The sequence below is a fragment of the Pinus tabuliformis genome, chromosome Q (genome assembly GCF_031772625.1).
Source record: "Pinus tabuliformis cultivar Carrire ecotype Pingquan chromosome Q, CPIR1, whole genome shotgun sequence".
Lineage (NCBI taxonomy): Eukaryota > Viridiplantae > Streptophyta > Pinopsida > Pinales > Pinaceae > Pinus > Pinus tabuliformis.
Window position 1 is genome coordinate 795,616,932 of NC_142296.1, and position 144,179 is coordinate 795,761,110.

Genomic DNA, 144,179 nt, shown 5'->3' on the forward strand with positions numbered 1-144,179 from the left:
ATATGCCTATATATTTTGAAATCATAGGGGGGACTAACAAGCCTAAGGAACCGTTCAAATTCAGCTCTACCTAGCTAAAGGATGCATCTTATGTTTGCATGGTCACATATTATTGGAAGGCTCACCCCCTTGTTGATAGGGGGACTATTGTAGAGGGTTTTGTAAATAACCTAAAAGAGTTGAAGAGACTCTCTAAAATCTGGGCACATAACAAAAGAGTACAGGAGAACCAAACCCTAAGGGATCCCGAAGCAGAGATTTCTGACTTTGAGAACAATCACGGAGGAGTCTTCACCTTGACTGAACATAAGGATAAGCTCACATCCTTATACGCTAAAAGAGGCAAAATATTAAAGGATAGAGAAGAATCATGGAGATTGCATAGCAGGGCAATCTGGTTGCTAGAGGGGGATGATAACACGAAATTTTATCACAAATTTGCAAACGACCGGAAAGCAATCAACACCATTTGGTAGCTCATGAATGAGAATGGGAACTCTGTAAACACCTTCCCACACCTTACATCTTTGGCATCAACAGACACAAGCATATTTACAGAGCGCCCACTAATGCCACCCTTGCTGAAATCATTTGTATGGCACAGCTATTTCCCCGTTTTGTGGATCAAGAGGATGCATCGAAATTGGCAAAGGAGGTTACTCTTGGAGAACTTGAAGCCATTCTCAAATGTTTCAAGAGAGACAAGAGCCCAGGACCGGATGGCTAGTCGGTGGAGTTCTATCTGGCTTTCTTTGAGACACTTGGTGTAGACCTCCTCAAGGTCGTCAAGGAGACCAGGATCAACGGCAAGATGTATGAAGCATTCAATACTACATTCATAGCCCTCATACCAAAATAAGATAATCTGGCCTCGTATGATGATTTCCAACCCATTTCATTGTGAAATTGTCTCTATAAAATCATAGCTAAGATCATATCCAATTGACTACGGCCCATTCTATCCACCCATATCTCACCTGAGCAATTTTCCTTCTTGCAAGATCGACAAATCCATGAGCAATTGGAACAACACACGAGGTGTTACACTCTATACAGACTAAGAAAATGAAAGGTATGATACTTATGGTCAATCTCTCACAAGCATTTGACAGAGTTAGTTGGCTGTATATAAGAATGCTTCTAACACACCTTGGGTTTCCATTCGAACTTATCAAATGGATCATGTGTTGTATCACTAATATATATTTCAGTGTTCTGTTAAATGGTGTGGTATCTCATTTCTTTCACTCAGATAGAGGATTCAGATAGGGATGTCCCCTATCTCCTCTACTCTTCTTGCTCATCATGGAAGGGCTCAGCAGACTCGTCAAAGAAGAACACATCAGGGGCAGACTCCAAGGGATTAAAATCACTGTTAGATGCATACTGACTCATTTATTATTTTTGGATGATGTGTTGATATTCCTCAATGGAGGCATAGGGGACCTGACTATCATGAAGAATACATTTTCCCTGTTTCAATCTTCTACGGGCATGATTGTCAACTGCAACAAGTCCACATTGACAACATCCAGATGCTCTCCACATGAGATTCAATATGCTCTCCAAAGATTTAACTTTACCCTGATGAGAATGGAGGATGGGCTCAGATACTTGGGAAACAAGCTAAAGCCCCTAGGATACATAATATCAAACTAGACATGGCTTATAGCCAAACTGGAAAAAAGACTTAATATTTGGTATCTCAAGTACTTATCAACGGTTGGCAGACTAATCCTCATAAAAGCAATACTGGAGGCTACTCCGATGTACTGGATGAAATTAGCATGGATACCCAGGGGCATACTCTATAGGATACAATCCCTATGTTGTATGCTTCTCTGGAAGGGAAAATGGTCTGGAAGAATCTTTCCCTGGGTCAAATGGGAAGCTCTATCTCTACCAAAGAAATGGGGAGGATGGGGCATCAAGAAGTTGGAGGAATTTTCCTCAACTCTTGCAGCAAAACTTGGTTGGAATCTCATCACTTTAAGAAGCTTGTGGACAAGGGCGGCCACCTCAAAATACATTTCACCTCTCAATTTAATGGACTGGCTAAGACAGCCTCTAAGACATACCACAGGGATATTTGTTATTTGGAAGGTAGTGCTGAAATCTCTAGAGATCATCAGAACTGGCCTTACTTGGAGAATTCAATCTGGAAACGTTGTGCAGATAAGGGAGGATCCCTGGATTGGATGTGGGAATGCCCACAAGCTTCCCATCGAGCTCAAAACCCATCTCAGTGCAGTGGGCATTACACACATTAGTCACATTGCTGACCCTGATCATACCACCATGTTTCAACAAGCCTAGAAATCGGCTCATACCCTGTACATTCCTCTGCAGTTGGAATAGACATGGGCTAACTACACAACGACCTTAATAGAAGCACACTTTACAATTTTTGAAGGGGAGGATGAAATAATATGGGCACACGCAAAGTCAGGAAAATACTCTCCCAAGGAGGGTTATCTTTGTTGGCATTATGAGATAAGTGTTGTCCTTGATGGCAAACCTCACTGATGACAAATCATAGTACAGAAGGTCAGCAGCAAGGAATTGATGATCAGACTATAAGAAGAAGAGAAAGTTCATACACGCAGGTTCGTTAAGCCCAAGCCGCGTGTACACGCAGGTTGGCTTCAGCAAAGGCGCGTGTATGTGGAAAAGTACCTTTGGTCCATGGCGGTTATTCCTTGGAAGTTGTGCCTACGGTTTTGGACCTTGGCGTCTCGGCGGACGTGTTGATCCCTAGTTTTGAAGTTGATGGTATTGGATTTCTATGGTTTTGGCTCTTGGTATTGAACAAGGCCTAAGGCTATATAAAGGGAAGGAAATCATTAGGCAAGTGTATCTGAAATGTCTTGAATATCTGATGAAGCATTAGATCCAGTATGCAGGTTATGGGTTGATGATGCATTGCTTGATCTGAGCTAAGGAGAGATCTCATCGGTTGATGGAGAGCAAGATCTAAGGAGAGATCGGGATCAAATGGTTTGAAATGAACTATCTTTATGATGCTTATTCTAGATCTACATACTGACGCATGTATTGTTCTATAAGTATTATGAGTATGATTGATGTCTGGTACAGCTGCAAGTTATGAGAAATTATTTTTAGATCTGTACGCGGGTTGTCTTTGGCGAAAGCGCGTATACACGCGGGTTTGATTCATCGAAGTAGCGTATACATTGTAAAGCTTGATACTTGAAGTTGCAGATGGGTCTGATGGTTATTACAGAGTTCTGTGTCTGCTCTGTGTTCTGGTGACGGTGTTGTTAACAAGGTTTCAGTGATTCAGAGTTTGATGATTGTTTTGAGCTTCAATGATAGTTATGGGTCCAGTATGAAAATTGGATGAAATGTGGCCTTTCAGATTATGTGTTGTGCTTCAGTGTATCCAGTCTGAAAATTGATGAAAAGTGGTACCTGGAGGAGAGAAGATTGTAGGCAAGCACCTACGTACTAGTATCTAAGCTAGTACAAAAGCTAAGGGAGATCTTTGGAGCATTGTAGCAGGTAGCAGCCTCTGTACTAGTAAATGGATCGGCTAGTACAAAAGCAAAGGGGGTTGTAGCTCCCGTACTGGTATAAGACTGCACCAGTACAAATATTGTAAAAGTATTTTCTTATTAAGAAGAAGATTGAGATGACTTGCAGCAGGTGGTTTTCACCCACATTGGGTTTCCACCTTATATCTTTGTGTTCATGTGTGTGGCTTTTGTGTGATGCTCTGTTCTGTTATACTGCACCTGTTTACTGTTAATATGGTTAATAATGTTCTGATGCATTTACTGAAGATAAGCTAACTGAATCATAAGATTTCTGGATATACGCTAGTTGCTTTAGACACAGCAGCGTGTACACGCGGGTTCACTTAACTGAAGTAGCGTATATGTTTTTGAGCATTGAAAAAGTTTTATTGATCTGATAATACTGATTCACCCCCCCCCCCTCTCAGTATTATTTCCAACAATTGGTATCAGAGCAGGTCCTTTGATAGAAGCTTGATCGCTTGAAGGAGATCCGTGGAACAATGGGAAAGAAGCTTAAGAAGAAAGCTCATAAGAAGAAGACATCTCAGAAGGACTATGACAGTGGGAGAATCGATTGGGGATTAGGTATAAGAGGCTCTTCAGATTCAGAATCAGATTCAGAATCATTATCAGGTATGAATGTGTTATCCTCTGATGTTCCTGCTATATTTCCTTGTGAAAGTGATGGAAGTGATAGTGAAACTACTGAACATGCTTTTATGGGTGAGCAAGAAAAGTATCAAATAGAGGCAGTATTTAGAAGGCTTACAGACAAAGTTAAAGATCAACAAGATCTATTGAACAAAAGGGAATGTGCTTTCAAAGAAGAAGTTACCAAACTAAAGGCCCAACTAGAAGAAGGAAACAAGGTAAGAAAGCTACTCAAGGACAAGGAAGACCAATGTCAAAAATTGCAGCATGAAGTGACATCATTAAGAAAAGAAGTCAACGAAAGAAGCACAACCATCAAGAAACTCAAAGATAGATCCAGCTACTATGAAAATCTTGAAGCTACGATCCTCTCACTAAAGGAAGATCTTGAAGAATCCAAGAAGCAGAATGAAGATCTACACCAAGCAATTGAAAAACAAGACAACGAAGTCATCAGCTTAAAATCACAGTTGGAATGTGCCTTCAGAGTTCGTCAAATTCAGCAGGATCTGTATGAAAAGCAAGAAAAGGAGATACTCAATCTAAGGCAACAAATGGAAGAAGGAAGAAAAGATGGAGAAGACATGAAGAAGCAATGTCTAGAAAAGGAGGAACAACTTCAAGTTGAGGTAAATATCTTGAAAGGTAAATTAGAAGAAAAGGATAAACTTTTGAGATTTCAAGATAGTACTAAAGCCTTGGATGATATTCTTAGTAGTCAAAGGTCTCCTGCAATCAAGACTGGTCTTGGTTTTCATGAATCTGTTGAAGGTGAATCTAGCTCACAAGGTGAGGCAAGGAACTCTAAAGAGAAAACTAAAATGATCAAAAGGGAGATGAAAGGTCAACCCCATCAACAATCAAGGAAAGAGACTCCTCAAAGAAAATCGTTTACTCCTCCTATGAATAATGTTGAATGTTATGTATGTCATAATCTTGGACATGTTGCAGCTAGATGTGGAAGAAGAAGGGTTCAAGACCATCATGTAGAAAGATCATCACATTCAAGGTACTTTAATGGATATTGCTTTGCTTGCAATATGTTTGGTCACAAAGCTGCTGATTGCTACAGGAGGAATATGAAATATGTAAGATGTTATGCATGTAACACGCTTGGACATATAGCAAAGGAATGCAGGAACAAAGGATGGACATCACACCAAAAGGAGAAAACCTCATCACACTTGAAGATATGGAGGAAGAAGGAAGTACAGTCAGCACAATGTACTGAGACACAGCACAGCACAGACATATCAGACTCAGGGGGAGCTGAAAGTGTAAAACTTCAGTGTCCTGAATCTCATACGCAAGTTTCTTAAAGGGAAGTCGCGTATATACGCGAGTTAGACACTGAAAAGTCGCGTATATATCAGTCTGAGGAAAAGCAGTGGGGACAGGCTCAGAAAAGGGATCTGACATGATTCAGTCCATTATTTGCTCTATTGGTTAATTGTTACAGTCTGTTGAGGATGTGTAAAAATGTTTTGATACCTGTAAGATGTCTAGAAGTGTTTTGATCCTAACTTGATGATGATGATGTCTTGATGCTTATTACTGATATATGCATGATCAGATCTAACATATGGCACTGGTTGAGGGGGAGCATATGCCTTTAGTAATTCATTGTTGGCATTATGGTTAATAATCCTTGGTGATGATTCTTATATGGCTAAATGATATATCTTGCTATGATGTGGTTGTGAGTTGTCTATGATAAACTCTCATATGATTCTTGAAGTTACATAGAAGATGTTCAGATCAGATTTATGGTTGATTCTTTGATGATGCATATATGGTGCTTTCATGGTGATCTTCATAAGGACAAGGAGAAGTACAAAGCTTGAATATACATCTTCCTCACTTGATGATGGGTCACTCATATACTGTTGTTGTCATATGCATAAAAATCATACAGTTATGATGCAGGCACTCTTGTGGATAAGGATTGTTGCTGTTGATGATATCAAGAAGTTTTGTCAAATGAGCTTGAGCTCAAGATACATAATGCTGATACATGGATGACTACTCAAAGTTGCTTTATTGGAGACATGGTGATGAGTTCTTATCTATATGATGATAGGTTGATACTTACATATGTTGATTGATGCAGATGTTCCCAAGTAATGATACTTGGATCATGTAGATCTTGAAGTTGATGTAATGGCTATGGTGGTTTCACATGTAATGTGAATGATTTCATGATGATGTTTAAAAGGAGGAGTTGACATCTATGTTCAGACATACCTTGCTGCAGGACATTTACAGGTTGCTGATATGAAAATGGTTGTACGCGAGTTTCATAAGGCCTATCCGTGTATATACGCTTGTTTATGTGGATGAATACGCGTATATGGAGTTTTGAAGGAAATCAGCAGGGACAGATGTTGGTTGCAGAAAGTCTGATATGGGTCCGACATAGATCATCTAGCACAGATTCAGGGGGAGCAGATAATCTTCCAATGATGCATTGTTGGCATTATCTTAAAGCTTTTGGTTCTAGTTCACATTTGTTGTTGGTTTCAAGAGGAACAAAGGCGAAATTGGTTGCTGATCTGAATGGTGATTATCAGATGCTGATAGTAACTTTCATAAATCCTGGTCTTTCGTCTCTATGTCATATATCTCTTTTGTGGTATCTCTTTCATGGTGTCGAGGTCATGTAACGGCCTATTTTGGTTTCCCCACTATTCCTGGGATGATTGATGCAATATGATTGGTTTTCATATGTAAACTTTTGATGTATCCCCACTTGGTTGGGTGGATGAGTCAATTTTTGTATATCCTCACTTAGTTGAGAGATGGATGTATGTATGAGTCTTTGGTGATAGGAAGGTCTTTTATGATGTATAGAGTCATGTTCTTCTTGAAGAACATCTTTTGCAGATCTTGCCTACAGTCAGGAAGAGCATGTACAACACACTTCAGCGGTACAGAGATTCAGCATGTACTCAGGGGGAGCATGGACAGATTGGTACACCTTGGCATATACAAAGGGGGAGACTATTCAGAGATTTCAGCAGGTACTCAGGGGGAGTATGGACAGTGGAATGATTCAGCAAAGGAAGAGAATATCTTGGTCCACCCTTTGCCCTTGATGTCAAAGGGGGAGAGTGATTTGGTGTTGTTGCCATCAAGTCCAAAGGGGGAGATTGTTGGCATTATGATGCATGTGTTGTACTTGATGGCAACCCTCTCATAGAAGAATATCTCACTTATGTATAACTGGGTGAATCTTTAGAAGAGATATCAGATGTGACTGATGGAGGACAGCTCAAAGGAATCAGATGATGAATCTTAAGAAGAGATATCAGATGTGACTGATGGAGGACAGCTCAAAGGAATCAGATGATAGTTCTAAGTGTGACAAGTTAGCTTTGCCATCAAGTCCAAAGGGGGAGATTGTTGGCATTATGAGATAAGTGTTGTCCTTGATGGCAAACCTCACTGATGACAAATCATAGTACAGAAGGTCAGCAGCAAGGAATTGATGATCAGACTATAAGAAGAAGAGAAAGTTCATACACGCAGGTTCGTTAAGCCCAAGCCGCGTGTACACGCAGGTTGGCTTCAGCAAAGGCGCGTGTATGTGGAAAAGTACCTTTGGTCCATGGCGGTTATTCCTTGGAAGTTGTGCCTACGGTTTTGGACCTTGGCGTCTCGGCGGACGTGTTGATCCCTAGTTTTGAAGTTGATGGTATTGGATTTCTATGGTTTTGGCTCTTGGTATTGAACAAGGCCTAAGGCTATATAAAGGGAAGGAAATCATTAGGCAAGTGTATCTGAAATGTCTTGAATATCTGATGAAGCATTAGATCCAGTATGCAGGTTATGGGTTGATGATGCATTGCTTGATCTGAGCTAAGGAGAGATCTCATCGGTTGATGGAGAGCAAGATCTAAGGAGAGATCGGGATCAAATGGTTTGAAATGAACTATCTTTATGATGCTTATTCTAGATCTACATACTGACGCATGTATTGTTCTATAAGTATTATGAGTATGATTGATGTCTGGTACAGCTGCAAGTTATGAGAAATTATTTTTAGATCTGTACGCGGGTTGTCTTTGGCGAAAGCGCGTATACACGCGGGTTTGATTCATCGAAGTAGCGTATACATTGTAAAGCTTGATACTTGAAGTTGCAGATGGGTCTGATGGTTATTACAGAGTTCTGTGTCTGCTCTGTGTTCTGGTGATGGTGTTGTTAACAGGGTTTCAGTGATTCAGAGTTTGATGATTGTTTTGAGCTTCAATGATAGTTATGGGTCCAGTATGAAAATTGGATGAAATGTGGCCTTTCAGATTATGTGTTGTGCTTCAGTGTATCCAGTCTGAAAATTGATGAAAAGTGGTACCTGGAGGAGAGAAGATTGTAGGCAAGCACCTACGTACTAGTATCTAAGCTAGTACAAAAGCTAAGGGAGATCTTTGGAGCATTGTAGCAGGTAGCAGCCTCTGTACTAGTAAATGGATCGGCTAGTACAAAAGCAAAGGGGGTTGTAGCTCCCGTACTGGTATAAGACTGCACCAGTACAAATATTGTAAAAGTATTTTCTTATTAAGAAGAAGATTGAGATGACTTGCAGCAGGTGGTTTTCACCCACATTGGGTTTCCACCTTATATCTTTGTGTTCATGTGTGTGGCTTTTGTGTGATGCTATGTTCTGTTATACTGCACCTGTTTACTGTTAATATGGTTAATAATGTTCTGATGCATTTACTGAAGATAAGCTAACTGAATCATAAGATTTCTGGATATACGCTAGTTGCTTTAGACACAGCAGCGTGTACACGCGGGTTCACTTAACTGAAGTAGCGTATATGTTTTTGAGCACTGAAAAAGTTTTATTGATCTGATAATACTGATTCACCCCCCCCCCCCCCCCCCCCTCTCAGTATTATTTCCAACAATCTTGTATTAGCTGAGGTACATTGACTCCAAGCCATTGAGCACTGGTGGAAACACCTGTGGAAGCTTAAAGAGATACAATGAATAGAATTGAAAAGAAAGAGATGTAGCTCTCAGGTGTGGCCTGCACCTGGAGACTACACTCACCAAAACAGAGAGATCACTCTCGTACACTCTATTGTTCATCAATGAAAGATTACATCATTAAATACAATACTAGGAATTAGGAAGTTGCACCCAAACCCCTAAACTTTAGGAACTAATCCTAAACTAGGGAGAACGTTACAACAATGTAACCATTTTCTCCATTAATATAAAATAATATTAATTATTTTTAACTCCCCCCCTTAATGGAGAAACGGTTCTCCTGGACTCCTAGCATCTTTCTAAACAATTCAAATTTCACTCGTGCAAGAGGCTTTGTGAAAATATCAGCCACATTGTCACAAGTTTTACAATATTCAACAGCAATTTCTTTTGACTGTATTTTCTCTCTAACAAAATGGAACTGAGTGTCAATATGTTTGGTGTTTTTGTGAAACACTGGATTGTATGCTAATTTAATGGTGCTCTGGTTGTCGCTTTTGATGGAAGTAGGATTCTTCTGTTCTTTTCCTACATCTTTGAGAAGCCTTCTCAACCAGATCGCTTCACACGTTGCTGCACATAATGCTTGATACTCAACTTCACATGAAGACAAGGCTACAGTACTCTGTTTCTTGTTGCTCCAAGCTATGACCCCGGAACGTATGTTGAATGCATAACCTGTGATGGACCTCCGATCATCCAGGTTACCTGCCCAGTCTGAGTCTGAAAAACCTGCTAGAATAACATCAGATACATCAGTGTATAAAATACCATAATTAAAAGTACCACAAAGATACCTCAACACGCTCTTTGTTGCTATCCAGTGACTTTCAAGCGGTTTCGACATGAATTGGCTCAATACACTAACAGAGTATTCCAAGTCAGGTCTGGTTGTTGTAAGATATATCAAGCTGCCAACTAGCTGTCTGTACATTGTGGCATCAACCTCCTTAGTGCCATCATCACTGCTCAATTTCAGATTCTGCTGCAAAGGTGTCGCTGTTGCTCTACACTGATCCATACCAAACTTTTCCAACGGATTTCTAGCATACTTCCCTTGGGTAAGAAAAGTTTGCCCAGTATCTCTGCATACTTCTAATCCCAGACAGTAGTGAAGGCTTCTGAGATCCTTCATCTCAAAAACTTGTGCCATAAGCCTTTTGATTCCTTTGATTAAATCATTTGCCTTTCCTGTTATAATCATGTCGTCCACATACAAATAAATCAAAATAATCTGCCCCTGATTATTGTACTTGGTATACAAATTTGGGTCATTTAAACTTCTGGAAACCATGCTCTACAAAGAAATAATCAACCTTTTCGTACCAAGACCTAGGTGCTTGCTTTAAACCACATAAAGCCTTTTTCAATCTGCAAACAAGATGTTCCTGCCCTTGCTTTACAAACCCTTCTGGCTATACTAAGTAAATCTCCTCTTTTAAATCACCATTTAAAAATGCATATTTAACATCAAGCTGGTGTAATTCCCAATTACATTTAGTAGCTAAAGCAATAAGCATTCTGATTGTATTTAACTTTGCTACAGGTGCAAAAGTATCATCAAAATCTATACCTTCCTGCTGTGAATATCCTTTTGCAACCAACCTAGCTTTTAACTTTTCTATACTTCCGTCTGCATTCATTTTTGGTTTAAACAACCAATCCTATGGGTGTTTTATTCTTAGGCAGCTCAACTAAATCCCAAGTATCATTTCTAAGAATTGATTCCATCTCTTCATTCATTGTAGCTCTCCATTCCTTAAATTGACTAGCTTCTTTGTAATTAGAGGGTTCTACAATGTTCAAAACCTTTGACATCAAAGCATAGTTTCTCAATTTTAATGGTAATTGAGTCTTCCTACCTGACCTCCTTGGTAGGGGACTTACCTCAAATTTGCTTTCTTCTGCTATAACTGGGCTTGCATTATCACTTTCTTGTTGTTCTTCTTTTTGCTCTTCTTTCTGCTCTTCTTTCTGCTCCTGCTCTCTTTCATCCTCGCTGCTTTCCTCCAACAACAATGCAATGTGCCAATCATCACCAACGTCATATTTCCCTTCCTGTACCTGTTCATGAAACACTACATCCCTGCTTGCAAATGTCCTACGAGACTCAGGATTGAACAATTTATATGCTTTAAATTCTGTGCCATAACCAACAAAGATGCATTTCACAACTTTAGGATCTAATTTCTTCCTATCAGCTTTGGGTATATGGGCAAATGCTTTTGACCCAAATACTCTTAGATGGTTTACTGCTGGTTTAAATCCATATAGAGCTTCAAAAGGGTTTTTGAAGCCAAGATACCTGGTAGGACTTCTGTTCTTCAAATATACAGCAGTATTAATAGCATCTGCCCAAAAGCTATTAGACAGACCCTTACCTTGTAACATGCTCCTTGCGCACTCCACTAAGGTTTTGTTTTTGCGCTCTGCAACTCCATTCTATTGTGGTGTGTGTGGCACTGTATACTGCTGAACAATCCCGTGTGATTTGCAGAATTTCATGAATTCCTTTAGCTTGCATTCTCCCCCTTGATTAGATCGGAGAATTTTTATACTCTTACCAAACTGCTTTTCCACCAAGGTTTTAATTTCTATAAAGCACTGGAAAGTCTCACTTTTCTTGTTCAAAAAATAAACCCATGAATATCTAGTGCAGTCATCAGTAAATAACAGAAAATAGTATGCTCCTCCTGGTGACCTTGTCTGCATAGGTCCGCAAACATCAGTGTGCACTAGTTCTAAAATGTCTGTTTCCTTCCTCCTATCATGCACAGGAAACTGTTCTCTATGCATTTTTCCTAAGGCACAACCATCACAATTTAACTGAATATTACGAAAGATAGGGAGTCCCTCGACCATACCTTTCTTCTGCAATAACATGAGGTCTTGCAAATTCAAATGACCGAACCTCTGATGCTAGATTTGTTCGGCTGTCGACCCTCCTACAACCATGGCTTGCTTTGGTATGCTTTTTGCATCCAGTCTGTATAGGCTTCCAACTCGCATGCCTGTTGCAATTATTTCATTCCTGCAATCCTTTATCACACAATGAGTCTTGAAGAACTCGACTTGCATATCTTGATCAACCATCATTTATATAGATATCAGATTTTTCTTAATTCCAGGTACATATAAAACATTTTTAAGGTGACTAGTTTTTCCATTTGGCAACTTAACTGAAATCACCCCATGACCTTTAATCTCGTATCCACTATCATCTCCTAGAAATATTTTTGATCCATTTATACTTTCTTCAAGACTATCAAAAAATTCCTTTTTACCTGTCATGTGAGAGGATGCTCCGGAATCGACATACCAAATTTCATCTTCATTCGATGCTGAAAGGGCACAGTCGACTGTGAACAGTCAAAATTCATGACTGAAGTCTTCTTCTTCAACAAAGTATCCTCTGTGCTTTGCATTTGCCTGCCTCCTCTTTGCATCATCAACCTACTTCTTATAACATTCACTCTGTATATGACCCTTCTTTCCACAATAATAACATTTCTTTTCAAAATTATTTGTAAGCATACCTTTATGAGAATGCAGATTCTTATGTGATGTTCCTCCTTTCTGCTTTGATTGTTGTTGTGACTGCCTTCCTTTGGATGATCGTCGTTTCACCATTAACAAAAGATCATCACTCTGGGGGTTCAAGTTCTGCCACCGCTCCTCCTCTTGCTGCAAGATCCCAGTGAGATCATCAAATGTGGGCACTTTCTCCCTGGCCGACACTCCAGTGATGAACGTTTGAAAATCATCTCGCATTACGTTCATTGTGATTGCAACAATATCTTCATCAGATACCGCGACTCCGATGGCCCCCAATCCCTCTTTCACATCTTTAATTCGCGCAACAAATGTAGTAGCAGTCTCCCTTTCGTCCATCCTCATTGAAAATAGCTTACTTTTCAGTGCCAAGACTCGGCTTGTATTCTGGGTCTCATACAGACTTTTGATTTTCGTCCAGATGTCCGCAAACGTTTTACAGTCTCTGATGTGCGCAATAACATTGTCTTTTACAGACATCTTCAACAAGACTTTGGCCTTGTTCTCTCGTTTTTCCCAATCTTGCTCCTATGGCCCTCCGTTCGGCTTCTGCTCATCGCCTGTAACTATGGACCAAGCATTCGCACCCTCGAGCAAGGTCTGGATCTTAAACTTCCAATTTGTGAAGTTAGATCCATTAAGTTTACCAGACTCATTAAGGTAAGATTCCATCGTATTACTCATTCTGAATCTACCCAACAACAAAAAAAACAATACCTGTCAGATTGATCTGTCACCTCTGCCACCGATCTACAGTGTCTGGCAATCCCGCTCAAACGAGCAAATTGGGCATTTCCAATACAGCCGAAGATCCGATCTGATCAAAAATTGATCTGATCTGCCTCTCCCGGATAGATATGCAACTTCGCCGATCTGCACCCCTTGCAAACCGCCAAACGAAGTTGAGGCTTCGCGCAGATCCCCTTGAAGGAAGATTGGCGCGTCCTCAATCAGCATGCGAAAAATCTCGTTTGTGTTGGCGCGATCCTAAGCGAAAAATCCGCGCCAATTAAAAATCAGTTAGAGTATTTTTGCTGGCGTGATTTCCTCCTTAAATTTTGCGCCAATTGGACGTTCTGGTGCTCTGGCGCGATTAATCCCACAAAATCCGTGCTAATTCCCCTTCCTGGCGCTTTTGTCAGCACAAAAAGCACGCCAATATCCTCTCCACTCAGAAAAAATAAATAAATAAATAAATAAATAATAAAAAAATATATATATATTTGAGTCTGAGCCAAGTGTTCTGCAGTCCACCTGCTCAATTGAGCACAGAGCTCTTGTGTACACGCGGCCACAAAGGCACTTCAAGCTACACAGGCAATTCTGCCACACAGACAATTATACCACATAGGTAAGCTAGCTACAAAGGCACTTCAGCCATAAGGTGACAAAAGATCAGGCTCACCCAATCTGAGCTCTGATACCAAGATAAAATGTGAACAGAATTGAAAAGAAAGAGATGTAGCTCTCAGGTGTGGCCTGCACCTGGAGACTACACTCACCAAAACAGAGAGATCACTCTCGTACACTCTATTGTTCATCAATGAAATATTACATCATTAAATACAATACTAGGAATTAGGAAGTTGCACCCAAACCCCTAAACTTTAGGAACTAATCCTAAACTAGGGAGAACGTTACAACAATGTAACCATTTTCTCCATTAATATAAAATAATATTAATTATTTTTAACTTAAAGCACCTCCCAGGACCCGACTTTTCATGTGGACAATACTCAAGAATAATATCTCCCCTAGCAATAACCTCCTTAAATGAGCTCAACATGGACCATTTTGGTGTTGCTTTTGCAAGAGCAACAATGAAATAGTGCACCACCTTTTTCTAGATTGCTAGGCCACAAAGGACCTCTGGAGCTCGACCTTATCGACCATATCCCATAACAGTTGGCAGGGATTGACTATCAAGGAGGCCTAGACTAATTGGTGGACTAGGTCAGACCCACCTAAAGCTAGAAATCTTCCCCTCCTTATCTAATGGGCAATCTGCATAGCCCGCAATAAACTCATCTTCCAGAATATTACCCCTCACTGGCTCTCTATCTCTGCTCACATTATGATTGACTATAACATCATCCCTAATGATGAGGATATCCCTAGACCCCATACCATTGTCCCTGAATCCATTAACCACTTGCTTCCTTGGGATTTTTTTGATGGATCTGCACAGGAGGCTGGTTGTGGGGGAGGTTCCATCTTACACCTATCTGAATCCCACTACTTTAAAATACAAATGGGTCTAGGAAGAGGGACCAACAATTATTTTGAACTAATCACAACTAAATTCCTCATACAATTCGCTTTAGAAAAAGACTCAAGAGACCTACAATTATTGGGCGATTCAAAAGTTGTATGTGATTGGATAAATAAAACATCAAATTGTACTGCATATTCACTGAGACAGATTTTGGATGACGCATACCAACTTATCACTCATTTTGACTCATTTGTATGCTATCATATTTACAGGGAATGAAATTCAATTGTCGATCTATTATCCAAAGAAGTTGTGGTCAAGCCTCTCGGCACTTGGATGATTCAAGAACATAGGGATGGATCTCATTATCAGTTTTACCATCGTTCGTACATGGATATAGCAGACTAGAATGCTCAAAGGGAGCCTGGCTATATGAATATTTTTTTCTACCATTTGCAAATATTCACACATGTTTTTAAATTAGCAGATGTATATATAACTGTCATGCACTCTATATGCTAGAGTAATTTTGTTTCTAAAATTTGTTGAACTTCATAAAAGATTTGTACCTCCCTGCATGGATATAAGGCACCATTTTTTCTACACTAGTTAATATTTATTTTTGACAGGAACTCTGCCTCTCTTACAGCATATTCATTATGCATATATAACATGTAATTTTCTTCCACATAATGAAAATTACGATTTTTCCAAGGGGAAAAAAATAATAGCAGATCAAACATAAAATGACAATCATTCAACTATTAGCCTCAGCAAAACCCTCCATTCAAGTGTACAAACTCATAAATAAATTACTATTGCACATATTTAGATCTAGGGATAAATCATTGCAAAATAAATAAGCAAATGATCTCTGCAAAACTTTTTCTACAAAAATATCCCCATACATGATTAGATTTCTACCTCTTCATAAGTATACAAACTTTGCAATATCATGAAGATTAATCAAAAAAATCCACAAGTCTCTTTGGAAAACACTACAGGAGCACACAATTTGATCTTTGTGTGTACATTCCATTCAATATATCACTTTGTCATATTTATGTGGAATTCTCTAAGGTGGATCCGATGTTTTTCAAGGAGCTAAAGATGCGAACAAGTCTACAGAGCCTTAAAAAATAACATGATGCGCATAAACAAAAATATGTCTTCAGGTAGACATAAAAATTTCAACCAGGGATTAAAATGTGGTGTGTGTGAACAAATATGAACCTTCAATGATATGAAAACTTCATCAATTAAGAACTAGCAAATCAAAATTCATTGTCTATTGTATCTCTAAGAAATGACTAACTTTAAGTTTTCTGCCCAACAGACTATGCTTATATATCATAATAGTAAAAGGTTTGTGCACTGATGAAATGAGGCCAATCCACATAAGACAAGATATTCTAAGAAATACTTATGAAAAACTAATCCATCAGATTTTTGAATCTTCTTAATTAGATCTAACCTTTGCACACTGGTGCAATCAATTATTCTAGAACATCGCAGACAAAACTAAAAATGCACACTAAGACCGATCGATCTCCTTGACAATTTATATTCTCTTTTCCTTATGATTACCACATGCAAATCCATGTATTTGTTGATGGATTTGTTCACTAAATTAAATGAACATTAAATCATCTTCGTTCGAACAAATTCCTTTAGTAATTTGTTGTTTTTCCCCTAGTTTTTTTAATTTCTTCACCTACGAGCATTGCCACGAGGATGACACAACTTCCCAATGTTAATTTTTACACTGCTCTATGTTGTTTCAATTACTTTAGCCCAATTCAATTCCTCAATTAGCAATCTTTCAATAACGGTTAATACTTTTCATCAACCAATAGTAACTGAAGATAGAACAATAATGCAATGACAATATGAGACAATCAACACATCAATAAGAGACACCAGATGTGGTCAGTGACTAGGGAAAAACCCTACAAGGGGGAAACCCTTTTTAATTCTTCTTCTATTAGATTGTCATAAAATGTTCAACGGAGAGTACAATGATCCCATCCAAAAATATCCAACAATATCATAAATATGATACCAATAATAATATTGATCAAATTTATCTTTCCCAATTTGCGGTCAACTGGGGTCAACTATAAAACTAAAACTCTAGATCCCAACCACGGGGAGGATGATTTATGCATGCGATTGAGCTTCTCCAACCGCATGCATGAACTTGTGTGCCTATTGTTATAACTGAAAAATTCTCGTGTCAACCCTGCAGGTGGAAACCAAAACCCTAATCACATGTGCGAGCTTCGAACCCTGCAATCTCATACCTATCCGAACCAAATTCCACAATCTCACTTCAGAGCTATGTAAACCAATCCAAAGAGGAGAGAATAAGATGCTTGATGATGGTCTCTAAATGAGGGTCACTTGACTTGTATTTATAGGCTTCGAAGGGTGACCAATTTACTTTAGGGCCAACCTGATCAAATGTGACATTGTGGGCTTCAACTCAAAAATACACTTTCCCTTGTCCAAATTGAGTGCTTCAAAAGTCAAAATTGATCCTCTCAGAATGAGGGGTCTAGTCAAATAGTTGGAATTTGTCACTAAGATGCCAAAAATTAACATTCCCTCTCAACTAGGGAGAAATTCCAACTACATCATGTAATCATCACAGGTATCATGTCATCATATCATATCCCATTTTTGCTTGACTCTATCTGCTGAAACATTCTCGAGATACCCTAGTGTCCATAGATCCCTCAACCCCGGTAGCCCTACATCTCAATTCCTCACCCTAAGAGCTCATACAGGGGGGAAGAGTCTACTTAGTGTCCTTGATCAGCCTAGACCCTTACTCAGGAGGGTCACAACAATCCATGTTGCAATCTTCTCATCAATCGAAGTATGATGGAGTCTTTTAGCCCAATCATCATTGATGTATCCATATGGACTCATATCTCTGCAAGTATATCTCACACCACAATCCTTATTATGCTTTATCATCATAGGCTCAATACGTGTTAGGAATATATTTCCAATATATAAAATCAAAATCAAAGTCACACCATTAACCAATTTGAAGTGGAGGTCCAGATTGTTGGGTTGTGTTATATTCTTTCCATGACTAGCCCCCCTAGCTGAAATGGGGGGTTAGAGGGGGGGGGGGGAGGCCCCCCTTCGTTGCGTAGCAGGGGGGTGGAAGCCCCCTCTGTAGGGGGGGTTTGAGCGGGGTAGTTAGCTCCCCTCTACAGGGTCCGGGGCAATGCCCCGAGGAGATTTTTTTTTTTTGGACCCATGGTTTTCTCACATGGTTTTGGGCACGATAGTTTTCGGTCCATGTTATTGGATGCTTTGGCATGTATATATATGTATTGTAACATTGAAAGGAACATAATGAAAAATCAATCTGGTAACCCCGATTTTGGGATCTAGTGGAAACTCTCTGTGTATATTTGTTTTATGTGTTATGCTCTCACCTTTGTTTATTTTCTATTTTTAGAATTTGTATGCAAGTAAGTTATGAACGGGGTTAAAACCTACATTTGGTATAAGAGTTGTTTTGGCTTCAAGGAGACACCTTTGTTGCTGAGGGGTTTTTCTCGGGCCTTTGGTAGACCCTGTTCAGTGGAAGATCTGCGGGATCGATTCTGGTGGTGAAAGAAGATGGCGAGCAGTGGAAAGATAGAGATCAAGAAATTTAATGGTCAGAGTTTTGAGTTGTGGAAACTCAAGATGGAGGATCTGTTGGTGGATAAAGATCACTGGATCGTAGTAGATCCGGGCACTAAACCAACGAGAGTGTTCGGTGAAGAATGGAAGAAGTTGGATCGGAAGGCAAAGAGCACAATATGATTTTGTGTCTCAAATTCAGTATTGCTATATGTGTCAGGGGAAGCTACGACGAAGGCTTTGTGGGAGAAATTAGGGACTTTGTACTAATCTAAGTCTCTGGTGAATAAATTGTTCCTATGGAAAAGGTTATATAACCTAAGGATGAAAGATGGAGACTCGGTGACAGAGCATCTGAACGCATTTAATATTGTGGTAATCCAGTTATTATCTGTTGATATTAAAATTTTAGATGAAGATAAGTGCATTAGTTTGTTGTGTTCTCTACCAGATTCGTGGGCTAGTCTAATTATTGCAATAGGTAGCATTGCAATTCCCTTGTAGTTTGATGAAATAGTCTCATCCTTGCTGACAGAGGAAATGAGATGGAAAAATATGGAGAGCCAAAATGGTGATGCCTTGTCTATACGAGGATGGTCCCATAATAGAAAAAAAAATAAGTCATCAAGTGGGAGATCTAAATCTAGAGGGAGATCTAAATCTCCAGGAAAACCTGTAAAGGTGTGCTGGAAATGTAGAAAGGAAGGGCACTACAAAAGGGACTGTAAATCTAAAGCTCCTGAGAAAGGAAAGGGATCTAATGATGCTTCTTCTGCAGAGGTGAAAACCACCTCAGATGAAGGTGGGGATGTGTACTTGGATTTTTCTTCAAGTACACATGTAGATCATGAGGCTTGGTTGATTGACTCAGGTGCATCCTTTCACTTCCTTCCCCATAGAGAGTGGTTCTGTGAGTATGAGAAATATGATGGTGGTGATATCTTCTTAGGGGATGATAGGAAGGCTAGAATCGTTGGTTGCAGAAAAGTAAAGTTGAAGTTGCAAGGTGGAAGGATTAGAACACTATGGGTGTTCTACGTATTCCTGCATTTCCCAGAAATTTGATTTATGTAAGCAAGATGGATGATGTGGGTGTAAAAACAATGTTCGAGAAAGATACCCGCAAGATGGTTTAGGGAGCATTGGTATTGATGCGGGAAGTTTGGATTGGAACTCTATACAAGCTGCAAGGTAGCACTATTGTTGATGGGTGCAACAATTTTTTGGTTCCTGAAAGTGGAGCAGCAAATCTAGTGGTCTCTGGATAAAAGACCATGCTATGGCATCAAAGGCTTGGAAATATTGGAGAGAAGGATCTTCGAATACTTCATGGTAAAGGTATGGTAGAAGGTATGACTAATAACTCTCTAGATTTTGATTTCTGTGAAAATTGGTGTATATGGGAAGCATAATTGGGTGAGTTTCCCCTCTAGTGGTAAGAGGGCGAAACAGATATTAGAGCTTGTGCACAGTGATGTGTTTGGGCTTATGAAGGTTCCATCACTGGGTAAGTCTATGTACTATGTATCATTTGTAGATGACTTCTCAAGGAATACATGGATATATTTCCTCAAGAAGAAATCTAAAATCTTTGTCAGGTTTAAAGAATTTAAGGCTTTGGTGGAAAACCAAATAGAGAAGAAGATAAAGGTGCTGAGGACAGATAACAGTGGAGAATTTTGCAAGAAGGAATTTGAAGAGTTCTGCAAGAAGTGTGGTATAGCACGACATAAGACTACTCCATACACCCCTGAGCAAAATGGACTTGCAAAAGGAATGAACAAGACGTTGATGGAAATGGAAAGAAGCATGCTCAGTGGTGTCGGGTCAGGACAGGAATTCTGGGCTGAGGCGGTGGAGACTGCATGTTACCTGGTCAACAGATCACCTTCATCAGCGTTGGTGGATAAGACTCCACAAGAGATATGGACTGGTAAGAAACCCTCTCTTTCACATCTGAGGGTATTTGGATGTGATGCATATGTACATGTTCCAAAGGAGAAAAGAACAAAGTTGGATAGTAAATCTGAAAAGTGCATCTTTATTGGGTATAAGGATGGTTTAAAGGGTTATAATCTTTGGAACCCAGTAACAAGGAAGGTTGTGTAAAACTGAGATGTGGTGTTCAGAGTGGTGAAAGATGTTATTAAACATGAATTCCAACCAAATAAACCTGAGAAGATAGAGTTTGAGCTTAAGGAGTAAGAATCAAACTCTACCACAGAAGAGGAATCAGAAGATGAAGAGCCACAAACTCCGGTTGTGAGAAGATTAGTTCGAGAAAGAAGGCAATCAGAAAGGTATAGTCCATCTTTCTATTCAAATTTTTCTTTATCTATTATTAATGATGATCACATAACTTTGAAGGAAGCAGTAGATTCAGAGGATGGCAAACTCTGGAAAGAGGTGATGGTTGATGAAATGGCATATTTGCACAAAAATGAGGCTTGGGATATGGTGGAGTTACTGGCTAGAAGGAAACCCATTGGCAGCAAATGGGTGTTCAAGAAGAAGATAAATGCAGAAGGAAAGGTGGAGAAATGCAAATCTCGGTTGGTAGAAAAAGGTTATTCCCAGGTGCCGGGAATTGATTTTGGTGATATTTTTTCTCCTGTTGCCAAGGTGGCTTCTATTAGATTACTTTTATCTATTGTTGATGCTTTTGATTTTGAGGTAGAACATATGGATGTGTGTTACAGATCCATTTGGGCACATCAACCCCAACTTATGGATCGATGCTATTAGGGCCCATCAACCCCTAGTACAGTTGTTACATGCCCTAAAGAAGTTAGTCATCAGAATGCCTTACTCCCAAAGAATTTCCATCACTGAAGACATCCAAAAACCACCTCTACGAAGATCAACACAGGTAGGCTTTCCTTAGGGTGCACTGCAATGCAAACCATGCATTAACAGGGTGCTATGCAGCGCACTTAGGCCCTCTTTGACCTGCATTGGGCGAAGTTGAGAAAATTTCCGTGAGGGTTTGAAGATTCCTTATCCATTGGAAGCCTCTAGAAGTTTCTCAAATGCCACATGCTCCTTTGATTTTGCCTTTGGATGAGAAAGGGAATTAGGATACATCAATTCCCTATCCCTCCTTCCATGGAACTAATTTCTAAATTTAGAAAGGCATTCATTACCTCCATTGATATCATAACCTCCTTCACTCACCTATAAATAGATCACTCATCTAAGAGATTTAGGCTGGAAATTATTGAGCTGTAAAGAGATGCTGGTGGTATGAGATTAGGATTGAGTGCATGTATTGTGATATTGTTGGAATGTCTTGCTCTTCATGAGGTGAAGAATGATTGAATTGGAAGGATGACACTTGATCAAACTCGCATTGGTTGTAATCTTTCCTCTTATCAATAAAGTTTTCAAGATTTTTCCCTTATGCTTGTGTTTATGTTAAATGCATTCATGTGTATATCATTTTTTCAATTCCAGGCTATTTATAAACAATAGATCATTATGATTTGATGGGTTTTTGTTTCTGTAAGTTGTGCAGGTACTTCTGAAGCAATTTATGTACGGGAAGGAGAAAAAAAATCGATCAAGGGAGATAAGGAACAAGTGGAAGTTACAAGTAGGTTTTATGTCCCTTATTTTATCTGTTGTTTATAGGAAAAATTAAGATTGCTTTGACTGTTGTTTCTTGATCAACTATTAGATCTAGAGGGTTAGGCGTTTTTTCAAGAACACTAAATATTCCCGAAACAAACTAGTGACTCCACTGGGGATCACATTTTCCCTTTTTAGTAGCTAAGTAGCCTCTTAGAACATTCCAATATACTGTACTTTCTGTCGTTTATTGAATTCAAGTCTAAATTCATTGAATATTGAATCAAATTTAAGTCAAAAACACATTCAGAATTTCTCACTGTCATTAGCGCACTGTATCTAACTGAGACCTGTGCTGCAGTGCACTTCCTGCATGAGTACAAAGCGATTCAGTGCACTATCTATCACTACAGCTTGCGTTGATCTCTTGAGGATCAGTTTCCCATCTAAGATCTGAAGTTTTTGTCAATTTTCATCATTTTGAATTTCTTGTTGAAAGTAAATGATGTCTCATCTCTGAAAACCAACCTTTCATCTCCTTATTTTGGCCCTGTTTAGATTAGGATTGGTGAGTTTTTTTTATGTATTTGTTTTGTCATTTGCAATCCATTGTCGAAAAGTAGTTTTCATCGATTGTACTGTCAGTATAAAAGTGTCGTTAAATCATCATTTTCTTCAGAAAGTGAAGTGTCATAAAATCTTCCTTCATAGATAGTCGATTGATCTATTTTTGCATTTGATTTGTATTTTTCATTTAAAGTGTCGAAAATCTTCATTTCTTCAAAATTGAAAGTGTCATTCAACCTTCCTTTCTCTCTTAGAAGAAATTGTCATAAATCGCCATTTTTTATGAAAAAGTTTTGAATCGTTTGTGCATTATTTTTTCTTATTGCATCATTCACATTAAGAGAAACTGAAAAAAAATACATGCAATTTGCATTTTAGAGTTTCAGTATGTGTGCTAAAAGGAACGTTTAGGGAATTGCATTAGTTTGTGCTCTTTGTTGTTTGTTCAAAAGTACTTCTATGCTTTATCCCTCATAGCTTGGATTTTCATTGTTGAAATTAAACGAAAAGAGTGCTTATCATTCTAGTTGCATTGTTAGGAATTTCAGAACACATTTCGCGGTGAACCGTCAAAGGCAAATTTCTAAGCAAGATCAACTTAAAATAAACATCAATTAATCTAAAAACGCTTTGGAACATAATCAAAAACATCTAGAGGTCTAGGCTAGAGATGTGTTCCGACGTCTTTAAACCTAGTGGTTGTCATTTTCACTGAAGGTTGGGTGATTCCTCCTCTTTGATCCAATAAGTGCTAGTACGGACCTGCGCTCCTGTACCGTCGCGTATATAGTGGGAGACCCCAATAGGTTGAAATCTTTTATTCCTAGGAAGCTGATTCTACCGCCTTACTGATCGCAACGCACCGAACACAGCATTCGGGAAGATTGACTATCGTACGTAAAGTCCTTGGTAATTTCTCTTTCATTTATCACCAAGGTGTATATTGCAGTTTTGTGATTTGTCTAGTAAAATCTCTTGTCTACAGTCTCCAGAGTAGTCACTTTTGTTCCTTTTCGACTCTTTAAAAGTAAAAGGATCATCTGAGCACTTGTCCTTTCAGGCTCATTAAAAATCGAAGGCAACTAGAGTCATCTTTTGCTTTTTCTTGACTCTTTTAAACTGAAAAAGTGAATTTGTGTTCTAGTGTCATTAAAATTAATTGACCACGAATAACATCCTTATTCCTTAGTTGATTTTAAGTTGATAAAGTAATCTGCAGTCGTGGAGGAAAGTCAACCCAAACCCCGTTGTTCACAGAGAACATCGAGTCAACCGCCTTTGCCTCCCAAAGCGACACCAATTCAGACAAAGCAATCTCATTTAAATGAGTCTAATACATTAAGAACGCTTGGTTCTTCATCTGGGTTATTTGAAACATTTGTTTCAACAGCTACAGAGACTCCAGTTACTCCAATTATCTCTGGTACATTCGTTCCTAAAGAGGAAGTTTCACAGTTACCTGAGGACATTAGCATTGATCCTAGTGTAACAGCAACCGAGGTTGTCCAACAACAATTTGATACTCAATTTGAAATTTTTAACCAAAAAGTACTTCTGAAATTAAAACAAGTCCATCAAGAGTTGGTCCAGAATCTATCCTAGTTCCAATAGAAGTTACATCTAAACTAGAAGTTGTTCAGGAACCTCCCTTTGAAATTGTTGTTCATTTACCTAAACATCTGGACTTCGAATTTCAACATTCAGAAGTTGTTAACTCTCCGACATCAGTCACTATTGAAACTACACTTTCATCAACACCAGAAATCTTTTACGAACCTGACGGTCAACCTCTTCCACCAGATTTGATTGCCATAGAAGAGATAGTAGAGGATTCCACACCTGGAACCTCGTTTCACTTTGGAACTGGGATTAATCTTTATCCTGCTACTCCTGATTACTTTGCTTCATCTGATCCTACTTCCTTGCAAGTTCCCATCGAATCTTTAGGACAACTTTTGGGCCAGTTAACTATGGCTGAACAACCGTCAACATCCAAGACTGTATCATTTGATGCAGCTGCAGTAAAATATTCTGTTGTAACTCCTTCGATGTTTTCTACCACACCTGAGTCACACCTATACGGTGAATCGTCCATCCCAGTTGGTTACCAATCATTGTTTGGAACCCACTCAGGGGTTGCTTCTGCACCATGGTCAACACCCATGTACTCGTCCAAAACTCAACCTGGTTTTTCTCAAATGGGAACTCAACAATTTGATCCTGCACATCAGTATCAATTTGGGAAATCTAGTCATCAAAGACCAGTGTATCCATTAAATATTGGATTGCCACCATATGGAGAGCAATATGATTATTCACCGTATCCTCCATATTCTGGAGGACAACCATATGGTAATTTCCCACAATATTCAAGTCAACCTGGAATTAGGGTTTGCCAATGGCAACCAAAATTGCCAGACCAACCAAGGCTTGTGTATCCAACACAACTAATGAAAACCATGTCAAATATCCCTACTACACCTGTTGTTACTATTGTGCCAAAGTCACAAGCTCAAACTGTTATATCTCAACCAGTACAAACTGATCCTTCTTCCTTGCAACCACAGGTTTCAAGTCAATAGGTTCAAGTTTCTCAAGTTGTTATACAACAAACACTTGTTTCTGGAGCCCAGCAACAACCTCAGGTTAGTATACCTATATCTGGAATGACCCAGGGTATAGTTGATCCACAACTTGGTCAATCTTTCATTACTGGGCAGCAACAGTTGGTTCAACAACCATGGCTACCAAAATTCCAACAACCCCAATTCCAACAGTCCCAACCCCAGTTTGGACTCGGTTCACAAGCTCAAACTGGTTTTGGTCAATATCAAGCTTACCAAGGACCTGGGCAACAAGGCTTTGTAGGTTATGGACAGCCACAATTCCATTCTGGTTATCAACAACCACCTTATACTGGTTTTTTCCAACAACCTTACCAAGGTTACCAAATGCAGATGCCCTATGTTGGTATGCAAAGACCTATTGCACAGGTGATTCCATCTTATTTTGGGTATGCTCAACCTGACTTGAATTGAGAGTTGCCATTCGTAGCAACTTTAGAATTACCAGATTTAAACCGGCTCACTAACGATCCAATTGCATATGCACTTTGGTAGGCTGGGGATTCCTCATAAATTACCATCTGATATTCCAAAGTTTAATGGAAATCTTGGAGAAGACCCGTCGAATCATGTTATGACCTTTCATCTATGGTGTTCATCCAATACTTTGAATGATGATTCGATCAGATTTCGTCTTTTCCAAAGAACGGTTACTGGTCCAGCTGCTAAATGGTACATTGAATTACCAAGAGCTTCTTTTGATAACTTCACCATTTTAGCCACTACCTTTTTGACCCACTTCCAGTTACTTATCAGATACGAGACTGGAACGGAACTCTTGCCCAACTTTAAACAGACTACCTCCACCCATATATCAGATCATATTCATGAGTGGCGGCATCATCGTTGAATGGTTAAGACATATGTTCCCGATCAGCTTTTAGCTAAGTGGTTCATAAAATCCTTGCTGCCATCAATCACCGAGGATGTGGAAAAAGGAGGAGTTGTCACAGAAGAGCAAGTCATCGCTCGTGCCCAATATTTGGATTTGATTTACACACAATTCGACACGCTCTATGATAAAATTCCCAATGCACCTAGACCAACCTTTACTATTCCACCACCTCCAAAATCGAGTAGGGACTCTCATGCCGACAATGGTGTGATCACTCCTTCAAGCACATAGGCGGCAAGAGGACCATCTGGTCAAACTCTTGCTATTTCCAATCAAACTGCAAATACATCAGAAAATACTCTTGCCTCAGAGATTAATGTTGTGTCATCTAACAAAGGCAAGAATCCAAAGCAACCAGGAGGTAAGAAAAAGGGGAAGAATAAGAAAAAGAAATAGGAAAATTCCACTCCTGAGAAATCATCTGATTCCCCTACCGCGGCTAGGAAACCTCGTTATCCATGTCTGATATGTAATGACGAGCATTATACAAGAGACTGTCCACATCGCTCTGAGGTCTCTAAGCTTCTAAAGACTTCAAATACCTCAGCAGTGTTGACAGATCCATTTCCAACCCCGGAGACACATTTGGTTGCAACTGATAATGCTTCCACATCCCAAGTACTCATGTTATCCATCACAAATCCGCAAAATGATGTTTTGGTGTCAACAAGGAATAAAGATTATGGAAATCCATCATCATCGAATAACCAGGCTACTGATCAACCTAGTACTTCGACCTCAACTTCACCAAAATTTGTTCCACCAATTGTACCTGAATTGATGATAAAGCCACCAAAGGGAGTTGTACACAAATCAACATTCCATCCTCATGCTCGAGAAGCTCAAAACTATAATATAGTGGAGGATCTGGCTCAATCACCGTCCGCTATGTCGACACTCGAGGTGTTGCAAAATTGTCCCTCCCAGAAACAAGCTTTATTATCAGCAATAGATGGAATAGATCCTACGGATTCAAATCTTTTGGTTTTTAACCATGTGGGATATACACCATAGTTATCAGCGCAATTAGCTTTCCTAATACAAGTAAAATCTCTCAATAAAAATGTTCACCAAACTATTATTGATGAGGGGGCATCTACTTGCATTATGTCCATGAGCTGCTGGAAAACTCTTTGTTCACCGCCCTTGTCACGATCACCAACTACATTAAAAGCATTCGATGGAAGAACATACACTCTGTATGGAATTTTGAGTAACCTACAAATTGAACTAGGGGGCAAAACAATAAATGTTGAAGTCGAGGTAGTTGACAGACTCCTTGATTACAACATTTTACTAGGAAGGCCTTGGGTATATGCTATGGTTGTTGTTGTTTCCACATACTTTCGAATGATTGCAGTTCCCTTCAAAAGTGGAATCACAGTCATTGATCAGCTAGCCTTCTTTGCCAATAGTTCACAGGCTACGGGAAGCATTTCGTTGATACACGGAAACTCACCATCACTTCAAACTGTTGGAGTAGGTCTCCCTAAAGATCCTTCCCTGATGGGCACTTTTACCCTCCCGTCACCATCTGGTTTTGTGAAAGTGGCAAGAGTGGAGACTTGCAACATGATTTCTTCTGCATCATCTGATTTTAAGAAGATTTCCAACTACTTTGAAGGTGATGATTATGGCGAGGAAATGTCGCTAAGCCCCATTGAATCGTTATAGCAATCAATCTTTTGGGCTTGTGCAGAAAACCCTAATCTGCACTCAATAATTGCATGGGTAGATAGGTCATTAGAATATGGTACCTCTTCAGATCCTTTTTCATGTATACATTCTATGGATGAAGGAATCGTCCAATCAATGATGATAGGAGAGACGCCGTGGGAAGATTATCATCATTGTTCCCACCTTTGAGATGACAATGAAGATTATTTAAATTAACTCAATCACCCATCGATTGTTGATTTCTTGTTGAATTCAGAAAATATTGTAGATTCTCAGCGTAATTTGTCTAACATAGAAGAAACAATTTCTATAAACATTTCGACCAAGCCTAACATTGTAGAAAACATTCATGTTGGCAAATCTTGTTCTCCATTGGAACTAGATAATTATTGTTCTCTTTTTCACAAATTTCGAGATGTCTTTGCATGGTCTTATGAGGAGATGTCGAGCATTGACTCAAGAATTGTTGAACACGAGATTAAAATGTACCCTGATGTCAAACCAGTACGACAGCGGCTTTAACCTGTTCATCCTAAGAAATTCGCTGCCATTAAAGCAGAGGTTGAAAAACTTTTGCACGCTGGCTTCATTTTCCCTTACCTCTTACTGAATGGGTATCTAATATTGTTCCAGTGATGAAAAAACAAGGGACAATTCGAGTGTGCATCAATTATAGGGATGTAAACCAAGCATGTCCAAAGTACAACTATCCTACACATTTGATCGACCATATTATTGATGAATGTGACGGATGTGAAATCTTTTCATTCATGGATGGATTTTATGGATACAATCAAATCAATATTCGCCCACAGGACCAATCAAAAAATGTCTTTATATGTCCGTGGGGCACATTCGCTTATCGGAAGCTACCTTTTGGTTTGAAGAATGCAGGGGTGACATTTTAGAGGGCGATGAATTATGCCTTCCATGACATCAAACACATTGTTCAACCCTATCTCAATGATTTGCCTGCTCATTCGCGAAAACGGACTGATCACCTGCAACATTTGACGGCAATATTTTTACGATGACAACACTACAAAATAAGACTCAATCCACACAAATGTGTGTTTTGTGTTGGCTTTGGTCGTTTTCTTGGATTCGTAGTTTCTAGAGATGGAATTCGACTCGATCCCATAAAGATTCAGGCAATCCTTGACATGCCTCCACCTTCAAATTTGTTACAAATACAGAGATTTCAAGGGAAGGCAAACTTTCTGAGGAGGTTCATTCCAAACTATGTTGAATTAGCTAAAGGTTATACATGTCTATTGAAGAAAGGGGTACCCTTCCATTGGGACCAAGTTGCGCAAGCTTCTTTTGATGCTCTCAAAGATTCCCTGATTAGAGCATCATTAATGTATGCCCCAAACTATCAAAAAGACTTTTACCTGTATCTCGCCGCTGCAGATACAACCATTGGTATGGTTTTAGTTCAAGAAGAAAGTGGAACTGAACATCCTATTTATTATTTGAGTCGTAATCTCAATGATACAGAAAGCAAATATTCATATGTTGAAAAGTTAGCCTTGGTAGCCGTTCAAGCCGTACAGAGATTTCGTCATTACATCCTCCTTCGCAAAACTACCATTGTATCAGATTGCAACCCTATGACATACATCTTGTCACGACAATTGTCGGGGGGCAAATATTCTAAATGGATAGTTATATTGCAGGAGTTTGATTTAGAGTTCATCAAATCTAAATCAAAGAAATCTCTCGTCTTTGTCGAGTTACTTTGTGACCTTCCCTCGTCCTCCAATGATTTCACATCAGAAGCATCAATCTTGGATGAGTCTCTGTTTCTAATTTCGTCAAGTGATCCATGGTATGGAGATATATTGGTCTATCCCCAGACCCAAGCTTTTTGGCCTAATACCTCTCACTCTGAACAGCGACGTACTTGATACCAAGCCAAAGATTATCTTATTATTGGTGATACACTTTATTGTCGTGGTGTCGATACGATCTTACGTAGGTGCCTTACTCTTGAGGAGGCCGATAAAAATTTGAATGAATGTGATTCAAGTGCTTGTGGGGGGTGTTTATCTGGTTACGCAACTGCACAAAAAATTTTATGAGTAGGTTACTTCTGGCCATCCATATTCAAAGATTGCATCCTTGCTGTCAGAAGTTGCCATTCTTGCCAGATTTTTTATCGTAAAACTAGACTACCACCTGCACCGCTGCATCCAATCGTTGCTGTTGGCCCATTCGCAAAATGGGGCATTGATTTTATGACATGTAACCCCACCTCGGCCAGGGGGCATGGATATATTATAGTCATTTTTGACTATTTTACCAAATGGGCCAAGGCGATGCCTACATTGAACAATAGTGGTGAAACGGCTGCTCTCTTTTTTTTAACCATGTGGTTTCCAGGTTTGGTGTACCACAAGTTATAGTTACAGATCATGGATCGCATTTTCGCAATCACATGATGATCGAATTAACTACCAAATTAGGACTGTCACATGATAGTTCTACTCCATACTACCTGCAAGCTAACGGACAAGTTGAGGCTATCAACAAATTCCTTAAGCGCATGTTGCAAAGAATGATTGGAGTCCATAAACGGAATTGGCATTTAATCTTATACTCGGCTTTGTGGGCATATCGAACCTCGGTAAGAAATGCAACCAGATTTATGCCTTTTCATTTGGTGTATGGTTTGGAAGCAGTCTTACCAATCCAATGTGAAATCTCATCCCTCAAACTCACAATTGACCTGCTACCTGACACTTCTGAAGAAGAAGCACGTTTCTTGGAATTAATCCATGTGGATGAAACTCGTCATGATGCCGCATTGGCTAACGAGGCACATAAGAAACGCATCAAGGCACAACACGACAAGAATGTTAAGCCTCGTGTCTTCTCAGAAGGTGACCTGGTCTTGCTTTATGATCAGGATTCTGACAAACTAGGAGTGGGAAAATTTGAACCATTATGGATGGGCCCTTATATTGTTAAACGTGTGTTGACAAAAGGAGCCTACGATTTAGTGGATTATGATGGGATTCCATTGTCGCAACCCTGAAATGGGTTGTATCTTAAACATTACTATGCTTAGTTAAGTGTAGTGAAACTCACTGTACATATGCTTTGATTGCATTTTTGTGTGTTAGTTTTCTTTTAGAGTTCCTATTTGGTTAGGTAATCCACTTCACATTTGTTGCAGATGTCGGATTTTTTGGAACCATTTGTTGGGTATGCTGACTAAGCTAGTCGTAGTACGCAGAACCTATCTTCTGCAACATGGGCGATTTTCGCTCTTAGCAGCAAGTTAGTGAGTTTCAGAGGGATATGTATTAGTCGATCGACAAACAATATCGCTGAGTATAGCGCATTGATTGAATTCCTCTCTGATGCCATTTCACATGGCACACGCCAGATCATCATTCGACTAGACTCACAATTGGTCATACTACAACTTACTGGCATCTACACCGTCTGAAACCCAGCAATCCATCGCATGTTCCTTAGAGTTCGTATTTTGGAAAGGCATTTTTAATTTATTCAATATCAACATATTTCCAGAAGTTTAAACACATTAACTGACTCTCTAGCAAATTATGTGTTTAATAGACATTTGTAAAGTAAACATTTTTTAAACATCATTTGAATAGGATTGCATCACCTAACCATAATAAAACTCTGAAAGTCAAATAGACAGTTGTAAATAGATTTTTACAAATAGTTTTGTGTCCAAGACAAAAATTCAGTCATCTGATCCAAAAACTCGGAAAATATGCAGAAAATATCCCAATTTACTAGTATTGTTGATGATAACAGGTCACAACCTGTGCTATCATAAGCAGGAGTCTCATCCAATGACTCGGCATGCCAATAGTATGGTGTTTCAATTGCATAGGAAGCTCCTCAATCCGGACATCTGGAATACCAAGGGTCAAACCCTCTATGTGATCCTACAGCTCAGCCAAGGTCTCCGCTAAATCCAAGTCTCTGAGAACTGCCCTCCCAACAACTCTCTGAACTGGTGCACCTGCCTCCCATTGGCATACCACAGGTCGAACGAATCCAACATCTGCATGCATATACAAGTTTATTTAGTCTTGGTAACAATCGAAAAACACAAAAAAAAAGTAAAAACTTAAAAAAAAATGTGGTCAAAACAATCTACCAATGGCACTCCACTATGCCCCAATTGGCAATACCAGGTCTGGATCACCACAGAAGTCCATCCCTGAATATGGATATTCTGAGAAGGCCATCTCCTAACAATCAAACCACTTGAAGAAAGCAAAGGAAAATGAGATCAGTGACTGGCCAGCATGTCTAGCCATAAGATCCACCCACCTTTGCATCCATGGGTCTCTAGGTGCAGGAGCTCCCAGTGAAATGTGTTGTGGCTGCATGAGAGGGATTCTCTCCAAGGCAAAGGAAATCAGGATAGATCCATAACCAAAAAAATTTGTCTTTCCAGTCTTCACCTTGGTCATTTGTTCCCTCATAGATGGAAGAATCGCCTCACACCAGTTGAATACCTTTGGTTCCAAGCACTCTAAGGCATACTGCATATAATATCTGTTTTCCAAATGTAGAGTGGCACTGCCGGCCAGTTCGACAAGGGTGAAAAGGATTGTTCTCAATGGAAGATCACTAACATCTTGGATATTAATCTTTCCATCTCTATTGGGTTGATATCCTTCCTGACAGAACTGACGAATATAATCTCTCACTGATTCACCTCCTCTGGTGAATCCTGATAATGAAATGGGGGCACCCCGCCTCGATAAACCCGTCAGAAAATAAATATCCTCGATGGTAAAGGGGATCACTTTGCCCCTAATGTGAAAAACCTGGTCAGTAGGATCCCAAGAACGGACAAGATACTATAGCAGTTCAATTTGTTGCCGCATGTTGGATAAGAAAAAATACTTCAGCAATCCACAGTTCCTTAAGGCATCAACTATGCCCTGATCATTTAATGCAATCATGTCTTGTTCTTCGTGCTCTCGTTCTCTACATATAATTACCATTTTAATATGATGAAAGTTTGAAACACAACCATTAGATAAATTAGGATCCAATTTTTGTAAAAAGCAGTGGAAGATTTGCGAGAAAACAACTGTCAATTTTTGGCTTTTGCGCCCATCGCACCCCCTCATTAGAGACAGTGCGCTACAATGCATATTGCCTTATAGGTACATGCAATGTAGCGCACCTTTCGATATAGGAAGGGTGCGTTGATCCAAAGGGCACAAAAATGAAACCCTATGGGCCTCAAAAACCAAATTTTTTTGCTCAAAATTGAAAATGAATGGAATGAAATGGAAGAGCATTGGGATAGCTCCTACCTAGTCTGGACAGCACGAGAAACAATCCACAAAATCCTTTGAAATCAGCTGGTGAAGTTTGCGGTAAAAAACTACTCCAGAGCTCCAAAATCAAATGGTAAAAGTAAAATGGTAAAAATGAATTACAAAACTTGTTTTTATGTTTATTTTGCATATTAATCAAAGTAAATATGGGTTTTTATTCATTTTTTCCATAAACATATATTTTTAATCCTCTTTGATGAAGTTTTTGAGCAGGTCTAACAACTGAAGCATAATCAAGTGTACTAAAGGGTAAATTGGACACCTTTGACCACAAAACAGACTTTTGTTTCTTTTCAAGCTTTGTTAAAAACGAAACGAGACCCTCATAGAGTCATCTTTAAACTCTTTTTAGACTCTCTAAACAAGAAAAGATTTTCGAGCACTTGTCCATTCCAACTCGTTAAAGGATTGGAAACGACATCTCTCTTGTATTATTTTACGCTTTTTCGAACTTGAGATATTATTATACGAAAAAAGAACTTATAGAGTTTTATTTTCATCCCTTTTCAAACTCTCTAAACATGAAAAGGACCGAGTTATCTTTGTCATTAAACTCGTTAAAAATTAAACAGCGACAAACTTGTCCATCTAGACAAGGCCAAGTTTCACCTTCACTAGACTCGTTAAAGCATCAAATAGAGATGGGTTTGCCTGAAGGGTGAATTATAGAACAAAAATATGTTATCCTCCTCAAGCTTGATAAAAATAAATAGGTACTAGTCAGCAATGACTGGGGAAAATGGGAAAAGTCGAGAAAATTTTATGGTAGCAAGTCGCTCTTGAACATGACACTTCCACTTCATCTTTGACTATTTGGGTTGGGTCATTCAGCTTGATGGTTATCACATCGTTGGTCTATCACACCATCCATCACTTTTGTTTTAGGTCAATGCTACCAATTCATCTCAATGTCGCTGATATGTTCAAGAGAAGTCATCCAGTTAAAACTTCATTCGTTGCAATACCATAAACCTTCATTTTCATGACCACCATTCCTGAACCTTGTGTCGTCAGTCGATTCTCATGTCCAAAAATCATTTACCTCGTTTCATGTCATAGATGTGGGATACATCAAGGCCCTCCTGCGACGAAGTTACTTCTTGTAGACATCAGCTCATCATCTAAGAAGTTGACTTCGAAACACCCCTTCAGTGCCTTAATGCTTGCATACATCAATGGCAGGTTTCTCGCTTCCGGCGATAGGTTGACAACAATGGCCTTCAACGAAAGACTTTGAATGGTGTTCGACATCAAATCATTTATTCACACCATGTGAAATGTATTGTAGTACCTTGAGGGTCATCATCATTATTGGTGATTCCTCTCGCGTTTGTTAACAGCTTACATCATGGGCTAGTAATCAGACGATGTATCTCCATGTTCGACCTCAGAACATCTATTCACATGGTTAGACTTCTACATTGAGTGAATATTGAATGAGATTGAAGACCTCGAATCTAGTTTCATCCATCTGAGTTGCAATATATTCAGGAGTACCAAATCAAATGTACAATGGCCCTACACAGACAGTCATCCTAACCATGGGTCTATATCTGTAGAAACATGAATCTATATCTGTAGACGACCATCTGATTTATGTACATGTAATGAAAGTTTATAATCTGAGCATGGGTATGCCTCCCTCAGCTAATTCATGAAGAAAATCAAATTATCATGATATATGTATTGTAATTGAATGCAGGTCACCTTCCGTTCGAAATCTCCTCTCCTTGTGATAAAGAATTTCACCCGACATGGATATTTACGAACTCATGCTTTAGGGGGCAACTGTTGCAGATCCATTTGGGCACATCAACCCCAACTTACGGATCGATGCTATTAAGGCCCATCAACCACTAGTACAGTTTTTACATGTCCTAAAGAAGTTAGTCATCAGAATGCCTTATCCCAAAGAAGTTCCATCACTAAAGACATCCAGAAACCACCTCTAAGAAGATCAGCGCAGGTAGGCTTTCCTTAGGGTGCGTTGCAATGCAAACCATGCATTAACAGGGTGATATGCAGTGCACTTAGCCCTCTTTGACCTGCGCTAGGCGAAGTTGAGCAAAGTTTTGTGAGGGTTTGAAGATTCCTTATCCATTGGAAGCCTCTAGAAGTTTCTCAAATGCCACATGCTCCTTTGAGTTCGCCTTTGGATGAGAAAGGGAATTAGGAAACATCAATTCCCTATCCCTCCTTCGATGGAACTGATTTCTAAATTTAGAATGGCATTCATTACCTCCATTGATAGCATAACCTCCTTCACTCACCTATAAATAGATCACTCATCTAAGACATCTAGGCTGGAAATTATTGAGTTGTAAAGAGATGCTGGTGGTATGAGATTAGGATTCAGTGCAAGTACTGTGATATTGTTGGAATGTCTTGCTTTTCATGAGGTGAAGAAGGATTGAATTGGAAGGATGACACTGGATCGAACTCCCATTGGTTGTAATCTTTCCTCTTATCTAAAGTTTTCAATATTTTTCCCTTATACTTGTGTTTATGTTAAATGCATTCATGTGTATATCATGTTTTCGATTCCATTTATAAAAAATAAATCATTATGCTTTGACGGGTTTTTGCTTCTGTAAGTTGTGCAGGTACTTCTCAAGCGATTTAAGTATGAGAAGGAGCAGTGAAATAGATCAAGGGAGATAAGGAACAAGCGGAAGTTACAAGTAGGTTTTTTGTCCCTTATTTTATCTGTTGTTTATAGGAAAAATGAAGATTGCTTTAACTGTTGTTTCTAGATCAGCTACTAGATCTAGAGGGTTAGGTGTTTTTTCAAAAACACTAAATATTCCTGAAACAATGTGAAGACAACATTTCTTCACAGGGATCTGGAAGAAGAGATCTACATGAAACAACTTGAAGGATTTGCAGTGAAGGGTAATAAAGAACTAGTATGCAAGTTAAAAAAGTCTCTGTATGGGTTAAAATAGTCACGAAGGATGTGGTATCAGAAATTTGATACATTTATACAGGGACTTGGCTTCACCAGAAGCAAAGAAGATCACTATGTGTATTTTAAATTAATTGGTGACCGCGTTATTTATCTGGTATTGTATGTGGATGATATGTTTCTGGTTGGAAATGACAAAGAAATTATCTAGGATTTGAAGACCCAATTGTCCTCCAAATTCGACATGAAAGATATTGGTGCTGCAAACTATATTTTGGGCATGGAAATTAAAAGAGATCAGGTAAAGAGGAAGCTCTGGTTAAACCAGAGGAAGTATGTCGAGACAATACTGCAAAGGTTTAATATGCAAGATAGTAAGCCACTGAAGGTTCCTATTCCTGTAGGTGTAAAGTTATCTGTTGAATAGTGTCCCAAGGCACAAGAAGAGAAAGAGGACATGTCCCATGTTCCATAGGCAAGTGCAATTGGTAGTGTGATATATGTGACAGTCTGTACTAGACCAGACATTTCACATGCAGTGGGAGTATTGAGTACGTTTATGTCAAAACCAAGGAAGGAGCATTGGACAGCAGTGAAGCGGGTTTTCAGGTATCTGCGTGGCACTAGTGATTATGGTTTCTGCTACCAAGGAAGACCAGGATTGGATAGAGTTTTGGATATCCGTGGCTTTGTTGATGCAGATTGTGCTAGAGATCTAGATCATAGAAGATCTACAAGTGGGTATGTGTTTAACCTATTTGGAGGTGCAGTCAGTTGGATGAGTAAGAAACAATTTATAGTGGCACTATCAAATACAAAGGCAAAATACGTTGCAGCCACTCATGCAAGCAAGGAAGCAGTTTGGTCGCAGAGATTGTGTTCAAGTATTGGGTTAGTACAGCAAGATATAAGGATAGATTGTGACAGCCAAAGTGCAATTTTCTTGGCAAACAACCCTGCTTATCATTCAAAGACAAAGCACATTGATGTTCAGTATCACTTTGTGAGGGATATGATAGAAGACAAAAAGGTATTGCTGGTAAAGGTGGACACTTTGAAGAATACTGCAGATGCATTGACAAAATGTGTGAGCTCTGAGAAGTTCTCTTGGTGTAGAGAAACAATGGGCATTGTAGGGCTCGATAGATGACTAAGCTCTCATGTGGCCTCCTGTGGAAAGAAAACAACAAGTGGGAGAACGTTGGGTTGTGTTTTTTGGACCCATGTTTTTGTGCATGGTTTTCGCACATGGTTTTGGGCGCGATGGTTTTTGATCCATGGTATTGGATGATTCGGCATATATATATATGTATTGTAACATTGAAAGGAACATAACGAAAAATCAATCTGGTAGTCTCGGTTTTGGGATCTAGCGAAAAATCTATGTGTATATTTGTTTTGTGTTATGATCTCGCCTTTGTTTATTTTCTGTTTTTAGAATTCGTATGTAGGTAAGTTCTGAACGGGGTTAAAACCTACACATATTGACATAGCTTCTTGTTAAATGAACTGCTAGTAAGCGGTATGAAAGCTGTGAAAAGTGTGGGGAAGGTGAACATCACCCATGGCCCATCCCAGCACTCCAAGAAGGTCGAATTTGACTGAGATAGCTTTCTGACAATAACTGGAAAACATAGGTTTAGCATCACCAAGCTATGAATACCTGTGTAGAAGCAAACAAAGGAAATTATCACCTCCAAAGGGCCATGGATCGATCATCAACTCAATAGCAACATGCATGCCTCTCCAACAATCATAAGGTAGGTACAGGTATGAAATATTATTGACCTCTTCTCTTGAGCATATTATAGTTAGAAATTTGTTTTCAATGCATGAGAGATGAGGTTTTATAAGCTAAGGATGGGTCAACAATCTCGACCACCTTCAACTAGTTAATATAGTTAACTCCTTCACTCATGTAATTTGGAAAAACCAAATTAGGATGGGTGATGATTTCGAGGAATGAGGACAATAGTTAAAAGAGGAAATGTGTGCAAAGTCCAAGTCACCACAGCCCTCCAAGCCCTCCATCCACTTCATATTTACTATCTATCCATCATTCAGCCATCCCATTTCATAAGGAAAAAATTAATATTTTTCAAGAGCAAACCCTACACTCTGTCTCACCCTGAAAATTTCTTGAAACAAAACACACAGAGTAAATCCTCTCCATTTTCACAAACCTACACTACTCCCTCTGAGCCCTAACATCATCCTCCAAACCCTCTACATCATTTCTCATCACTCCCATACAGTTAGAAGACCTTGAAAGAGAAGGAATGACTGCTACAGGAAGGCAGAATGCTGCTATAAAGAAGGAAGAAAGGAAAAAATTGTGCTAAAACCTAAAATGGCAGTGCCTAAGAGAGACCTAATCAAAACAGAGAATTTTGAGTCCATTAGGAAATCATTAGGCCACAAAAGAGAATAAGAAAACAACAAAAGGCAAGAAGGCATTCACCGTCAAAATAGAACTCAAATTGCAGTGATGAAAAGAGGCTTTCCAAGAGGCCTCTAATCTCTTTCTAGCTTTTATCCAAGGCCTAAAAGATGGTATAGAAAGGGGAGAAAGACGTGGAATTCAATTTGAGGGCATACCCTAGGCTCAGACTATCATTTTTTCTCAAAATAGGTTTAAACAGGTTGCTATAGGGTTTCCTGTAGTTACTACAGGAATTACTATAATGTTTCATGTAATTACTATAGGATGTCCTAGTTCTCATCTAAAGGCGTTTTGAAGGTTTCAGAGGTGTCCAAATGGTGGAAAAAGGTAGCAAGAGGTTGGAAAAGGATGTGGAAGACCTTGCCAAACTGAAAAATATTCAAGAACCCATCTTGAATAAGGGGAAGAAGGCAGGCTAATGGTCTCAAGAAACACTGTGATTTTTATATGCATAAATAGATTTGGAAAAATAAGTGAAAATGGAATTAAGATTTCAAGGGAGAGGATATGAATGAAATGGATCTACAAGCCAACAGAGTTCACTTGCAAAGAGGAAAGTTATGTTTTTTTGCTTGAAAGATTGTTAAACAATCATGAAAAGAACAACTACATTTTTGTGCTTGTCCTTGCAGAAATTACAACCAAGATTATTAAGAGAAAGGACTGAGGAATGCATAAGAGAGAGGCCACCAGGGCCATGAATGAGGCACAATGAGGTCACTAAGTTGCTCAGAGGATGAGCAACACTTTCAGCAGGGGAGTATGATGGGCCTCTAAATTAGACATAAATTAAGGCCCAAATAACCATCCTTTAGCACATTAAACCTCTGTTTTTGCATTATATAATATATTTTTAACTTTAATATGTTCATTAGGAAGGTTTATGTATAATTGCATATTTGTGCCTAATATTATTTATTTTTGTGGAATATTGTGAGAAATTTGGGCAGATTATGAAGATTTGGAGGAGATAATTTAGGGAAATAATCCCTACTACAGGAGGATCAATATTAAATAATAAATCAAGAAGACATTATGAAATAATTGCACAAATTCTGGAGCTCCAATAATTGAGAAAATCTAGGAATGTGTTCCCTGTCATTTAATGCAGATTCCTAGTATTGGGAACCAGATCCACTAATTAAAGGAGTTTGATGCGGAAAGCTTCCCCCTTTCATGGGGAATGCTTCCTAATCATTTTTTATAAGTACCAAGTTGAATTTTCATCTAGGGGTTGAATTTTCTTAGTCTTCTTGGGGAGAGAACTCGTATTTTTACATCTCCACTTTCATTTTTTGTATGGATGTAATTATATTGATGGAAATAATGAAGATTGGTGCCATGTTCAGATTTTAAATATTTGTATCCTCCATAGGATTCTGAGTTTCCTTGGGCTTGGCCATCCCAAGAGCCTAAGATCCCTGTTGTATCATTTACTTTTCTTCATTTTACTTCTTATTCACATGCATATCTTGTTCTTGTTTTTTTTCTATTTATGCATTTAGTATTGATGATTTCTTGTCGTAGGATTGGGTTAAATGGTTGAAGTAAGTTCTTTTTTCAGGATCACCAGCATCATTTCATCCTTGGAACATATTTGGAAGGTCATAGTAATCATTGAGTTACTTGGATTAGTTTGCTTATTCCCAAATCTAGATTTCTTGAAGTCTTTTGCGTCAAATAACAGTAAATTTCTGCTATTTTTTAGAGCATGCTAACGAGCTTCAATCTAGTTGATTCCACTTGCATTAGATCACAAAAACATTCTAGATAATAACAAAAATTACCCATTTCATTTTCACTTGATTAGGTTAGACATTTGATAGATTTACTAGTCACTAGTTCTCGAATTTCTAGATTTCAGATTAGTAATTTTCTACTCTTTTTTAGCATGGGTTAACAGAGGTCTTTTTGAGTGATTCCACTTGAAATGGAGACCTAATACATCCTAGTCAATAACAAAATTTGTCCCATCCAATTTGGATTTGATTTTCTTGGTCATTCGGTGAATTATAGTTTCCTGTAGTAAATCTGCAGTTTCCTGTAGTAACTACAAGATCTCTTGTAGCAGCCTTCCAACATGTATGTACTTGCCCATATTCACTGGAAAAGCTTGGTTATCATCCCTTAGGGTTGAATCAAGACCCCAAGGCTCTAAATAAATGATTAGGGAAGACTAAAGACCACTTAGGACTTGCCTCTTTACCCATGCAAAACATTTCAGTAATTTGGGCTAATGGACAAATTTATGAAATAGATAATATAATAATGATTGTCACATCCAATGAACTTGTTAATGGATCTAAACTCTTTGAAATGTAATGGTTGACATTTATTCCATGATCTTAAATTTATGCAATGAGAATAAGTTTCTTTGATTGTATTTTCTTTCCTGCAATAGGTTAAGGTTTCCATTTCGAGCATTTCATTTTCTGCAATTAGTTTAGGATTTGATTTCATTACATGCATTCCATTACATCATGATAGCAAAGGACGGGACACATTGTATGCTGCACATATAGTGTTGATACCTCTTAAGTTTGTACGAACCCCGAGTTGATAATAAAAGTTGGTAGCCTTGGGAGTTGCAACATTCTTGTTGTAATACCGAGGCTCATCACTTAAAAAAGGCAACAATCGACATTTGCAATATTGATCACCAAGGGCTAACATTCAAAACCATATCTACAGTTAGATCATTGTGTGATCTTTGCATCTCTCCATTTTTTCTTCTCTTGCTAATTAAGCATGCAAGAAAATCCTTAGGTCAAACATAGACAACACAAGGAATCATACATTGCCTCTAAATCTATGCAACAAACTCTATAGAGACATTTTCTTACTCATAAATTGACTTCATTTGCAATACACTTCAAAATATTTCATATGCTCTCTCATCCAAAAACATTTAACTTTGTATACTTATTGATATGTTATTCTTCTACATTACTTTCATTTTCATTAGTTGCTACTACTTTGCTTCCATGTTTTCCCTTTCATTTAAAGAACTTTTGAATCTCGACTTATAAACTTCTCTTTGTCTTGAAAAAAAAATATGGATATGCAATATGTTTCCATGCTCTATAGATTTTTCCATGAAATAAATGAATAAGAGGTTTCTCTTCTGGATATACAAGCAAGATTTATACGCTCTCCTACTTTGCCTCTACATCGCATGCATCAAACTCTCCAAATACTTTCCAGGATTAAGGATTTCATGCATTTCCTCATCCATACACATGAAAGGGATGCAACGACACATATTCGATCATATTGGAAAACACACAAACTCAATCGTGTCCCAAAACTAGATCTCAAATGGTTTTGTAGATGCCACTCATCGACCTATATTTACGACTGGCATGGCCTGCCTTGTCAAAATTTTACAGTTACAATGCAAAATCATGTCTTCTTGCATTTTTCCCTTCACTGAGCATAACTTGTACTTCATGGACTTGAACCACATATTTTGCATTCCACTACATACCTCTGCTTTGATAGCAATTAGTACCTAATTTTTGTAACTTTTTTCTCAATTAACTATGTCTTATAAGAACTCTGCCATACTTACATACATGTTTATTGGTTTTCACTCTCTTCTGCTATGTTTCTTTAATTTTTCATCTTTGTATCCTATCATATGTTCATCAAGTTGTATAATAAATATTGTTATACAAATAATGCACACTATCTTATCACATGACAATCATCAAAGTCAGACAATGCCCATTACAACAACATTTTAAAAACAAATAAAACTGTCATGGACATAATATACGGAAAAGTAACACATTATTACTACTCATTCTACTTTTAAAAAACATTTTTTTGGGAATTTTGAAAAAAATCAGAATTTGCACAAGTTCAACCCAAATTTTGGGAATCTAAGACAAAACAATTTGTCATGATGCCACATGGTAAGAAACAAAATTCATAAGAATGGCATGCTCAATTACTAGAACACCACCATCGATTGAGACAACTATAATCACAGCAACAACATTCACAACACCAAATTTATCAACATCACCTCCAATAACAACAACATGCTCTTATCATTGCCTTCCACATTCCTGCCACTCCTCCTATGGGTGTTCTTTTGCACCTCTCAGTGCAATTGCTAGTATTTAAATTGATTGGTTATGAATAGATTTAAATATTTAATTTTACTTTAAAATGGTAGACAAATTTATAATTTATATTTATAAAGATTTCATGAACAAATTAAATTCATTAGTAACATAAATGTGATTTGAAATAGAAATAAAACAATACCCCCTACCTCATTATTATCCTATCAAAACTTACAACATCACCAATATTGTGATTATGTAGGTTAGTTTGCAAGCTACAATGTGGGTATAGGCGCAAATAGCCACGTGGTTAACTTAATAATGCATGATCACAAAATAAAATCTGATTTGTGAATATATATACCCTTATCTCATCAATATCATAGCAAAGCTTACAACAACCCCAATGTTGTGATTATGTAGGTTAGTTTGCAAGCCACAATGTGGGTATAGTGACAAATAGCCATTTGGTTAACCTAACAATCTGTGGTCACAACTTAAAGGTTGATTTGTGAATATCTACATGTGTATACATTATTATTTAATATAAATAATAATATTTATATATTATTTATAAGATTTAAAAGGATTTTTTTTTACTTTTGTATGTACAAAAGATGAGTTCCATATATATGTGCATATACAGAAGTTGCACATATGCGAAAGTCATCTTTCATATATGCACACTTCCATATATATGTGCATACATAATATGCACATACACATAAGCCATCTTTTATATATGCACAATGCACATATACATGGAAGCATTCATATACGAAATATGGATTCAATATCTATATAAAAATGATATTCCATGTGTGGACATCTCTATATGCATATAGATATGAAAGTACATATATAAAAGTTGACTTTCATAAATACACTTGTATTTTTGTATATGTGTGATTTCTGTATATGCACGGTTCCATATTTATGTGCATATACAAAAATTATGCATATATAGAAGTTATGCATATACGGAAGCTATATTTCTTATATGCATGCTTCCAAATATGCAAGCATATACAGAATCCATCTTCTATATATGCACATATATGTGGAAGGGATGGCTTCAGTATGTAGCTTATATATATATATATATATATATATATATATATATGATAGATAGATAATCGGTATATACGACGACTTTCGTATATGTGTAACTTTTGTATATGCACATATACATGTTAACTCATTCTCCATACATATGCAGATTTTGTATATACAGAAAAATGAGTTCCATATATATGTACATATACAGAAGTTGCACATATACAAAATCCACCTTCTGTATATGCACATATATATAGAAGCATGCATGCATATTTGAAAGGTTGCTTCAATATCTATATAGAAACCATATTCCATGTGTGGACCTCTCTATATGCATATAGATATAAAAGTACATATATAGAAATCAGCTTTCATAAATACACTTACATTTTTGTATAGGTGTGATTTCTATATATACATGATTCCATATCTATGTATATATACAGAAGTTGTGCATATATAGACATTACACATATATGGAATCCATCTTCCGTATATGCACACTTCTACCTTCTTGATCCAATGCCTCTTGCATTAGTCATATGAAATAAAGATGTATTACAATTGCTATCTCAATCTGAGCTCAACGTGCAAATGAATAACCTATCTCTTTACTCACTAAAAAGCTCTGACTCAAACTTAGTCAACTTGGTCCTCTGCTTGAGCTCCTATTTCCTTGCGTAATTCCTAAATAAATAGGCTCTTATTATTTAGGAATTTCCTCCAAAATGTGTGCAAAATTTTAGCTTATGTATAGGTGCATCTTCTATATATGTGTAAATCAATATGTGCACTTATGGAAGTTCTGCATCTATAGAGGTTGCGCATATACAATGGTTGAATTTGAGAATAAATTATGTCTATGCACAAATTTTGTATATGTGCATATGTGAAAGTTGTGCATATTCAGAAGATGTGTGCATATACAGAAGTTGTGCATATATGGAGGTTTTTGTATATTCATATTACAGAATTTGTGCATTAGTTTGCATATGCGCAACTTCTGTATATATACATATTATACAAAATTTTCTCATATATGGAATATATGCACATATACGGAAGTTGCACAAATATAGAATATATGCACATATACAAAAGTTTGCATATACGAAAGTTATGTGCATATTTGGAAGATATATGCATATATAAAAGATATGTGCATATATAGGAGTTGTGCATATACGGAAGATATTTGCATATATGGAAGTTGTGAATAACTTTAACCTCTGTATAGGCACATCTTTTGTATATGCACAAACAAATATGCACGTATATGAAGGTTGCGCTTATACGGAGACTGGGAATATACTGTGGTTGAAGTTGTGCAAAAATTATGAATATGTGCAGCATTTGTATATGTGCATTTACTCTATATGCCCAACTTCCATATATGCGCATATCTTCCACATATGTGCTTCTTCTGCATATGTTCATATCTAGAAGTTACACATATATGGTAGATGTGTATATATGGTAGATGTGCATATATGGAAGTTGCACATATGCGAAAGATATGTGCATATACGGAAGTTGAGCATATACAAAAGATACGTGTATATATGGAAGTTGTGCATATACATAATATATGTGCATATACGAAAGTTGTGTAAAACTTCATCCTCTATATAGATGCAACTTATGTATATATGCATTTATATAAAAGTGTTGCTTCCTCCTTAATTTTACACATGCGCATCATAAAATATAACCCTAATAACATGAGAGGAAATCTATACATTGGATGCGTGTAGAGGTATTTCCACATTTGACATTGGAGCTCTAACCATCCTCATGAGTTCAAGGAGCTTTGGATTTGGTTTGTGCTTTTTCAGGTAATTTTTTCAAGCGTTGTTTTTTGTTGCTTTTGTGTTTATGAGTGTCACTTTGCTCAATTATTCTTTGAGTTACTAGCGCTTTCATTATTATTACAGTGTACAAGTTTCGTTTCAGTATTTGAGTTATTTTTACAAGTGTCACATTACTTTCTAGTTTTTTCGCATACCAACAATTATTGTTATTGGGTTTATTTATTCAAGCATGTTATTCCTTTTGCATTATCTTTATTCCACATAGAGGACCATCTTTAGTGTAGCCTAAAGCCTCTATCTCTAGCAGGTACAAGTGCCTAGGATCTATCCCTAGTCACTTCATCAAATACTTGAATTTTTATCTAGCCTCCGAGCTTATGTCTTTTACTTTCAATAGAATAGTTTCTTTTAACAATTATGTACTTAGTAGTAACCGGTATTTCAACTTTGATATAGACATTTGTTAGATATGAGCAGTGCGACATGACTTATTCTAAACAATGTTCTCTGATCTAGCAAGATGATATTTTGAGAAAATAAAAATATCAATTAACAAAAAAACAAAACAAAAACAAATATATGTATAAATAACACAAGGTATATTGGTTGAGTCATTTTTTTATATAAATATATGGTTTATGAATGTGATTTAAAAAAGGTGTATCTTTTCATTTTTAACAATTAGTTATATTAATTTATTTATTTTTAAATATCATACATTATTTTTTCCATAGTTTATATATATAATTATAATTATAATTTTTAATATCACTATATTATCTTTACAAAGTAATTTATTATTATTTTAATAATTAGCTTAGTAAATTTTTTGGTCTAATTTAGATATGATTATGACTTGTGCACTTAACTATTTTGTGGCTAAAGCTAAGATGACATCAATATATAAAATCTTAACTAAATCATTGGAGAATAGAGAAAAGAGTCAAGCTATCCACAATATTAAAAATATTAATACATATAAGTTTAACCAAATGTGTGGTGCAATAAATATATTTAAAAAATAAAAAGAGTTCAAAAAGCTTGAAGCCAATATAACAATATCCATTGACAAAAAGCCATTACAACAATATTTATTAAGAAATTTATAATTTATCATATCACTAGTGAACATTTCAACATGAATAAAAAATATAATAACCATTGTAACCAACCACCAAAAATAACTCTAATTAATAATTTATAACAATAATTTATAAAAAAAATATATTATATATTTAATTAAAAATATTATTTTGAAAATATAACTTTAAACACTCTTCTAAAGCGTGTCTTTGACTCTCTTGAATGCCCATTTAATAAAATGCAAATATTAATTTTAGTTAATAATTGTTTTGAACTTTGTAGGATATTTTAATATTTCATCAACATTATCATTATAATAGGAAGGAATCTATATATATAAGTAAAGAAATTTTATCTTTGAATTAATAATTTAAGAATAATGAAAATTATTAATTTAAATATATTATTTTTGAGCCAAGGGGTTCATTCTAAAGCCCATTGTAATACTAATTTGTAATTTTTTCCACCCTCAATTTGGAGTTGACATGTTTCCTTTAAAAAGTATTTTAAATAAAAAACTATAATAAAAAGGTAAAAGCTTATACATATTTGGGTAGTTTTAATTAAAAGCTTTAAAAAACATAATTAGTCTCATTCTAGTTTGAAAAAAGATATGATAAAAATATTTGACTTTCACTTTTAGACTTATAAATAAAATATTTCGATATCTATGTTAAATAATATAATTTTATATAACTTTATAGAGATAAAGTAATTGAAAATTTTGAAAGCAATTGTGTTTCTTTTGTAGATGCTTCAATATAAAACTTATATATATATATATATATATATATATATATATTATGTTTATATATATATATAGAAAGGTAAAATAGTTTAGTTACCTCAAATGTGTAATTCATTAAAATTTTAATATAAAATATTGGTAATAATAAATTATTCAAAAATATAATTTAAACAATGAGAAATTACACATGGTCTATATATAGAGAGATGAAAAATAATAGAGATCTATTTAAATCACGTATTTATCAAGCACTAAAAGGTATAATGAAATTCGATCATCTATTCGCTTAGTAGATATATGGTTAAGATGGATATATATTGGTTTCTAATAAAAAAGTTATATGTATAATATTAATTAATTTTCAAAATAATATTATGTTTATTTGAGAATAAAACTTTCATAATTTTAATTTAGTTATCAATAATTATTAAATAGATGATAGGAATCTATTTTAGGTGGAATATTCTATAATATTTTTAGTTAGTAATAGTCTAATCAACATTTGAGATTTATCTCAAAAATAGTTATATCCTTGTTACCTTCCAAATTTAATCATTAATTAAAAAAATGCCATATGAACAAGTTATGAAACTAATTATATTCTTTTAGACATATGGTATTGATAACCATGATATTAGCCCATAGTATAATCTTGTTACATGCTTATATATGTTCAATTCATATATTAATTTATTTTATAATTATTAATAGTAATAAAGTTACAATTTACTAATTTTTGTGCCAAGGTGTCTTTTTTTTCCCAGGAAAATAGAGTTCGTAATTTCTATTAAAAAGATGATAATAGAGATTACATGTTGTTGATGTCGTAGCATATGCAGTAGTGTGGTTTATCCACTGTACAAAAAAGTTATCAATGAAATATCCTGTAAGTGCAGCTGTGGATACGGTGGATCTGTATCCATCCAAATATGTACAAAACAGTGTCTCACATATATCCGTAAATAAACAGAGTTGAGGTCTATGAGCCCTCATGCAGTAAGAAGAAGTATAGTGCCGATCATTACAATGCTGTGTATAAACAAAAATATAAATAACATGTAGATCAAAAATGTTTTAGATGGGGGGGATTTCCCCCCGTTGCTGGTCTTCAATATATGGTCGGTGGTAGAACCTGTGCATCCCTTCAGGAGTGTATTCTTCAATCAGCCAGTCTCCTATAGGCCGATCCGCCGCTTCTTTCGAGAGCCGGTCAGCAAGCGCATTTCTTTCCCTGTAGATATGAGAAACAGTGATCTGGTCAAAATGTGTTTTTAAAAAAACAATTTCTTCCAAGATGTGTTTCAAAGAATATGCATGACATATAGATTTATTGTTTGCCCAATCAACCACAATCTTTGAATCCCCAAATATTTGTATTTGTCGGCATTGTTTGGAAAGAGCAAAGAAGAGGAGATGTCTCAGAGTGATAAGCTCAGCATGGTTGTTTGAGCCCGTTCCAAGTCCCAATCTCAGGTGATAAAAATGAGTTTCTGAGAGATGAAAAACAATACCCCCCCCCCACATCCATGCACAGGGGCTGCACCGTCGAAATAGGCCCAAGGTATATCCTTGTTGATGTTTTCAGGCAGAATGTGTCTGGGGGTGATGTTTTTATTCTCAAAGGGGATTTCCGTATAGGCCACGCAGATGGATGGCGGAAGAAGTTGCCAGTTGACTCTGTAATCCTCAAAGATAATAGCATTGCGCTTGTTCCATATATACCAGGACACCACAGGAGGTAGGTTCCTGGCCTTTTCTGAAGGCACCGCAGACCACCAATGATCCCAGGCAGAGGGTATATCAGCACCGTGCCAGACTGTGCTAATGTTGAGGGCCCGAGTGACTTGTTGCCATATTTCCTTTGTGACGACACAGGTAAGGAATAAGTGAGGCGTTGTTTCCTCCTCTTTTTTGCAAAGAACGCACCAAGTTGGTCCATTGAAAGCACGCTTCCTAAGATTGGCTCCAGTAGGAAGCTTGTCAGCGATTATGTTCCACATAAGTAGTCTGGCCCGAGGTTGTGCTTGTAGCTGCCAGATATCTCGCCACCAGTTTTTTAAAATATCAGGTTTCTTAGCTTCAATAAGCTTTAGGTAGCCGAGCTTTGGTGCATAAGAACCCGATTTAGCTGGCGCCCAAATGAGTTCATCATCCTCCTCATGAAGCTTAATGTGTGTTTCCGTGAGTGCCTGTATGTATCCTTGCCAATGTGCAGACCAATCATCAGGTATATGCCATTGCGGATCCGTGACCCAGGCTTGTGTAAAAATGGTAGTTCTATGGGGATCACCGATTTGAGCCAGATATTTAATACCCGCGTTGTTGAGATGTCGGATCAAGCCTTCCGGCAGAAGATGAGCATTCCCTGAACCAGGCCAAGGGTCTAGTCCAATGCGGACCTGTGCACCATTCCCAATTTTCCAAAGCAGATTATCCCGAATCAGAGGCATAGCTTTTAGTGTGGCCCTCCAGATCGCGGATATGCCAAGGTGATTCCAAGTGGGTCTGCGGAGCCATTCAATAATGTTGGAAGGCCAGATATATTTTTGGTGAATTACTTCCGCCCATAAGCTGTCCATCTTGATGAGTGACCAACCCTGTTTCGCTGTTAAGGCTAGTGCAAAATCAGAGAGAGATTTAATTCCCCATCCGCCCCATCTCTTTGGCAAGGATACAAGGGACCATCTGGTCCAGGCAAAAATCTTTCCCTTTTTGTTGCCATTCCACAGGAACCTGTTACATATTTGTTGGATTTTTTGAAGAATACCCTTTGGAATCCAAGTGAGTGACATCCAGTAGACAGGGGTAGCCTCAAGAACAGATTTGATCAGTAGTAGTCTACCGGCTTTTGACAGTAGTCGATGCTGCCAGCATATAATTCTTTTTTCAATTTTATTTATGAGCCAAGACCAGTGTGCCACTTTGTATCCATCCGGCCGCAATCTGAATCCAAGATATTTGATACCTTCCATCATTTGGCTTTCCAAATAGGGGAAATGTTGGGTCGCCAGCTGAGATTCCTGTTGAGAACATCGCATCATAGATCTGGTGGATTTGTCCCTGTTGATTTCCATGCCCGTGGCTTTACAGAAGAGTAGCAATATATCATTTAATGCAATTATGTCTCGCATGCTTCCATTAAGGAAGATTAAAATATCATCAACAAACAGTAAATGGGTAAGAGAGAACTGTTCGGTAATTTTGAGGCCGCTGATATCTCCATTCCTTTTTGCTTCGGCAATGAGCCTACTCAATCCTTCCATAACAATGAGAAAGAGTAGTGGGGAAAGGGGGCAGCCTTGCCTGATCCCCCTAGTTATATTAAAGCGGTCCGAGGCTGCACCATTGATAAGGATAGCAAAGGAAACAGAGGAAACACATCCCATAATCCAGTTTATGAACAAGAGGGGAAATCCCAAATGAGTGAGGATCATCTTAAGGTAGAGCCAATTCACTTTATCAAAAGCCTTTGCAAGGTCAATCTTTAATGAGATACCTTTCAGATTCTTCAGCTTGATGGAGTGTAAGGCTTCCTGGGCAGTGCCAATGGCTTCTTGTATGTGGCGGTTTTGGAGGAAAGCAAATTGTTCCGCAGAGATATGTGTGGACAGGATAGGCTTAATGCGGTTAGCAATGATTTTGGCAATTATTTTATAGAGGCAGTTACAGAGGGAGATAGGGCGGAAATCATTGAAGGATGAGGGGTCATCAGATTTTGGTATCAAGGCAATGAAGGTCTGGTTCATAGGAGGATGAATGTGCCCTGTAATCATGCTTTCCTCAACGACAACCAGTAGGTCCTCTGCCAGCAATTCATAAAAGGTCAAATAGAACTCCACCGGCCAACCATCTGGTCCCGGGCTCTTATCCTTTTTGAACCATTTGAGGGTACTTTCCAGCTCTTGTGTAGTAACCGGTTGGCTGAGGTCTTCAAGGTCATCCAGCCCAACAAACCGAGGGAACTTCCCAGCTAGTCTGATAATGTCTGGAAGATTTACTGTATTTGGAGCCGTGAAGAGATTCTTGAAGTGTGAGACTCCCATTCTCGCAATTTGCTGGTGTGTGGTAGCCCAGCCATCCGGTTCCCTTGGTAGATTCCAAATGGTATTTGATGCCTTTCTGCCATTTGCAAGGTTATGAAAATACTTAGTATTGCTATCCCCGGCTTTGAGCCAAATGGCTCTGCTTCTGAGTCTCCATAGTTCCTCCTTTTCTTGCAATATCTTCGATTTTTGCCCTAGAAACTGACACAGAAGTGTTTTTGTGGTGTCGGTTTGGTATCCAGCCCCTCTTTCATCAGTCAAAAGTGCAATCTGTTCTTCTGTATCCTTCAGAATCTGGTCATCTCTTTTCCGCTTAAGTCTTGCCCAGATCTCAGTCTTCACTTTGAGCATCTTTAGTCTTTCGCAGAAATCCAATGCTTTCCTTTGTTCTCTTAGCGGGGGTTGGGATACCCAAAAATCCGTGACCAGCTTGATGTAGTCTGGTTCTTGGAGGAAGCCCGCAAAAAACTTGAAGGGGGAGCGCGGCTTGAAATTATTGTCACTGACTTGTAGTAGGATCGGTTGATGATCTGATAGTCCCCCAGTGCTGACCCACTGTCTGTATAAGGGAAATAATTGTATCAATGCCTCATGCATCATGTATCTGTCTAGACGCCTTCCCAGAGCAGCCTCTCCAGTACGCTGGTTGTGCCAAGTGGGGAGTTTCTTGTTCATGGGAATATCCACAAGATGGTGAGTATCAAGAAGCATGTTCAATTGCTCCGCCAAAGGGTCACACTGCGCATGATGACCCCAGGATTCCCCCACCCCCAGAGAGAAATTGAAATCGCCCCCAATAACTGTATTCTGCGTGATATGGCTGCTAGATAAGAAATTTTGCCAGAATGCAAGTCTATTCTGATTAGGCCCATAAATATTTATGATTCTGATTGGGATGCCCAACTCGCCCATGATAATGTCCATCCCCAGGAAGCCACTGCCCCCCCAAGCAGAGAGAGGCTTGCATTTTCTGGGGTTTATACCAATGAGAAGACCACCAGATCGGCCACAGGCATCCAGTCCATGTAAAACCCATCCCGGGAGCATAGCTTGAAGACTTTTCACCGCCACCTCGGCAGTACAGAGGGTTTCCTGAAGGAAAATGATGTCACATCTAGACTCTTGCAGGAGTCTTTTTAGAGCCAGTCGTTTATTGGGGTTGGCTAGTCCCCTGCAATTGTAGGAGAGCCAGATCATGGGGAACCACAGATCAGGGGCTCATTTGCTCTAAGTGCCCGTTCAATAGTAAACTGTCACCCCATAGCAACATCCGCAACTGCATTAAGCTTTGCAGAGGATATATTGGAAGGTCTACCGCGTTTTTGCTTGCGGTGCCGACCAGGGGATGATCCCAGTCCCAGAAGTTTAGGACGAGCCCGGGATCTCAGATGATAATGATGGGAGCCGGAACCGGCCGGAGAGGGCGGAGAGTCAGGACAACCCAATGCCGGATTATGGGAGGGGGGGTGGTGGAAAAAGTGGGTGGAGGGGGGGCGATGGTGCACAGTATGGAGGGGAGAGTAACATTTTCTGAGAAGGAATTCCGATATGTAGAGTGCAATATCGATTGTAATTCTTCAGAAAAAAAAGGAGTACAGATAGGAGTGGATGCATTACCCGAATGAGAAGGTGCAGCCTCCGCCGATTTGGTAGCATCCTCTGCTGTCTTTGAGCGTGTACGCGGCGGTCCTGATGAGGGCGCTGCTTTCCTCCGAGTGTTCATCTTAGCACCATCACCCGCCTTCTTGTTAAGAGTCTCCTGTTGAGCCTGATCACCAGCTGTCGAGATGTTTGCTCCTGCATTTTGTTCCATAGTAGTCTTCTGTCGAGGTCCTTTAGTCTCCGCGGAAGTCACCCCCGAGATCAACGGACAATCCTTATACAGGTGGCCAATTTTATGGCATCTTCGGCAGCGAAAGGGGACTCCTTCGTAGTCCAGTAGCTGTTTGCGGGAGACATGATTATGGTGTAGTGTAATAGTCCCCTCAAGACCAGGTCTGGTGTCCAAGTAAACTAGAATGCGCGCCATAGTCCTAGTTCCCGTTTTCTCGTATGATCTGTCGTGCTCCAGGTATGTACCAAGTGTGTCCCCGATCCTCTTGAAGGCATATGGGCTCCAGAATTGCCATGGCAGACCTGGTAGGTGAACCCAGATGGGTCCAGCCCCCAATTGTTCTCGTTCTGGATCAAAGAGAAGCTCCCATCGCTTGAGCAGGACTGGAGCTAGCTCAATGTGCCAAAACTGGGAGAGGATCCACTGGGTGTATTCAGGTCTGTGGAAGTGTAAGGCAAACCAACCTCTGGTGAGAACCATTACCTCTGGTAATTCTTTTAGTAGTGTACCCCATATTTCCTCCACCCAAGCCTTTAGTCGCTCTGCAGTGTAGGTGCGACCACGAACCCTGCCAACCAAAACCTTGTGTGAAGCAGCCATCACATCCGGCAGTGGAGCTTCTAGCCCAAAAAATACGCTAAAGTTCGAGTCAATGTCTCGCATACATCTGCCTTTCGTCACCTTTTCAGAACGCTTGCCGATGGGGGTCTCCTTCAGAAGTTTGCGACAGGGATCAGATGAGCTATGCTGAGCAGAGCCCGTGGAGCGAACAGGTATTGGTGTGGTAGCGAAGCATCCCGAGCGTATCGGGGAGCGAGGAGCCGAGGAGCTAGTGCCCAGCGGGAAATGAAGGGAGGAGTGGAGGGGTTGCCGTTGGGCCTGCGGCATAAAGGAAACTGAGGGAGAATGTGAGCTAGATGGAGGCGGAGGCGGAGGAGGCGGAGGTAATGCAGGGCGTTTATTAAGCTGTAACGGAGCGTCCAGTGTAGGCGAGTTCAGGAAGCTAGTACCCAGAAGCTGTAACGTCGCAGGGGAAAGGGGTGGGCACTCAAGAGGTGAGGCATCCGCAGGATTGAAGTCAGTAGCCTTGTTCTTCCCTGATACCGGCAAATGCCGCTGCTGTGAAGTCGCACCTGTCTCAAAACCCAGAGCGACGCTCCGCGGTATCATAAGGGGCCTATTGGAGTGTGCCCATATTTCCTGGTGAGGCGTGGGGTCCGCTTCATAATCGACCAAGTCTTCATCGCCCATTCTGTGTGTCGGTGCAGGGAGAGCCGGTACAGGAATCGATCCGGAAACCGTCAGCGGAAAGAAAGGAGGGTCAGTGCGCCACCGGAACCGGGAGGGGACCGCAGAATAAGACAAATGCCTCCGTGAATCCCAAAATCGTTGTCATTGAACAGGCCGTCAGTGCTGTCGATACCCAGAAACTCCAGGTGCAAGTCCCCATGAAGTTATATTTATAAAAAATTATTATATATATATATATATATTTCTTAAAATAATGAATAATACAATATTCTTTTTAAATAATTTTAATCATTAACTAAAATAATAAATAATATAACGTTATCACTATTAAAAAAATAAAATAACTCAAATCAAAGAAAAAAAACATATAGATATAATGTTACCAATGATATTTATTAAATTTGTAAAGGCCAATATAAACATATAAATATAAATTTGTGTATAATATTTTTTAAATATCTTTCCCTTCTCATTTTTAAGTTGGGATATCATGTTTTATATATGTTTAAATAACTAGAGATGAATCATTAATGAGATGCATATCTAAATATAAAGTTAATTTTGTTGTTTTTTTATATTGATATGGTTATCATTTAAAATAGAAATATATTAGATTTTTATTTTCTAAAAGTTATTTTTTAAATGTCTTTAATGCATATGTTTGTGTGTGGTTATTTTTAAAATTAATATATATATATATATATATATATATATATATATATATATATATATAGACAATGGGTGCTTTGTTAAGACACTCTTTGATGTGAAATTAAGGGTTCAATTACCCACTCCCATCTAGATGATATATTAGACATGATGTAGATGTAGTCTTGCAAATATATATATATATATATATATATATACATATAAAAGAATGTTGAAAAAAAATCAATGATTATATTGTTTAGTTTGATTAAAAATTATCAAACTAAAAATTATTTTGCTTGAAAAAAAAATTAAAAACATTTACTTAAAACTTTCTTTTTTCCTTTTTAAAATTCAATAGAAATTATTCACAAAAACTATAAAATTATTCAAATAAAAAAGGTTGAAAAAAAATCAATAGCTATATTATTTACTTTGATTAAAAAATATCAAACTAAGGAAAATTTTAAAAAACATTTATTTAAAACTTTCTTTTTTCCTTTTTAAAAATTAATAGAAATTATTAAAAAAACCACCTAAATCATATAGAAAACCAGACAACATTAGATAAACCTCAAACTTCAAAATTTCATCCCAATAGAGTTGTTCTCAGTGATATTGTGCTTATATCTTCTTTTTTTTAATTCAATGAAAATTATTCAAAAAAACCACCTAAATCATACCAAAAAAAAACCAAAAAACATTAAATAAACCTCAAACTTCAAAATTTCATCCAAATAGAGTTGTTCCCAGTGATATTGTGCTTATGTTATTTCTAGCCTATTTTGGAAACGCTAGGTAAACTATATATCAAAATCTCAGAAACTCAAGCCATGTGGTAATTATGATTTTAAAAATGCCATGTGAAATATTATTTTTCTTCTCCCCGGGTATCATGATGTGCAGCTCTCCCCCAGTAATGTGCTAATAGGGTGCATCTCTCGCGTATATGACAACACAGTATTCAACCTTAAAAGCTTAAGAAGTGTTAAGACCTAAAACCAAAACAAACAAAGAATAAGATGCGTCAAGACCTAAAACCAAAAAGTATAAATTAAAAAAATGTTTTGAGACGACTTAAACCTTGATAACTAGTATATCAATTAAAAAGAATCTCAAACTTTGATATCTAAAAACTTCATAAATAATTGACAAATTCATCTCCACATGCCCTGCTTAACGTGACAAAGAACTATGAAAATGCAAATGCACAAAACAAAACACGAAATAATGAGCACCAAGATTTAACCATGAAAAATATTAAATCAAAAGATAGTTAACTTGAACCATAACGATGTCTTGAAACATCAAATATAACTTGTGTATAGTCCTTAGAAACTTCATAAACAACTTCAAAAATCCATCTCCTCCTGAACTGGTCGATGTGACAAAACCTACGAAAATGGAAATGCATCAAATGCAGACTACTGAGTAGCAATATTTAACCATTGATAATACTTTAGGCATCATTGATACTTAGCTTCTGAGAGCTACCAATGAGTTTAGAGTCTAGACATAGCACATTTTGACTGCCTCAACCGTTCAACTTTGTTATTGACATTCTTTCTCTTAGTAGCTGTTACTGGACTTTCTTCAAGCACCTGCTCCATCATATTGAAAGATGGCTTATCCACATGCTTTACAATCTTGGCAACAATGTCACTTTCAACCAACTTTTGCACCATGAACCGCAGGTGGAGTGGAATCTGGTCAGCCAGCCTCAGCCTTACCACATTCCAATAAGGAATAAGGCTAATCTTGAAGTCGAAGGCCTCCTCGAGGTCGGCCCACTGCTGATGTTTGACACTTTGTCCAATATAATTTCTCCAATGCCTTCAATGCAATGCATCCTTCTCTGCCTGCGTCTTGGATGTGTGTAATCAATCTTTTGGAAAATATCAGGAAGGTACTGTTAAGCTCCATTAATTTTTTTTTACCAATTGCTACCTACAATTATGGAAGTAAACTGCAATCTTTCCTTAATTTCTGGAAACCAACTGCAGTTAATTAATTTTCTTGTTGGGAGCTTCTGAATTGGTCCATTACTCCATCTGGAGTTCTCTACCTTGATCTGTGGAACACCTGACACATAGCCATCAGAAGCTTGATGGAAGCTTGGCTATAAATTTATCTGTTTGGTCCCCAAGCTAGCATCTCAATCCCCTTCAGTTTTTTACACCATCAAGTGAGAGAGCAGAGCCGGGAAGTGCCTTCAGATTTCCTGTAGTGATTTTTCCTCTCCTCATAAAAGTTCTGCAATTTGCTTTGGAGTGTCTGGTCTGGAGCGAAAGGATTCAATCCCAGTTTTCGAATATACAGGTTTGCGCAAGGATTGAATCCCAGGCAGATTGGTATGATCCTTTGATATTGCTCGATTGTGGAAGCTCGCTGCTGTTTATTTTATTGTTGTGCATCGCCTTTGCGGATGCTGCCTTTTCAATACGGGTATTTGTGATGGCATATAATATAATCGTTTGAATACGATAGTTATGCTGTTCCTTTAACATTTTGGCTATATTTCATTTGACTTTTGATAAAACCAGCGGACTTTCAAGCCACCTTGAAGGTTGCTATTTCTATGGTCTTTGAAACTGCTGATTTTTGGCATTCGGTGCCTCTCCTCCCTATTTTAACAAATAGCTTGATCATTTGGTGATATTAATGCGAGTTAGCTGAAGTCTGTCCTATTTCCTCACTGTTGAGAGCTGTCCAACGGATTTTACGAAACCAAGGAAGCTCCTGGAATATTTATTTCAAGAGTTTTGCAACAGAGGAATTTGCTCAGATTGAAGACAGTTGTGTACAAAATACATCAGAGTGTGAATAGCATCAATGGCTGGAGGTAAGCATTCTTGGGCATCCAGTTATTTATGATTCTTTACAATAATTAATTTTAATGCCGCATATAAAGAATTGATGTTCATAGCTATCATGCATAACCATTTATTCGAGGTAGCAGCTTCATTTTATTAATGCTCTGTCGATTAAAAGGATGCAGTAAAGAATCATTGTTTCTCAAACATTTTAAAGTTTTATTTCAATTTTTCCGCATTGTAGTAGAATCATAAAGAATCGTATTTGTGCTTACAGGTACATATTCCCATTGCTTGAATCTGCATTAATTTCTCTGCCAGTATGGGTATTCCAACCATTGATTTATCAATGCTGGAAAGATGAGGATCCGCTTTAAACAGATCACTTTCACTTTGTCTTGCTTCTGCTTTAGATTCAATCCCTACTCTATTCCGCACACAAATATAACCATGACCAATATTAACAACGTCCCTTGTCACTTTCTCAAACAGACCCTCAGGAGCTCTGTCAACTTTTGTTACCACGACCAAAGTTCTTTCACCTTGTGGTTCAATATCTTGAGACATTTTTATGGACTCACAGGTCGGAAAATCAACAATCGCAAACAACCCATTAAGTATGATGCTCTCCTTGGGAGTAATGTATTGTTTGATCATATTTTCTATCTGTTCATAAATATCTCTTGGCTTCCCTAGCACAGCGATCCTTGTTATCCCGAATAGATCAACCATGGTCAAATCTGGAGCATTCATTTTCTTGACATGAAGTGTGACTGGCGTATCACTTAAATGTGAGCTAAAACAATGATTCTTTAATATGCGGAATTACATACTTAAAAGAATCTAAAAATAAAATTTTAATGCCCAAGAAAAATACCTTCGGCCCTTGATGCACTCTGTCATTGTTTCCCCAATTATTAACAAAGAATGCAGCCCTTTTGACTGATTAAAACCCGCTTCAGATGTCAACAAGTATGCTTGAGACCGAACAACCTTTCTGTGCACAAGTTCTGGTTAAACATTGATAAATTTCGTTGAGTGAATGACTTTTGGAGATTAATTCGTCCTCACTAGAATGATGTGTATGTGGCCTTAACTAGTAACTTGATTGAGAGCCGCCTCAACAACTAAACTGAAACTGTTATAAGCTAAGACGTTTGAAGCACCACTACTTGGATGAGGTGCATAAATGTACTGATTGCGCCTGCATTTGTCTAGTAACAGTGGAAGATTAAACACTATATGGAAATCAAGAAGAAACCGCAGTAAACAGTGTCATCGAGATTTCCCACAGATTGTGTAGTTGTTAAAACAGTTCGATACTGGCGCTCCATGTTAAAGTTGAAGAGGTGAGGATAAAAATAGAGTAAAAACTACAAAGCCCTTATATTTACCAAATTCACACAAAAACTCTCATCCGTATGGCACTTCCCAGCTTTGCTCTCTCAACTTGATGGTGTAAAACTGAAGGAGATTGAGATGCAAGCTTGGGGACCAAACAGAAAAATATATAGCCAAGCTTCCATAAGATTATGTTGGCTATGTGTCAGGTGTTCAATAGATCATGATAGAGAACTCCAGATGGAGTAATGGACCACTTCAAAAGCTCCCAACAAGAAATTAATTAACTGCAGTTGATTTCCGTAATTTAAGGAAATTACTGCAGTTGGTTTCCAGAAATTAAGGAAATGATTGCAGTTCACTTCCGTAATTGTAAGCAGCAGTTGGGAAAAACTTAATGGAGCTTAACATTCTCCCACTTAGTCCATACTTCCAAACTTAATGTCTCATCTTAAAACCCATTGATAATCTGTATTAGGTAATAGATACATGAATCATGGCGATAAGTCCTCTAATGACGAGTATTATCTTCCATGTATTACTATGTATTTATTCTTATTATAATTTATGTGACAACAATTTCTTAATGAATAAACCTTATGTTTATTCTTGATCCTACACAAATGAGTTTTCTCAAATCAAATTAAGGTGCACATAAATATGAGAAAAACATCACAATAATTAAGAATTTCATTAAAATAACATTGTCCATACAATGAGAAACTACATAATGGAACCAAGTCCCATATTCATTACATGATCCTTGAATTTAAATGATGGCATGTCTTTAGTCAAAGGATCAGCGATCATCAACTCAGTGCTGACGTGCTCAATGACCACTTTCTTTTCTTTAACACGTTCCCTTATAGCTAAATACTTAATGTCGATGTGTTTATTTCGACTCCCACTTTTGTTGTTTTTAGCCATAAAAATAGCAGCTGAATTGTCACAATATATTCTCAATGGCTTAGAGACAGAATCCATAATTCTAAGCCCAGAAATGAAACTCTTAAGCCATAAACCATGTAATGTAGCCTCAAAACAGGAGACGAACTCGGCTTCCATAGTGGAAGTGGCAATCAAGGTCTGCTTGGCACTCCTCCATGATACAACATCACCGGCCATCATAAAAATGTATCCTGATGTTGATTTGTGTGAATCAACACATCCAGCAAAGTCAGAATCTGAGTAACCAATTACTTCCAAGTTGTTCGTCCGTCTATACATAAGCATGTAGTCCTTGGTTCCTTGAAGGTACCTCATTACTTTCTTTGCAGCTCTCCAGTGGTCTAAACCTAGATCACTCTGATATCGTCCCAACATTCCCACAACAAATGCAATGTCAGGTCTTGTGCAGACTTGAGCATACATTAAGCTTCCGACAGCAGAAGCATATGGAACGTTCTTCATTTGTTCCCTTTCAAAGTCGTTCTTCGGGCATTGGTTCAAATTGAACCTATCACCCTTCACAATGGGACCTACACTTGGTGAACAATCCTTCATCCCAAATCTCTCTAAAATTTTATTAATATAGGTTTCCTATGATATACCCAAGATGCCTCGAAATTTGTTTCTATGGATCTTAATGACAATGACATAAGATGCCTCACCCATATCCTTCATATCAAAATTTTTAGAGAGGAATTGTTTCACCTCATGTAGCAAACCCTTATCATTGGTTGCTAGCAAAATGTCATCCACATACAAAACAAGAAAACCAATTTTACTCCCACTAACTTTCAGGTATATACATTGATCCATAATGTTTTCTACAAAACCGAAAGAAGAAATTACATTATGGAATTTCAAATACCATTGGCGGGATGCTTGTTTTAAACCGTATAATGACTTCTTGAGCTTGCAAACCAATTGCTCACCATCACTAGAGGGGAATCCTTCAGGTTGTTTCATGTAAACCTCCTCCTCTAGATCTCCATTGAGAAAAGCCGTTTTCACATCCATTTGTTGCAACTCCAAGTCAAAATGGGCTACTAATGCCATAATAATGCGCAAGGAATCTTTCTTAGATACAGGAGAAAAAGTCTCTGTGTAGTCGATTCCTTCTTTCTGAGTGAATCCCTTAGCAACAAGTCTTGCCTTGTATCTCTCAATGTTGCCCAATGAGTCTTTCTTTGTATTAAAGACCCATTTACATCCAATGGCTTTAGCACCATTAGGCAACTCAACAAGATCCCAGACTTCGTTACTCTTTATGGAATTCATTTCTTCCTTCATGGCATAGTACCATAATTTTGATTATTTGCAACTCAAAGCTTGTGAAAAGGACTCGGGATCATTTTCGGCTCCAATGTTGTAGTCAGATTCTTGCAGATACATAACATAATCATCAGGAATTTTTGATCTCTTTGGTCTAGTAGATATTCTTAATGTTGTACCACCATCTTCTTGAGAAGTATGTGGTTCAACTCGTTGTTCAAAAGTTCTTGGGAACTCTTGAACTACCTGATCTACTGGAATGTCGTCAGCAGCTTGTGGAACTTCAACAATTGGTTGTTCAACACCAGTTTGTACTTGAGGGGTGCTATGAACAATAACCAATCTATCACTTGAGGTGGAAGGTTGAGATTCTGAATTATCCTTCTCAGAAACTATGTTCCTGGTTTGAACGCTCCCACTGATCAAGTCATTTTCAAGAAACTTCGCATTTCTTGATTCCACAATCCTAGTGCTGTGAGATGGACAATAAAATCTGTAACCTTTAGACCTTTCATCATATCCAATGAAATACCCACTAATGGTCCTTGGTTCTAGCTTCTTCTCTTGTGGATTATATATTCTCACTTCAGACGGGCATCCCCAAATGCGCATATGTCGCAAACTCGGTTTCCAACCTTTCCATAATTCAAATGGCGTTTTAGGAACAGCCTTGGTTGGAACCTGGTTTAATATATACACTGTCGTCTTAAGTGCTTCAGTCCATAAGGATTTATAAAGATTGGAGCTGCTAAGCATACTCCGCACCATGTCTAATAATGTTCGGTTTCTTCTTTCTGCTACACCATTCTGGTCGGGTGAACCAGGTATGGTGTATTGGGCAACAATCCCATGCTCTTGAAGAAATTTCGCAAATGGCTCAGGTGCTTGTCCATCTTCTATGTATCTACCATAATATTCTCCACCTCTATTTGATTTCACGATCTTAATTTGCTTGCCACATTGTTTCTCTACTTCAGTGTTAAAGATCTTAAAGGCATCTAATGCTTCGCTCTTTTTATGAAGCATGTAGAGATACATATATCGTGAGTAATCATCTATAAAGGAGATGAAGTATCTCTGAAGATGTGAGTCCATGTCTGGACTACATATATCAGTATGTATGATCTCTAATATGTTTGAACTCCTATTGGCACCTTTCTTTGACTTGTTGGTCTGCTTTCCGTTTATGCAGTCCACACAAGTCTCAAAATCAGTAAAATCCAGAGTGTTAAGCACCCCTTCATTTACCAATCTTTTAATTCTTTCTATGTAGATATGACCTAGTCTCCGGTGCCATAATTTAGAGGAATCTTCATTAATAACACATCTTTTAGTGCCAGTGTGAACATGCATTGAATCATAAGTGACATTGTTTTGTAAATTAATGCAGTAAAGACCATTAGTCAAAATACCATTCCCAACATAATCAAATTTATAAAATAGACTGAAGTATTTTTCTGAAAAGTTAAAGGAATATCCAAAAGGTACAAGCCTTGAGACTGAAATCAAGTTTCTAGAAAAACTTGGAACATAAAAGGTCTTTTCTAATTCTAAAACAAAGCCACTACTTCAAGTTAAATAACATGTTCCTATAGCTTCCACATGCAAGCCCATCTTGTTTCCTGATAAGATGCTTTGCTCACTTCCCACCGGCTTCCTTAGGTTTTGCAAACCCTGCAAGGAATTTGAAATGTGAACCATATTAGATTCATAACAAACAAACGAGATTAAATTACCTTTGTCCGCAAGCCATTTCTGAAATTTGGCGCATTCCTTCTTCATGTGTCCCTTCTTTTTACAGAAGAAACACTTGGAATCCTTCTTGATATCGGCTTAGGGAGGTACTTTACCTTTCCCTTTCCAATTGGCTTGAGATTTGCCATTTCCACGCGTTGCCAGCATTGCACTTTCTCCCAGTTCCATCACCAGTCTCTCTTCCTCTTGAACACACATGGTCATGAGTTCATTAATTGACCATTTATCCTTATGTGTGTTGTATGAGATTTTGAAAGGTCCGCATTGGTGCAGAAGGGTATTCAGGATGTAGTGCACTAGGAAGGACTCTGATATTTCAACCTCGAGTTTCTTCAATTGAGCCACAGTGTCCCTCATCTGCACGATGTGCTCGCGCACAACTTTCACACTAGTGAGCCTTAGGGATGATAACTTCATGATTAGGGTGCTTGCTAATGCCTTGTCTGAAGTGACGAATTGATCATCAATGGCCTTTAGCAAGTCTCGAACCTTTTCATGCTGATCAACGGAACCATGAATGCCAGCTGAAATTTTAGTCTTAATGAACATCATGCTTAGGCGATTAGATCTCTCCCATCGTTCATAAAGCGTGATGTCCACTGCAGTGCTGGTATTAGTGAGTGTCGGTGGTTCATCTTTAATAATAGCATAGTCTATGTCCATCCACCCCAAATGAAGGAGAACCCTCTCCTTCCAGACCTTATAGTTATCTCCCTTAAGTTCGGGGATATCACAATGAATTTCAGAGAAATTTGCTGGTTGTACAACTGCATCAAAATTAAAGATCACATGCTTATGTTAAAATTGAGGCCTAAATAAAATTTCATGTTTCACCAATGTAAATCATGCTAAAAATTGAATCTAATGACATAAAAATTGCCTGTGGGCTAAATTTTCAATTCAAGCAGATTCAATTATTCAATTATTCATAGTTTTGAACTTTATAATAAAACTATTAATTCATAATTCATGTGGGTAAGTTATGAATATTTTATCCTAATTAATTATATAAATACAGTAAAAATTCCTATGGGATAAAATTTATTATATTTAGTATAATTAATTACAATTTAACGTCTAAATAATCTTTATGTGATCTTCACCAATCATAATATATAATTTTATTTAATTAGAGATGTTGTGGCTATTCTCTAATCAATTAAAATCATATGGATCACTAGACATTATTTCTTATAAATTGCATAAACAAAAATATACACAGTACTTCACATTTCATGCTACGTGAAATGGCGTATACACAATTTAATATGAAGCAATTTTAAAAATATGGAAAGCAGAAACAATTACCGCACTGACGAAACACTTAAAAATTTACTTATAAAATTATAAACATTTCTTTAACTAGAGTAAAAAAAAATGTTTGGTAAAAAGAATAAGTCAAAATGACATTTTAAATAAACTCCATATGACTCCGCACTAATATAACCAGAACTATAAGAGAACTATAAGTGACAGAGTATGAGTAAAAACTGCGATAAATATCAGTATTACTCCAAATGACGGCAATAATTCCTCACAAGATAAAATAAAATTAAAGCATTGTTGTAAATTTTCACACATCAAGGCAGAGATAAAATAAGGCTCTGATACCAAATGTGAGCTAAAACAATGATTCTTTAATATGTCGAATTAAATACTTAAAAGAATCTAAAAATAAAACTTTAGTGCCCAAGAAAATACCTCCAGCCATTGATGCACTCTGTCACTATTTCTCCAATTCTTAACAAAGAATGCAGCCCTCTTGACTGATTAAAACCTGCTTCAGATGTCAACAAGTATGCTTGAGACCGAAAAACCTTTCTATGCACAAGTTCTGGTTAAACATTGATAAATTTCGCTGAGTGAATGACTTTTGGAGATTAATTCATCCTCGCTGGAATGTTGTGTATGTGGCCTTAACTAGTAACTTGATTGAGAGCCGCCTCAACAACTGAACTGAAACTGTTATAAGCTAAGATGTTTGAAGCACCACTACTTGGATGAGGTGCATAAATGTACTGATTGCGCCTTCATTTGTCTGGTAACTCCAGTGGAAGATTAAACACTACACGGAAATCAAGAAGAAACCGCAGTAAACAGTGTCATCGGGATTTCCCACAGATTGTGTAGCTGCCAAAATAGTTCGATACTGGCGCTCCATGTTAAAGTTGAAGAGGCGAGGATAAAAATAGAGTAAAAACTACAAAGCCCTTAGATTTACCAAATTCACACAAAAACTCTCATCCGTATGGCACTTCCCAGCTTTGCTCTCTCAACTTGATGGTGTAAAACTGAAGGATATTGAGATGCAAGCTTGGGGACCAAACAGAAAAATATATAGCCAAGCTTCCATCAAGCTTCTGTTGGTTATGTGTCAGGTTTTCCACAGATCATGGTAGAGAACTCCAGATGGAGTAATGGACCACTTCAGAAGCTCCCAACAAGAAATTAATTAACTGCAGTTGATTTCCGTAATTTAAGGAAATTACTGCAGTTGGTTTCCAGAAATTAAGGAAATGACTGTAGTTCACTTCCGTAATTGTAGGCAGCAGTTGGGAAAAACTTAATGGAGCTTAACATTATACCCTTGTGGCTTCCTGCAATCTCTTCCGTAACAGTATCCAGCGTTTGTTTAATCTCTGCTTCTAAAATTTTCCTCCTTTTTCTATTATATTCAGTCACAATCTCACATTCCATTCCTCCTACTTATGGCTTTGTAATCTCATAATAAGCGTCCTACTTGTGGCTTAGTAATCTCATAATAAGCGGGAGTCTCGTACGAAACCCCTACCCATTTCGCTCTTTTTGGCATCTCAAACGCTATGACCCTGATGTTCGCTCTCTTTGGCATGACAGACGATGTTGAAGCACCAACTCCAGATTTCATTTCAAAATTTTTGTGCACAACTCCAGTTTGAAATATTTGTGGCGATATAGAATTTAAAATCCTAACACATTCAATACGAATGGTGGGGCCTTTCTTCCACCAGTTGGTTTCACATTCTGTAGTCAGAGTCGCAGAACTACCGAGAAAGAGGGGAGCGTTGTGCAAGGTTTCAAATCCTGAGCGCTGAGGTTTCATTGAATGTGTGTCTGTGGAATGTCCATTCCCATTAATTACATCCCTACATCCAGGGTATTGAGTCGGAGCGGAGGAGTCTGTTAAAGCGGAGCAACGGTGTAGCTTGCGACAATCAGGAGCTATGGAACCCACTAGAAAAGAAATCATTATGTATGTATGGGTATATATGTTAATAGGGCCAACCATTAAACTAATGATTGGCTTAGTGAATTATTGTTAATATTTACTTCTAGCAGAGTGGAGTAATTCGTGCTTCGGTGTGCCGAAGAACAGTGAAAGAAAACTGTTCCAGATGCCCTTGAACTTAGAATTAAATATGGTGCACAAATGTCAAGCGCAGAGAAGGAGGGTAGCCTAAAAATTTGTGCACAGGTATCACTAAGAGACCAGAAGGGTAGACAAAAAGGTCAGGTGCACTAATTAAAATAAAAAGAAGCATAGCGACCTAATTATAGGGCATACTAAATAATGTTTATTAAAATAGAGTGGATCCCAATACAAGAAAACGGGGGTGCCCCATGATGTTACGACGTGGACAATTTTCATTGGTGCAAAATTTGTTTGTACCAAAAAGCCTCCAGCGAAAAGGAAGGGAAAATGGATTGTTTTAAGCCAAAACCAAAATAGTTAAGCACTATGCTTTCCTAGTCAAACATATGAGTTGGTCTCTCTATCTAGTAATTATGTTGATATGAGAATGGAGACATTCAAAATGGAAGATAAGAAATTTAATGACATATTTATGTTGTATTTTTCATATATATATATATATATATATAGAGAGAGAGAGAGAGAGAGAGAGAGAGAGATAATTTATTTTTAAATTAAATTTGTTTTATAAAATTTAAATTTTAAATTTATAATAATAAAATAAAATTTTAAAGATGTAAAAATTAGATGTAACACACAACAATAAATTAAATTATGATTAGATTGAATGGTTAAGAGCATGTGTTTCCTCCTAAGAGGTCACATGTTCAAAACCAAAAGGGGGTAGAGTATGTATGCCTTTGTAGATTTAGCTATCAAATCGTTGTGGGGAGTTGGGTCCCTTGTCCCACAAACAAAGAGTTCTCATACACCAAGTTTTCCATATAAATTGAATTTCCACTTAATTCTCAACGACATATATGAGAAGTAATGTTTTTCGAATCTTGAATTCATCTGTCTAGAATTTAACCATATTAAAAATTTATTTTTAAATAAAACTGCTTATTTTCTTCCTTTAGGTTATAAATTTCACTATTTTTGAAGAAAAAAATTGAACTCTCCTAGGTGGGAGCTCAGAAAAAAATATCTAAAATACTTACGACTTAGAGGCTTGAATTCATTCATGGCGGAAATTTATGAGTTAATGAAATTTCAAACTCAACCTCCATTTAGTTAAAGATTTTTAGTGGGACAGTGAACCTGTGCTACTACTGCAAAGAAATTCACGGGATTTAAATATATAATTTTCAATTAAGTTTTCATTTGCAAATAATTTCATCTTCACACATCATTTCAACCAAATAAACTAAAAACTATATGCACATAATTCATGCATACAAATAAGCAGTGACATGCCACCACATGGCTCCTGTTTTAATTTGTTAATGTGAGTGTGGGGAGGTGGGTCCCTTGTCCCACAAACAAAGGGTTCTCATACACCAAGTTTTCCATATAAATTGAATTTCCACTTAATTCTCAATAACATATATGAGAAGTAATGTTTTTCGTATCTTGAATTCATCTATTAGAATTTAACCATATTAAAAATTTATTTTTAAATAAAACTGCTTATTTTCTTCCTTTAGGTTATAAATTTCACTATTTTTGAAGAAAAAAAATTGAACTCTCCTAGGTGGGTGCTCAAAAAGAAATAGCTAAAATACTTACGACTTAGAGACTTGAATTCATTCATGGTGGAAATTTATGAGTTAATGAAATTTCAAACTCAACCTCCATTTAGTTGAAGATTTTTAGTGGCACGGTGAACCCGTGCTACTACTACAAAGAATTCACAGGATTTAAATATATAATTTTCAATTAAGTTTTCTTTTTTCAAATAATTTCATCTTCACACATCATTTCAACCAAATAAACTAAAAACTATATGCACATAATTTATGCATACAAATAAGCAGTGACATGCCACCACGTGGCTCCTGTTTTAATTTGTTAATGTGAGTATTATTTTATTACTTTTTAAAGGTAAAGTTACAAGACAACATCTCCTCGATACTAGGCTATAGATAATAATTCAATAATTACTAACAATATAATTAATTTATATAAATTGTAATTAAAATGATACTTTACATGTTGTATTAGCAATATTATATAATTAATAATTTTAATTAGCAATTGCTTGTGAAGGTGCAAAAAGTATGTCATTATAAGGTTTATGCACACTTCAACATGTGTACATTAGTTAACAAAAGATTTGGTTTGATGTGTATCACACCTCTTTTAAACTAAGGTACAACATGTATCAAACAAAAGGAATATTAGATGCAATGAGATTTTCCCCAAAAATATAAAATTCATTGCCATGCAATGCATTCCAAGAAAGAGAAGTTTTGTTACGATGTGATATATCTACAAGTATTGTGTTTTTCATATTTTAATATATTTTCAACTCTCCATAAAGCTTGATTTCTCATCTCTAGCATTTAATTTTCTTTTTTATAACTTCATTGGTCCACGATTTCATGTATTCAACAAATGTTTAGCGTTGATCCATTTTCATGCCTTGTCCATATTAACTAGAATTTTCCTTTGACAATGAAACTCGTTTTCTTCCCTTCCATTTTTCATTACTCTATAAAAAGGACCATACTTTACTTTTTTTCACCTAGTTACAAGTGTTTCCTACTTAGTCAAATTCCAAAGAGTTGTGTAGAGATCCATCTCCCTAGCTAACCTTCCACACTCTGCACATTACTTATCTCTGCACTATCCTTTATACTTAGACAATTTTTCATTTCTCCACGCAATATTCTCCACACACCTTGACTTCCTCACTCCGCACAATGAAGAATTCTAGACCTTATCATTGTTTAGTTTTGAAATAATGTTCTCTCTCCCTATGAATTATAACTAGGGAAATTCGTGGAAGTATTCATTCTTGTAATGCCTTACTTAATCTTATCATGCAAATTTTACTAGTGTTTAAATTACCTGAAAATATTGGCTTATAATTATCAAGAAATATTGGTACATACCTACATCGATGAAACTATGAATTTAATATTGATATAAATTTTATTACTATTCCCAACCTGCCTCCTCCAAATTTAAATTTTGATAGGACATGGTCTCCTTCCATTTATTCCAATGTATATATTCATATCTCATCCCCAAAATGTCATCTCAAATTTACTTGGGAGAAGATATGTTCCTCTCCAATTAATTACCAAATTATATATTCATATCTCATCCCCAAAATGTCCTCCCAAATTTACTTGGGAGAAGATATGTTCCTCTCCAATTAATTACCAAATTATATATTCATATCTCATCCCCAAAATGTCCTCTCAAATTTACTTGGGAGAAGATATGGTCCTCTCCAATTAATTACCAAATTATATATTCATATCTCATCCCCAAAATGTCATCTCAAATTTAGTTGGGAGAAGATATGATAAGAAAAATCAAATGCAAGGATGAGGGGGTAGTTATGAAATTAATGATAGGTGGTTGAGGTGGATGGGAAAAAGAGGCATAAAAGGGGAAGGATGATGGGAGGAGAGGGGGATCCTTGATTTTGGTTTTGGTTGTGGTTTTGGAGGATTTTGTTTTGAGAGGAAGGTGAAGAAAAAAGAAGGGAGAGAATGAGAGTATTTGTTTAACTTGGACACACTACATCTGGTTGGACTTGGGCTCGGAGGGCTAGGGAACCTGTGGAGGTTTCATGGGCTAGGAAATACTTCCTAGTTGGCTGGGAGGCAAATCCAGTTGGGTAGTCAAGAGGAGCATCCTAGCAGGATCAGGAGCTCAGGGGCATCTCAACTAGGCTATTGGAACATGTATTCTTCTGTTTATATATTACTCATGTAAGTGATTGCAATGAAATATTTACTTATTTAATTGTGGGAAATTAATTTTAATGGTAAATTATCATCAATGAAAAGTTTAGTTAGAAATAAGTTATTTATTGTTTTATTGTATTTAAAATTAGAGAAATTTAGTTTTGTTAGAGGACCCTAGGGTGGAGCCTTACACGTGGTATCAGAGCAGGTTCAAAATCTGGACCCAAGACCCACTAGACCCAAATCTATGCTAAAAGAGCTTATAAACCTCAAGTGAACTTGATTGTCTCGGAGTACTTGACCATCCTCCCAAGTCTCGCATATCACTGTTCCAACCCTAATCACTCCAACATTACCAAACCTCACACAAGCCTTTCAAATCGAGAGATTGTTGACGTTTATGCTCTCTCACCAATACTAGGTGTCCGACATCTTGCTGTTGGAATGCTATTTATTGCATAAACCATCACACTTTTTAGAGCTAACAAGAATTGGCGTATTTTCACTTTCAAATCCATCAAATTTTCCTCATTTGGTCATAAGAATGTAGGTATGAGGCTTTGAGGAGTGTTTCATATTTTATTTGCACGCGGCTAAACAAATGGCCTCTGGCATGAAGAATTCGGACGTGGCTGAGATTGGTGGCAAACATCAAGGTCGCGTATTCGATTCCACTGAAGGATTCCCTAGTAAGTTCTTCATCTTCCCCGGTGCTGAGGTAATGCTCAGTCCAGTCTTGGAGAAAAATAAGGGAAACATGGCAAGCTCCATTGCTAATCCCTTGCAAACTATATACAAGTTTCGTACTGAGGGTTCCTGCATGAAAGGAAACAAAAATAAAAGTTATATTAGGACAAGGATTGCAAATTTAAAATAAATGTATATGTGACAGAAATGTAAAACAAACTTTTAAATAAATGTGTATTTGATAGAACCGTAATAGAAATTTTCAAACACAAGACCATTTGTCATCAACGGGTTAAGATTACAAATCAAATAGCCCCGACAATCAACTCGTCACATCTTTATCTCAACTGCCTGTTCAACACCTTTTATGTTTGCAGTAGACATGGGCAGTTCATTTCCTTTAGTGTGATGTTCTTGTAAAAGTTTGAGTTCATCAAAGAAAACAGTATGAACAATTCTCCAATGTGTATCCTTCTCAGCACTCAATTGTCCTTTAGGACTTGTAGGGCTCTCATCAAAGTGATAATCAAATGAGCTTTCAGGAATACTGTCAGAATGGATGGATTGGAACTCTACTATAAAACAACGACGAGCTCCATAATCAGCAGGATGTATGGTGGCAGGTGGTGTTTTGTCTTCCGTAAATTCTGCAAATAAACGGTATCCCTCTGTTCCTAGATGTTCTCCCAACTGAGCTTCAAAATTTTTTTTACTCAAACTATTTCTTGACAGGATCCCCACTTATCTTTGTCACCAAGGCTAAGGAAATGTGTATCCCAAACAAAAACCTTGATGGGACCAGCTTTCCAGAAACCAAAAGTTGTCTCTCTCAATCTTTCATGAGAGCCTCACAACTAAAGGAAATCCATGCCGCGAGTCCCAAGGCCCACCACTACTAAAGGTCTTCTTTCATTATTTCAATAACCATATCCAATAGTCTCTTCATATAGCCTTCTGTAATTAAATTCCTATCAACAATGCTTGATTCCACAAGGGACTCACTCACAGGTTGATCAACAAGATCATTGCATAAAATCTCTTTCCAGGATGCCTCTTGAACTACTTGCTCGTTTAGAGATTCAAATTTAGAATTAAGCTCCTCGAGGATTTTCACATATTCCAGCAATCATGGCAGCGCACTTTATGAGTGTTATTATGATTCTAAGGTGTAACAGTATTTCCAATTGCCTAATATTCAAGGAGAAGAATGCAAGAAAACAAGATAAAAAAACACGGGCCAAAGAAAGTAAAGTGTTCTCCAGCTTAGCATAATGTAGAGGCCAAGGACTAATACATATTAAACTGATATAGAATTTAACACAATAAAGCCTGCAAGAAACAAAGTAAGCATGCTTATTGTAGGTTTTAACCCCGTACAGAAATTACCTGCATATGAATTCTAAAACACAGAAAATAAAAAATGCGAGAGCATAACACATTAAACACATATACACAGATATTTTCCCATGGATCCCAAAACCGGGACTACCAGCTTGACTTTTCATTATGTTCCTTTCAATGTTATAATACATATTTATACATGCCGAAGCATCCAATACCATGGACCGAAAACCATCACGTCCAATACCATGGACCGAAAACCATCGCGTCCAAAAAACATGTGCGAAAATCATGCACAAAACCATAGGTGGGTCCGCCCATCCTAACATAGGGTCCAAAACCAAAATTTTCTGGGGCACTTCCCCAAAACCCATAAAGTGGGGTTACGGGTACACCTCAAACCCCCTGTGACCGCCCCCCCGGCTACACAATTAGCGCAACGAAAGGGGGCTCTGCCCCCCCTCTAACCCCCCAATTAACTACGTGGGCTAGTCGTGGAAAGAATATACCACAACCCAACATTCTCCCACTTGTTGTTTTCTTTCCACAGGGGGCCACAAGAGAGCTTAGTCATTTTTCTAGCCCTGAAACGCCCATTGTCTCTCTACACTGAGAGAACTTCTCAAAGCTTCAATGTATCTGCAGTATTCTTCAAAGTGTCCACCTTTACCAGCAACACCTTTTTGTCTTCTATCATGTCCCTCACAAAGTGATACTGAACATCAATGTGCTTTGTCTTTGAATGATATGCAGGGTTCTTTGCCAAGAAAATTTCACTTTGGTTATCACAGTCTATCCTTATAGCTTCCTGTGTTAACCCCATACTTGAACACAATCTCTGCAACCAAACTGCTTCCTTGTTTGCATGAGTGGCTGCCATGTATTCTGCCTCTGTAGTTGATAGTGCCACTACATATTGTTTCTTACTCATCCAACTGACTGCACCTCCAAATAGGTTAAACACATACCCACTTGTAGATCTTCTCTGATCCAAATCTCCAGCGCAGTCTGCATCAACAAAGCCACGGGTATCCAAAACTCTGTCCAATCCTGGTCTTCCTTGGTAGCACAAACCATAATCACTAGTGCCACGCAAATACCTGAAAACCCGCTCCACTACTGTCCAATGCTCCTTCCCTGGTTTTGACATAAACCTACTCAATACTCCCACTACATGTCCAATGTCTAGTCTAGTAAAAACCATTGCATACATCATGCTACCGACTGCACTTGCATATGGAACATGGGACATGTCCTCTTCCTCTTCTTGTGTCTTGGGACACTGTTCAGCAGATAACCTCACACCTACAGGAATAGGAACCTTCATCGGTTTACTATCCTGCATATTAAACCTCTGCAGTATTGTCTCGACATACTTCCTCTGGTTTAACCAGAGCTTCCTCTTTGCCCGATCTCTTTTAATTTCCATACCCAAAATATAGTTTGCAGCACCAAGATCTTTCATGTCGAATTTGGAGGACAATTAGTTCTTCAAATCCTGGATAATTTCTTTGTCATTTCCAACCAGCAACATAGCATCCACATACAAGACCAAATAAATAACACGGTCACCAATTAATTTAAAATACACACAGTGATCTGCTTTGCTTCTATTGAAGCCAAGTCCCCATATAAATGTATCAAATTTCTAATACCACATCCTTGGTGACGGTTTTAACCCATACAAAGACTTCTTTAACTTGCATACCAGTTCATTCTTACCCTTCACCACAAAGCCTTCATGTTGCTTCATGTAGATCTCCTCTTCCAGATCCCCGTGAAGAAATGGTGTCTTCACATCCATCTGTTCTACCTTAAAATCAAAAGCAACAGCAACATATAAAAGTAATCTAATAGAAGTTACCTTGGCAACAGGAGAAAAAATATCACCAAAATCAATTCTCGGCACCTGGGAATAACCTTTTGCTACCAACCAAGCTTTGTATTCCTCCACCTTTCTTTTTGCATTTGTCTTCTTCTTGAACACCCATTTGCTGCCAATGGGCTTCCTTCCAGCCAGCAACTCCACCAGATCCCAAGCCTTATTTTTGTGCAAAGATGCCATTTCATCAACCATGGCCTCTTTCCAGAGTTTTCCATCCTCTGAATCTACTGCTTCCTTCATAGTTCTGGGATCATCATCAATAATAGATAAAGAAAAATTTGAACAGAAAGCAGATGGACTATACCTTTCTGGCTGCCTTCTTTCTCGAATCGATCTTCTCACACTCGGAGTTTGTGGCTCTTCATGTTCTGATTCCTCCTCTGCTCTAGAGTCTAATTCTTCCTCCTTAAGCTCAAACTCTATCTTCTTAGGTTCCTTTGGTTGGACTTCATGTTTAATAACATCTTTTACCTCTCTGAACACCACATCTCGACTGTACACAACCTTCCGTGTGACTGGGTTCCAAAGCTTATAACCCTTTAAACCATCCTTATACCCAATAAAGATGCACTTTTCAAATTTACTATCCAGCTTGGTTCGTGTCTCCTTTGGAACATGTACATATGCATCACACCCAAATATGCTTAGATGTGAAAGAGAGGGTTTCTTACCAGTCCATACCTCTTGTGGAGTCTTATCCTCCAACGCTGATGAAGATGACATGTTGACCAGGTAACATGCAATATCTACCACCTCTGCCCAGAATTCTTGTCCTAACCCGGCACCACTGAGCATGCTTCTTGCCCTTTCCATCAACATCTTATTCATTCTTTTTGCAACTCCATTTTGTTGAGGTGTATATGGAGTAGTCTTCTATCGTGCTATACCACACTCCTTGCAGAATTCTTCAAATTCCTTGCTACAAAACTCTCCACCATTATCTGTCCTTAGCACCTTTATCTTCTTCTATGTCTGGTTTTCCACTAGAGCCTTAAATTCTTTAAACCTATCAAAGACTTCAGATTTCTTCTTAAGGAAATATATCCATGTATTTCTTGAGAAGTCATCTATAAATGATACATAGTACACAGACTTACCCAGTGATGGAACCTTCACAGTTCCAAACACATCACTGTGCACAAGCTCTAATATCTGTTTCGCCCTCTTACTACCAGAGGGGAAACTCACCCAATTCTGCTTCCCATATACACAATTTTCACAGAAATGAAAATCTAGAGAGTTATTATTCATACCTTCTACCATACCTTTACCATGAAGTATTCGAAGGCCCTTCTCTCCAATGTTTCCAAGCCTTTGATGCCACAGCATGGTTTTCTCTCCAGAGACCACTAGATCTTCTACTCCACTTTCAGGAACCATAGAACTGTTGCACCCATCAATAACAGTGCTACCTTGCAGCTTGTATAGAGTTCCAATCCGAACTCCCCGCATCAATACCAGTGTTCCCTGAACCATCTTGCAGGTATCCTTCTCGAACACTGTTTTTACACCTGCATCATCCAACTTTCTTACAGAAATCAGATTTCTGGCCAATGCAGGAACATGCAGAACACTTGGAAGTGTTCTAACCCTTCCACCTTGCAACTTCAACTTTACTTTTACGTGACCAATGATTCTAGCCTTCCTATCATCCCCTAAGAAGACATCACCACCATCGTATTTCTCATACTCGCAGAACCACTCTCTATGGGGAGTGAAGTGAAAGGATGCACCTGGGTCAATCAACCATGCCTCGTGATCTACATGTGTACTTGAAGAAGCCAAGTACACATCCCCACCTTCATCTGAGGTAGTTTGCGCCTCTGTAGAAGGAGCATCATCAGATCCCTTTCCTTTGTTAGGAGCTTTAGATTTACAATCCCTTTTGTAGTGTCCTTCCGTTCCACATTTCCAGCACACCACCTTTACAGGTTTTCCTAGAGATTTAGATCTCCCTCTAGATTTAGATCTCCCACTCGATGACTTATTTTTGTTTCTGTTCTGGGACCGTCCTCGTACAAGATAAGGCATCACCATTCTGGCTCTCCATATTTTTCCATCTCATCTCCTCTGTTAGCAAGGATGAGACTATTTCATCAAACTGCAAGGTAGTTGCATTGCTACCTATTGCAATAACCACACTATCCCACAAATCTGGTAGAGAACACAACAAATTGATGCACTTATCTTCACCTGAAAGTTTAATATCAACAGATGCTAACTGACTTACCATGGTATTAAATGCATTCATATGCTCTGTCACCGAGTCTCCATCTTTCATCCTCGGGTTATACAGCTTTTTCAGCAAGAACAGTTTATTCACCAGAGACTTAGATTGGTACAAAGTCCCTAACTTGTCCCACAAATCCTTCACCGTAGCTTCCCCTGATACATTCAGCAATACTAAAGCTAAGACACACAATCGTATTGTGCTCTTTGCCTTCCGATCCAACTTCTTCCATTCTTCATCAGACACTCCCGTTGGTTTAGTATTCAAATCTACCGCGATCCACTGATCTTTATCCACCAACAAATCCTCCATCTTGAGTTTCCACAACTCAAAACTCTGACCATTAAATTTCTTGATCTCTATCTTTCCACTGCTCGTCATCTTCTTTCACCAACAAAACCGATCTCGCAGATCTCCCACTGAATAGGGTCTACCACAGGCCCGAGCGAAACCCCTCAGCAACAAAGGCGTCCCCTTGAAGCCAAAAAAGCTCTGATACCAAATGTAGGTTTTAACCCCATACAGAAATTACCTGCATACAAATTCTAAAACACAGAAAATAAACAATGCGATAGGATAACACATAAAACACATATACACAGAGATTTTCCCCTGGATCCCAAAACCAGGACTACCAGCTTGATTTTTCATTATGTTTCTTTCAATGTTATAATATATATTTATACATGCCGTAGAATCCAATACCATGGACCGAAAACCATCGCGTCCAAAAAACATGTGCAAAAATCATGCACAAAACCATAGGTGGGTCCACCCATCCTAACACAGGGTCCAAAACCAAAATTTTCCAGGGCACTTCACCGAACCCCATAAAGTGGGGTTATGGGTACGCCTCAAACCCCCTGTGACACGCCCCCCCCCCCCCCACCGCTACACAATTGGCGCAACGAAGGGGGGCTCCGCCCCCCCTCTAACCCCCTCGTTAACTACGTGGGCTAGTCGTGGAAAGAATATAACACAACCCAACACTTATCTCCAGCCCAAAAAGGTTGAAAATGTTTCCTGCCCAAAATTTGGCATATAATTTTAGCATACGTAATTGAGTTTCATATCTCTCCTTTTTCAAGGCAAGCAATGTTTTTTATTAGACTTGTAGTTTTCTTTAGTTATACCCAAGAAAGTCTGTGAGATATGATCTGGCAATCCTGTCTGATAATTTACTGCCATTGAGCTTGAGACCATTCCAATGTTGAATGAAGAACAAGACTGTGTGGGTAAAGTTTGACCAACTTATTAGTATCAGAGTATATATTCATGGAAAAACCATCCAAATCACTCTACCCCTGATAGAAGGGTTTTTGCCTCTCTATTAGAGGTGCTTTTTCTTGGGAAAATTCCCTTTGTCCTTTATTTTGAGGAGAAATAAATAAATGGTAAGGCTTTTCCCACTTCTCTATGTTAATAAAGGAGTTGGGCATCCTATCAAGCCATTGAAAAGCATTGTATTGAAGAGTGCATACAAGTAAGACCAAAATGTTACTTCTCAAACCCGATTCAATCCCGCAGAAACCTTTCTCAAAGACTTGGAAACCTAACCATGATGAAAAATCTCCATATTTTGACCTGGGAACATCTGAAACTGGTTGCCCAACATCTGGAATAGATATTCACATGCAACCGGAATTCCTGTATAGCTTGAATAAAGCTTAGCTGGAAAGTGAGAAGTTTTAGGAAAATTCGTTACAAAGACTAAACTGATAAGGTAGCCAAAACCAAACAGACTGACTAGAGAAATACTGGCATAAAACACAGCCACTGATAAAATCTTCCCACCATGCCAGATAAGAAATCTTTTAACAAATCCAAGGAATCCATTATGAGATTGGACCGATTCATCAATTTTCTCATAAAGTGACTCGGCGTTAGCTTGTGTCCTTTCATATCTATACAACTGCATTACAATCAAAATTGCAAGAGATTCCCAAATATTCTCAAACAAAGAAGCTCCAGGCTTCGACCCTGTATATGGATAAAGCAATATCCTTCTAGAGAGCCACATCTGCAAACTTGGGAAGCTGCTCAAAACATAGGTGAAGATAAAGACCAGCATGGCATAAATCAGTAAAGGTAGCCACAAACGCTTCCTTGTCTTTTCCAGCAGTTGTCGGCCTATGATCCAAACCAAAAGAAAGATGAGGTAGCCAAATGCTATGTAATTAGGATTGACCACGTATACTGTGACAAGTATGGTCAAACATGCAATGTAGGTCCCACAGGAGCGATATGTTGCTTGAAACATTTGGCCTATGGTTAAAAGATATTTTTTTATCCAGTTCACTTGCTGAGTGTGGTGTGGATCACTATCTGTCAAATTCTGGGATGAACATATTGTCCACAGTACAGATTTGTTGAACCCATCTTTCATGAAGCCAAAACCAAATGGTGATTGCGGGCTACACTTCAGAATTGCAGAAAATGAATGGAGTGCTTCTATGCCATGATCTTGAACTGCAGAAAAGCATAATAATACTGCAATGCTTAGAAAATCCCAAAGACTTGCATGATTTGATACACCGCAGTGAAGGAGAATTGACCTTATTGAATCCCCTTTATAGTCCAGAGCCTCTAAAGCCTTCAAGAGGAAGAGGGGTACATTGCAGAGGCTTACTATGAGGGAGAAGAGGAGGATGAGGAAGAGGAGGACAGAAGCCTTGATTTACTGGCCATATTTATGCATCATATGTTTAAGAAGATTTCCAGAAAAGCCAAAAAAGTTGCAAAAACTGTTTTTTCTTCGACTATCTCCCCACAACTGGTATGCCACTCCTCTTCCACCCCCTATGGAGGAAAACTTAAATAATTCTCAGGATAATATGTTCCATTCTAGACTGTTTGATGTGATAAATTTGTTTTTTTTTTGGCTTCTAGTGATCTTGAATAACATTATCTAGTTATAAATCCATGATTCACTCTAGTTTGGCGAGTGGGCATGGACCAACTTGCCTTCTGTTAGCGCTCTCTGCAGAACTGCAAGAAATGAATATGGTGTTTGATAACCATAACAAATCTTGTTGCATCTTGTTATTAATTACTTGTATTAAAGGTTGGTCAAACATATGATGGTGTGAATGTTGGGCTGGAATACTGTAAAGAGTGAATTTTACTTTATTGTTGGCAATTGATTATTAAATCAGAGTACTCGTTTTACTTCATTGCTAGAATTCTCTTGGCTTACCATAGCAAGCAAATCGAACAACGAAACCATATTTGCACAAGTCCATCTCATTCATCATGGTGAATTCACGTTGAAGGCATGATCTCAGCCTATTTATGACTGACAAAGACATTTATTTCCATAGTAAGCGTTCATGTTGATGAGATGGACTGACCATGGGTCTACCATTTATGAATTGATAGTTTTGAAAAGAACAGAGCAAACTTTTCACATTTTTCTGTTGTGCGATTGTATCCAATTTTGCATTGCACACACCAATAACAAATAACAAGTTGGTGGAAGTGTATGGGATATACAAACAAAGTAGGAATATACAAAATTCAATCATAACTTGTTTTGAAAGAGGGATGTACACATAAATGTTGCAAAACTCAGCTAGGCAAAGTATACATCCAGGCTAGAATGTAAGAGTTCAAATGGTACTTTGCAAAACTCAACAACAAATTGTTCAAAATGATTCCTTTTCTTTTCCTTTCTATGGCATTTATATTCGACATCGGAAAGTTTTCCGATTGCTTGCAACTTGGCCTCCAAGGCAACAATAATATGGCATTTATTCTCACGTCAAGCTCTGACTTGTGAGTAGTCACAAGTGCTGACTCTCACTCATTGCTAGCAAGTTGGACATGTTGACTGAGAGTTAGAATTAGGGATAACTAGGTGAGGAACATTGCTCAAAATCCAAAGCCCTCCCCATAGTTCACAAATAGGTGAAGCCCATTGCTCAAATGATAAGTCCCACCCCAACAACTTTGAATTTAAGATGCGAGACTTGGTGTCAAAATGTACATGCAACACTTAGTAACTGCCTACACTTGGAGGATGTGCACCAGCCACTGAGACCCCTATATTTATCCCTAGAGTAGTCCCGTTGTCATAAGGAATTCTCCAAATTCCAATATTTACTTATCTTGATAAGAACTTGGTTGGCACCTCTTGGAACAGAGCACTATGAATGTAACTTCCACGTGCCTTGAGATAAGGTAGAACTTACACATATCAGCGGAAATTCCCTGCTGGAACATTTGGTTTGTATACATAGTACTTTTTATTTCTTCTATATCAGCCTAGAATGCATATATGCTTTTAATAGGGAGAAGTCTCATAACCAAACTTTAATGCATTATGAAATCTCTTGCATTTAAGTATTTAATGCATGCATTTAAAAACTGCAATCCATCAAGGCCATCTTTCTGATGTCAAAAAGAGCGATAGTTTTTCAAAATATCAAGTGCATCCAAAATCTCTGGTCAAGACAGGATACATGTGCCTCAAATGGATGGCGATGATGAGAGAAAACTCCCAATAGAAGCGCATGCTATACTAATGAATTATGACCTCAAATTGTAAGATAAAAATCATGCGTGAATTATTTCAAGGGCAAATGTATTTGCAATATAAATACAAAATATGAACAAAAAGCCTAGAAGGGTCCAATCAAGCAATAATTCAGGTTAGGTAAAGTTCATGTTTCGCAGCTTTTACATCTCCTTATCTATGATTCTTGTGCAACCATAGCTGGCACGTACCAGCCATGATGGGTTTCTACAAATTCTTTCTTCTTGCAAGTCGAGACTTTCTATGTGCCCCTATGTTTCTATGCAAGGTGCCAACTTTGACTGCTTTATCAATAACTGAGTATGCTTCTGCTATCATCTTTTCAATTGTTATTAGGTCCTTAGGAATGGGTGAAGTAGCTTTTTGATTTTTGCAAGAGCTTCAAAGACCTGAAAATAAAACGCAATATCCTGAATCAAACAACTTTTTATATCTTAGCATTTGTAGAGTAAACTAAAATGTTCCCACATGTTCAAATAAACAACAATATATAATTTTAATCTGGCGGGATTAGACAATTGAATTTTGACATATGTTTGTAGTAGACCTTGGCTAAATTCAGTTAACAATGGAGGTAAATATCTGGAGAGGTAAAGCTCTGCTATGATCAACTATTTTTTTTATGAAATTTTGATGATCCAAGTTGTCTCGAAATGGACCAATGGCATCTAAGCTATGGTCTAGCAGTAAACATGTGGAAGTTTACCATCGCTGACCCAGGTTCAATTCCAAAAAAAAAAAAACTTCCACAGGAAAGAGGTTAAGTTTGTAACCTTGTCTACTTATTGACTTGCTCCTACCATACACAATTTATAAGAGGTCTCATTAGCATATGATGCATGGATTATTTAACACATTTTTCTTTGGATCTCCCACCTTACACATTCCATCATGCATTATTTGTCCACACGTGTCATCTTGGAGAAGTGTCTTGGCACAAATGTGAAGGTGTATTGTTGGAGATCGTCCCTTCTTTCATGGAGATGGTTGAGTGCTATGAAAATTCACATACTGAGGCCTTACTTTTGTGCCATTGCTAACAAACATCCACCTCTTGGAGACTTCACACGTGCCATATTTGAAGGTGTTGACTCGGTGCATGCTTGATGATGAAGGATGGTGTTAGAGTCGGTCTAGTAGCCCTCCATTAGCGATCAAAGCTCTTTGCATTTGCATAAGTAGGTGTCTCATCAGTGTCATCTCATTTGCATTCCATTAGGCATGCCATAACCCTGATGGAGGAGCTGGTGTCTTTATTCCCCTCTTGGCACTGCTGGATCAAGTTGTTTCAGTCAATAAACTCTTTCAAGGTTACTTGTCTTGTCTTGAGGTCAAAAGTCCTAGGTCTAGGGTTTGGGTCCAATTTGTCTTTAAAGTCAGGTCTTTAAAAGTCAATAAGTGCCCAGCAGGCCAGAGGGATGACTATCAAAGTGTTTCTTCAAAAGATTTCATCTTGTACAGCTAATTTTTACCTTGGATTTAAAAACCCTGTTTTTAAAGCCCAAGGTCATTTTCTTAAAATTTTGTTAAAAATTGTAAAAATTCAAATTTCTTTGAAAGTCAGCATGCAGCCCTGGTCCCCTTTGCCAAGATTCCTCAGAAGCTATCCCTGCAAAAATTTTCAAGAAAAACATCAATTCAACCAATTTCAGGACAAAAGGAAACCATAAAGTCAGCAGCATTCAAAGTTTGAAAAAGTGTCATGATAAACATTAGAAAGAGGGTTTGAAATGAAATTAATTTAAAACAAGACTATAAAGCCCCTTTCTCCCTCCATTTAGTCTTCATTGTGCCTCAAAGCAATAGAGAGAATCGTTTTGAAGAAAATTTGGGCGAGTTTGTTTAGTCTGCCTGCGCGCGACCCATTGAGACTGGCGCGCGACTCGTTGGGCGAGCACGACCCGTCAGGCTGCCCATTCCAGTTCAGAAATTACACAGGCGCGACCCGTTGAGTGCGCGCGACCCGTTGGGCAGTGCGCGCGACCTGTTGGGAATTCCTCTGCCAAATTTCGCCAGTAAGCTGCTAAATAACTCTGGATTGCTTCAAGGTTGCAGGTAGGCCTCTCATCATTAAAATACATTGTTTGCCAAAGCTTGAAAAGCATGAGGATGTATTTTAAAGTCATCATTTTGAAATAATGAGTTCAATGTATATTTGCTTAAGAAACTCAAAGTGTTAGTAAGGCTAGGGTTTGTCTTGTTGTTTTCAAGGTTATCCTTTTCACCCCCACTTTTTCCCTACATCCCTTTTCCACCTCCCTCATCATTTTTACTCCATCTCTCTACCAAAATACCAAAAGCCCTAAAACCATACCCCTATTCCTAAAAATCAAGAATCTAATCCTAAACCTTGTTTTTCACAAAAACTTTGCAAATGATAATTGTGTGATGGGGTGTATCATGATTCCTACCCTTAAACTCCCTATTTCATATATTTTTCCCAATTTCCCTTAAAAGTCTCCCTTCCCTAACATTTCCCTTGTGCTATTTGTCCCCTTGAAACAGCATTTCAACAATCAAACTAGCGTATTTTTGAGCAGAAGCAGCAGTACATTCCAGCCACTTTGCTCTCAAAACCATGTCAGAAACCAAGACCGACTATGAGCAGAGTGATGACCGTGAGTCAACTCCGGAGGTTGAGGTACAAAGGAGGCCTCACAGGGGTGGTAAGAGTGGTCACCATAAGAGAGAGGAGCCCACCTCTTTGACAGATTTGCAGGCTTGTCCAATTGCAGTCACATGTTTCCGCTATCTGTCATGTTATGAATTTTGCGAGAGGATCTCTCAAATCCAGCATCACGGGGAATTGGCCCGCTTGTTTGTTTTGCATTTGCATGATGGGCATGTGAACCTTGCAGGGGTGGATTTCACATTGACACCTGAGATGATTGCCCAAGCAACGGGGATACCTAATGTTGGAGAAGTGTGGAACAAGCGCAAAATGTTGGATAGATTTCAGTATGAGCCCTACATTAAACCTGCCTTTATGAGACACATGACTGGTGTAGTTCCTATCAGATTTTTGAGGGATGAGTATGTTCCCTTGATGAGGCTTATCATGCGCTATTTCACCTGTGAGGGCAGATTTGCATCTTTGTATTCGTACCATATTCGCTTGTTGATGCATTTCACACGGGTACGGATGATGAACATACCGGTTTTCATATGCCTGAATATTGAGAGGATGGTGCCCTTGGTGCAGAGAAGGAGTCCAGCATAGCAGCACAGGAGCATCTATCATTATGGTTTGATCCAGCTTGTGGTCATACATCAGTTGGCTCAGCAGGGTATCCCATGGGAGGATTTTATCTCTCGGGATTTTTTCACAGCATCAGCATCATCACCCCCTGAGATCGTTCATGAGGATGGAGGGCCTTCACAGCAGCATGATATTCCTGAGACCCGACATGTCAGCTCTCCTCCATTGGTCACATATCAGAGAGGCCACAGGGCCTTATTTGCAGCAGCTCGGCGAGTATTTTCTCCACGTTAGGTGGAAGGGGTCTCGCCTTCTTCATCAGCTCAGCGAGTGTTATCTCCACACCAGGTGGAAGGGGCCTCGCCTTCTTCAGCAGCACAGGTACCAGAGAGAGGCAAACAGCCCAAGATTGATGAGGGGCCATCAGGTGTTCCAGGCATAGAGGTTGTTGATCTTGACATCATTTCTCCTAGCCTAGAGTCAAAGGAGATCATTCAGCACCTTAGAGCTGAAAATGACTCATTGCAGCAAAGATTGGACATGGAAAATTGGACCATCACCTACTTGGAGCAGCGCAACAAGCAACTTGAGGAGGAGCACACTCTAGATGAGTTGCGGAGGATCCATGAGGACCGCAACTTGGCACGCAAGAGACCCGGTGACTTGGTACCCGTTGAGCGTGAGGCTATGCTTCTACGGGTCAACGCTCATTTGGAGAGGTTGCTGGCCAAGGCCAATAAAGATAAGGACCTGCTCCGGAACATGAAAAATCACTATTGGGCCCGAATGCATGTATGCAAGGCGAAAATGAAGGTGATTCAAGGGCGGTTGACCAAAGCACTAAAACGAAGGAAAAGGCCCGATCCCCTCCACATCTTGGCCGAGGCTTCCTTGAAGGAGCATGATACTTAATAATTCACTTCCAGCACAAAATTCTAAAAATTTTGAGCATTTTTGGTCAGTTATGATTTTTTTGGCAAAAAACAGGTTTTCTCCACCAACGGGTCGCGTGCCGCGCGCGACCTTTTCGTTGGGCAACTCCTTTTTGGGAAAACTCAGCATTTTTGGATTTGTCATGAAAATATACACTTGCTCACCCATTGCCAAGAAATTTCACCAAGTTTTGGGCCTCCAGAAAGTCAAAAAAACAAGCAAACAATGACTTTCTGCCACCTTTTTGACACACAGGAAGCAGTCTTGGGAGATTGCAATTTTGGAGGGGCAAATGACCACCAAATTCCGAAATTCCACTTGGGTTGGAAAGTAGACATCTAGACCTTTCCAACAAGCCCACTTTTGCCTCATTTGGACACCTAGAAGTACCTAAAAATCAGCTCCAAAGTAGCGCGACCCGTTGGGCAGTTTTCACAGGAATTCATCTACAGCTCAGGAATTCGCCCAGTTTTCACCAGTTTTGACTTGTGATGGGATTTTTCACCCTCTTTGATGTAATTAATGTATTTTCATGTTGACATGACACTTATTTACCTATTCTAGAAGATTCATTCATGAAATAGCAAACATTTAATGAATGAATTGGTTTCCTAGCTTATAGAGGCAAGTTGTTTTGACTGCCTAGATTTTAGTGCTCAGTTTAGAATTGGTTGAAACAGCTCCTAGAAGGATGAGCTCGACCCCTAGAGGCAAGGAAAGGTGTTAGCTTGCCTATATTATGTATTTTCTTAGTCATTTTCAGAGGTTGGAGGTTGGACTCTTGAGGGAGAAGCTCTATTGTATTACTCATTGTATCTCTGCAATTTTGGCAAAGGAAGAAAGACCAGGGTTTTGCAGTCCTTTTTGGGATTCTTGTGGTTACATGTATTGATGGTGTGTTTCTCTTTGTAATTGTAAGTTTTTTATGTGAATCATTTTCTTACTTTCCCTTCTGCAAATTAGGCAAATGAAGTGTTAAAGTAGAATTCATGATTGCCATGTTCTGCTTTTAAGTTTGCTTAATATTTATGTTTTCATCTGTCTAAAGAGAACTCTTGAAGGTTTCTTGCTCTCTTTAGCTCCTCACTGGTCATTCCTATCCATTCACTTAATTCAAAGGCATCAGTACAGTCTCCTACCTTGCCCCAAAGAACCCCCTACAAAAACTGTGTCCAATCCCCGCACCCAAAATTGCCTTTTCCCGATTTTCCACCAAAACCCTAAAAATCCCAAATCAAACATTTTTAACAGTTTACTAGCCTAAAATCAGTGTTTCCCCGTTGGTTATCTCGCCCGTAGAAGATCTTTGCCGAGATAGACCAGAGAGAGCCCTCTCCTGCCCCGTAGGGCTAGCTACGAGGCTAAGTGGTTTGATGTTGCCTTGGAGTTTACCTTTCTCAGCTTGAGGTGAAATTTCAAGCGCTAACAGATGGCATGCACTTTAGAGGTTATAATTCACATCTTATCATGCATATTGTTGGGACGTATCCCTTGGAAGGAGTTTAGTGTGGTAACATCTCTTCTCTCCTTTGTGAACTTAGTCCTTGATGGGTAATAGTGTATATCTTATAATAATCTACCAAGCTCATTAACTTCAATTTCTGGGGTAAAGATGAGTTTCCCAGTTGAAGGAGGATCCTTTTGGACCCCTTCCTTGGAGAATTTCTGCATCAAAATTCCATCAAGCTTAGAATGAAAGTTATAGAGTCTTCTGAACTTACTTCCATTACTAACACATAAGAAATAATCCCTCTTAGATAACCCTTTGATTCCATTGGCCTTGTTGGATTTGTCACTAATCTCTACTTCCTTCCATCAATCCTAAGGATTTTTTTTGAAAAACCCATGCTACCCCTCACTTTTCGAGCATCTGTGATGCCCATTTTGACTTAGATAGCTACCTATGCTAAGGCTCTATTTTGCAGTTCCATGTTATTTATTTATGAACGCTATGTAATATTGATGCATTTAGATGGACATGTGAAACTACTTATATAAATCATTAAATGGATTAGGTACTTATGATGGAAACGTTTGATGTATGACCTAATGTATGACTTACTTGGTGATGATTTATCTAGTGCACGACTTATTAGAGTTATTGTTGTTTCATGTATGGCTTAAGTGGATATGATTTATCTAATGAATGACTTAGCGAAATTATGATTTATCTAATGTAAGATTTATTTTCAGTATAAACTACAAAATTGACAGTGGATACTAGACTTAATAACATGATGTCTAAGATCACTTATCTATATATATTTTGTTGTTATGTGTATGCATGAATGAGAACTAACCTACATATTGGAAGAAAAAAAATTATAGCCAAGATCTACTCTTCCATTGGGGAAGGTCGAGACATCTAATGAGGAAAGGTATGATGTACCTTGTTCTATTACATTTTGTATCTACTTGATATGCACTCTTACGACATGGGTAAGATGTAATTGGCAGGTGACAAGACTACCTGACTGGATTATTCGATGACAAGTCCAACCAGCGCTGCTATGTGGTCCATATTAGGGTGTTCACCCTAGTTGTAAGGAGGGGTGGAGGTATTTCCCACCATGTAACCTCCAAACCTAGAATCGTGGGAGGGTAGTGATGGACAAGCTCCCCTAGACGTGTGATGACGATTGCAAATGGTGTTGACCTTAGTTGTAAGTAGGGGTGGAGGTATTTCGCACCGTGTAACCTCCAAACCTGGAATCGTGGGAGGGCAATGATGGACACACTCCCCTAGACATGTGATGACGATTGCCAATTTCCTGCTAGGGAAGTTAGGTCGATATAATCGACGCTTCCACCATATTGGTCTTATTAGTGATTAGATTGGTATAGACAATGCCACAATATATAGCAACAGAGGATGGATAGGGTGGGAACGGAAGTAGGCTAGGAAGGATAGGAGGATATAGATTAGTTGGAGACTCTTGATGGGACGTGATGTCATTGTCTGACTTATCAAATTTTACTACTATAACTCTCTCTCTATTTTGTTATGCCTTATTATCAAATTGCTTCGAACTCCTTGTATCTTTTTTCACTCTAACTTTGGGACGAAGTTTTCTGAAGGAGGGGTGTATGTAATGCCCTACTTATTCTTATCATGCAAATTTTACTAGTGTTTAAATTACCTAAAAAATATTATATTATAATTATCAAGAAATATTGATACATACCTACATGGGTGAAACTATGAATTTAATACTGATATAAATTTTATTACTATTCCCAACCTACCTCCTCAAATTTAAATTTTGATAGGATATGGTCTCCTTCCATTTATTCCAATTTATATATTCATATCTCATCCCCAAAATGTCCTCTCAAATTTACTTGGGAGAAGATATGGTCCTCTCTAATTAATTACCAAATTATATATTCATATCTTATCCCCAAAATGTCCTCTCAAATTTACTTGGGAGAAGATATGGTCCTCTCCAATTAATTACCAAATTATATATTCATATCTCATCCCCAAAATGTCCTCTCAAATTTACTTGGGAGAAGATATGGTCCTCTCCAATTAATTACCAAATTATATATTCATATCTCATCCCCAAAATGTCCTCTCAAATTTACTTGGGAGAAGATATGATAAGAAAAGTCAAATGTAAGGATGAGGGGGTAGTTATGACATTAATGATAGGTGGTTGAGGTGGATGGGAGAAAGAGGCATAAAAGGGGAAGGATGATGGGAGGAGAGGGGGATCCTTGATATTGGTTTTGATTTTGGTTTTGGTTGTGGTTTTGGAGGATTTTGTTTTGAGAGGAAAGTGAAGAAAATAGAAGGGAGAGAAGGAGAGTATTTGATTAACTTGGACACGCTACATTTGGTTGGACTTGGGCTCAGAGGGCTACGGAACCTATGGAGGTTTCTTGGGCTAGGAAATATTTCCTAGTTGGATGGAAGGAAAATTTAATTGGGTAATCAAGAGAAGCATCCCAACAGGATCAAGAGCTCATGGGCATCTCAACTAGGCTATTGGAACAAGTATTCTTCTGTTTATAGATTACTCATGTAAGTGATTGCAATGAAATTTTTACTTATTTAATTGTGGGAAATAATTTTATATGGTAAATTATCATCAATTAAAAGTTTAGTTAGAAATAAGTTATTTACCGTTTTATTGTATTTAAAATTAAAGAAATTTAGTTTTGTTAGAGGACCCTAGGATGGAGCCTTACACTTCCACATCTTTCGAGGGAAATTAAAGAGGCATTTAAGATACCTGATATTCAAGGTAAATGGTGGTGATTTGATGTGTGGTGAATCAATTTACTTTGTATTTCCATAAAACATTAGTCTATATTAATTAACACAGTTGTCTTTAGTGCGACTTTTTGGACATTCCGGTGCCGAAATTCGGTGGAAAAAATTGAGTTGAAATCTTGATTTGTGTTATTTAAATTGGTTTTTTTACTGTATATATGAATTCAACAGCCTCAAAAACCCTTAATTCACTTCGATTCTGCAGGGGTTACCCATCAAACTTGTGATTTCAATAAATTCCGGTCGAATTTTAGAGAAATTAGACCGGAAAAACCCATCGAAAAAGCTTCCAAAAATTCTCACTAAATACAACTCGTTAATTAACTTCCAATTGTGATTATCCCATGTCCCGAAGAAGATGGTACATGATGAAAAGATGCTTAATTAAATGTCATCCATGAATTGAACCTTTAAACAACTAAGAGCTTTGTAATGCAGGACTAGAAGTGTCGTGTATATCAAAGTGCATTAGAAGGATAAGAAGAACATAAAATAAAAGGAAGAAATAGTTGTTTTGTTGGGATATTGTTAATTCTCTTACCTATTCAGACAATAACTTTCATTAGTTGACAACATATCATTGTTTCTTAAATCTAACTCTAGAATAGAATCTTAAGAACAAAATATGGACAAGTTGGTTGGAAAATGTTGGATTTGCCCCACAAGCCTTTGGTTTCAAAGAATTAGCTTCTTGGTGTGCTTGGAACTTTAACACAAAGACCATAGCAATTCAAGTTGTTGTTGAATGGAAGAACTTGATCCTTCTCACACCAAAGATTTTTCGAAGAATTTTATGGCTTCTAGACCCAAACAAAGGCCTTAAGCTTCCTCGGGTAGATTCTTTCATGGAATTTTAGGGTGGTGGTTTATATTTACATAAGGATTTCATGATTCAATCTACCCAAATACTTGTTAATTTCATGATAATTGATATCTCTTTATTGGTAGAGCCCTATAGGGATTTCTCTTTCTTATTTGCATGGTTAATGGGATGGGATTCAATGTCTCATGTATCGAGGTTAGATCTATATATTATATACTTCTCTTATAAGAAAGAAACCATGTTTGACTGAGTGGAAGTCATTTTGAATAAATTTCTTTTCAATCGACCAATTGTCCGAAAATCCAAATGTTCTTTATGATTGTTTATCTATATTTGGCAGTAGTTTTATGTAATGTGTTTAAAGGTATACCATTAAGAAATAATGTGAATATTGAATTTGAACCAGTTCAAGTGTGGTTCCCTATTATATGGAGACACAAGGCTCCATCCCATTTTTTACTTATTCAAGATAGTTTCATTAGAAGCTTTAGATATATGCAAACTAGAGCCAAACCTCACAGAATAACACAGGAAGTAGACAACTTCCTTAGAGGAAAAGGAGTTTATGTACATGATGAGAGTGATACTTATATCAGACTATATGGGTGTGAAGGAAGCCCTTTACTACTTCCTATGTTTGTTTATGATAGATATTTTGTTGTGGAAGTCTGCGAATAATATTGTTCATGGTCTATCCTTTTTGACAAAAAGAAGAAGCATTTTATCGCAATTTCCTTTAATATATATGTTGTTATTGTCAATCATTCTTCTCACTTACATAAAGTATCTGAAAATATCAAGGCATTCAATTTAAAGAAAGTCGAACCCATCAAAGTCGTTAACCCTAAAGAGGTATTTTTAGAACATTTAGCATCTATGAGATATGATAATTTATTTACCATAATTGTCTTGGGAATAGGTAATGACCCTCACACACCAAAGAAAAAAGAAGCTACGAGAAGTGAGGATTCAACCGCCAAAATTAGCATGAATTCTCAACATCAACAAATTAAGACAAAGCAAAGAGGGAAAAGTGCAAACAATGTATAGTCTTCATCTTCTCCCCTTGGATGCAAAAGATCCTCTTCTGCTCATAAGAAACAAGAAGCAACCATAGTTATAGAAGAGATTAATGATATAAATTGCGAGGGGGGTGATGGTGAGGAACCACCATACATTGATCTTGAGGAAGCTCATGATGTTTCACTGTCAAAAAGTAAGAAAACTTCGAGCAAAGGGGATTCACAACAACCTGAATACCCTATTGCTATTGAAGTGGATAGAACTATAATACTCAATTGGGTGGCATTTAAGATAGCTTAGAGTTAGGAGTAGATAAATTGGCTCACAAAGAGCCAACTTCCTTTAACCATGCATAATATTAAGTACAATAAGGTAGAAAGAAAATTGCAATTTGAGAAAGTTCATGTAAAAAATAAAAGGTGACTAAGAAATAGAGGTCAGAGGTGGATGTTTCAAGGGTCAAACCTAAAAGACTCCTAAACTACATATGACTATAGGAGATGATATTTCCCTTTTTGTTTCAGAGGAAGAGATAGAGTATGTAAAATTGAAGAGTAATATAAATGAACTGGAGTAGTCTCCTAAACTCCACATGACTACAGGAGATGCTCGTACCCATTTTGTTTTAGAGCAAGAGTTAGAGAATATAAATTTGAAGAGGAAGATAAATGAACTACAATAGACTTTAAGCCTTAGCCTTTATTTACAATTGATCAAACACTACAAACTATGCCTACTACATCTAGCAAGATAAAGAAAGCAGCCAAGTTACTCAGTGGAGTAAGAGAGTATACCGCAAAAGGACATCAGTATGCAAATAAACAATATTTTGGAAGCCTAGGATATCACTCTAGATTTAAGAAACATCCCATGGATGATGTCCTCTTTTACTGAATACTTGAATAAAGATTTAGAGCATGACCAAAAAAAAATTAAATTGATTTAAATACATTTATTGAACAAGTTTTAAGCCCAAGTGACTTTAAATAAGTCAATAAGGGTTGTCGTTGAGTCAAAGGATAAAGAAAATAAAAGTAGGATGGTCTACTAGGATACAAGTACTACAGGACTCTACTGCTAGTTGTGTGAAGATTAATGATAGGAAGCAATGCTTTCTTTAAAGAGACTAAAATTGTTGAAGACCATGACAGGCCACAAATAATAAGAGATTCCCTACTGATACCTAAAGATCAATTACAAAAAGAGTTTAAGCATAATAAGAACGTCATGGGCCAATGCAATCGATAATCACACTGATTTTCCAAAATAAGATATTAAAATGTGGTTAGTTACTTTTGTTAATGATAATGATGACCACTTGGCAACCATTGATAAATTATGTTATTAAAGAAATTGAGGAATAAATCTTTACACCCAAGGTAAAACAGGATATCATGGTGCCACCAATGGAGTATAAACAAGACTAGCTTAAAATATCCTTAATATAAATGGTTAATCCTAAATAATTTCCAGGAAATTATGTTAAGAAGATTTGAAACCCTGGGGAACATATACTCCAACATTTGAATGTTGAAGAGAGATAATTTCATCCATCATCCCTCTACAAATTTTCTGAGTGCACTTTTATTTTTGAAGCAAATTCCCTTTTTTTCTTCCTAATCTTTGATCATCGAACTTTGTTAAGTGTGTTATACAATTGTAAAGCCAATCCATGATTGCATTTCTCTTTTCTTAAAAGTTACTATACTATTTTATTTTATTTTATCGTTTAAGTATCAAGAACATTGCGTAGTGCAATAAGCACACACTTTATTTGAGCGTAGACTCCAATTTTTAATATTTTTTTACTCTAATGAAGAGTTGTTTCAGGAGTTTATGTCATTTGTGGTTTCAAAGACTTTTACAAAACCTAAGATCTCGCGAATCTTCTCCTATGCATATTATGGTTCTAAATGAATGAAATCATTTAAAGCTCTTTGAAATATTGTGACCATCATTTTTATTTTCTATCTATGTATATTGTTTCAAATTTATTCTCTCATAATATGAATGAATATGATGGAATGAGTTATATATTTATGCTTATGAGATTTCCATATTTCTCAATTATGCTTTTTATTTCTTTCAAACCACCACTTAGTTTACCCACAAGTATAGAATCTCGAATGCTTTATTTATTTATATGAGCAAACACATTTAAAACTAAAATGTGAAAGAGGAGTAGCCTTTGTAAAAACGTGGAGAGAATCTAAACAATTCCCTAAAAGCTCGACTCTTGTCCTTAATAGGAAATGAGATCAACTCTTAACAATAAAACTAGATTGAAGACACGAGACCACAAAACAAGAAGAATTTTCAAGATTGTGTTGTTTTTTTGCTTTAAAAACCCTTGAAGATCTAAGCTTTGTTTGGACTATGTTGAGTAAAGAACACAACCTTACAAAAGTTATTTTTTGGGAGCCGCTTTTTATTTAAGTTTGACATTTTTGTTTGGCATCTTAATTTTAGTGGTTTCTTGCATAGTATTTTTTTGAAAGTATATTTTGTGGGTGAGCAATTCTTTTAAGAAACGCTAAATTTTGTCTTTTTAGAATTTTTCCCTTAAACTTGTTTAAATTTTGTTTTTCTATTCAGCCTAATGGTTTTTTTTGTGATGTTTTTTGTTTTTTGTTTTTTGTTTTTTGTTTTTTGTTTTTGTTTTTTATTTCACAATGATTTTTCATTTTTCCATGATACACTCCAAACAATTTTTATTTGTCATGATATGTTGCACCTCACAAACTTTATCTCATGCTACATGACGCATCATTGCAATTTGATGTTATATTAAAAAAATAAAATAATAAATTAAATTATATATATATATATATATATATATATATATTCAATACCTTAAAAAACTCTTACTTGGATTGTGAAGAGTTCACAACTCAAACTTGTGATTCCAACAAATCTTTGTCCAATTCTAGGTAAATTCAACCATAGAATATGCTCAAAAAACTTCAAATTATATAACAAAATGACTACGACTAAAACATACATTATTAATATTAATTTTAAATAAAAGAGTGTAGATTTCCATAGTGGTTCATTATTGTGGAGAGTTTTTTCACATATATATATAGATATTCAACCCTAAAAAACTCTTACTTGAATTGTGAAGAGTTCACAACTCAAACTTGTGATTCCAACAAATCTTTGTCCAATTTTAGGTAAATTCAACCATAAAATATGCTCAAAAAACTTCAAATTATATAACAAATTGACTACAACTAAAACATACATTATTATTATTAATTTTAGATATAAGAGCGTAAATTTCCACAATAGTTCATTATTGTGGAGAGTTTTTCTACATAAATCTGTGTAAAAGATTTTTAATCCATTTAAACTTTCAAGTACACATTTCACAAAACACAATGAAGTAAAACGCTCATCCACAATTTCAAATGAATTAAAAATCCTCTCCACCAATCTGGAGAACTCTCCGCATTAATTTTAAATATCATCATCTATATCAAATTTATTATAATTTTTTTTAATAAATTTAATTCACATTATTTTACCTAATAGGAAAGTATTATAATTTTTTTTAATAAATTTAATTCACATTATTTTACATAATAGGAAAGTAATTGAATACCATAATTTTTACATAGATTAAAATGGTTTAATATCACAATTTACACCGTTTCGAATTCAACTTCGTAAATCTGGTGTATTTTATTGATGTTTCAAAATACTTAAAGCATAAGTTAGAACAAATAACATTACATATTTAGTAAATTAATTTTATTTTTTAATATTCATGTATGTTGTACAACAATATCCTAAAATTATAAATAATGATTTGAAAGTTCTATCCATTTAAAATTGTAGATTTTTAATTTATTTTATTAAAATTTAGTATAATTTTTTTAATTATAATTTTAAATTAATACCATTATTATTTTTAATTTAATATATATATATATATATATATATATATTATATTATTTATTTATTTATTTATTGTGTTAAAATTATAATTTTTTGTTGTTAGTCTAGTTGTGTGAATCTTCAGATGATTCTATGTTTAATCTTTGGTTTGAGAAATCACCACCCAAAAGTATATAAGCCTTTAGAATAATTAAGGGATTGCCTTGGGCCATACCAATCTTTAATCTGACTAGATTTTTACCCACGGAATTTCAAACGAGACTTTCGCATCACAAAGTGTCTTAACAATACACCCATCACTATCTATTCTATACCCAGTAAACATTAAAATTATAATTTTAAATTGATAAAATTATTTTTTTTTTTCTGAGTAAAGACTAATTCTATTAAGAGAAGAAAAATATATAGTACAAACAAGCTTGCATGCAAGCGTAGCAGAAAAGCAAGGGAGCCAAAGGTGAAAGGCTAACCACTTCGCTTCACAGTGACAAACAAGGAAAGGACCATAGAGAACATGGGAAAACAAAAAGCTAGAACTTCATAGAGAGAAGCTACCCTGAGAGGGCAGTTGCTGCCACACGACATTTTTTGCCTTTTGTCTTGTTTACTTTGACCCATCTAGAAGAGTTTGGCTGAGCCGTAACAAGTTGTAAACTATTCTGCCCTAGCGGCTGAATATCCTTTTCAGAGTCTGAGGACGAAGATGAATGAGAACGTTTCTGAGAGCTCTGAGGGGCGGAGGGGTTTGCCAGACCGACCGAGGGAGCGTCCATCGAAATCTCCATATTCTGCCCATCTGCTACGATTTCTTCCTCATCCGAACTAGAGGAATCTGTATCGTCCATAGGAGGGGGAGGCACACAAGGATTCCAGCTTTTGGATTTGGGTTTGCGATTCATATTCTTCTTTTTGTCAAGGAACTGGGTACAGGAACTCTGGAGGTGCCCCGTTTGATGACAATGGCGGCAACGGAAGGCTGTGTTCTCATAATCCAAGGTTTGAGTCCAGAGGAAATCGCCATACTTGATATTAATCTGATCCGGCAGTCCTTTGCTAATATCTATTTCTACACAAATTCTGTCGTAGGTGAAGAGTCCATTTTCCTTTCGCGTAGAGTCTACCTGCAGGTAGCGTCCTAAAGTGTCTGCAATAAATTGATAAAATTATTAATTTTAATCTATAACAAAATTATTATTTTAAATATTAATATTATATATACTAATATACTATATATATATATATATATATATATATATATATATGAATATGAATATGAGAACATAAATATTTTTACTTTTAATGAAAAACTATATATATAATTTACTTATAATATTAGAAATAGAGGTAAAGTTTAATAAACATCTATACTTTCTTGTAAATATGAAATATTTAAACTAATAATAATAATTACATCAAATAATTGTTAATGTCTATCATAAATTTATGGAGTTGTTTTTAGTGTAACTTTTTGGATTTTCCGGTGCTGGAATCGGGCAGAAAAAATTGAGGTGAAATCCTTATTTGTGTTATTTAAACTGGTTTTTTTGACTGTATATATGGATTCACCACCCTCAAAAACCCCTAGGGCACTTAGATTGTGCAGGGATTACTATGAAACTTGTGATTTCAATAATTTCTTGCCGGATTTTAAAGAAATTAGACCGAAAAACCCACCGGAAAAGCTTCCAAAAAGTCGCACTAAAGACAACTCCTAAATTTATTGATATTTAAGGTTAAATTGAAATATAATTTATTATAAAATAAAATCCAAATTTTAAAATGTAAAATTTTATAATTATTTGTTTTTATTTTTAATTATATATATATATATATGGAAAAATTATTTTATAAATGTAAATATGTATATCATAATAATGAGATGTTTGTCCTAGTTTGTTAGGGGAGAAATTAGATTAGAGACTTAACTTTATTTTTAGTAATAGTTAAACAAAGAGTTTATATATGTTTATCAAGAAGACAAAAAAAATACACTAATATTCTAGACCTTTAGGGCCATTTTCAAATTATATAAGAAAAACATATAAGGAGAAAACATAAAAGAGGGTTGCATAGAGCCAATCATTTTGACTTATTAGATTTAGAGGCTTCCATTGGAATGGGCTCTTTGTTGTTGTTGGAAGAGTAGCCAAGGTTAGGGGGTCATGCCCAATTATGTCTCTACTCGACCAAGTCCGCAATCTCGGGAACCTATAGTCAGCTGCATCTCATCCAACATTAGCAGTCATTCCTGTCAAGCAAGACTCTTCCTATCAATAATTTCAAGTGCTAATAAACATCTACGATGTACATGTAGTAGTTGTAGCAGCCCCAGATGTGGCCCATATCAGCTACCTAGTCAAAGACCTCAACAAACACTTTACTGTCAATCAAATAACAACACTCTTTAGTTGTTTCTCTCTCCACATGTTCAACCTCCTCCCAAGTCTGCTAGGAAGTTTACTCACGATGCCAAAGTGCTAAGATCTCCACTTGTTGTTGGATGTGAGAGATACTCAAAAGTATGTCACTCCTTTATGACAAAGAGCCTCTTAACGGGGCATGTTAACTTGAAAATTACTTAACATTATTTGGCTTAAGTGATGGAGAAAAGCAATGTTGCAAACAACTTGCGAAGAAATGTTGATAGGTTGGGTGCAAATGGGAGGAACAAAACTTGACAGGCTAGAAGATATGAAACTGCACTGGGAATCCACGATAGCCTATGGAGGCAGGAATGATGATATTGTTTCCAAGGAAAGAGAACATTTCTCTAGATTTGACCATCAAAGTCTGCCAGATAGAGTGGGACAACACTAAGCCTTACCGTGAAGAACCATAAAACTCATCGTGACTCCCTTCACAGGTGCAAATCAATATTTCTCTCATGCAGGGCAACAACACCAAGTGACATGAGTGCTCACCACCTCCTGAAATGACTAATACACATGGGAAGGCCAAACTAGACTAGAATTATTGGCAACCGAGGACATTTTAACATTCCCAACCAAGATTTGATCAATCTCCACATGCTGTCATGCATTAAACTAGTACCAAAGTGAGTCATCTCTACCATCATAGAATAGTTAAGGGTTATTACACACCATGTGAAGGGGGGTAAATGGTTCATGATTACTTTCGGGGGACACATTGCCACGTCCACCCCTAAGTTCCTAGTGGGACAATAACAATGCATACCCCAACCGCCACACAAAAATCACTTCATCCATAAATACATATTAGTTTATTATAAAGAACTTTAATCTATGCGCATATACGGTAGAAGAGTTCCATATGAATGTGCATATACATAATTTGTGCATATATGTACATATATATATTCCGTATATGCACACTTTCATATATATGTGCATATACAGACGTTGCATATAGAAGTCATTTCTTCCATATATATATATATATATAGAAGTTGTACATATACATAAGATGGCTTTTGTATATGCGCAACTTCTTTATATGCACGTATATATGGAATATGGCTTCCGTATATGCATAACTTCTATATATGCACAAATTTTATATATACACATGGATATGGAAGTGTGCATATATGGAAATCACACATATGCAAGTGTATTTATGAAAGTCGACTTCTATATATGTACTTGCATATACAAAAGTTCACACATGGAATATGATTTCTATAGAGGTATTGAAGTCATCTTTCATATATGCACGTTTCCCCATATATATCCATATACAGAAGACATATTCCGTATATGCGCACTTCCATATATGTATATATACAGAAGCCATCACTTCCATATATATGTGCATATACCAAAATTGTACCTATACTGAAGACGACTTTTGTATATGCATAGCTTCTATATATGCACATATATATTGAATCATACATATATAGAAGATGGCTTCCGTATATACGTAACTTCTATATATGCAAATAGATATGGAAGAGTGCATATATGTAAATCACACATGTGCAGAAACGTAATTGTATTTATGAAAGTCGACTTCTATATATGTACTTACATATTTATATGCATATACAAAGGTCCTCTATGTGGAATAAAGATAATACAAAAGGAAAAGCATGCTAGTATAAATAAACCCAATAACAATAATTGCTGGTAGGCGAAAAGACTAAAAAGTGATGCGACACTTGTAAAAATAACTCAAATACCGAAACGAAACTTGTACATTGTAATAATAATAGAAACGCTAATAACTCAAAGAATAATTGGGCAAAGTGACACTCAAAAATAGAAAAAGGACAGAAAAAGGCAACAAAAAACAACACTTGAAAAAATTGCCCAAAAAAGCATTGCAAACCAAATCCAAAGCTCCTTGAACTCATGAGGATGGTTAGAGCTCTAATGTCAAATGTGGAAATACCTCTATAAGCATCCACTGTATAGATTTCCTCTCACATTATTAGGGTTATATTTTATGATGCGCATGTGTAAAATCAAGGAGGAAGTGACGCTTGTCCATATATATATATAGAAGTTGCATCTATATAGAGGATGAAGTTATGCACAACTTCCATATATATGCATATCTTTTGTATATGCGAAACTTCTGTATATGCACATATCTTTCGTATATGTGCAACTTCCATATATGCACATCTACCATATATACGCATCTACCATATATGTGCAACTTCTAGATATGAACATATACAGAAGAAGCACATATACGGAAGATATGTGCATATATGGAAGTTGGGCATATAGAGTAAATGAACATATACAAATGTTGCACATATACATAATTTTTGCGCAACTTCAACCACAGTATATTCTCAGTCTCCGTATAAGCGCAACCTCCATATATATGCATATTTGTTTATACATATACAGAATATGTGCCTATACAGAGGTTAAAGTTATGCACATATCTTCCATATATGCACATATCTTTTGTATATTCATATATCTTCGAAATATGCACATATCTTTCATATATGCGCAACTTTTGTATATGTGCAAATATTCTATATTTGTGAAACTTTTATATATGTGCATATATTCCATATATGAGCAACTTTTGTATAATATGTATATATACAGAAGTTACGCATATGCAAACTAGTGCACAATTCCGTAATATGAATATACAAAAACCTCCATATATGCACAACTTTTGTATATACGCACATCTTCTGTATATGCACAACTTCTACATATGCACATATGTTGTATGTGCACATATACCAAATTTGTGCATAGACATAATTTATTCTCAACTTCAATCACTGTATATGCGCAACTTCCGTAAATGGACATATTAGTTTGCGCATATATAGAAGATGCACATATTAGTAATTTTTTAATAAATAAACTAAAAATAAAATTAATGATCAATAAAAAAATGCATTTTAAACATTAAGAAGTCATAATCTCACCATCTTAAAAGGTAAAATTCTTACCAATTTATTATGGGATGAAGTTGTTAACACTATTGTTTACTTGAAAAATAGAATTCCAACTAAAAGTTTAGATCATATGACTCCTTTTGAATCACTTTATGGTCATAAACCAGTACCAAGGCAATTAAGAATATTTGGAAAAAAAAAAAACATTTTCTCATGTTCCAAAATAAAATAGGAGGAAACTTGATGCAAAAGCTATCAAGTGTATTTTTCGTTGGTTATTGTTATAATCATAAAGCATATAAGTTTTTTTATCCCTCCACACATAAATTTTTTGCAACTAAAGATGTGTTATTTCATGAGCTTGTAGATGAAGGCCATAAGGAGGACAAGTATGATGCAATGTGTATTCCTTGTGAGTATGATGATGTCAAAGAGGAAGAAGATGATAAGCATGAACATAAATAGGCGGAAAAATCTAGCAACATGAACACCTCTATTAACCACAACACACCAAGAGGAAGAGATGATTCATTTCAAAGCAAGAGAAGAAATGAACATAGTGAAGCACCAAAAGGCCATCTTGTTAGACTCAACCACCATTAAGATTTAAATATTGTGCCTTAATGAAGAAATTAATGAATGTTCTAGAACCTTTGAATTTCAAATAAGCTAATGAGCATAAAGAATGGAGAGATGCAATGAAGGACACCAACACAGAAGAAAGACAAGCAACCAACAAAAGGAAAATACAAGGTTGTAGACCTAGAGATGGAAGAAGGCCAAGGACTAGAAGACGTTGACGCCGAAGGAGCGGAGCCCATCAAAAATATCCCTCAGTAATCCCTCCGTGGAAGGGAAAGGTGAAGATTACTAAAGATCTAGACTCAGACAAATTCGCCATCTCCACACCCCTACTACCTGAGCAGGTGCCTTTTGAAGGTCTGCGGCTCGTGCGAGTGCCGCTATTGAAGATGGAGGATTGGGATCTGGCAGATCACGCTAAGTTCCCTCACTTAGAGATTGACAAATACATGAAGAGATTTTACTATGAATAAACAGGTGTTACGGCGCTGGAAACATAGAAATGGGTTCGCGGTGTTGAGGAATCAGGATTTCTCAACTTGCTATGGGTGCCAAATTACCACCGCACCCCCATTAACATAATTTTCATATGCCAGCTGCTTACATTGGTGCATGATCGGTGTTTATGGCTAGGAGGACCTATACCCATCACAGATATGCTTATTCACAGGATTACACATCTGCCACATGAAGGTTTGAACCCTACCAAGGAGTTTGGCGGAAAGATGGGAGAGAAGGAGTTGGGTAAGCGAATGAAAAAATATTATGAACTTATGAAGAAGGCGCAAGGGTATTCCATCCTGTCAATAAACAACCTTACAGTTCAATTGGCGTGCAAATCTTGGCTGGAAAGATGATGAGGAAATGTTGCGTGGATGAAGTTCTGACACCCATAGTATCTTTAGCAGCTCAATGCGTGAAAGGCGTGATGTTCAATTGGTCCATATACCTATGCCAAGAGTTCCTCGTGAATTACCACAAGGCCCGAGATGAAACCAAGTCGTTTCATTACGCTTCGTTGTTGGTCTCCATTGTGTTGGTTGCATGGGAGCTGCTAGAGGACAGTTATTTTCCTCGTTGGAAGAAGGATTGTCGAAGACGGCGCAGTTCGCCTCCCTATGGGCTACGAAGGACCCCACATGCATCACAGAGATGAAGATCTTTTGGGTCCTAATGGAAATGAGTTTTTGCATGGAAATTAACCAGTGTCCAAGGTTGTCCCCAACCTTGTGCAAGAAGCTGGGGTGGGATAATGATTATCCTAAGTCGAGTTAAGTAAATCATCATCTCATTCAAAGCGATAAACATCATCATGATTAGGTAAAAGGTTGGAACCAAGGATAACGTTTATCCTCCAATGCGTAGAGGCTACATATCATTAAATAGACCAGCTCGATCCTTGAATGAATTACCTTGCTCTATAGTTGTGAGTGCTAAGCCTGATTTCTGTAGGAGTTAGGATTGTTGTAGGATTTGAGAGGCTATAAGCAGAAAGCTACTTACTCTCCATCGGGAGTGTAAAATAAGGATGATCAGGCCATCACTCTATGGAGTTGAAGATGGCATGAGTATTCTGTCCTTTTATTTATGATAATTCTATTAGGATCAAAATCAGGTTACAATTAGGGGTCTCTCTGTGCATCCATGTTTATTTGAAAATTGCTTGTGATGACAATTATTGTTTTTGCGATCGGAAAGTCAAAGATGGCATGAGTATTCATTCCTTTTATTTCCAATAATTTTATTTGAAGCAGAACCAGATTGTTATATAAATATATATATATTTCTTTCTACTAATTTTATTACGTGCTGAATAATTTGTTTGACGCAAGATAAAGATGAGACGTCCCTCGTGGTTCATAAAATTAATCCACCGTTGGAACCTAACAGTTCTACCAATCAGTTGCAACAACGAATGTCTATGATAAGGGAATCGATGAGTTGATATCGATGTCCCAGGATTCATTTTTTATAATGGTCGTGACATATACGTAGAGTGTATGGGTGGCTATTCATTTTATTTTTGATGTTTTATTAGAAACTGAATCAGATTGATTATGGGTTATGCAGGACAAGGTCCGCATCGATCGATCCGACCATTCATGGTGTGAAAGATATATATGTGTGTGTGTTGGGGGGGGTGTGTGGATCACAGCAGTTGCTGTTGTAAATGTTGATGCGTTATGCTACCCTTATGTCTCGTGCCTTGGCACTTGTTGCGTCAGATTGACTTGCATGAATTGCTTGACTGATTTCTTAGACTTCCGACAAGGTCAAGGATCGTAATTGATTATGAATCATCATCATAACTCTGCCCTCCCGAGTTCCTCTGTATAGTTGTCTCTGTTGTTGAAAGAGTCGACCGTGATGGTGAACCACCATGCATGAGATAGTAAAAATTTTGTTTTAACACTCAAAATTATATAGCTGAATACTATGTATGCTACGTAATTACCTTAGGAAGTGTTTTTTGTATCTACTGAGGTTTATGGTACATGAGGTATATGGCAATACCTCTTTGATTATGTTGTAGGATTTGGTTAATGATCTTATTAATGTTTCTAAGCGGTCACCAAAGAACTGACATGCTGAACCTCATCATGCGAAGACCCACAACTTGTTATCGTCTCCAGGTTGTAATATATATGCATGATAATGTTGAGAGGTTATTCCTGGTGTGGTTTATCACTGAAGGGTATTTTTTTTTTAACCTTACCCAAAGCTCTCAGCTTCAGCTGAGTTATGTACAGTGGATATAAAATAGTTTGGTATAAAATTTGGATCCTTAAGTCCTCAATGACAGTATATATGTTCCCCTTGCTGTGAGGAATTCATATTGAAAACTTATTTAATATGGTGAAAACTTTCGTAATAAATCTGCGATCCTCTAGAAAATTTCCTTGGGTTATCATTATTCTGTTTCGATTTTCCTTACTCTGTTGAAAACATTGAGAAAAAATTGTTGCAATCATGAAAAAAAGGATGCGCAAGTCTTTATATTCTAGATATAACAGAGATGATTTAGTTCTTGGTGTTGCAAGGACATAGAAGTTAAAACTAGACCTCTCGGTTAGTTCGATCATTTTTGCAGTAACCAATCACAAAATCGATGTGAGATATCGATGCCACAGACTTAGTTTCAATGGTGGATGTAGCAGACACGAAGAGACACGTATAAGGAAATGAATTTTAATTTATACTTGTAACTATTTATCAATTAAAGGAAACAAAATGTGGGATGAACTGCATGTAAGAGATTACGTGGGTTTGATAAAATTGATTTAATTGTGAATTTTGCCTAAAAAGTTTTTTTTTAGCATTTCGAGGTTTAAATTTTTCAAAAGTTTTATTGAGTAAAATCATCTGGGTCAAAAGTTCAGTATGCCAAAAACTAGCCCTTGATGACGCGAAAATACACTTCTAAATAACTATGATATTATGGTAGAAAAAAATCATAAAATTGAAAGTACAGTTAAAATTGTGGGGAAGATAACATATGTTTAAGTTATCATAAAATATAGAAAACACTAGATAAGATCGACGTAAATCACCAGTTACCATGTATTTGTTGATCCTAAGAAGCATTAGTCTACTTGTTAATGAGACCTATTCATCAGACACTACTCAAACTTGAGAACTATAAGCAGTAATACAAAATCTTGAACTCACTCCTCTACATATTTTTAATGCAATTTGATTCGAATCCATGTGACATACTAAACAAACCTCATGTAAATGGTCAATTTCAATTATAGTCCAATTTAACATCATAGTGTGATGGTTATGATGAACAGTTCTCTTACCATTCTTGAATTTTTTCTGCTAAACATTCGTATGTTAAGAATTGGGACTTGTGCTAATGACCATTCCCTCCACAAATTGTTACGAATTATTTAGCCAAGACTTGTACTTCATGAGATGGGTGTGTGCACTGCCATGTGTTGGTAGTAGAGGAATGTGAAGAATAACACAAAAAATTCACATATTTATCAATATTAATAAGTTATTCTTATTGTGTCTCCTCATAGATGAGGAGTTTAATTTTTTATGATCTATTATTATATAAGTTGTCAAAACTTAAGCCTTGAAAAGTGATGCTTACAAATATGTACAACAGGGTAGATAAATAATAGATAACCATGGGAAAGCATGGTCATCAAATTAATACAATGTTTAAGATCGATAACAACTAGAGGAAGATATGATTACTTGAGTGGCACACTTACATATGTTGCCTTCATGAGTGAAAGAATCACAATTCTCATAAAACTAGACTATGATAAAACAAGAAAGTAAATTTACCGTGCATATTAGAGAATATGTGGTAATTGATTCCGGTCAAAGATTAAGCTATGGTGATCATGTTATAAAAAAATATATGAATGGTATAATTGCTATGAAATGACATGGCTAAATATAAATCCCACCTAATACTTCAAAGGATGATTATATAAAGAAGGAAATGCTAAACCTTAGTAAGCTAACTGGTTCATAAGTAAAAATCCAAAGGGAAATTATATACTTCATCAGAGGTTGGTGTTAAATAAGTGGGTTCCACCCTGAGTATTATACCATGGTAAAGGTTCCCATAAAATAATGATAGGATTGTGAGAAAATTTTATAGTATAAGACTATGTACTTGTACAAATTGTCTTTCAACTAAATCCTTTGATTAATGCATCTATATATAATGCATTTCATAATGTGATTTGTTCTTTAGTTGGAAGAAAGTGTGATTAAGGGGAAACTAACTTTAACAGGTTATTATATGTCGTGACATATGTATCTTTCATTGGATATGCATAGTTGGACCTATAAGTGTCTGTGAGTACAACAATATAAAAACCATGGTAATTAATAAGAAGCACAAATTTTATGTTATGGACCAGTCGGCCGATTAAATGGTATCCAACAATCTATTTAAATAGACTCATATCATACCAATTGAAATGCATATTTTGTACCAAGCAATTTTGGGAGGTTCTCTTGTTGGATTGCTTTGATAATGTGTCTCGGTTGAATAGGACAACATAAGAAATGTTGCATAAATCTACATAAATTCATAAAATGGATAATTGATCTCTTCGTTAAGGGTGATTTAATGTTAAAGAGGAGTTGTTAACATGTGAATACCCTAATATCATAACTACCTATAAACTAAAAGGGTGTAGAATTGAAAGAAGTAAAACTTTCATTTATAACACATGAAAGGAAATGAGATTATATCTACACTAAATTATCCATGGCCAACAAGATGTTGAGGTATAAAAAGGACAATAGTCAATCATACAACATAAATTGTTAAGTACCGAAAAAATTTATTCTTGGTTAAAAACAAGCTAAGAAAACTAAACTTCAAATATCTATGATAGACTAAGTATCATAGTTAATAAGTCTGCTTTATGGTATTGTTGTTAAAACCAGGTGCAAGTGACAAGTTTCATCCCAAAACTAAAATTTATGAGTATGATTGAGTTATAGTGTGCGTGATGGTTGTTATAGAAATGGAATAGGTCCATGAAAGTCATTAGTAAGAAACTGAACACAGTTTGTTCTACTTACTAGAAATAAATGAAGGAATGGTTGACATAATGCTAACATGGTTGAAAACATGTGAATAAGTGTATGTCATGCAGGTGTTGTTATGGATATATTGAGGTACAAATTGTACTATGTACAAGACGTACATGTGGTACCGGTATGGATATATGTATGGCATGTCTAAAACATGATATGTATAGCTATGTGTGTAATACACCTTGTGTGCAAGTATGCATGAAGACACTCAGTGGGTGTCTGGAAGGGAAACCGACCTAAAGGTTGCACAGAATAAGGAAATTAAGAAGTAACAATGGTTTATTTGCAGTTTCGCATACATATAATTATGATGAGTATATATTGTATTGGTTATGATGGTTATACGTGAGCTAACCTGTTATGATGCATATTGATGTAGCAAATATGTTAGCTGACTTGTTGTATGCAGAGAAACTACAGGAAGCAAGTGTTTGACAAGAACACAAAGGATTGGAAGAATGCAGCAGGAGAACATACATTCTTCAAATAAAATGAATGACGGGCAATATAAGCCATACCTACTTTAGTAGTATTGTGTATCAAATTATGATATTAATTATGGTAAACACAGTCGAATTTTTGCATCTAAAATTTCTTACAAAATTTTTGAAACCAATGTTAAAGGTAGCTATGTAAGGAGATGTGCTGGGAACGCTCCTTGTAATCGATATATATCGAAAGATTTTCATCAGATGGCAAGGCCATGAGAGCTATGGCTTCAGAAGCCAACTACCTGTGAATGAGCATGGAGTAATACATCGTGGACAATGTAAAATTTAAGGGGGGGTATGTAACACCCCTCCCTTGTGTGTCAGTTGTAACATAAGGTCAGGAAAGCTAGGTTTGATGTGTAAAATGAAAAGAAAATACATCATTAAATAATTAATAAATTGATCACATGGAAAAGCGAGACACCAAGAAATGAGATTATTGTCAAATCCCATTGAGGAATGGGATATGATAAATATTTTATGATAAGCTTCTAAATTTTATTCTAGATAAGCTTGGATGGATTGGAGATAAATATACATCAAGAAAAACATAAAAGCTTAGCGGAAGATAAAGGCAAGATTTTATGAGGAAAAGCCTCGGGGGAGATAAAAGCGAGCTTTTCCGAAAAAGACCTAGGAAAATGGATAAAAATCCATAAAAGTGGGATGCCACTAATGGAAACTATATCATGAAAGAGGGTATTAAATACCCATTGCATAGATCAATTGGAGGTAGTTGATCCATGGCAAGAACCTCGGCTCAGGTCATATCAGAGGTGATTCATGGTTGGGTGGTGGTGCTCCGCTCTTCAAGTGATGTTTTAGTTGGTTTGATATATGTGGAATGTATTGCATGTTGTTCCTTACCTTGGATATTACTTCAATTCTTTCAGCATATATGTTTAGTTGTAGGTGCGATCTTTGTATAGGAGAATGATAACTATAAATGATGAATTATTTTCATTCCATTGAGGTGTTCCAGTTCTTTACTCGTATTGCATAAGATATATGTTGATGATGATATCTATGTTCATGTAATTGATTTTACTCTTACGCGTGTGGATGGGTGAAATATCGAGTGAATCTAGCTTGAATATCATCAAAGTTGACAAAGGAACCTAGTATGCCTATAATGATATGATAACTCTAGTGTTGTGTCATAACTCGGTTAATATTGATGCTAGTGAAAAAATTGTGGAATAATATTTCTAAGTGTGTGGTCGATGAATCAAGTTATTAGTGCCACGCATGTCCTAAGACTTGCATCTACTTAGGCTAACCTAGTTAGTTATAGATGTTGGAAGAAAGACTATAATCATGATGTACGACCATGGTAGCCACAATAGAGTTAATTTAATGTCCATTAATGTTGTTTGGATTAATCAATGAATTATTATGGGTTGCATGCTATGGTTAGTCCTTCCTACAACTAGTAAATTATGCTTAATATTTATCTCACATATAAATCTTATAAAAGACCACATCAAGAGTCCACCTCTATAGTCATATTGATAAAGACTATGGATTCTGTTATATAAATAATAATTATGATATATTGACGGACTAAATATACCCTTGGCAAGGGTTGAATCTTAACTATAAACGAAGAAAATTTCACCATAAAGGGATCATAGTAGCTAATTTTCAGGTTAGGCTCACGAGGTAAGTTACAATATTATGTAACATATTTTGATACATACGATATTGATGTTATGCTTTGAATGGGAGCAATATATGAAGAGGATATGATATTAGGTTGTCTTCAATTAACTCTCAACATAAACAAAATAAGTTACTATAAAAATAATTGAAATTGTTTTAAATTATAACAATAACAAAAAAATAGTATTGTGCCATCTCTTAGAAATAATAATTGTCATAATATGAGAAAATAACTAGATTGTAGGTTAATTGTATCAACTATTGATTATTATTAATGTTATTATATACTTGTGAATGTTTTTTGTGATATTTATTTCTAGTTATGTAATCCTTGATAAACTTAACTTTAAATTAATATAAAACAATAAATAATAAAAATAGACATAAATTAAGTTAAGTTGTTAGAATTTCTATTTTATAATTAGGTTTGTTTGTCAAAAGAATAAATTTAAACATAATATGAAGCTTATATAAAATTTTCACTTGTCCATTATAAAATGTTATCATCCTCTTCATTTAATAAAATATGGTACTCAATGCATATGAATAGTAGTACCTAAAATTAAAATTGTTATGGTAACAATATAATTCTATGATTAAATAAATTTTATGGACATTTAAAGATTGTGTCAACCTTCTACTAGAACAAATATAGTGTAGTGTTTACTATATCAAATTATAATCAAATTGGTTGATAATACCAACATAGAATATTATTGTAATCAAATATATTAATCAAATTTTTAATATGAACCATAAATAATATTAGAAGAAATAATTTGAGTCTATTAAAATTAAGACCACAAAATTTGCTTGTATAAGTTTATATAAATTTGTTTTATATAGTTTATCATGACAATTTTATCACAAAAAATGGTGATATTAAGGATCAAATGATGGATAATAATACTGGATTCCAAAAATAATATTCTCTCTAGTTGGTATGGATAAGCCTTGCAAAAGGCCATAGGCCTTTGATTGATTATTAGTTGTTTTTCCAAATCCCAAAAAAAAAGATTTCTAAGTGAAAAATCAATCCCCTTTATTTAATTATTAGATAATTCAATTAAATTAATTAATTAGTTACTTAGCTATTTAATAATGATTTATTGATTTATAATTTACTTTAAACTAATTAGTAAATTATTATTATTATTATTATTATTATTAATCGTGATTAAATTACAAATAGTACTAATTAATTGAAAAGAAATAATAATAATTAACAATAACTTGTTATTATTTATTAAGACATAAAATATTTTCTTCTACAAGTTTATATCAACTTGTCTTACATAGTTTATTATGATGATTTTATTACAAAAATAGTGAATATATCATTTAAAATAGAAAGGTAAGAAATTTTCTAATTCTTTATTTTGAAAAACTCAATTTAGTGAAAGTAAAAAAATTCTAGATCTATTAAATAATTCCATTTTTAATAAAAACATGTAGTTAATAATAAAATCAATTCCATTATATCAAATACATTCAATAAATAAACCTTTGTTTTGCATGGTTCCATTTTGATTAAACAACCTTACATGGCCATTAATTTCAACAACTAGCTTTTTTTGATTTATCTACATCAACCACCTCAATATCCCTCAATCTCAAGTGGAAGTGGAAGTGTACACTATGCCATAAAGTTGGAGTACACATTTACTAAAATTGAATACTTTATACAATAAATTACCTAATAGGCATGAAAGTTCCATATAAGTCTTCATTTCTCCCTAACAAACACACTAAATATTAAACCATCTTTGAAGTCACTTGGTTTAGCTATATTTACTTTTATTTGTTTATTTTGTTTTTTAAGTTTTTAGATATAAGTAGTTTTTTTTTTAATCTTTATGGTTTCTTCGATGGTTTTTTTTTATATTTTTGTTTCCCTCTCTTTTAATATTTTGTTTTTTTTTTCTTTATTCTTCCTTCCACCTATCTTTAGTTTTAGGTTTTCTATTTTATATATTTCTTAATTTTCTCTCCTTCTCCTTGTTTTCCTTGTGCTTACATGCTTTCTTTGAATCAGTTATATCCCTCTCCCCTTCATATCATATATTTATATTTTATCTACATTTTTAAATGATTTATTATGAAAAAAAAAAAAATTATTTATATATATGAATTCTAAACCTTTTTATCTGTGAAGATTGATTGTCTTTTCTATTCACTCTAGAGATTCAAAACAACCTTTTCTCCTAAAAATGAACCATCTCATCAATTCAAAATAATAACTAGCAATATGGGTTATCTTCAAAACTCTCTTACAAAAAAATACTAAATGATAATAATGTTTTGAAACTTAAGACCATTATAAATTTTGATAAATTAAAAAATCTATTTACCTATAAAATTGTTCAAGCGAGAAAGAGATGAAAATGCAAATGCAAATGCGCTAAGTGCCGATGAATGAATGGTAATATTTAACAATTCAGAATATTGAAATATATGTTAAGACTTAAAGGAAAATGAAGTTTAATACCATCATAATATCAAATGAAAATAAAATTTAATCCAATCATAATAGCATTTGGAAACAAACATCAAAAACTGGTAGAAACTTGTTCACTTGGCAAAATACTATTAAAAATGTAAATGCACAAAATGCAAATTAGTGAACAGCGGTATTCAACTTAAAGAATGTAAATGCACAAAATGCAAGTTAGTGAACAGCACATTATTCAACCTTAAAAGTTCAAGATGTCTTAAGACCTAAAACCAAAACAAACAAAGAATAAGGTGTCAAGATATCAAACCAAAAAGTATAAATTAAAAAAATGTTTTGAGACGGCTTAAACCTTGATAACTAGTATATCAATTAAAAAGAATCTCAAACTTTGATATCTAAAAACTTCATAAATAATTTACAAATCCATCTCCACATGCGCTGCTTAACGTGACAAAGAACTATGAAAATGCAAATGCACAAAACAAAACACGAAATAATGAGCACCAATATTTAACCATGAAAAATATTTAATCAAAAGATAGTTAACTTGAACCATAACGATTTCTTGAAACATTAAATAAACTTGTGTAGAGTCCTCATAAACAACTTCAAAAATCCATCTCCTCCTGAACTGGTCGACGTGACAAAACCTACGAAAATGGAAATGCACCAAATGCAGACTACCGAGCAGCAGTATTTAACCATTGATAATACTTTAAGCATCATTGATACTTAGCTTCTGAGAGCTACCAATGAGTTTATACATAGCATATTTTGACTGCCTCAACCGTTCAACTTTGTTATTGAGATTCTTTCTCTTAGTAGCTATTATTGGACTTTCTTCATGCACCTGCTCCATCATATTGAAAGATGGCTTATCCACATGCTTTACAATGTCGCTTTCAACCAACTTTTGCACCATGAACCGCAGGTGGAGTGGAAATCTGGTCAGCCAGCCTCAGCCTTACCACATTCCAATAAGGAATAAGGCTAATCTTGAATTCGAAGGCCGCCTCGAGGTCGCCACTGCTGATGTTTGACACTTTGTCCAATTTAATTTCTCCAATGCATCCTTCTCTACCTGCGTCTTGGATGTGTGTAATCAATCTTTTGGACAATATCAGGAAGGCACTTACATGTTCCCATTACATATTCCCATTGCTTGAATCTGCATTAATTTTTCTGCCAATATGGGTATTCCAACCATTGATTTATCAATGTTGGAAAGATGAGGATCTGTTCTAAACAGATCACTTTTACTTTGTCTTGCTTCTACTTTAGATTCAATCCCTACTCTATTCCGCACACAAATATAACCGTGACCAATATTAACAGCATCCCTTGTCTCTTTCTCCAAAAAACCCTCAGGAGCTCTGTGAACTTTTGTTACAACGGCCAAAGTTCTTTTCACCTTGTGGGTCAACATCCTGAGGCATTTTTATGGACTCACAGGTCGGAAAATCAACAGTCGCGGACAACCCATTAAGTATGATGCTCTCCTTGGGAGTAATGTATTGTTTGATTATATTTGCTATCTGTTCATAAATATCTCTTGGCCGCCCATGCACAGCAACCCTTGTTATCCCGGATAGATCGAACATGGTCAAATCTGGAGCATTCGTCTTCTTGACATGAAGTGTGACTGACGTATCACTTATACCCTTGTGGCTTCCTGTAATCTCTTCCGTAACAGTATCCAGCGTTTGTTTAATCTCTGCTTCTAAAATTTTCCTCCTTTTTCTATTGTATTCAGTCACAATCTCACATTCCATCCCTCCTGCTTGCGGCTTTGTAATATCATAATAAGCGGGAGTTTCGTACAAAACCCTTACCCCTTTCGCTCTCTTTGGCATCTCAAACGCTGTGACCCTGATGTTCGCTCTCTTTGGCATGAAAGACGATGCTGAAGCACCAACTCCAGATTTCATTTCAAAATTTTCGCGCGCACCGCCAGTTTGAAATATTTGGGGCGATATAGAATTTGAAATCCTAACGCATTCAATACGAATGGTGGAGCCTGTCTTGTCCGCCAGTTGGTTTCACATTCGGGAGTAAGAGCCGCAGAACTGCCGGGAAAGAGTGGAGAGCTGTGCAGCGTTGCATTAAGTACATCCAGGATATTGAGTCGGAGCGGAGTCTGTCAGAGCGGAGCAACGGTGGAGCCTGCGGCAGTCAGGAACTATGGAAACCACCGGAAAAGAAATCATCATGTATGGGTATGTAGGTTAATAGGGCTTAGCACTAAGTCAAAGGTTGGCTTAGTGATTTGTTGTTAATATTTGCCAAGGGATGACGCCCATGTCCCATATTTGCCTGAGATATAAACTCTCGATACCATGTATCTATCCACTGACCGCTCTGCAATTCTATCAAGTCGTTTGTTGGTCAAGTGCAAGTTCAGGTTTCAGAGTTAAAAGTAATGGAGAAATGGTTATATGGTTGTAACGTATTTTTTTAGTTTATGATTAGTTCCTAGAGTTTAGGAGGTTGTTTACAACTACCTATTTTTCAGTGATGTATTTAATATTGTAATATTCATTTGATGTAAGATAGAGTGAACGAGAGTGAGAGTCTCCTCTTTGTGTGAAGTCTCCCAGGTGCCATACACACCTGTGAGCTGCAACTCATTTTTAATTCAAAGTTTGATTTTTATCTTGATATCAGAGCTTAGGGTAGAGATAGGCTCATTTTTTTAGGGATGTATCATTAGTTACATTTCTGTAGTGGTAGGAGGGCATGTAAATGTGTATGTGTGATCAGGTGGAACTGCAATAACACCTGGAGCGAAGGATCTCAGATGACTGATCATCTCTGAGTCGAAGAAAGGGTTGGAGCACATTTTTTTTAGAAGCAGCATCAAATTGGCGCGGATTTTTTTGCAGACAGTCGCGCCAATCCAGAACAAAACAGAAAGACGCGTTTTTTTAAAGAACAGAAGCGTCCATTAGCGCGGGTTTGGGGCTAATAAGAGCGCCAACAAAACTATAACTAAATTGGCGCGGATCCGTGGCTGTTAAGCACGCCAATTTCCGTGGACACCATGAATTTTTTTCAGCAATTGGCGCGGATTTGTAGCTGTTCAGAGCGCCATAGAGCCAACCTCTTTTTATCTGGAAATCTGCAATTTTTGTTGCAGATCGGAGTTGTCCGGTAGTGGCACGTGGAGATTTCTGCTCGGTGGTAGCAGATTTGATTTGCCCGGTGGTGGCGAATCAGAGCTCTGTGATCTGCTCGGTGGAAGCAGATTGGTTTTTTGCCCGGTGGTGGCGCAGTGCAGCTCCTTGATCTGTTCAGTGGAGCAGTTCGCCTTTGCCCAATGGTGGCGTGTTGGAGCTTGCGTGTTGATCTGTTCGGTGATAGCAGATCGGTTTTGCCCGGTGGTGGCACAGTGAAGTCCCTGATCTGTTCAGTAGCAGCAGATCGGACTTGCCCGGTGGTGGCACAGTGAAGTTCCTGATCTGTTCGGTGGAAGCAGATCGGACTTGCTCGGTGGTGGCCAATTGGAGTATTCAGTTGGGCGAAAATGAACAACATTATAGAATCATACCTCCACGAGTCTGGCAAACTCGATGGAACGAATTTCTCCAACTGGAAATTCAAAATGCAAACTTTGCTGGAGAGCGTAAATGCATGGGCGATCGTTGAGGGAAATGAGCCGAAATCTAGAACAGCGACCCAAGAACAAGACTAGGATAAAAGAGAAACGAAAGCAAAAGTTATACTGAAGATGTCCGTTAAGGACAATATTATCGCACATATCAGAGATTCCAAGTCAGCTGCTAATATATGGACAACGATCAAGAGCTTGTATGAGACTCAAAATACAAATCGTGTTCTGGCATTTAAGGGAAAATTGTTTGCATTGAAGATGGACGAGAATGAGTCTGTTGGTGGATTCATGGCCAGAGTCAAGGATCTGAGAGACAAACTGGGAGCTATTGGAGAAAAAGTGTCCGACTCAAATCTAGTTACACTCACATTGAACAGAATGACGGATGAATATCAGACATTCATCACAGCACTGTCAGCGAGGGAGAAAGCCCCTTAATTTGATGAGCTGACAGCAATTCTGCTCCAGGAGGAGGAGCGAAGACAGAATCTGAAAACTCAGAGCAATGACCTAGCTCTGATGGCGAAGAGGCGACGGTACAGAGGAAAGCAGCACCAGCACCAACATCAGCACCAGCAACCACAACAGCAGCAGCAGAAGGGGGCCTGCTATTTTCAAAAGAGACCATTCAGAGGTATGACTGATAATTATGTTAAGAGATGTCTTTATTGTGGGAAACCTGGTCATCAGATTAAAGAATGCTATAAGAGGCAGGCGGATGAAAGAAAAGGCAAACAGAGGAAACATCAGGGCTGTTTTGCTGGAGAAGAGGAGGACCACAGCCATGATCTTCGACTATTCACAGTTGATTGTGCTCTTTCAGCATCAAAGGGAGATGAGGACGACATATGGTATGTCGACTCTGGCGCATCCTCTCATATGATCGGTAAGAATGACTATTTTGAATTTCTTGAAGAATTTGCATGTGGATCAAAAATTTATCTAGGAGATGACAGTGGGTATGAGATCAAAGGATGTGGAGATATTCCTGTGAAGCTACCTAGTGGCGAAATTAAACATATTAAAAATGTATTATATGTTCCAGGAATTAAGAAAAACTTGATCTTTGTCTCAATGATTACAGACCAGGACATGCAGGTGCAATTCTTTAAGAATGGTTGTGTCATTAAGGATAGCCAGATGGAAACAGTTGCAACAGGAGTGCGCGTGGGGAATGTAGAAATTTTGAATAATTTAACACATATTCAACAGAGATTATCCTGATCATGTACTATTGCGGAATACATACACAATACATAAGCTCCTCTACGTTGATCATCAATATAGCAGCATCAATAACAATAAAACATCAAGAGCATTCACACATTAACACAGTATGTATCCCGAGGAAAGCATCTCGCTAAAAACCCCAACTATCTGTATATTAATGATTGAGTCATGTAACATTACACAACATAATACTTCTCACAAGTATCTCCACCTCTGTTACACACAATACAGCTCAGATCTGATCTCCAAATCTCTTCCACTGCTTGCCTGCCTCCACTGCTCAATACCTGCTCAAGAACTGATGAGAATGGCTCACCAAACTCGTTTTTCACCTGCAAAATAGTCACTCACTCTTTGTTGGACGTGAGCACAAGCTATAATGTGGGCAAATACGTGAGCAAACTCATTGGCATACTCAATCCCTTGATTGTGCAAAATCTGGTGCACAACTATAGTCACAACTGATAGCAATCTGATTCTCTACCACTTGTCCCTGTTGAACTGAACATGCACTGACATGCAACTGAGTTAACTGATGTATTCATTAGTTGTATTATGAGTTAATAACTTGTGAATTAATTAATAACTAATTCACCCAACTCATCTCTAGTCTATTTGCCAGTTAGACTAAATACAACTAGTTTAACAAAGCTAAACTGAACACAACTCCATCAACTCCACAATCAACTCCACCAAACTCAACTGATTGAGTTCTAACTGAAGTCATGCATGCAACAACTCAACTGACTCATAAGAAAAGCGTATTTCCTTCTGACAGCTGCATGTGCCACCTCTGTAGCTCAAACTGAAGTGCTCCAAGAGAATAAGATTAAGTTTATAGTCCAAATATTATTGTGAGATAATAATATTTGACTTTTCTATTTTTGACAGCCAATGTAAAAATAGACTTTGGTCACTCACACTTTCATCAAAAATAGAAGTCCATCTATTTTTTCCAACTTGATCAATCATCCATAAACAGCAACCTGCAATCCATAGAGATGATCCATATGTCTAAAAATAAACATAGTCTAAAAAATAGACTTGCGCCAAAAATAGCCTGCGGGCCCACTTAGTGAAGGCGACTCTTTTCACTAAGCTCCATCATCTTGTTGCAATCTCAACACTCCCTCTCAACAAGATATGGATTATCAGCAACCCCTATCCTGCCTCGGTGGTACTCGAATTTTCTCCTGGTGAGAGCCTTCGTCAGAATATCAGCATCCTGATCCTCCGTTGGAATGTACGAAAGTAACATGATCCTCCGCTGCACACAATCTCTGATATGATGGTACCTGATGTCAATATGTTTAGATCTATCATGAAATACAGGATTAGCCGAGAGTTTAATGCAACTCTGGTTATCACAGTAAATCACAGTAGGATCCAAATGAGAACCGAACAAACCAACCAGGATCTTCCTCATCCATATAGCCTCGCATGTAGCCAAACTTGCTGACATATACTCGACCTCCACTGAACTGAGTGCCACGGATCTCTGTTTCCTGCTGTACCAAGAAACTGTTTTCGATCCAATACTGAAGACCCCTCCTGATGTGCTCTTTCTGTCTGTTGGGCTCCCTGCCCAATCTGCATCTGTGAAGCCACATAGCTTCACCTCATCCTCCTGTCTGTACCACAAACCATATCCCGATGTGCCTCTCAAGTAGCGCAATACATGCTTGCCCGCCTTCCAGAAGAGCTTGGTAGGCTTAACCATAGCTTGTGAAAGCTGGTTAACTGCATAGCATATATCAGGTCGTGTATTGACCAAATACATCAGCGACCCCACGAACTGTCGATAAACAGTGGCATCCACTTCTTCTCCCGAAGTGGCATCCTCCTTCCTCCAACCTCCAGGAAGAGGAGTATCAACAGGCTTGCAGCCATGCATGTTGAACTTCTCCAGTATCTCCCGAGCATAATTGCCATGAGAAACAAACAGTCCACCACTGCGCTGCCATATTTCCAATCCCAGGAAATAGTGAAGGAGGCCCAAATCCTTCATCTCAAACTCTGTAGCAAGATCCTTCTTGCATGACAGTATCAACAGCTCATCACCCGTTAGAATCAAATCATCAACATACAGTACAATGATAAGCAACTTACCCTCCACCACAATCTGGTATAGGTTCGGATCCGCCTCGCTCTTGGAGAATCCAAGTCCTGTGAAATAGTTGTCCATCCGTGTGTACCAAGCACGTGGTGCTTGCTTCAACCCATACAGCGCTCTCTTGAGCCTGCACACATGCGACTCGCTGCTGAAGACTTCAAAGCCTTCGGGTTGCTCAATGTACACCTCCTCCTCAATGACTCCGTTGAGGAACGCAGTCTTCACATCCATCTGATGAATGTGCCATCCCATCTGCGTTGAGAGAGCAAGAATCGTCCGTATGGAAGAATACCTTGCGACAGGTGCAAAGGTCTCCTCATAATCGATCCCCTCAATCTGTGAAAAGCCTCGGGCAACAAATCTTGCCTTGTACTTCTCCACACTCCCGTCAGCTGCCTGCTTAACTTTGTAGATCCATCTCGAACCCACCACTGATTTCCCTTCCAGTCTAGGAACAATCTCCCATGCACTGTTTCTGACAATAGAATCATATTCTTCCACCATGGCGTCTACCCATGTGGGATCCTCCACAGCTTCCTCGAAAGAGGATGGCTCAGTCACAACACACTTGCTCATAAGAGCCATGTATCCAGTGTACCGATTAGGTGACTGTCTCTGCCTACGTTGGGTTGTAGGTGGTCCTACAACTTTCTCTGCATCTTGAGCCAGTCGCTCAGCTTCTGTCAAGCGCTTTCGCCCTCTGATGGTTGGCGCTGCATGAGTGGTCTCTTCCACTCCATGAACCTTGTCCTGTGGCTGATCCACGTCCTGAAGCTCATCCTTAGGAACTAATAGCTCCTCATCTGCATGCAAGTGTAGCTCCCTCTCAAGCGAACACTTCATGGCTTTCTCCTCCTGAAATTTTATATCTCGTTGCACAATAGTTTTACCACTGTCTGGAAAATACACACGATAGTTGTGGGGCGTATCAGTGTACCCCACAAATATCCCAACCTCTGCGGTCGGCTCCAACTTCTTTCTGGCATCCTTCGTCACATGCATGTAAACGTTAGCACCAAAAATCCTCAAATGAGAAAGATCAGGCTTCTTACCAGAATAAGCCTCCTCGGGTGTACTCATGCCAAGTATCCTATGAGGACAACGATTCTGCACATAAACTGTTGTATTGCATGCTTCCGCCCACAAGTGAAGGGGTAGGCCCTGATCATGCAACATTGCCCGTGCAGCACCCACGATCGTTCTGTTCTTCCGCTCAGCTACCCCGTTCTGTTGTGGGTTATGGGGAGCTATGGGCTCTCTACGAATCCATTCTGCCTTGCAGAAATCCTTGAACTCGTCCGAGATGTATTCACCACCATTATCGCTCCTAAGAGCCTTCACCTTCTTCCCCGACTCCTTCTCGACCAGTGCTTTGAATTCACAGAACTTTGAATATGTCTCGCTCTTCTTTTGCATGAAGAAGATCCAGCACTTACGAGAGAAATCATCAACAAAAATCACATAATACCTGTGTTTTGTTGTCGAATCAACTGAGAAAGGTCCACACATGTCTGTGTGAATTCTCTCAAGGATCGTCGTGGCGCGACTATCCTTCTCGTGAAAGGTGGCTTTCACAAACTTCCCCAAAGTACACCCCTTGCACTGATCTAACTGCGCAAGTGTGCCTTTAGGAAGCCCTGTAGTGATCTGCTGCGGTATCTTCAAGGCTCCATGGTGAAGGTGACCCAATCTCCTGTACCACAACTCGCCATCATCCCGGCTCACCAATCCTTCTGCCTTGCCTGCCATTGCTGCGCATCCATCTACATGCAACTGATAAAGGTTCCTCACTCGAACCCCTATCTTCCGGGTCTCACCAGTTGTCTTGCTGCGCAGGAAGGCCTTTCCCTTGCTGAAAACAACATCATACCCCTTGTCTTCTAACATCGCCACTGAGATGAGATTCTTCTTCAATCCTGGAACATGAATGACTTCCTTCAATACAAAGGGTTTACCAGACTCCCTCTCAAAGGAAATGGTACCGATACCGGTCGCACTGTATCTACCATCATCGCCCATCTCGATGTGCACTCCAAGATCTTTGTCCTCCAGATCAGAGAACAAATCTCTATCTCCCGTCATGTGAAAAGACGCACCACTGTCCAAGAACCACACTGATCCCATCACACTTGAAACCAAGCATGCGATCAATGAAAAATCAAGCTCAAACTGTGAGGCTAGAGCCTCTCCTGCTGAAGATCCAGCAACCTGCTTGTTCTTCTTCTTCTGCGGACAATTAGGGGCATAGTGTCCATGCTGGTGACAGTGAAAATACTTCACCTTGGACATATCCTGCTTCTTGCCTTTCGCACCAGAATGAGAAGCTTTCTTGTTCTTCCCCTTCTTTGCTTTGGCAGCCAAAGCGCAATTCTCTTCATCAGATACCTTTGATGAAGATCCATTCTCACCTTTATTGTTACTGAGTGTATCCTTGAGCGCCAGGTCGCTCTTGCTTTGGAATAACATTTGCAATCCGTTGAAAGACATTTTCAACAACACTGCTGCAAATTCGAATTTCCACCAGCTCCAACTCAACTGCTTCTAATCTAGAATTCGTGAGAACACAATATTTCTCGTACAGAGATTGACTGTATGGGCATTCACCGGATATCTCACCTTCCAAAAGAAGGATGAATCCAGAGGCTACCTGGCCCGATTACAGACTCTGCCTAGAGAAATAGAATGTAAACACTTCCTGAATAGTAGATCTGATGATCAACCCTCGCTTGATATCCTGTAAAAATCTCTTCTACAAATCAAGCAGCTCTGATACCATGTAGAAACTTTTTCTACAATTATCTAGCTCGCTCTGATACCATGTAGAAATTTTGAATAATTTAACACATATTCAACAGAGATTATCCTGATCATGTACTATTGCGGAATACATACACAATACATAAGCTCCTCTACGTTGATCATCAATATAGCAGCATCAATAACAATAAAACATCAAGAGCATTCACACATTAACACAGTATGTATCCCGGGGAAAGCATCTCGCTAAAAACCCCAACTATCTGTATATTAATGATTGAGTCATGTAACATTACACAACATAATACTTCTCACAAGTATCTCCACCTCTGTTACACACAATACAGCTCAGATCTGATCTCCAAATCTCTTCCACTGCTTGCCTGCCTCCACTGCTCAATACCTGCTCAAGAACTGATGAGAATGGCTCACCAAACTCGTTTTTCACCTGCAAAATAGTCACTCACTCTTTGTTGGACGTGAGCACAAGCTATAATGTGGGCAAATACGTGAGCAAACTCATTGGCATACTCAATCCCTTGATTGTGCAAGATCTGGTGCACAACTATAGTCACAACTGATAGCAATTTGATTCTCTACCACCTGTCCCTGTTGAACTGAACATGCACTGACATGCAACCGAGTTAACTGATGTATTCATTAGTTGTATTATGAGTTAATAACTTGTGAATTAATTAATAACTAATTCACCCAACTCATCTCTAGTCTATTTGCTAGTTAGACTAAATACAACTAGTTTAACAAAGCTAAATTGAACACAACTCCATCAACTCCACAATCAACTCCACCAAACTCAACTGATTGAGTTCTAACTGAAGTCATGCATGCAACAACTCAACTGACTCATAAGAAAAGCGTATTTCCTTCTGACAGCTGCATGTGCCACCTCTGTAGCTCAAACTGAAGTGCTCCGAGAGAATAAGATTAAGTTTATAGTCCAAATATTATTGTGAGATAATAATATTTGACTTTTCTATTTTTGACAGCCAGTGTAAAAATAGACTTTGATCACTCACACTTTCATAAAAAATAGAAGTCCATCTATTTTTTCCAACTTGATCAATCATCCATAAACAGCAACCTGCAATCCATAGACATGATCCATATGTCTAAAAATAGACATAGTCTAAAAAATAGACTTGCGCCAAAAATAGCCTGCGGGCCCACTTAGTGAAGGCGACTCTTTTCACTAAGCTCCATCATCTTGTTGCAATCTCAACACTCCCTCTCGACAAGATATGGATTATCAGCAACCCCTAGAGATTGAGAAGAGGCCGAACAATCTTAATAGGGATGATGGCTGGAAGATTAGCAGTTGCTGGGTCCCAGCCTTGTCTTCCTAGCCTCCTCATTCCCCTTTTGTTAAGTCTTAGGGTTTCTGTCTTCCCTCTCCTTAAGTTTTGTTTTTGACGGTTGGTCCCTCCTTTCTTCCCGGGTTTTCTCCCCGTTAATCCTTGCATCCCATAGTATTCTTCGGTTTAGTCCTATTATTATAGGGGGTATGAGTTATGAATAGGTTATAAATTAATTTCGGGCTAATTATTGTATTAACCTTATCCCGTTTATGATACTATTGGGTATATTAAAAATAGTTTAGATTTTTGTTTCCATAATTTCAATCATTTATGCATTTATATTTAAGTCTACTATACCTTTAGATTTGAAATTCCCTTTAACTAATTTCTTATATATTTAATTAGTGAAAATTCCTTTTTAAACCTTATAAGTATTAATATATTTACCTAATGACATAGTTAATTTTAATAATTTTATAACAGATTATTCAATAAATATTGATCATTTAAAGAATATAAATTATTAAATTAATTATAAGAGGAGATCTAATTTACCAATGGACCATTAGGTTTAAATGAAAAATAAAAATTATTATTAATAAATATAGGATATACCAATAGTATTGAGTTAGTTTGAGTTAGTTATTTTTATAGATATACATTTATTAATAAACATATACTTCAAATTATGGTATTTACCTAATGTAACTAGATTCTAAGAATAATAAAGATTTAACAAGAATACTATTTGTTTGCTTTTAATAATATTGGAATTATAAATTATTAAGTAAATATAGATTATTTAATAAATATAAATTATTATATATAACTTATTTTAATTTCGAATGGGCCATTATATTTAAATAATAAGTAAAAATAAAATAATATATTTTACCAATGGACCATTAGATTGAAATAATTATTGAGTATATATACAATTACCTAACGAAACTAAATTCTAAGAATAATAGTAATTTAAGACTATTTGTTTATATTTAAATAATATTGGAATAATAATAAATATAGATTATTTAACAAAGATGAATTATTTATTAATTTATTGACCACTATATTTAAATATGGATTATATAAATATTATATGTTATACCTTTTATTAAACGAATTCCTTTAGTTAAAATGAATTCTTTTAATCTTAGCTAATTTTTAATAATAATAAATCATATATTATTTGTTTTTAGATATACATATACATTTATTAACAAATGAATTCTTTTAATATATTATTTACCCGATTTAGTTGTTTTCTAAGAATAATAAGAATTAAATATATCAAGAATATTAGTGGTTTGACTTTGATCATTAGGTCAAATTTAGCCGTTAGTAATATAGCCGTTGGAGTCTCTGCACGCTCTATTTAATCAAGCTAAGCCGGATTGGTTCTTCAACTTGTCCTGACGATGAACCACACTGGTTGGTTCGAAACGCGTCGACAAAAAATTGGTTATGTGATTTTGCCGAAGAGTTTCTAAACAACAACTTCTTTGTTAGGATGCTTAAATGTTGTCGAATCCAAAAATATCGTCCTCTATCGAAAATACGTACCATGTATTACACATGTGCGTGCTCTGCTCTTCACCATCCTTTAATCCTCAAGCTGCGGAGGCCATGCATTTGGACCAAAATTGGCGATCCATTGGAGTGAAATAGGGAGTCACGCAACAACCAGATTTTTTTTCCAAATTTTCGAAATATAATTTCAATCAGCCCACATGGTTATTTGATATGATCTTTAACCCACACTCTAAAAAGAAAATATATAATCAAAATGTGGTGACGGTGGATTGGACTTATAATTTTAAAATCAAATTTATTAATTTCAATTTTAAATTTTAAATATAAAATAAAACATAAATATTTTAAAATAGTAAATATTAAATTTAAATAATAGTAAAAATATTCTAGCTTTAAGGGTTAGCTCAATTGATCGAGTCCTTGTTGTTAAGTTTCTCTTAGATGCTCTTGGGGTTAGGGCTTGTTACTCTGGCATATGACTTTCAAATAATATGTAGTAAATGAGAACTTTTACATTTAGTTTAATGCCAACCAAACTAACAAAAATCCATTTCTAATTATAAATCCATAACAAGAAATTTAAGACTTTTACCTTTTTAACTCGAAATCAATTACATAAAATTTGAGACTTTTACCATTAAATCATTTGTGAAATAAAACAAATATGTTATATTATACAATTAAATTAAAAGATTCAGAAATATAATGTGTATTATATTTTCAAGATTTAGAGTTTTTTTCTATAATCTAATAATTTTTTTGTCAACTAATTTTTGTTGTTTAAAATGAGATTTTATTGTATATATAAATTTAGAACTTTGAAAAACTCTAGAAATGTTTATCAAATTTAAAAAAAATTACACTAGAAAATATGCCAAAAACCCTTTGAAAAATAAAACAAATAAGTTATAAGATATAATTTTGAAATAAAATAATATTTTATTTCTATATATTAAAAAAAAAATGAAATCATTCCTTAAACATTTTAAAACTATGAATATTAAAATGTGTCATCTATTTGATAGGACTCATATGCGTTATCATAATGTAGGATGCATAAATTTCAAATAACATGTTAAATACAAAATTAATCCAATCAATGTAACTTTCACTCATGCTATATTACTTTATAAGCTTAAACATTTTGTTGGCCTAAATTATAGAAATCAATATTATTATTCTTAGAAAAAATGGAGAAAGGTAACCCATTCGTAAAGGAATTTGTATCTCCATTTTCATAGGCATTAATATCTTTACACGGTAATTTTGAAATTAACTTTGTAAAGGTTAAAGATTATTTTGGATTTAGTTGATGCAAATTTAACAATTTCTTTTCTTTTCTTTTGAATTGCAATCCATTTATTGTATTTGTTATTGATTAACTATTGAGTTAAGATATATTATTGGAATGGGTTTACATTAATGATTATTGTAGTCTTTTACATGAGTAACTAACTTCAAAGTTATTAGATGGTATGGCCAATGGTTAATGCTAACTTTTTTGTGTGAATGAAATGACTAATCATGAACGTTAACTTCTTTGTGTGGATGTACTTAAGTTCAAAACTTTGTAAAGTTTTATTAAGAGAATAAATAATGTGTTTTTAGAGCTTGTTATCTTCTTAAAATAGTACCATGCTAGTGTTAGATTTCGCAGTTGCAAGATACAAGAAAACATCTCTACTATATTCTAGAGGACTCAATAAAGGGGTTGAGGCAAAGGCTTTATCAAATGATCTTTACAATGGATCATCCCATATAAATGGAACTCCTTTCTTTAGTAAGTGCATACAATTGTTAGTACTCATAGCTTAATTAGCCATGAATCTATATAGGAAATCAACTTTCTTATTGACTCTTAAGTTGTGAAATGTTAGATTTGAAACACAATTAAAGTATTGCCTCAACTTTTAGAGAATCTTCCTAGATCTCTTTATTAGATACTATGAAATCCAACAATCACTCCAAAACAACACACGAGATGCACTAACGAGAGAGAGTTAGTTGGTAAATTGAATATAGTCAAGTGGTCGTCTAGTGGAGAAGTCGATCGATGATTGAATGAGTGGTTGGGATTGATTGAATGATCAGGTCAACTTGGGAAGCAGAATAGCCAATGACATATGATTCGACCAAAAAATTCAACTAGTAGACAAAATAGACCAAATTTGTGGAAATAATTGGAATAGCATGCTTGTTTGAGAACTAAATCTTCCGCAATCCAAGGGAAATTCCTAGATTTGGACACTATAAATAAAAGTACACTATGGTTCAAATGCATAATGAATTGTACGGTGTATCATATCAATCATGTGGTGAAGAATCATCTCATTGCCATGGATTATGATGTTCTCATCAAAATGCTATATATGGGACTTTCATCATCTCAATATTTCTTTAATTGTGTATTACCAACTTAACACAAACACACTAAACAACCTAAATCTAATATAACAATTATTATTTCAAACCAAAGTACAATTTTTCCAATTCAACAATTCCAAATTAACAATCCTATCGGCCTCTCTTTGCACCTTTTAGGGCAATTGCTAGTAATAATTGTGATTCCTTCTCCCTATGCCCACTAACTCCAATTTTTCAATGACTTAAGAATGGTCGACAACAGAATCAAAAGCAATTGTTCGCTGGCCTGAGAAAATCCTAAGCTCAACCATCCTGAGTTGAATCAAAGTCATAGGTTCGAATCTCTCTTTACGAATCCGGGTAAGTTGAATTTTTTGTTTGATTTTTAAGCCGTAAGGCGTTTCCCTCTGAGATTAACTCCCCAAATTGCTTTCGTGTCAAAATATGTGCCATTGGATTTTAGTGTTAGACGATTAGGTAATCCTTATCCGTTGATTTGAATTGACTGTTCGTTCGATCCTGCACTAACTGCGACTGTTCGTTGTTCGTTGCATCCTGCAATAACTGTCCGCTATCTTCCTTACGAACCGTCAACCGATTTAATTTATTATATCGATAATATTTTGCTCCATGAACAAGGGTTTTTGACACGAACTATTTTTAATTTACACTCAACGCAAATGTTTTTGCTTCGCCCGCGGCCCGAGCATGCTACTCTGGCGGTGCTTTACAGGTATGCACTGAACACCTGAACTTTTTTGTATTGATATGTGTGTTTTGGGAATTTTCAGTTCGACTCTGCATTCAGAACACTGCCGCGCCATAACCACTAGAGGGCAGATTCATAAAGAGCAGAGGTGGGTTTGCAACTATGGTGTTTGTTAACTTAACTATTATTTAGCTAATCAGGCATTTGTATCCGGTTGAAAAGTTGAACAATAGACCTGGACTTTTGTGCTTTCTGGCGATGCTTGTTCACAGTATGCAAGAATTGAAATGGCGGGCTTTGGACCAGAGAGACAATGGCGGCAAAAAAAATGGTATTTTTGTTATACAATGGTCTTGTTCAGCGTTCTAAATAGGAAGTGATAATTCAACCATGGCAGTGGCCTGATTATTGTATTCTAGTCATTCGTGCAGGTGCTCCTGGCCGAAGTCTACTACTTATTTTACTGGAAGTGCCGGAGTCCTTGAAATAGGAGGAGGATCACTAATGTTGTCCCTAAATCCATGGAGGGAGGCTTCAACAGTTGGGAATTGGATAATCCAACGCTCCCCCGTTAATGGCTTCAACTTTACTCGTGAAGGACTGGTGGGTTCATTGGGTTCTCACTTGATACAGGAGGCATCAGATCCAGAGATTTCAGCAACTCTATTCCGGACTACTCCCAGCGTTATTAGTAGCAACGATAGTCTCTATATGCAGGGGTGCGGGAGGACCGAGGTTGCTGTTCACTATCAAAGAAGAGAATAAAGAGGATATGCAGGACGAAGAATCTGTGGGTGAAGATAAGATTGCATCCTCTGTTTCAGAGCAAGGGATGGCAAAATCTCAATGCCCTGTTCGCTCTAAAGATGCCTCCTAAGAACAATCTAAGTTGCCTCCTAAGAACAATACGCGGGAACGTTGTTATCAACTACAGAAGCAATGGCGGGACCTGTATTCGATTGGATTGCTGCCGCAGCAACAGAGGATGCAAGAATCCGGTTGCTATTGGAAGCCCCCTTCCCCGTCTCCTCAACCCATGAACTTGTCAGACTTGCTTTCCCAACCGTTTTCATGCGGCACTTCCCCTCGTTCGGCACCTGGTCGATTCGCTTCCCTCTCATCTCCCAGGTCTTCCCCATGGCGAAGTAATCATACACTCTCGGCCTCTTCAAAAAATGAATCTTTGAGGCAATATGGTAAGCGGCAGAGCGTCTATGCTGTTACTTCGAATCCCATCTATGATACTGATAAAATGTCTTCATTACCTACCGCATTAGGCACTGCTGTTTCATCCCCCTGTGAGCACGATACTCCTCCCTGAACTCCCATGAGGGCCCCTTTATCTGCTTATTCAATTCCACTCTCCATCTCTGCAATGAGCAACGTTTCTTCCCTAACAAGACCTGCTGTGAATAGTGACTCCTGGTCTTCCAAACACAGTTCTGCTTCCCTGTAATTATCTTTTCCTTGGTCTCGAAAGGTGCGAAGTTTCAGCTCTCTGAATCTTATCATGTCGCTGGGTATTACCTACAATGAAGAGAGGGCTTTTCATTAGCTTCGTGTTGAGCATGACATCCCTGGCATTGGCAGCTTCATGTGCAAGATAGGGAAATGTAGCGTTTGGTGGCAATCGAATCCTTGAGAAATGTGGCGTTAGATATTCCATGAGTTGAAATCGATGTGCAAGAGATTAGGATGATGACAGAAAGATATAAATGACTATTTCCTCTGTAATTAAATTAGGTCTGGTTGAAGTTCAATTTAAAATAATTGAGAGTATTGTTTTGTATTTTTCCTCTTGGACATGAAGTTCAATTGGGTTCTGGTATCTTAACTTCAACATTGGTGTTAAGCCCAAGTGGTTCAAGGAAACTAGATAACTGTATGAGTTTTACTTTAATAATCATTGGATAATGGGTTTCAGAGATGAGCTGAAACTGCTTTCAGAGATGAACTGAGTATCTTGAAGTAAGATGCTGAAACTGCTTACAGAGATAAAGTGAAAGTATATTGAAGTAAGATTTTAAACTGCTTTTATTTAATTAAAAGCTTGCTTTTCTTGGAAATAGAATAGTCCAAACTCCAAAAGGAATGGAAATCTGTACCTCCACACATATATATGTTATATATGTGGTGAGGTTTTGTTTTTACAATGTAATGCATAAGTTGAAACTGTTTTCAGAGATCAATTGAAAGTGTCTTGAAATAAGATGCTGAAACTGCTTTCAGGATTCATTGAAAATGTCTTGAAGTAGGATTTCAAACTGCTTTTATTTAATTAAAAGATTGGTTTTCTTGTAAATAAATAGTCCAAACTCCAAAAACATATAGTAGGAGTTGAAGTCTGTAACTCCATCCATATATATGTTAGACATGTGGTGATGCTTTGTTTTTACAATGTAATGCAGCTTTATGTTAAGGTAAATAGAAATGCTACTTAAACACTAGCATCCAGTAGCATCCAGTAATAGGGGACATGCAGTGAGGCTTTGTTTTTACAATGTAATGCAGCTTTATGTAAGGTAAATAGAAATGCTATTACAACACTAGCATCCAGTAATAGGGGACTTTTCCTCGTTAAAAAAATGTTAAATGCTATTTTGTTTTACAGAAGAAAGTGCTTCCTTCAACACTTACAATTCATGCCCAGACATGAATGGGGAAGTAGAGGAAAATATTTGCCATCGAAGCTGGATTCTTTCCGTTAATCACCAACTTGAAGCATTATCTCTGGTTACAGGTTTTACTGGGATGACACAATTTTTATAGTAACTTTCTCCCTATGATTAAGTATCCTTGGTTTCACTGATGATTTGTGTCCAATACCAGGTGGAAGGTTAAAGATACTGTAATGGAAATATGTCCTTGTTCTATGAGATCTAATCATCCCGTTACTTCTAATGCTTGTAAGGCTACCCTTGCTTTTATTACAAGCAACTTTCACAAAACATATTTCTTCTTTAACCTTGCATTACAAATGTTTTCTTCTTTAACCTTGCATTACAAATGGTAACAGTTTTCTAATGCTTGTAAGGTTAACCCAGCTTTTATTACAATCAACTTTCACAAAACAGTTTTCTTCTTTACCCTTCCATTCCAAATGGTAACAGTTTTTAAATTCTTCTCAAGAAGTATCCTGTCAAAGGGTTTTGCAAACGCTTTATTATGTTTTTTTTTCAGAAAATTACCTCTTTAATATGCAATACAGTAAAGAGGGAGGGTTCTTATGCTTTTGAGGGAGGATATCTCTGTAATCTGCAGTACAGTAAAGAGGGAGGGCTCTTATACTTTTGAGATTAGTGTATCACTGCAATCTGCAGTGCAATAAAGAGGATTTTCAGCGTATTTTCTGGGGCTTCTTTATCTATCAAGGTCAAGTATTCAAGATTAAGTTTGGTCTGCTTTCTTTATTGTATACCCCAGATTAGTAAACTCTTCTATAAATAATCTCTCAAGGCAAACAAAGGAAATAAAGTTTGAAAAATAACCAAACTGCCAACAGAATCTCAGGCATTCCTCGTGCTGAGAGGAATAGACAGCGTATTTCATGAAGCTCGGTCATTTCAGTGTAGGGATAATAACTCCCGGGTGCTTAGCCCAAATCAACAATATCAGTAACAAACATATTTTTATGTGATGCACCAGTGTATTTCACTTCACATATAATGTAGTTTGCAGGTTTTAATTGCATATGGATGCTGTCCCTACGGGGCCAAATATTTGCTTCAACACACACTTCGCAAACTGTTAACGGGTTTTAAAGGATTTTAGCTATTTTGTGACTGCACTGATATTTGCTTCAACACACACTTCGCAAACTGTTAACGGGTTTTAAAGGATTTTAGCTATTTTGTGACTGCACTGAATGTAGATTACGATGAGAATGATAGTTTAGTGTATTTGAATATGCTATGTTTTGTTCCTTTTTTCAATATTTATGCCGTAAGGTGTTTCCCTCTGAGATTAACTCCCCAAATTGCTTTCTTGTCAAAATATGTGTCATTGGATTTTAGTGTTAGACGATTAGGTAATCCTTATCCGTTGATTTGAATTGACTGTTCGTTCGATCCTGCACTAACTGCGACTGTTCGTTCGATCCTGCAATAACTGTCCGCTATCTTCCTTACGAACTGTCAACCGATTTAATTTATTATATCGATAATATTTTGCTCCATGAACAAGGGTTTTCTTCATATTTTCAGGTTATGCAGCTGGTATTTCGAAGGCAGAGGCGCATCTATTGCAAATCAGATCATTAATCCCCTGCAGCGGATCAATGGTTTTCCTGGCTCAAATTTGTAAGGTAGATATCGTATTATTGTACTCTTACCCCCTTGCATGTGCATGACTTGCAAATGCCTGAGAGAGGATTTCGATGGAATTCATTCAATTTAAAGCGATTTAAACGTTCAGAAGGCTAACTATATATTTATGGCACTATTTTCAGCCGGTTGGCACTATTTTCAGCCGGTTCGTTGCAGCAGAAGTGCCGGAGAAACTATCCAGGCTTTGTGGAATAGGCAAAGCCAAGTTATGGCTAGAGCAGTTAGGGTAGAATCACCATACCGGAGCTCGCATATTAAAAGAAGGAAATCGCGAATGGGAATATTAAACGAAGTTGCAATACCTCGCACAAGTAAGCTACCTCTCCTAAAACCCTAGCGAAGAGTAACAACATGTGAGTTACTCGTCCTGAACATTTAATTCTAAGAGAATTAGCAATGAACGACTAGCCCAACCTATAATCCCTAAAGCGCAGAACATAAAGTTTCACTTAAAAACATTTCTGGACATTTCAAACAGAAATTAAAGAAAAAATAAGTGTCTCGTACTCATAAGGTTGCTAAGATGAAGGCCTATTGGTAGAGTTGCTCGAAGAAGAAGGCACTCTCTAGCGCCCGGATCGATCACTGTATTGTTCATCAACCCTAACCCTATCCTATTCACATTTGTTTCCTCTGGATTATACAAACGATGAACCATAAATTCCAATAAGCAATGAGGGATAAGAAAAAGCAATAACCTGCAGAAGGATAAGAAAAAGCAATCAGCAATGAGGGATTGTGAATCTTAACAATGTTCGTCAACCGTGTTCCTACAGAAAGATTGATCAAAATTTTGAATTTAGCTTGTTTTGAAAGTTTGAAGTTTTGAACTCTTATCAACCTACAATATAGCTGCTTATTGATGGATGCATCCTAGCGAGGTTTGTCTTCCCTGTAACATCAAAAAAAAAATTGCAAGTGTACCATTTTTAAATTTAGTTTACTTTACCCTAATGTGATGCATAAATTCAAATTCCATTTATATCTATTCAGTTGGACATTATATTTGTTTTGTCAGCCTACTTGCTTTAACATGTCTGTCTCTTACCTTTGGGAAAGCTCCGTTCATAGAGTACTCGACACAAGATCAGAAAATATGATGCTGCGTTCTGTGACTTTCTCCTGGTATGTGCCAAAACTCAAATCAGAAAAACTTAAAAGTTCAAGTTCATCACTTTCAAAAATGTTTAGCCACAAGCTTTCTTCTGTTAATAGAAATTAGTAGATAGGCTTAAGATGCATGAGCAGAAAAAAAAACAATGGTGTTTAACAGAGATCCAAAAATCTATGAGAGAAGAACCCAATAATACAAGAGCTTCTGTCAGAAGTAGCAGACATGCCTAGGCATCAAAGATATTCAGCTGTTTCATTGTTTCCTGTTAATGTGATAGAAATCAAGCTCTTCTAATATGTTTATACTAAGAATGGCATGAAAAGTTGTCCTAAAGGTGACATGCTATTTGAGAAGTGTTTTCACATAAATCCTGTACCTTGATTTAAAAATAAACAGGTCTGTGTTGTTGATGGCACCGTTTATATATCAGATAATATTTTGCAGTTTTGAACCTGTTGTCATTTCTCCAATATTACATCATAAATGAAGAATTAATGAATGAGGGGAGTTTAAATTATTATCATAGATAAATCATAATCCCCCGAAAATCAAATTCCACAATTGAGATAATGGAATCAGTATGCATCGAGAGCAACAATTTCACCCCCGATGAATTTGTTGTGGCAATCACAACAAATTCAAAGGTTTGTGACTATAAAAGTAAGCAACCATGGAACTGTATTGTCAAGCCCTAAGGCAACGTCCATCTTCTCACTGTGGTGACAACGAAACTCTGTTACTTGCGCTGCTCCTCCACATCAAGCAGTACAGATTTTGTGTCAGGCATATATCCTGCCTCCTTCATCCGCTTAGACAAGTGATCCAGCATTGCATAAATTCTTTCTGACTGTGGGTGTGATCTATCTCCTACAATAAATTTGTGCGCCACATTCTTGATTTCAATCCAACTACATCCAGGATTCTTCTTTATCTCCCTATCTTTCATCATTCTTCTCACCTTTGCAACATCATCCCACTTGCCTGCAGCAGCATAAATATTTGACAGCAAGACATAGGCAGCTGCATTTTGAGGTTCCAAATCAAAAAGGTGTTCTGCTGCACGTCTGCCTATATCAAGGTTTCCATGGACTCTGCAAGCACCAAGCAAGGCCTTCCACAGAATAGCATCAGGCTCATAAGGGATGGAGTTGATAAGGTCCTCTGCTTCATCCAAGTGCCCTGAACGACCAAGAATATCTACCATGCAGACATAGTGCTCCACTCTTGGTCTAATACCATGATGCTGACTCATGGATAAGAAATAGTGCCAACCTTTGTCCACTAGGCCTGTATGACTACATGCAGCCAGAACACCAAGAAATGTAACGTGATTTGGAGTCTAGCCTGCTTGTTGCATTTCTTCAAAGAGTAGTAATGCCTCCCTGCCATGTCCATGCTGAGCATATGCTGATATAATTGTGGTCCATAAGACCGTGTCAGGTTTGTAAATTTTATCAAATGATAGCCGTGCATCATCTAGGTTCCCACATTTAGCATACATATCAACTATGGCACTTCTCACGAAAACCTCTGACTCGAATCCCACTTTGATTATTTGAGCATGAACCTGTTTGCCCTGTTCCAGGGTTGCTAGGCCAGCACATGAACTTAAAACAACTGCCCAGGTGGAGTTATTAGGTTTCACACAAGATTGTCCCATTCGAGAAAAAAGCTGCAGGGCTTCCTCATCTTGTCCATTCTGAACATATCCTGTAAGGACAGCAGTCCATGATATGACATTTGCCTTGGGCATTTTCTCAAATAGTACCCGGGCATCAAATGTTTTTTTATTCCGAGCATATCCCACAATCATCACATTCCAAGATTCCACATATCTTTCAGGCATTTCATCAAAGAGCTGCCGTGCCTCATCTGTTCTTCCATTCTCTGCATATCCCACAATCATAGAATTCCATGACAGCACATTACTTTCACACATCCTCTCAAAGAACAGGCGCGCATCATCAATTTCCCCACATTTCGCATACATACTAACAAGGACATTGCCCACGTTTACATTTGACACAAAACCGGTTTTGACAGTGTGAGCATGGATTTGCTTGCCATCTTCAAGGGCTGCTAGGCTCGTGCATATGCCCAGTACACAAGTTAGGTTGGACTGGTTAGGCATTGTACCAGTACTAAGCATTCGGGCAAAGAATTCCAATGCATCTTTGCCATGCTCATTCCGGGCATATCCTGCGATCACTGAAGTCCACGAAACTACATCTCGTTCAGGCATTGTATCAAACAGTTGTCGTGCATTATCTATGATTCCCCACATTTGGCATACATGTTAATCGCTGCATTACCCACAGAAATATCAAATTGAAAACCCATTTTAATACTGTCAGCATGGACCTACTTGCCTGGTAGCAAGACTTCAAGGCTGGCACATGCACTCAAAACACCGGTGAATGTAAATTAGTTCCGGTAAACACACCCCTCATGCATACAGGAAAAGAGATCCAATGACTCTTGAAAGCATCCATTCTTGGCATATCCGGTAATAACCGAAGTCCATGACACAACATCTCGTTTGGGCATTTTCTCAAATAATTGGCGTGCATCCTCCATGCGTCCAATCTGAGCATATCCTGCTATCATTGTATTCCATGAAACTACATTTCGTTCAGGCATTTTGTCGAACAACTTTTGGCCGTCCTCTAATTTACTATTCCTGACATATGCAGCTAGAATCGCATTCCTGAACTTTTTACTAACACAGGGCTTTATGCCTTCTAGTTTTTGAACGAGGGTGATTAATGTGGTTAAGCACTGTATCAACCACTAAGTTAGGCATGTCTGACTTCTTCTTTTCTTTTATAGATTCTCATGAGTCTCATTCAAGGTTTTTGATAATATGCCCTCATTTAAAAGTTCATGACTCGGTAATCTTTCCTCTATTCATTTGAAGACTAGCCATGAGAGACAAGATGGGTAGGTGAAAGTGGCTTGCTGCTACAGTTTCCACCAAGTTTTCATTTTCTTACATAGTGGTTTGCCCAAAGGTGGGCTGGGGTGGCCCCACAAGGGGCCATTGATCAACTGATGCTGTCATGGCTGTTAAGTTGGGCTGGTGTGGCCCCGCAAGGGGCCACTGATCTGTTGATGCTGTCATGGCTGTTAAGTTGGGCTGGTTGGTCACATGGTCAGATAGAGTCTATGGAAGCACCTACCTTATGAATGTTGGTTAATGCTTGACAATTGAAGTATAAAGGAAGCATCTGTGGTCTTCCTTGTACTTACTGTTATCCTTCCTTAGATTGGAAGGTGGTTTATGCTTGGCACTTAAAAAGTATAAAGGAAGCATCTGTCGTTTTCAAGCCACAATATCAATTCCTTTTCTTTTACAACACTAACCATCTCTATCTCCAGTTCATGTTTCTTTTGAATATGTTTACAAAAACCTAGTTGTTCCGCTTTTTTCTTTACATTTTGAAGCTTCTTAGAAAGGATTCACATTTTTGTTCATGTAATGTGAGTGTCTTCATTTCACTAATACTGGATTTTATTTTCTATGTCTGGGTTGCCAAACTGCAGTTGTTCAAATGAAAATGGTATGTTTTTAGGCCTCTTCGTTTGAGAGGTCTAGATTTCAGATAGATAGGCAAGTGATCTAAAAGAATTACTTTGAAACTTCACATTTTTGTTCATGTAATGTGAGTGTCTTCATTTCACTAATACTGGATTTTATTTTCTATGTCTGGGTTGCCAAACCGCAGCTGTTCAAATGAAAATGGTATGTTTTTAGGCCTCTTCGTTTGAGAGGTCTAGACTCCAGATAGATAGGCAAGTGATCTGAAAGAATTACTTTGAAGCTAAAGGATTCACAAGGCTTTCCTAATCTTGCAGAAAATGGTTCGTCAATATTAAGCCATAAGGATGAAAACCAAGCGAGATAATAATCAGCTAATGCAAGTGACTATTGTTGAAAAATATTTCTAACTCTCGTTTTACTTTGACATTATTATATAATCAAGAAAATGTGGGAAAGAAGGCTATATTACAAGCCCATTAGATGAAGTTGGGGTAGATTTTATGGTTTGAAACTAACTCAACTGAAATTTTCTACATTGTTTTTATCAATATGAAAGCCTGAGAAGATAGGTGCAGGTGAAGCAATGGAGTTTTGGAATGGGTATATTTTATAGTCTAACACTAACAACCAAAATTTTATACATTGCTTTTATCAATATGAGATTCTGAGAAGATAGGTGCAGGTGAAGCAATGGAGTTTTGAAATGGGTAGATTTTATAATCTAAAACTAACTCAAGCAAAATTTTGTACATTGTTTTTATGAATATGAGAGCCTGAGACTATAGGTGCAGGTGAAGTAATGGAGTTTTGAAATGGAAATCACAGCAATAAAATTCTAAAATGAAACAACAAATGGATTTGGTACAATTTTTTTTTGTTTGTTCCATTATTGTTGTATCTATGAATGGGTTTTTCTGCTTCTTGGCTTCGATCATGACCATTTGGGGTGGCCTTCTGCACTGATTTCCATCTGCTTTCATCATCATGAGCTAGAGAGTCTATGATGTGTTTTGTCTTATAAGTCAGTTCTATACAATGTTCAGATTTCAAAAGATTTCATTCATGGCGTTTCTGCTCCTATAATTTCAATCAGGGTGGTCTCTGAATATTGCGTTTCCTTGTGCAGTAAATTCACTCTACATCATGGGGCAAGCTTACACACAGCTGGAGCTTAACATCATCTCAGCGCAAGATCTGAAGGAGATGCATCTTTTTGGCATGATGCAGACCTACTGTGTTGTATGGATCAATTTCGAGAAAAAACTGACGACGCAAATTGATAGAACAGGGGGCGCAAACCCTACTTGGAACGACAAGGCCATATTCAGAGTGGAAGAGAGTTTGCTTCGCTGTGAAACCTCTGCTGTGATTATGGAGATATACTGCGTGGGTTGCCTTAGGGATACCCTGCTAGGCACTGTGAGGGTCTTGCTTTCCACTCTCCTCAAGGGCTACGGGAGCACAGATTTCAGTGGGATGAGTTTCTTGGCACTGCAGGTCCGTCGTCCTTCTGGTCACCCACAGGGCATTCTCAACCTTGGCACCATGATTCTTGATGGAGTAGATCTTCACAGAATGAACAGATTCATCCCTGCAACTGGGGGGCTGTGGGTTTTAGAGATTTGATGGGGAATCCTATCGAACCCAGGCCTTCATTTGTGAGAAAATTACTGTCCATTGAACCTAATAATGTTGTTGATGCCCAAGAACAGCAATCCCGCTGTCAAGACTTCAACAGTAGTGCATGCAAGGAACAGGGCAAAGGTCAAGAAAAGCAAAAAGATGGTGGTGAGATGGTTGAGAAGGAGAAGGAGAAACTTGTTGGCTGCTATCAGATTCTCATGGCCCCAAAATTGAAAAGGAATAAAGTTGGATTGAAGAATGGGGCTGCAAAAATTCATCTCAATCCATCTGACAGTAACATCTGTGCCAAGGAAGATCAAGATCCTGCTGTGGCTTACAACAAAGCAATAGCAATTTATGCATAGTGTTATCATCAATAATATTATTGTGCAAGAATACGTTGGTTTTCTGTTATTATATTCTTTGTGAAAGTGCCTTCAATTCCTAGTTGATTCGTGAAGTGCTTATTATGGCATACATAACAATTTTGAAAATCACGAGCCACTGTGGATGAAAGACTGGTTTATGTAAAAGTTTGAATAGATATATGAATCTGAAAAGGGCAAGTTCAGTGCCTTCAATCTGCTACTTCGATATATATTCTTAGCCTATGTGGATGAACATTGGTTTGTGTAAAAGTTTGAATAGATATGAGTCTGAATTTTGCAATGGGCATGTTCAGTGCCTTCAGTCTGCTACTTTGATAGATAGTCTTAGCCACTGTGGATCACACATTGGTTTGTTTCAAAATTTGAATAGATATATAAGTCTCAAATGGGCAAGTTCAGTGCCTTCAGTCTGCTACTTTGATATATACTCTTAGCCACTGTGAATGAAATATTGGTTTGTGTAGAAATTTGAGTAGATATATGAGTGAATTGGGCAATTTCAGTGCCTTCAGTCTTTGATATATACTACTCTTAGCCACTGTGGATGAAATATTGGTTTATGTAAACATTTGAATAGATATATCATATATGAGTCTGAAATGGGCAAATTCAGTGCCTTCAGTCTGCTGCTTTGATATATATAGAGTATACATATTTGTTTACAGGATGATCACTGCGTTTTTAACTTATGTCCATTAATCAAATCGATCTTTCAAAGACACAGTAGGCTTTCCTAATCTTGCAGAAAATGGTCCGTCCATATTAAGCCATAAGGATGAAAACCAAGCGAGATAATAATCATTTGATGCAAGTGACTATTGTTGAAAAATATTTCTAACTCTCGTTTTACTTTGACATTATTTTATAATCAAGAAAATGTGGGAAAGAAGGCTATATTACAGGCCCATTAGATGAAGTTGGGGTAGATTTTATGGTTTGAAACTAACTCAACCAAAATTTTCTACATTGCTTTTATCAATATGAAAGCCTGAGAAGATAGGTGCAAGTGAAGCAATGGAGTTTTGAAATCAATGAAGGAGATATTGCATTTTCTAGCAAAAATGCCATCATCCACAACCAATTAACCAATTCTTTCTTCCTATGTAGCATCCTTGCTTTGACATAAGTTGGACAGAGATGAGGACTTACACCGACATTCCATATTCAACAGCTCTACTTAGACATTGACATAACTCATATAGACATCTCTATGATTGGGACTCAGCAACAGACAAACTTTGCTGTCAACTCAGCTGCTTATGAAATGGTCAGAGTCTTCTTAAAAATTTCAATATTTCTACAGTTGAGGATTGTAGCAAAGCTCAGGGATCAAACTTAACTCCATGCTTATGAGGCATCCGCGTTCTCACAGTTACTTGCAGCTCATTCTCAGTTTTAATGGGAAGGTGATATATGGTGTATTATTGTTGTAGTGGCAGGGGATGGATTTTAATTGTTGGTTGGACCAAAAGAAATTGATGCAAATCAATATTAATTAGTTATTGATAATTTTTCCCACTGAGTTCCCTGAGGTCGAGTATAATGCTTTCCTTGCTTATCGAAGAATATTGCTTATCAAAGAGTATTGATTCCTTTTCAATAGGAGTAGCATGTGAGTGTCAGTTTTATAAAGAAGATTCTTTTTATTATTAATAAAAATATAGATAGTTAGTTTCATTTTAAAGGGTTATAAATATGAGTTATAAATACAAGACTTAAAAGGTTGTAAATATTTCAAGGGTTGTAAATATGAGTTATTAATTGTTTTTACTCAAAACATGATAATTAGCAATTTCTTTTTAGTTGAGTGACTCAAATTCATGTTTCTTTAGGTTGACGGTAAACCCACTAAAGTGGAAAAAATTGTGATTCCAATAATTAGAGGGATTGTCATCATGGGGTGATAAGAAATTTAATATTCCAAGAAGAGGAGGTAGTAGTAGATTCTAAATAAATTAGCAATGCAATAACATAAATGTTTGCAACAAATTTAAAGAGATCCACCTTGTTGAGTAATGCACACACTACATGGATAATGGATTTCCGCACTTTATGCCTTACGGCGTTTTCTTTGCAACATCTGGTGCAAATGCTAGTTATTTTTTTCCTAATTATTTGTCGTCTCTATAAAAGAATGAAAGTTGTTGGGACCAAAATTGTGTGCTTAATCCTTCATTTCTCTAGCACACCCGCATTAGTTTTCATGCGACTGATGACATGGAAAAGAGCATGTGAATATAAATAAGGTATGTGGAAACGAAACGAGTAGTAGCACACCTCATATGACATTGTGATCCATTTCCGCTTACTTTACCAGCCAGACAAAGCAATGACGGGTCTCGTGTGACTGAGCTACAAAAAAGGACTCGTATGTATGGATAACTAATTGTGTTGTTGTCATCCCTTGGGTATTGGATTGGAGTGAGGATGCGGCAACGAAATTATGCCAACCTAAAAATTTACATAAAACCCAAGGTCGACTTTGTAGAAAACCAAATTTTTCTCTCATGCATTTGAACTAATGGCTTCGAACCGTCCCTAAATGTCACACAATGCATGAACTAATGGCTTCGAACCCTCCCTAAATGTCACACAATGACATAAAACTAGTATTTTTTTTCAATGTGGCCACAACTAAAATACTCCAATTTCCACCTTAAGTTCACATTAAATTTATATAGAGATATAAAATAATATAAAATAATTAAAAGTAAAAAATAAAAAATAAAAAATAATTTATAGTTGCTTTCTAATTTTAGTCTCAGAATATGAGTAATCTTTTCATCACTTAATATAGAGTTGATTCAGTATCTAAAAATAGTATTAGTATTACAATCCAATATGAAGGAGATGTGTAATTCATTTTGTATTCAATTAAAATGTGGTATATATAACAAAAATGATTTTCGTGAGAGACATAAATAAAAACATAAGAGTGTAGATGTTCGCGTTATGGAGAATTTTTGGAAGAAACTATGTAAGGATTTTAATTTGTCCGAAGTTTCGGGTGGACACTCCACCCATCATCAGGGACTAAAAAGCACAAAGATATCGAACAAGTGTTGAGGAGCCTTAAATAGAGAAGAATTCAAAGAAGCCATTAAGAAATAATACTAATTAATTAAGGTAGTTGTTGAAGATAAAAGGTTGAAGGACCAAGTCAAAAGGTTGAAAATATTAAATAATTGAAATTCAATATAAAAATAAGGGATAAAATGGAGCGCCATGATTAAGAGATTCAAAATAGGATAACATAACTAAAAACTAATATGCAATTAATACGAAAGCAGAGAAAGAGATGAGAATTTAAATCTCAACAATATAAATATAAATATATGTAAATATGATCTAAGGATCAAGGATAATAGATTGGAAAGAAGGGGGCATGGATGAAAGGATGGGGGGGGATGAGGAAAGTAGGAGCTGAAAGTTATATATATGTGTGTGTGGGGGGCGGGGGGGGGGGATAATTAGAGATCAAAATTAATAAAACTATTCAAATAATTTCTAATTAATAAATAATCACCAAGTTTTTTTTTTTTTTTTGAATAAAGGATAAAGAAGGATAAAGATGGAGGGAATAAAAAAAGAGAGGACTAGAAAGAAAAGGAATAAGAAGAAGATAACGAGGGGGGTGACCCATATCAATGAGCGAGTTGATGGATAATCGACTTTTATGAATGGATTAGCTTATAGCCATCTTCCTTATTGAAGTTGTTGGGGTGTTTCTCAATCTCAATAGTCTCCCTAATGATTCAAGAGTTATAAAAGGGGACAAAGGCTAGGATTTTGGATAGATCTAAGCAAATGAGGTGTTTAGTATTAAAAGAGTGCTCAATAGTGACGAACTTTGATAGCCATAGATTTTTGGTATCCGTTATATGTTTTCTAAGGCAGGGTTTGAAGGGAAGACTTATCTAGATGATGTAAGACTTCCCGCATGAATAAGGAATTTCGTAAACCCCAAAACTTAGCATGGGGTCAGATTTATCTTTGGTTGACTAGAATATTTTCTTAAGAGATTTATGGGGTTTAAAAATGGTTTTTATGTTCCTTTTTGACAAGATCTTAACAATGAGATTGGTGGTTCCATTTATGTAGGAAAGGGAGATCAAGCCCTAAGGAGGAGCGGAAACAAAGAGGTTGGACTTAGGATTTGAAGCAACCTAAAACACTTTATTAATATAAGATAAGGTATAGCCGTTGGCTCTAAAATCTTGGAACAGGTGGGCTTTTTATGAGGGAATGAATTGGGGATTAGAGATTTTAAAGGCTCAGGAGATAAGAGTTTTAGAGCAACTGAATTTTGGGATGGATGGTGGTGAGAATGGGTGTGAAGGTAACACTTAGTGTGGGTCTTCTTTCTGTAGATTTGATGGGTTAGAGAACCATCAAGTTACCAGGTGATAAGGAAATCTAAGAACAAGAGGGATTTATTCAATTGTGGAAATGCTATTGAGATGGGAGAGAAAGGCGTTAAGTGTAGGTAGGTCATGTTTCCAAATGAAAAGTGTCATCTATGAATCAAAACTAGCACTTTGGCTTTTGATGCCAAGATTCGAGAGCTTTGGTTTCAAAGTATTCCATGAAGATGTTAGCCATTGTTGGAGATACAGATGAACCCATCACAATACCTTCGGTCTGCTCATAGATGGTACCTTTTAAAGAAAATAAGGTAGACGGGAAGCAAATTTGAAAAAAGGTTAAGGGTTTCAAAATCTACAAGCTTTGAGATTAGATCGATGGCTTCAAGAACCGAGAATTTTGTGAATAGAGACACCACATTGAAGCTAACTAAAATATCATGTTCATCAACATGGATGTCCTTAGTTTTGATAATGAAATCAAAGGAATCTTTAATGTAAGAGGAGGTATATTTCACGAATTGTTGAAGGTTTTTGGCTAGATATTGACCAAGAGCATGAGTAGGTTCTCCAATGGCACTGATGATAGTCTAAGGGGGGACATAATCAAATTGGTAATGATCAAAGTAATAACCAAATTGGTAAGGATCAAATTAATAATCAAAATTGTAATGATCAAATTATTTATCATCTTCATAAATCTATTTCTTCCCCTAATTCTTTGTCTTCCCCTAACTCTTGTCTTGACCCCCGATACCATCCCCCTTCCACTCTATACCCACTTCTATTTTGTTAAAATTGGGTAGTGTCGGGACTCATCTCCCCAAAGGGAAACCTTAAGTCCCGAAGAGCGAACCCGCGTGCCCCAAAATAAGGATTTACATTTGTCAAAGAAGAAATCAAATTAGTCAAAAGAGAAATATTGTTGTTTTTATTATTTGGAAAAATATGTTTAATTCAAATGTTATTATTCCCTCCAAATTATCAAGTCATCTTATGTCACCCTAAGTCTCCTCATCAAATTATATATATAGACCCTTTATGTCTCATTGGAAGATCATTGAAGGGGGAAACCTCATTGTAACAATATGATCTCCTGCTCAAATATCTATAATTACAATCTCGCTCTCACTATGTCTACAATAGGTATGATGCTCTCTTTCTTGAAACAATCTTACACACTCGCTTTTGATGCTCTCACTCTTGGAACAATATTACAATCTCACTCTCGTCTCACTATAATTGCTCTGAATGTCGCTCTTGGATCGGTCTCAATGTAATTGTGAGTATCATGTATATCACACTGACATTGTTTATATTTTGAAAACATGACAATGGTCTTCACATTGTCCTGTTCTATATGCTCTCGTCTCTGCATTGATTATATTGGTATTGCATCTCTGTAAATTAGATATGAGTTCAACTTTATATATTATATGTGGTCTCAGTTGGTTCATAATCTTGGCATTGCATTGGTTCACATTCCTGGGATCACAATCCTCACATCGCACTGGTTTACAGTCTTGGCATCAAATTGGTTCTTAGTCTTGACATCACATTGGTTCTCTCCCTTGCCATCACTTTGTTATCTATATATGATCCACAGTTTGAAATCGCACTATTATGATTCATATGGTCTCGACTTATTATGTATGGTCTTGATGATTTCGTCATATTAGGATCTTTGTCTCGGCATATTTGTATGGTTTCAGCCCATTCATCCCGAATTTGTATATAATGTATGGATCTCTGCACCAATTCACATAATCTTAGCTTTGAATCAATTATATATGGAATCTGTTCCTCTGCATCAAATTACAACAATATGGATATAGTG

General features: G+C 37.1%; 1 protein-coding gene and 2 pseudogenes across 1 annotated transcript; 2 read left to right on the top strand and 1 right to left on the bottom strand.

Moving 5' to 3' along the window:
• Nucleotides 1-56,675: 56,675 nt before the first annotated feature.
• On the bottom strand, nt 56,676-115,592 carry LOC149221874 (dynamin-related protein 4C-like; annotated as a pseudogene).
• An 11,266-nt stretch (nt 115,593-126,858) lies between these two features.
• LOC149221875 (uncharacterized) lies at nt 126,859-130,998 on the top strand (annotated as a pseudogene).
• Nucleotides 130,999-131,439: 441 nt separating this feature from the next.
• LOC149221876 (protein SRC2-like) lies at nt 131,440-138,059 on the top strand. The gene is made up of 2 exons (XM_089383050.1): nt 131,440-131,622; nt 137,093-138,059. Exons 1-2 carry the CDS (start codon nt 131,520-131,522, stop codon nt 137,590-137,592), a joined length of 603 nt encoding a protein of 200 aa, XP_089239176.1. The 5' UTR covers nt 131,440-131,519; the 3' UTR covers nt 137,593-138,059.
• Nucleotides 138,060-144,179: the final 6,120 nt, after the last annotated feature.

What these genes read in the sequence shown, in the direction of transcription:
- LOC149221876 (XM_089383050.1), top strand. Translation starts at nt 131,520, where the DNA reads ATGGCTAGAGCAGTTAGGGTAGAATCACCATACCGGAGCTCGCATATT. An exon ending in AGTTGCAATACCTCGCACAA is followed by an intron (nt 131,623 to 137,092) that starts GTAAGCTACCTC and finishes TTCCTTGTGCAG; the next exon opens with TAAATTCACTCTACATCATG.